The 144,179-nt window shown below is 41.0% G+C and overlaps 2 protein-coding genes across 5 annotated transcripts; one reads left to right on the top strand and one right to left on the bottom strand.

Moving 5' to 3' along the window:
* Positions 1-44,540: 44,540 nt before the first annotated feature.
* HEATR1 (HEAT repeat containing 1) lies at positions 44,541-92,363 on the top strand (the record flags this gene model as incomplete). Its single annotated transcript, XM_079701367.1, has 44 exons — positions 44,541-44,682; positions 45,253-45,469; positions 47,315-47,456; positions 48,978-49,079; positions 49,526-49,666; positions 50,456-50,667; positions 50,822-50,955; positions 52,122-52,224; positions 53,131-53,241; positions 53,895-54,012; positions 55,105-55,212; positions 57,818-57,913; positions 58,355-58,443; positions 59,566-59,777; positions 60,118-60,239; positions 60,822-61,013; positions 62,662-62,845; positions 62,996-63,132; positions 63,880-64,072; positions 69,125-69,294; positions 69,902-70,060; positions 71,394-71,636; positions 71,895-72,026; positions 72,909-73,012; positions 73,184-73,327; positions 74,208-74,326; positions 74,422-74,543; positions 76,085-76,213; positions 77,680-77,910; positions 78,678-78,804; positions 80,679-80,839; positions 83,385-83,431; positions 83,537-83,660; positions 84,255-84,395; positions 84,908-85,197; positions 85,876-86,026; positions 87,004-87,162; positions 87,324-87,458; positions 87,586-87,690; positions 87,777-87,945; positions 88,652-88,806; positions 89,383-89,541; positions 91,214-91,322; positions 92,275-92,363. The coding sequence occupies 44 exons, from the start codon at positions 44,541-44,543 to the stop codon at positions 92,361-92,363; spliced, it is 6,429 nt and encodes a 2,142-aa protein (XP_079557493.1).
* Positions 92,364-95,259: 2,896 nt separating this feature from the next.
* Positions 95,260-120,644, bottom strand: LGALS8 (galectin 8; the record flags this gene model as incomplete). Of its 4 annotated transcripts, none has more annotated exons than XM_079703865.1 (10): positions 95,260-95,409; positions 98,194-98,359; positions 99,095-99,183; positions 99,665-99,787; positions 99,909-99,935; positions 100,714-100,770; positions 101,583-101,702; positions 102,631-102,841; positions 103,752-103,840; positions 120,600-120,644. In XM_079703865.1, the coding sequence occupies 10 exons, from the start codon at positions 120,642-120,644 to the stop codon at positions 95,260-95,262; spliced, it is 1,077 nt and encodes a 358-aa protein (XP_079559991.1). The 4 variants fall into 4 exon arrangements, with proteins under 4 accessions (XP_079559991.1, XP_079559989.1, XP_079559990.1 ...); XM_079703863.1 differs by having other exon boundaries at positions 101,562-101,702; positions 120,600-120,641; XM_079703864.1 differs by lacking the exon at positions 120,600-120,644 and adding an exon at positions 113,780-113,833.
* Between the last annotated feature and the right edge of the window lie 23,535 nt (positions 120,645-144,179).

Below are 144,179 nucleotides of genomic sequence, written 5' to 3' on the forward strand. Positions count from 1 at the left end.
CTTCCATTTCATTTTTGCTTCATTATCCATCCAACCTTCCTGTTTTGCAAACATCCCTGTCAAATTAAGTCACAGAATTATGAAGCTTGGTATCTTCGAGCTTGGAGGAAATTGGAGATCATTTTTACAGAGGAGAAAGTCCCAGAAATATTAATCAAATTTTCCTTTCCCAGACCTCTGTTTTATTAATTATTTAATTGAAGTATAGGTGATTTACAATGTTTCAGGTCTACAGCAAAGTGATTGTCTTACATCTGTTTTATTAATTTTATTTAAAAAGAAGACTCTAGCAATACAAGATGATTGACAGCATTTCTGCAGGACTTTTTTTTATTGTGTTAAAACTTAAAATTTACTATTTTAACTATTTTTAAGTATACATTTCAATGGCACAAATTACATTCACTTTGTTGTGTACCCGTCGCTACTATCCACCTCTAGAAGGTTTTCATCTTCCCAAATTAAAGCTCTGGACCCATTAAACAGGGTATCATTCTTTCATTCTTTTTTTTTTTTTCTCCTTACATGGCCTTTATTTATTTTTTCTTAATTGGGGTATAGTTGCTTTACAATGTTGTGTTAGTTTCTGCTCTACAGCGAAGTGAATCAGCTATATGTGTACATATATCCCCACTTTTTTGGATTTTCTTCCCATTTAGTCACCACAGAACACTGAGTAGAGTTCCCTGTGCTATACAGCAGGCACTTATTAGTTATCTGTTTTATACATAGTAGCGTATATATGTCAATTCCAATCTCCCAATTCATTCCACACCCCCATTTCTCCCCTTGGTGTCCATATGTTTGTTCTCTACATCTGTGTCTCTATTTCTGCTTTGCAAATAGGTTCATCTGTACCATTTCAGGGTATCATTCTTAACCCACGTACTGACTGACTCAACAGCATTCATATGCATAACAACAGGGTCTCAGCCCCCCTCAAAACATCTCCCAGCAGTTTTTGGAGAATTTAAAGAGTGATTGTCAAGTGCTCATAAAGCAATTTGTTACCTTCACTTCCTCCCAGTGCCAGGCCTGCCTTTCCTTGGCCTCTTGGCTAGTGGAATGGCCCTGAAAGACACTTTCACTGATTGCCCATCTGTGGACCACCGACCTCCGAGCCCCAGTGCTTCCAGGACTTGGGATGTCAGAGCATTGTTGGATTCTGCGCAGAGGCCAGGGGATGGGCTTCCTTTCCAGCCTTCTCATCTGTAATACCACACAGCTCTGCTTGCACGCAGAGGCTCTGTTCTTGAAGAGTTCTTTCAACTTCCAGGCTTCATTCTCCCAGGCTTCATTCTCCCATTCAGTCCCCTGCACACACCTGAATTTATAAACGGAAGCTGGTCCATCCTTTCCCTTCTCTTTTTGATTCCTGCTGCCTCTTTTTTCTACCTTCATCAGAAAGCACAGTCTCTAACTGCATATCAGTTGAGGCAAAAGGATGTGCGCGTGACTGTGTCTCTGTCTGTGTGTTTGGGGGCGGGGGGAGGGTGGAAGTGGGAAGAGAGTCGAGCTGTCACATACCTTGGCAACAGCCCTGTCGCACATCAATCACCCTTGGACCAGTTGCAATTGGCTCTCAGAGCCCTATCTCCATCAGCAAGAGAAAGTTACGTTTTCTAGTCAGTGCTCATCTTGAAGAGGCTCCTGTAGACAGAAAACTAAAAACAGTTATCAATTCCAGTGTGCAGACAACATGATTTTATTTTTCCATTGTTTCCTTCACTGTAAGGTTACATGGTGCTGTTAGCACGGAGATTGCTTTCGATAACACTGTATCCTAATGCTAGAAAATGTCACATATGTAAAATTTTTTTTTAAATTATAGACTGTTGGAACTTGAATACACCTTTAGAGATCATCAGTGCAATCCCATATTTTAGACAGAGAAAATGTGACCAGAGGATTTAGGTGTCTTTATGGAGGTCATATAGCTGGTGTTCTGACACCAAATTAAATGTTCTTTTCAGTACATCATGCTGCTATCTAAATTTCCAATCTTTTCTGTGAAAGCAGAGCTTCTCAACCACTTTTTTCATTATTATACCCCCAGGAGTCTTTTTTGGTCTTTTTCCCCCTAAACCTGTCCCTTTTGCATGAAATTAAAATACGAGAGAAAATCTTTAAATCTGTTTAGACACTGTATGTATATCTGTGCTTTACACATAAAAAGAGTAAGATTTTTTTCACACCTTCATTGAGAATGAATGTGTTAAAGCAATACAGAGTGGTGTAAAAGGCATAATTCTAAAACACCACCAAAAACAAACAAAAACTTTATGTTGGGGCACTTTGGGCTACTAGTAATAGAAATTTGACTAGAAGTCACTTAAACAAGGAAAATGTGTAGCCCCACATAACAAGAAATCCAGAGGCAGGCACTTCAGGCTTGGTTAATCCTTTGTTCTATTGTAAGTTTATATAATCTTTTAATTAATAGACATTTTTTGAGCAGTTTTAAGTTTACAGAAAAATTGAGCTGAAAGTACAGAGTGTTCCCATCTACTCCCTCACCTATTTCCCCTATTAATACTAGTATCCCCTAATACAAACATCTTGCAATTGGTGTGGTACATTTGTTGCAATTGATGCACCAACATTAATATGTTATTAGTAACTAAAGTACATCATTTATATTAGGGTTCATACTTGGTACTTCAGTCTTTGGATCTTGAAAGATGTGTATAATGACTTGTGTCCATCATTACAGAATAATACTGAATAGTTTCACTGACCTAAAAATACCCTGTGCTCCACCTATTTATTGCCTTCTCCCCCCAAATCCCTGTCAACCACTGATCTTTTTACTATCTCAATACTTTTGCCTTTTCCAGAATGTCATAAATAGTCATATAGGACGTAGCCTTTTCAGACTGGCCTCTTTCACTTAGTAACATGCTTTTATACTTTCTCCATGTCTTTTTATGCCTTGATAGCTCATTTTTTTTTATCACTGAATAATATTCCACTATCTGAATGTACCATAATTTGTTTATTCATTCACCTTCTGAAGGATGTCTTGGTTGCTTCCAACTTTTGGCAATTATAAATAAAACTGCTACAAACACTCATATGCAGGTTTTCATATGGACATAAGTTTTTAAATTGTTGGGTAAATAGTAAACACTACTGCTGGATCATATGGTAAGAGTATGTTTAGTTTTGTAAGAAACTCCAACTGTCTTCCAAAGTGGCTGCACCATGTTGCATTCCCAGCAGCAATGATGAGAGTTCTTGTTGCTCCACATTCTCACCAGCATTTGGGTTGTCAGTGCTTTAGATGTTAGCCATTTTAACAGGTATGTAGTGGTATCTCATTATTGTTTTAATTTGCAATTCCCTAATGACAATATGATATAAAACCTATTTTCATGCACTTATTTGCCATCTGTATATCTTGTTTCTTAAGGTATCTGTTCAGATCTTATTGTTGAGTTTTAAGAGTTCTTTGTATATTTTGGATAACGGTCTTTTATGAGAGATCTCTTTTGCAAATATTTTCTCCCAGTGTGTGGCTTGCCTTTCCATTCTTTTAATAGTAACTTAAACAAAACAGATGTTTTTTAAAAATTATTTTATTGGGGCTTCCCTGGTGGCGCAGTGGTTGAGAGTCCGCCTGCCGATGCAGGGGACACGGGTTCGTGCCCCGGTCTGGGAAAATCCCACGTGCCGCGGAGCGGCTGGGCCCGTGAGCCATGGCCGTTGGGCCTGCGCGTCCGGAGCCTGTGCTCCGCAACGGGAGAGGCCACAACAGTGAGAGGCCCACATACCGCAAAAAAAAAAAAAAAAAAAAAAAAAAAAAAAAAAAAAAAAAAAAATTATTTTATTTATTTATTTTATTTTTGGCTGCGTTGAGTCTTTGTTGCTATGCGCGGGCTTTCTCTAGTTGGCGGCGAGCGGGGGCTACTCTTCATTGCAGTGCGCGGGCTTCTCGTTGCAGTGGCTTCTCCTGTTGTGGAGCACGGGCTCTAGGCACGCGGGCTGCAGCAGTTGTGGCGCACAGGTTAGTTGCTCTGTGGCATGTGGGATCTTCCTGGACCAGGGCTCAAACCCGTGTCCTCTGCATTGGCAGGCAGATTCTCAACCACTGCGCCACCAGGGAAGCCCCAGAAGGTTTTTTTTTTTAATGTTAATGAAGTTCAACTTATTTCTTTTAAAAAATTTTTTTATTGAACTTAATTTACAATATTGTGTTAGTTTCAGGTATACAGCACAGTGATTCAGATATATATATATATATTCTTTTTCAGATTCTTTTCCCTTATAGGTTATTACAAAGTATTGAATATAGTTCCCTGTGCTCTACAGTAGGTCCTGCTGGTTATCTGTTTTATATATAGTAATGTGTATATGTTAAACCCAAACTCCTAATTTATCCCTTTCCCCCTTCCCCTTTGGTAACCATGTTTGTTTTCTATGTTAACTTATTTCTTCCTTTCATAGATAACACTTTTGGTGTTGTATTTAAAACTCACCACCAAACCAAGGTCACCTTGATTTTTCCTGTGTTATCTTCCAGGAGTTTTTCATTTAGATCTGTGATACATTCTATTTTCTTTTTTGATTAATATTCTCCATAATTTCCCATTTTAATTATTGCATTGGTGGCTATTTTCCATTCACACTATAAATTGCGCTCTGAAAATTGTGTTCTTCTTACTTTGTATTCCACTATGTTTTTCTGCTTCCTTTCCATTGGTATTTCTTCTGCAATAATCCTTTTATAACGTCTATATGGTTTGGACTTGTACAATAGCTTTTTTAATCATGAGCATATTTTGCAATTAGTAAGTCAAAGATTTCTCATTTAAAAATGGGAAATAGTTCAGACCCTAAATGAAACTAACTTCATATATACCTAACTCAATATGTACCACCCAACCCAAGTGAAATGGCACAGCTGAAAAGCTGTGAAGATTCACAAAGTGGCCCTCAAATGGAACGTTCAAAGAAAGCATGGTGTTCTAAATGAACTTGAGCTGGGATCGTGTGATTCATGAAGCTGCACTCGCCCTTTGCAGCCTAACACACATGGTGACAGGTGGAGAAACTACAAATAGCCTTGGCCTAAGAATGGAAAAAATGATAAGCTGGGGCCAAAGCTTTCAAAGTGACTGAATGCCAGGAATGCAAGGGGCAGACCTGAGGATACAGAAGAGGGTATTACAGGCCTCCTGAAGAACCTTTGAGTGCAGAGGACTTAGGCTGCCTCCCTCTCCTGCTGGCTGCTTAGACTAGGGTAGAAAACTCCAAGACTCACTTCTGTGCCAGTGCTGAGATCCACGAGTACACACAGTGTGAAGCACAAATACCAGCTTCTTCAAAACAGCCAAGGCCCCCATCAGTCCTTGTCATGACACTGAACTGAGCCACTCTGAGCTGCACATTTGCTGGGCCCATGGGGCTCTGTTGGTTGGTGTTGGGGTTTTGTGTGTGTATGTGTGTGTGTGTGTGTGTGTGTTGTGTTTTGATGCTGGTGGAGAGTGGCTAGCCGCTTAGCTCACCTGTATCATGTTACCTGTAGGCCGAGCAGAGGACAGTGGGCAGGAGATTTAAGAACTCAGAGTTTTAATCCCAGCTCCACTCGTCGGCTCATTGAACACTTTTGGCATTTTGATTTCCTCATCTTTAAAATTGGGGTATGAGCTGGCTTGACTGGGAAGGTGACCATGAGTGATGAACCGTAGAGCATTTGGTGCTCTAAAAATTATCCAGCGGATGAGTAAAGAGTTAACCACGAACTCTAGGCCTCGCTCTGCTTTACCCTGCCCTTCATTTCCTCAGTACAAGATAGTAAGGCCACATGATCCCTAAGATTGCTTCCATTCTGAAATCCATCATTTTATTTTATTTTTACATGGTATTGTATTTTATTTCATTTTATTATTTTTATTTTTTTATGGAAGTATAGTTGATGTACAATATTATACAGGTGTACAACATAGTGATTTATAATTTTTAAAGGTTATGCTCTGTTTATAGTTATTACAAAATATTGCCTATATTCCCTGTGTTGTACAATATACCCTCATAGCTTATTTATTTTATACATGATAGTTCGTACCTTTCAATCCCTTACCCCTACCTTGACCCTTCCCCCTTCCCTCTCCTCACTGGTAACCACTAGTTTGTTCTGTGTATCTGTGAGTCTGTTTCTTTTCTGTTATATTCGCTAGTTTGTTGTATATTTTGGATTCCACACAGAAGTGATATCATACAGTATTTGTCCTTCTCCGTCTGACTTACCGAGATCCATCATTTTAAACATCAAATTCCATCACGTGGCAGTGGTTCTCAAACTTGAACATGAGACAGAATCACCTGGAAGGTTGATTAAATCACAGACAGGAACCCAAGATGGGCATGTCCAACAAGTTCCTGGATGTCACTGATGCCACTTTCTAGGGACCTCACCCCTGAGAACACTAGATTTCGGCAGTGGAGAAAACTGCTCCAAGGAGATTTGGTGAATAAAGCCTCTTCATGGGCACACAACCTGGGCAGCACCCCAGGCTCCCCGCCTCCCCTCAGAAGCTCTCGTGCTTGGTTTAATGCTCTGCTCTCACCAACCACTGGAAATTTTAAATTTTCGAACAAGAGGCCTTGCATTTTCATTTTGCATTGGGCCCCATACATTACGTAGCCGGTCCTGTTCATAGTTTTGGTTTTACAAATAAACTTTTGGGTAATGAACAAATGTCATTTGGAAAAGGCATCTTAAAAAACCACTAAGAACTTTTCAGCTGTTCTACACCCCAAGAAACAGGCTTATTGAAAAATTATTCTTCTAGTTACAGGCATTTTGCCAGTCTGCTAATCCACGTGCATAAGTGGGCAAGCACTTGGCAAAATTAGGGCAAGGTGAGGTCCAGTCTTATCCTCCCCCTTCTTTTTTGTTTTTTGTTTTTTGTGCGGTATACAGGCCTCTCACTGTTGTGGACGCGCAGGCTCAGCGGCCATGGCTCACGGGCCCAGCTGTTCCGCAGCATGTGGGATCTTCCCAGACCGGGACACGAACCCGTGTCCCCTGCATCGGCAGGCGGACTCTCAACCACTGTGCCACCAGGGAAGCCCCCTCCCCCTTCTTTTGCTCCTTCCTCTCCTCTGTACACCAGATGGGCTGGGCCTTCCTCACTGCCCCAGGCAGAAAAGCCTTAACAGGTTGTAGCAGGAATGCCTATGTTTCAGAAGGTGAATACAGTTGATCTTTGAACAACATGTGTTTGAACTGCATGGGTCACTTTTACATGGATTTTTTTCAGTAGTAAATACTAAAGTACTACATGGTCCAGACCCATGCTTGGTTGAATCCAAGGATTCAGAACCAGGGATACAGAGGAACCACAGGCATGGAGGAACTGCCTATACAGAGGACCAACTATAAATTATACATGGATTTTTCAACTGTAGCGGAGGGTGGGCACCCCTCACTGTCTGTGTTGTTCAAGGGTAACTGTACTTACAGGGAGAAAGCAATATTATTATATAAATAGACATATTTTTTTGAGGGTGGAGGACTTCACCCTTTGAATCATAACAGGCAAGTGCTGTCTGCCCAGCCTGTCTCTCAGACTGGGCTGCCACATTATATTACCCCTAAGAGGAGAGATCCTTTAGGGGCCTGACCTGAAAATACACCCAAGTGAGACCAACTACATGAGCAAGCCAACTGACTGGATCAAGGTTGGAGTAATAAAATGAAGACATCCACTTCCTTTTTATGTCTACCCTGGAATACCTCTTGACTTGGGTTTTATTTATTTATTTTGGGGGGGGCAGGGGGTCAGAGCTAATAATAGCATTTGGGTTTTATACAGTCCTATTACTGTGCATGTCAACAGTGTAGGGAAGTGTAGAGCCAAAATCTGTTTCTTTTGCTTCTCTAGGGTAACTGGCGTTTAACTGCTAGAAGCAGATAACCTACACAAGTTTTGGCAAGAGGACAAAAAGCATGGGAGATTGGAATAGCCATTGCCTAAATTAAGATTTTCTTGGACTGACTGAGAAAGATTCTTGGTCTCAAGGTGGTAGGAAGAGGGCAGGACACGCTCACTAAGAATGGAGTGATTCAGCCGGTGTTTGAGTTACCAGGGTTAGTAAAGAGTTTCTGGGATGATAGGATGTTAGCAAACTAGAAATGAAAGGCACTAGTTAGCTTTCAGCAAACGTGGAGCAGCCCCTCTAAAAATACCAAGAAATTTAAGCGTCTTTTCCTCTGAAGGATCATGTACCCGCCACCCCACTTTTTGCATACAGGAGACTGTGCAATTTAGAAAAGGGATCCCCTTCTTAAGGACATTTTACAGCTGCTTGTCGTCATCACCATATAAATTTGTGGTGCTCTGAAGTGCGTGGCACTCCTTGCAGTTGGGCCAACACAACTTACCCAGACTTTAAACAAAGGCCATTTTTAAGGATCCAAAGTCGTGGGGATGTTAAACGGGTCTGTTAGCTATTATCTCCTTGCGGGTAACAGTACAGATCATTGTCAAGAATTAATACTTATTACCTATTGACCTTGGTATGGCCTTGTGATAAGAACTCAAAAGAGGGCTTCCCTGGTGGCGCAGTGGTTGAGAGTCCGCCTGCCGATGCAGGGGACACGGGTTCGTGCCCCGGTCCGGGAAGATCCCACATGCCGCGGAGCGGCTGGGCCCATGAGCCATGGCCGCTGAGCCTGCGCGTCCGGAGCCTGTGCTCCGCAACGGGAGAGGCCACAACAGTGAGAGGCCCGCGTACCGCAAAAAAAAAAAAAAAAAAAGAACTCAAAAGAACATAGCATTGCTATTAATCATCATTTCTTCACTGGATGGTTGTATGATCATACCTGCTTCCTGGGGGGAACAAATCCATTCCATACATACTGACCTTCCTAAAGAACAGCTCTGGTCACATCACCTTCCCCATTCAAAACCTTCCTGTGGTTTCCATTGCTTTCCTAATTAACTATAACCCCTACCCAGGCCTGTAGGACTTTCCACACAGAAGGGTCCCAATTCACTCTAATTCACACACACAAAATAGAACTCAAGGTTTGCTGGATCTGCCCTTGATGCTTCCTCACTTTTTGCTTTTGCCCCTGCATTTCATTCTACACATCTTAAGTTCACTCAACAACATCCAGTTTGTCCTTCCAGGTGCAGATTAAGTACTAGAACCACGGTGAAATCTATTCTGATCATCTCCAATCAGATATAATTATTCACTCTGCCATTGAAAAATACCTCTCTTCTGACACCCATCTTTCTTTTTTCTTTTTCCTTTTGAAGGAGAAATATTATAATAATTTTCCACAGTTCAGGAATTTCCATAGTCCAGACAAGTGCATAGGAACATTTAAATATCTCTTTTAGATTCAATTGTATGGTTTAGAAACAAATCTTTTTTTTTCATATTCTTTTCCATTATGTTTTATCACAGGATATTGAACATGGTTCTCCATGCTATACAGTAGGACCTTGTTGTTTATCCTTCCTATATACAATAGTTTGCATCTGCTAATCCCAAACTCCCAGTGGTTCCCTCCCCGGCCCCTCCCCCCCTTGGCAACTACAAATCTGTTCTCTATGTCCCTGAGTGTGTTTCTGTTTCGTAGATAAATTCATCTGTGCCATATTTTAGATTCCACATATAAGTGATATCATACCGTATTTGTCTTTCTCTTTCCGACGTACTTCATTTAGTATGATAATCTCTAGGTCCATCTTTCTTTATCTGGTAGCACAGTAATCTGTGTTCTTGCCATATTTTACCAATCAAACTTTGCCAAAGTTTAACAATTCTCCAAAGGGTGGAAACTATCTAGCTCTTCTTTGTCTCTCCAGGGGCCTAGAACAGTATCTTGCCTTTGGTTGGTGGGTGATTTCACCGACTTCTTCAGGAGACAGGATACTCTTTGCAGAATCCCATGGTGCTTTCCGGGAAGACCATGATGTATTCATCCCATAATCAGACATTCAACAAACATTTATTGAGTGTCTGCACTGTGCTAGGCTCTGATACATACTGATATATTCAGATCCTTCACGAAAACCAAGATAATTTGACTAAAAGAAAGGATAACTCTATTTAATAGATGCATATAAAATTGCAACAATCAATATTAACTTAAAAAAGGAAAACAGGAAATGCGTGAGTTTTTATTTATTTGCTAAATTTTTATTCATTTTGTCTTTGGTCCACCCAAGTTCTTAAGTGTGAAGAAAAGTAGGGAAAAAAATAATTTGAAGTTGAGAAAATCCTATCCATTAAATAATCATTTTCTGAAAGTTAAGAAACAGTTACCATTCTTTGAATTTACCAGCAGGACACTTGAGTTCAGCATTGGAGCAACAGAGTTTTTGCAGGAGCATAGGTTGAGATCCACCTCAGAATGTGGGTCTTACATGATGTTTGTGGGGCACATAAGACATTGTCCAGAAGAAGGTGACCAAAAATAGAAGCCAGAATCAAAATTCAATCAAATCGAGTTACAAGAGGATTTACATTTATATCAGCATGCTGGTACCTGGGGTAAGATTTATCTTCCAAACCAACAAGATATTATCTAGGTTCCAGCAAAGAGTTGGCTTTTATTCTGGAGCACAGGGTTAATTGAACATACCACTCACCTCTGAAACTTTGTGCTTTTCAAAATGTATCTAAGCATACTGAACACTACCATAACATTGCTTGTACCAAAAATATACATACTCCAGGAGGGGAAATCTGGCCACAAGAGTCAATTCTGAATCCTCCCGTCCTGTAACAGTTTCATCTCCTCCAAGTCTGAACTGAGTGCAATTCTCACATTAAGCATTCTTAGACTCACACAGGTACCCAACTCAAAGGCAGCCCTCTGCACATGGAGGATAAAATGGCTTCCACCACTGCCAAACAGAGATTTCTCACAAATTGTGCCTGTTGCCAAAAGGGCCATGCTAAATTCAGATCAAAGCAATGTCTGCTATTTTCAGAGGATTTGAAACCAGACTCTAAATCCTCAAATCACATTGCTTGGGTGGATCACATCTTAAATGACTGCTTAGGGACTAAATAGAATTTTAATTTCTTGGTCTCTTTGATACCAATGATAATCGACATCCGAAAACACATCTTCCTTGTGCCAGTCATTATAATGATGTTTTAAAATATCAGAGAATTAATTGCTGTCTTATTGTGTCACCTGCTGATTTTACACTGTGCTTACATTCAGGCTCAGAGGGTTAGCTCAGGCTACTTGAAGAATATCGAGTTTGTTCCGGGTTGCCTCTGTGCCAACCTGCTTCTGCCCTTGTCTCCATCAGCTAAGCCGAAAAGAGAACAACCATATTTTGCATACAGCTTTTCAGGAGATGATTCTCTCATCCTAACATACTGCTGGACTTGAAAGAAAAATTACAATTCTATATTTCTATGTGAAAGAACCGCTAATGAAGGCTTTGGTTTTGTTTTCAAAAACAAACATCAAAAATCTGGCTGTGACATGGAGAAAGGAAAGGAAGATTGGAAAAAGAAGCCAGATAAAACTCAGCACGAAGGATGCTTCTGCACCATGATCACCATCCACAATCACTTATTCATAGAGTGACCAGAAAATTTGTTGTCCAAACTGGGATACATCTGAAAGTGAAAGGGGAGGCCGTTAATGGTTATGGTAGGGACAAGTACCCAATTGATAGAGCATTCCTTGCATGCAGGGATTGTGTTACATGTTGGGATTTACAAAGAGGACACAGTGTATTTTCTTCCATACAAGGCTAAAATTTAGTTGGGGAGAGAAGATATTTACAAAAAATAAACACACCATGAGGCAGCTAAATCAGGTACAATTGCTCCTCATTTTCTTATTAGTCTGCATTTTTATTAGCTATTAAATCTTACCACTGTATTGTTATTTACACTTTCTAAAACCCCTGCAGACATAGCTCAATTACTCCTCATAGCAACCTGGAGAGGTTGGCAAGGTGAAAATCATCTGTCTATCTCACAGGTGAGGCAGTAGAATCCAAGGACTTGGATTTGCCAGCCAACATCACTGCTAGTAAATGACAGAATGGAGAACAGAGACCAGGTGCTCTGAATCGGGGTCTAATGCCCTCTTACAGCACTCAACAGGGAGGAGGGCAGCGTGGTCCCTAGAATCCCAGGAATGAGGGTAGACTGTTGGGAGCAAAACCTAATTGAGTTTGTCTAGAAAACAACTCAAGTAGATAGTGGGAGATAAGATTAAAACCCCAGTTTAGGTAGCGGTGAAATTATGCAAAGTCTTGACTGCTGGCTAAACCTGTTAAATGCAGCCTTCTGAAAAAAAATATGGGTGGGCGAAGGATGTGATACATGTGAAGTCACATCTTAGGAAGACCCGCTATGGACTAGCAGAACAGGAAGAAACTAGAAACCAACAGACTGTAGTACTTCAACCTGAGTGCCGTGCTATGGATTGGAATTAAGATGGCAGATCTTGAAGAAAGGACTACGTGACTCTAGATGTGAGGAGACAAAGGGAGGTGAGCCTGTGTCACTAGAAGAGTGGACTACTCTGAACACAAAGAGGGATGCTTAGAAGGAGTATTGCTTAATGGCATGTCTTAGAGGTCTTTTACACCAGGCCATGTAGATATTCTGCATTCTTTTCTAATTGCTGTATTGTTATTCCATGGTATAAGCATACCAAAGTTTGTTGTTGTTTTTTTAATTGAAGTATAGTTGATTTACAATGTTGTGCTAGTTTCAGGTGTACAGCAAAGTGATTCATATATATATATATATATATATATATATATATATTCTTTATATGTATTCTTTTTCAGATTCTTTTCCATTATATGTTCTTACAAGATATTGGATAATAGCTCACTGTGCTATAGAGTGGGTCCTTGTTGTTTATCTATTTTATATATAGTAGTTTGTATCTGTTAATCCCAAACTCCTAATTTATCCCTCCCCACCAAAATTTTTTTTAAACTTAATTCAATCGTGATCTCACCCTTTTGTCAAGATTTACACTTTCAACTATAAATGAAAATCTTGCACTTGTGTATCCTTACCTTATGAATAAGTATCAGAAGAAAACTTGTAATTTGGTAACTATATTCTTTTATTTTAATTAATTAATTTATTTATGGCTGTGTTGGGTCTTCGTTTCTACACGAGGGCTTTCCCCAGTTGCGGCAAGCAGGGGCCACTCTTCATCACGGTGTGCGGGCCTCTCACTATCGCGGCCTGTCTTGTTGCGGAGCACAGGCTCCAGACGCGCAGGCTCAGCAATTGTGGCTCATGGGCCTAGTTGCTCCGTGGCATGTGGGATCCTCCCAGACCAGGGCTCAAACCCGTGTCCCCTACATTGGCAGGCAGACTCTCAACCACTGCGCCACCAGGGAAGCCCGGTAACTATATTCTTTTAGGACATTGTACATGTGGCATGAAAAAAGCATATCAAAAGTCATCTATAAAGTTTGACTCAGTAAATCAAATTTTTATGTTCAAAAAACACTTACTGAGTTATTCCTATGTGCAAATCACAGGTAATGGTGCTGTACGCTTGACTTCGAGGAATTTAGAGTCAAATAGAGGAGATACACATGCAAAAAAAAATACAAAAATAAGAATGAAAAACCACACTAGCAAAATGCTACAAGAACATTGAAGATGAAGGAATCACTTCTAAAAGCAGAAGGTAGATTGTAAATAACCTTGTAGGGCTTCCCTTGTGGCACAGAATCCACCTGCCAATGCAGGGGACATGGGTTCGAGCCCTGGTCCAGGAAGATCCCACATGCTGCAGAGCAACTAAACCCGTGCGCCACAACTACTGAAGGCTGTGTGCCACAACTACTGAAGCCTGCGTGCCTAGAGCCCGTGCTCCACAACAAGAGAAGCCACCACAATGAGGAGCCCACGCACCACAATCAAGAGTAGCCCTCGCTCGCCGCAACTAGAGAAAGCCCGTGCGCAGCAACGAAGACCCAACACAGCCAAAAATAAAATAAATAAAATAAGTAAATTGTAAAAAATAATAATAACCTTATAGATTATGAATTGGCTTTTTCGTCCTCCAAATCTGAAGTGTACAGTAGAAACTGAGCCATTCAGGAAATGCATATTGATTGGTTAATCCCAAGATTAGAACATAAACAGCTAAAATTTATGAAGTATGTACTATGTGCCAACACAATGCAGTGTGCAGTGCTCATGTCACCTCATTTAATCAAATGATGAAAAGCAGATTGGAAAGAGAAAACATTCACTTTGCTTAGTCACACATTCATGTGCATTCCAATAGTATGCTGAAACGACATCTCTGTATAATTGCATTTCTTAGTAATTCCATAAATTCAGGAAAGCTATTATTATACATGTAATTATACATATTATAAAATATTTTCTAATTAGACATAAATGCCAAATGATCTAGGAAATTATATTTATAATTACATACTGATTGTGAATGTACATATATATAGCATATTACCATATATTACTAGTTATATTTAAAATGTAATTTTACTACACATTAGATGCATCATTTCTGCTTCTGCTTGTTGCTTCCTCTTACCCTTTTCTTCTTGTTCTTCTTACTCTTTTTCTTCTCTTCCTCCTCCTCTTCGCCTTCCTCCTTCTCCTTCAGTGCTGTCTTTAACTACAATAAAATAAGTATTCAAGTTCCATTTTTCCTGTTACTTACCGTAATCCTTATGGACAAAAGAATTTTCCCATAGCTTTGGGAATTAGCTTTTAGTCTGTCTCTTATTATTAAGCTAAAAGAAACCCCTTAATCTTCTTTCTTTGTCCAGTGATTTTTTTCTCTCTATAATATTTCCTTTTTCCAATACCAAATTACATGGAAACGTCAGTTCTACCTAGTGCCTAGATTTTTTTTTTTTTTTAGGCCGTGCCATGCAGCATGCAGGATCTTGCATGTTGAGCAGCCAGTTTTCCCATGCTGTCATCCAAAAGGCCATGTGTGTGGCCCCTCACAGTTGCAATACAGCTGCCTCAGCCCAGGCATTCCAGGCAAGAGGGAGAGGACAGGGTCATGTCAGCATGTCCTTGTCTCCTACCTGGACCTTTTGGGAGGAAGCAGAAGCTTTCTCAGAAACAACTCTCACCTACTTTTAGGTCTCATTGGTGAGAACTCAGACACATGGCCACTAGATGCAAGATAAGCCAGGAAAGCAAATATCTGTTTCCTGTTTGTTTTCCCCACTTTCTATAGTGGAACCATAAAGAGCTTTTATTTATGTGGCTTATCTCTCTCAATATTTACCATAGCAGATATGAAAACTGAGAAATTCTGTGGTATGTACTTACACTGGAATATTATTCAGCCTTAAAAAGGAATGAAATTCTGATGCAACACAGATGAATCTTGAAAACGTTAAGTGATGGAAGCCAGACAGAAAATGACAAACACTGTATGATTCCACTTACATGAGGTACCTGGTATAGTCAAATTTATGGAAACAAAGTTGAATAGTGGTTACCAGGGACTGGGAGAAAGGGATATTGGCAAGTTATTGTTTCATGGGGACAGAGTTTATTTTGGGATGATGAAAAAGTTCTGAATATGGATAGTAGTGATGGTTGTACAATAATATGAATGTACTTAATGCCACTGAACTTGCACACTTAAAACAGTTAAAATGTTAAATTGTGATGTATATTTTATCACAATAATAATTTTAAAAAGAAAAATCAGAAATTTTAAGAATATTTCTTAATTCATCTTAGAATAACAATAACAAACCCATAATATAGGTTTCACACAAAGAATATATTTTTATGGGCTTCCCTGGTGGCGCAGTGGTTGAGAATCTTCCTGCTAATGCAGGGGACACGGGTTCGAGCCCTGGTTTGGGAAGATCCCACATGCCGTGGAGCAACTGGGCCCGTAAGCCACAACGACTGAGCCTGTGCATCTGGAGCCTGTGCTCCGAAACAAGAGAGGCCGTGATAGTGAGAGGCCCGCGCACCGCGATGAAGAGTGGCCCCCGCTTGCCACAACTAGAGAAAGCCCTTGCACAGAAACGAAGACCCAACACAGCAAAAATAAATAAATATATTAAGAAACTCCTACCCCCAACATCTTAAACAAAAGAATATATTTTTATGAAACATAACTCTTTTTTTAATGATTTTTTTTCTTTTAATTAATTTATTTATTTGTTTTTATTTTTGGCTGTTTTGGGTCTTTGTTGCTATGTGCGGGCTTTCTCTAGTTGCGGCGAGCTGGGGCTACTCTTCGTTGTGGTACGCGGGCTTCTCATTGTGGTGGCTTCTCTTGTTGTGGAGCGTGGGCTCTAGGTGCGCGGGCTTCAGTAGTTGTGGCACGGGAGCTCAGTAGTTGTGGCTATCAGGCTCTAGAGCGCAGGCTCAGTAGTTGTGGCGCACGGGCTTAGTTGCTTCGTGGCATGTGGGATCTTCAAAAGCCAGGGCTTGAACCCGTGTCCCCTGCATTGGCAGGCGGATTCTTAACCACTGCGCCACCAGGGAAGCCCCATAACTCTATTTTCCAAAAAAAAAAAGAAAAAAAATGGGTGGGTACAGTAGCATTGTTTTGCTTTTTTTGCTCATCTATTTATTATGTATCTTAATAGAAGACAGCTGGATTCTCCTATCGGCTCCTGCAATGTTTCATTATCACACGTCATATAACGTCAAGAAAATGTGACTGTACGCTCGTGAAGGGATGGGAGTGGCAAAGGCAAGTACTGTCTTCGTGTTGGAAGAAATAGTTCCAGCTTCACAGACCCCCTGAAAGGGTCCCAGGACCACTTTGAGAACCAGTACAGCATAGATGTGGTCTTTAGTTGGGAAGCCCTGGGTTAGCCATCGAGGGATGTCTGCCATGGTCTCATTTTCCAATTTGCGGCTTTGCCTTTTATTTGCATAACTAAATGGTCAATTCAAGTGTTAGCCTCAGAACCAAGGAACAGTCTTCCCCACGATTATGTGCAGCTCTTCGTGGCTTACCAAACAGAAAACGACCGGCAGTTTTGTAAATACAGGCTCATTTTGGTTTCCCTAATTTGCATTTGGATTCAGAAAGTCATAGAGTCTTTTCAGTCACGGGTCAAATAAATGTTGCCTGTGCTTTCCTTCTTCCCGGGCATCTCTGCAAGAAGGAAGTTTCCCTCCCAAGCTCGTGGCATGAGAGAAGGATATGAAGCAGGAAGATGTGTCTGAGATGGGACAGTAGAAGGATGCATCTGCCTCCACCGTCAGCCCTTGGCTCCAGGCTGTGCAACCATCCCTGTTCTGCAGGGATTATGGAAGACGTGATTGATGACATCCAAATTTCCATTTGAAATCTTCGGCAGCTCCAAGGAACAAACCTAAGACATTCAGTCAACTGTTGTCAATATTGAATTATACCCACCTCATTCTCTGTATGCTATTCAGCCTCCTTAGCTACGCTCTCCTAAGCGTGAGAAAGTTCACAGGGCAGCATTGGGGGAGGGAGGCTTAGGTCATCTTCCTTAAGTGCTTCAGGAGTTAACTCCGAAATGTCAGGAGCATTGTGGGCAAATTGCAGAAAAAGCTAGAGAGGCTCTCCACCAGCATCCAAGATCTGTGCCAGTGGTTTTCTGAAGAGGCATTGGGGTTTGCAGGTGGGATACAGAGTCACCTGGGGAACTTTCTCAAAGTACACGTGCTGGTTCCTTCCCCCAACCCCCTGGAGATAGATCTTGTCTCACCACCAGCCTGGCTGAAAATCACTGATACGGGTTGTTAGGAAAGAGCTTCATTAAATTTAAATTTAGCCTGTGAGGCTGTGGATAACCCCATCTCTGTTTCTGAGAAACAACTGTTTACTATTCTAGCACTCTGGAAACCTGGCAACCAGCTAAGGGAGTGCTGGCAACCCTGAGCTCCTGAAGCTTCTGTGCAGCTGCTCTGTAAGGGACCCCTGCCCTGAGGGCTCCCACCTGCCCAGCCTGGTGTTCAAGTTAGGAGGGGTACAAGACCGAGAACTTTGCAGGACCCAAAAGGGCAGCCGGGACCTATTTTTGATGATCCTGAGGATTATTAAGAAAGGAAATTCCACAAAGTCCATGTAACTCTCAGAAAGTATTTTGTTCCATTGCTTGCTTTTTTTGTCCCTCCGATTTTATTTCTGGATTTCCCTCTTTACGTTTCTGCGTCTGGAACTGAATAGCAATGAAATGAAAGTGATTGTCCTAAAGAGATATTCCCGGGTGGAAAAATAGGTTTCTAAAAATCCCTGCCGCTACCCATGGGATGGTAATCTTGATGGAATTTCAGGAGGATTTGAAGGACAGTTGGAGCCCTGGCTACTCAGAGGGGGACTTTTTACACTACTGTCTCTTATTGTAGGGAAGAGGTGATGTGGGTTACAGCTACCTAGGTATTTGGACTGAATTTGTTGCTGAACACTGAGAAATTGCCTTGCTCACACTTTTTTTTGTATTTATTTTTTTTTATTGAAGTATAGTTGATTTACAATGTTGTGTTAGTTTCAGGTGTACAGCACAGTGATTCAGTTATATATCTATCTTATAACTATATACGTCCATTATAGTTTATTACAAGATATTGAATATAGCTCCCTGTGCTATACAGCAGGACCTTGTTGTTTACCTGTTTTATATTTAGTGCTGTGTATCTGCTAATCCCACTCTCCTAATTTATCCCTACCCCCTCTACCCCTTTGGTAACCATAAGTTTGTTCTCTATGTCTCACACTTTCTTTTTGAAACGTTTGCTGCAGGCAAAGCCTTCTGCTCAGATGCCCTTCTTCTAAATCACACACACGGTACATGACACGGGGTGTTGGATTGGGGGCACTGGACAGTAGACGCAAAACAGTCCTGTTATCTCTGCAAGTGACGTGATAGACACACTGCATGATCCCCGCAGCTAAAATGGGACTCCAGGCGCCGGAAGGAATGGAAAGTGATGACGCAGGATGCCTGAACGGTATCTTAACCTCAGAGGATGTTCACAGCCAGTGCTATAAAGCTGAATGGACTGGAGCCCAGTGTGTGTGACGCCATCGTGGACAGAGAATGTAATGACACTGCCTGTTATTCCCTGCTTCAAGTGTCCTGTCTAATGAACCCACCCGTTAAGGAGAAAATAAAATAAAGCTTTAGTTCATCACCATTTGATGTTGGAAACGCACTCTGGAAGAGGATAGAGTTTACTCACTTAAAGGGTATGTTTTAGCCAAACTTGTCCAAACCCATCTTTTCTGTGGTCATCTTTACCATTTTTGTCCAGCAGGCAACAAACACCTAATTAGTCCTAACTATGGTCAAGGCACTGTCCTAAAAAATCAGACAAATATACAAAGATAAAGCAGACATGGAACCTGCCCTAAAGAGGATCACAAGCCAGCAGGAGAGGACATATGTATAAAGTGTTATTCTGCATGTACACATATAAGTATATACTTATATATCTGACGTCTCAGAGTAGTGGCCACAGCACCTTCCATCAAGTAGGTTGTACATAAACAAATGAATCATATACATGTGAGCAGGGCTATTTTAATGGAGGACGCACAGAAATAACGCTTCTAGAAAAATTTTCCCCAAGAATTCTGGAAGCCAGGGCAAGATTCCAGAACCTTCTTTTTAATAGCTATTAGTTGCTGGTATAACAAAACAAACCGTGAAATATAATGCTCAGAAAATTAATAAACCCTATTTATAAGCTTATGTATATTCCTTACATAATTGAATGGATGATATCTTTTATTTTTGAGGTTTTTGCTCTTTCTCCATCTGTCTTTTTTTAACCATTTTTTAAATTGAAGTATAGTTAATTTACAATGTTATGTTAGTTTCAGGTGTACAACAAAGTGATTCAGTGATTCATATATATATATATATATGAATATATATGTGAATATATATTCGTATATATATATATATATTCCTTTATATGTATATATTCAGCTTCTATGTTTCAATTCTATGAAAAAGTACTGGTATTGTATAACCACATAGTTCTTATACTTTGACTTTAAAATATATATACGTATTATATTTATCTAAATACTGTTCATTTATGAGGTTTCAATAATTAAACTGACTCCATTAAAATTTAAGTTTAAACAGTTACTTCTAATAGTAATGGAATGAGGTCTTGGTGGAGAAGGCAACTTTTGCGATCCAAAATCTTTTTTGTGCTGTTTTAGGAAAACAGTGCATAGAAGTGGAACTAGTCTAGGAGTTTGGTGAAAAGGCTTAAAAGCAAATTTGTAATATGTCTTCTAAGCTTCTTAATGAAAAAAAAAAAAAGCAATTGACCAGCGAATGACTAGCATAGTTTTCTCTAATTTACACCCTCTTGGTCCTGCTGTAGGGGAGCAATTCTTTCCACTGAAGGCCAGTACCAGTCCTGTGGGAGTGCATCAAGAAGTTCTTGGCAAGAACCTCTGAAGCCACCGCAGTAGAACCATGGAGCCAGGTCATGTGCCTTCCCATCTGCTAGGTGGCTCTGGCCCTGGGCTGCCGGTCCCTGACAGCATGACATTAATCTATGCTGCCCCTTGTACCTGCCCCTTTCCCTCCCACCCACCTCCCCAACTGGGTGATTCCAGAGATTCCCTCTCCCTCACTTCATAACCCTGGAGGTGTGTGTGCATGCGCGCGCACACACACACACGCTTTGCCTCTCTTTGCCCAATTCCTTTGCCATTGCAGAATCATCGCTGCATCACACCATGTCTGAGGTTAGCCATGTCTCCCACATGACAACCCTGCCCCCAACTCCTCTCCTGGTTCTACTGTGAGTATCTGTTGAAAATAGGACCGGACATCCCTGGTGATGCAGTGGTTAAGAATCCGCCTGCCACTGCAGGGGACACAGGTTTGAGCCCTGGTTCAGGAAGATCCCACATGCCGCGGAGCAACTAAGCCCGTGCGCCACAACTACTGAGCCTGCGCTCTAGAGCCTGCGAGCCACAACTGCTGAGCCCACGTGCCACAACTACTGAAGCCCACGTGCCTAGAGCCCGTGCTCCGCAACAAGAGAAGCCACCAGAATGAGAAGCCCGTGCACCGCTTCGAAGAGTAGCCCCCGCTCGCCGCAACTAGAGAAAAGACCGCGCGCAGCAACAAAGACCCAACACAGCCAAAAATGGATAGATAGATAGATAGATGATAGATAGATAGATAGGTAAGTAGATAAAAATAGAAAATAGGACCTTTTGTGGAGGAAAGGGGGGGAGAGCTTCCCTCTCCACTGCCTCCTCACCCCACTCCCTCTGTTCCTCTCTCCCCAACACTAGTCCCTGGTATTGAATGTGGAAAGGAAAGGCTCTCACCCACGTCCTGCCACTGCACCTCCCTCTCCTCCCCACCACCCCGTGCCTGCCACGTGTCCACGGTGAGGAGAATGAGAGGAAGATGGGAAAAGATTGACCCCAGGAGGTTGGGGCACAGTGCTGTCCCTCACGGCCCCTGACCCCCTGGACCACACCGTTACTCAGCACCCACAGGGCCCTCTGCCTGCCACCCTTGTCCAGTCTGCCCCCAGCCCTTCTCTGCTCCCACATCTCCTGCCATAGTCCCTTCCTCCTTAGGGTCCCCAATCCTTGTTCCCCACTTCTTCCTAGCCTCCGAGGCTCAGTAACTTCTGCCCCGGGCCATGAGATCCTTGCTAGTGGTGTACACCTGGGAGGTTCTCAATCCATTTCTAGGACTGCAGCGGAGGAGACGTAAGTTCCTGACATTCAGAATTAGGTCTCTGTCAAAGTGGGGTTTCCTCTCATTTCCCCAATGCCTGCAGGACAAAGTATAGATTTCATTATGATCCACGGGCCTTTTTTTTTTTTTTTTTTTTTTTTTGCGGTACGTGGGCCTCTCACTGCTGTGGCCTCTCCCGTTGCGGAGCACCGGCTCCGGACACGCAGGCTCAGCGGCCATGGCTCACGGGCCCAGCCGCTCCGCAGCATGTGGGATCCTCCCGGACCGGGGCACGAACCCGTGTCCCCTGCATCGGCAGGTGGACTCTCAACCACGGCGCCACCGGGGAAGCCCTGAACCACGGGCCTTTTATAACCTAGTTCTGCTCCTCACTCTAGCCATAACTGATGCCCTCCCTCCTTCCTGCACCCTCCCCGCATCAAGCCAAGTGGTATCACTTGTATTTTCATTCACACTCTTTCTTTTGCATGGAATGTTGCCCTTCCCCTCCTTACCATTTGCTACTTGTTCTTCAAGGAGCAACTAAAATGTCCTGTCTGGTGCTCTCCATAACCTGCTTCTCCAGACAAAATTCATTGCTCCCTAACCTGGATTTCCACCCTTCTCATGTACACTTCTATTAGAGTGTTTATCACATTGCGTTAAAATTTTTGTTTATGTTCTGCCCTTCTCCAGACACCCTATGCAACCAGGGGGAGTGTTTGGAAGGTCAAGGAACATATCTGATCCATCTTCAACTCCCAATGAACTAGTGTGTGATAAACTAATGTGTGTTTGATGAACAGAGTCAAATATATGATACACTTATTAATAGTTTGACAGGGACTTCCCTAGTGGTCCAGTGGTAAAGAATGTGCCTTACAATGCAGGGGATGCGGGTTCGATCCCTGGTCAGGGAACTAAGATCCCACCTGCCATGGGGCAACTAAGCCCATGCACCACACCTACTGAGCTTGCGCACCACAACTACTGAGCTCGTGTGCCTCAACTAGAGAGCCTGCGTGCTGCAAACTACAGAGCCCACGCACCATGGAGCCTGCGTGCCACAACTAGAGAAAGAAAACCTGCACACCACAAATAGAGAGAAGCCCACACGCCGCAATGAAAGATCCCGCATACCTCAACAAAGATCCCGTGTGCCACAACTAAGACCTGATGCAGCCAAAAATAAATTAAATAAATAAATAATAAATCTTTTTTAAAAAAGTTCGACAATGTAGGTGTATTGTAGATTATTCATTAGATTAAAATTTACACCTACCACATTCTGGGAACTATTCCAGACATCAGAGAAACAGCCATAAAAGTGACAGGTAAGCTGCCCATCGTCGTGGTCATCACATGGGGGGAAATGGGCAAAGAAACAAGTAAAACAAATAGAATCATTTCAGAGAGACTTCAGTTCTGTGAATGAAACAGTACAGGGTGATGTGATGGAGTGGCCAGGAGGCATACTTTACAACTGGGTGGTCAGGGAAGGCCATGCTGAGGAAATATTAGTGACATTTTCTCTGAGGTGAATGATAAGAAGGAAACGGTGAAGGTCTGGGTGGCACAACATTTCAGACAGGGAACAGCAGTTACACAGCCCAAAGTAGGAATGAGTGTGTCATGTTTGAGAAACTGAAAACTTAGTGCTGATGGAGAAAAAATGAGAGAGGGAATGCCGTGGACTGAGTTACATCCTCCCAAGATTCCTATGTTGAGTCCCTAACTCCCTTTATGATGGTATTTGGAGGTGGGGTCTTTGGGAGGTAATTAGGGTTAGATGAGGTCATGAGAGTGGGGCCCTCGTGATGGCATCAGTGCCCTCATAAGGAGAGAAAGCAGAGCGCTCATGTGTTTTATCTCTCTGTCGTGTGAGGACACAGTGAGAAGGTGGCCGTCTGCAAGCCAGGAAGCATCCTCACTGGAAACTGAACCTTGACCTTGAACTTCCAGCCTCCGCAACTGTGAGTAAATTAATTTCTGTTGTTTAAGCCTCCCACTCTGTGGTATTTTGTTATAGCAGCCCCAGCTAACTAGAATAGGGAGTGATACCAGAGGAAGTAAGAACAGCAGGCAGAGGAACAGATGTTTTAGGACCTTGTGCACTGGGGTAAGGAATATGAAAATGTCATACCATCTGTGTGCTGCCTAGGGCTAGGTATTTCAGCTATCTCTTTCTACATGAAAACCACCTGAACCCTTAGTGTCTTGAAGCAAACACCACCATTTATTTGCTCCTGATTTTGCAGTCTAGGCAGGGCTCCTTGGGGATGACTTGGCTCTGTTCCATGAGGTATTGGCTGAGGTCCCACATGCAGCTGTGCTCAGCTGGGGACTCCCCTGGGGCTGGAACCACAAAGAAGCCTTCCTTAACTATGTTAGGGACCGCACACTGCAACCAACGAAGCTGGATGGCTGGGGACTGGCTGGGCCTTTTGCTATCCATGTGGTTTCTCATCATTTAGTGGTCTATCTTGAACTCCTTTTTAGGCAACTGGATCCCAAGAGGGTGAAAGCAGAAGCCACAGTGCCTTTTTAAGTGCTGAGACAGGAAGTCCCAGAATGTCATTTCCTCCTCATCTGCCAATATTCAAAGGGGCTGGAGATGCTGAAAATAAGAAATAGTTTTATTTTCCAACCCAACAAATGGAGAAATATCTCCTCTAACTTTTGCTTGAAAAGAGAACAGGTGTTTTTTGTTTGTTTGTTTGGTTGGTTTTTTTGGCCATGCTGTGTGGCATGTGGGATCTTAGCTCCCTAACCAGGAATCGAACCCACACCCCCTGCCGTGGAAGCTCAGAGTCTTAACCACTGGACCGCCAGGGAAGTGGTTCGCTCTCTTTTTTTTTTTAAGCAGTTAAGATAGTCAATTTTATGTTATATGTTTTTTACCACAAGGAAAAAAGTGATACAGCTTCTGCCTGGTTCTCTTGGGATCCTTAGCCATGTTGTGAGGAAGCCCAGACCAGCCCTGGCAGAGGGACCACCTGGAGAGATCTCCCCAGGTATGAGGTCCAGCCCCACTGAGGTCCCAGCCACCAACCAGCATCAACCACCAGGGTGTGAGTTAAGGCAACAGCAAGTCCCCCCTGCCTTCAAGGCTTCCCAGCCCTAACATGCTGGAGCAGAGACTAGCCAATTCCCTTATTAACTATAGACACCATGCTGTACATTGCATCCCCAGGGCTTACTTATTTTATAACTGGAAGTTTGTACCTCTTGACTCCCTTCACCCATTTCTCCCATCCTCCCACCCTCCCACCCCCATCTCTGGCAACCACCAATCTATCTATGAGTTCCACATATAAGCAAGATCATATAGTATTTGTCTTCTCTGTCTGACTTACTTAACTTAGCATAATGCCCTCAGAATCCATCCATGCTGTTGCAAATGGCAAGATTTCCTTCTCTTTTTATGGCTGAGTAATATTGCATAATATTTTTATGAGTAATAAAATAAAAATATATAAAATATACTTTACACCATAATATATAGCACATTTTTCTTTATCCACTTATCCATTAATGGTCTTTTAGGTTGTTTCCTTATCTTGGCTGGTGTAAATCATGCTGCAGTGAACATTGGGGTGCATGTATCTTTTCAAGTTAAGGTTTTTGTTTTCTTTGGATAAATACCCTGAAGCGGATTTGCTGGATCATTTGGTAGTTCTATTTTTAATTTTTTGAGGAATGTCTGTACTGTTTTCCATAGTGGCTGCACCAATTTACATTCCCATTGACAGCACACAAGGGTTCCATTTTCTCCACGTCCTTGCCAACACTTGTTATTTCTTGTCTTTTTTATAATAGCCATTCTAACAGGTGTGATGTGATAGCTCATTGTGGTTTTGATTTTCATTTTCCTGATGCTTAGTGATGCTGAGCACCTTTTCTCTCTTTTTGTACATTTAGTTTTTATTAAAGTAGAGTTGAATTACAATGTTGTGTTAATTACTGCTGTACAGCACAGTGACTCAGTTATGCATATATATACATTCTTTTTCATATTCTTTTCCATTATGGTTTATCACAGGATATTGAATATAGGTCCCTGTGCTATACAGTAGGACCTGTTGTTTATCCATTCTATATGTATATATAACAGTTTGCATCTGCTAACCCCAAACTCCCAATTATTTCCTCCCCCACCCTCTCCCCCTTGACAATCACCAGTCTATTCTCTATGTTCCTGATTCTGTTTCATAGATAGGTTCATTTGTGTCATATTTTAGATTCCACATGTAAGTGATATCATATGTTATTTGTCTTTCTCTTTCTGACTCTGAGCACATTTTCATATACGTGTTGGCCATTTGTATGTCTTCTTTGGGAAAATGTCTATTTAGATCCTCTGCCCATTTTTAATTTGGACTGGTTTTTTTTTTACTACTGAGTTGTGTGAGTTCTTTATCTCTTTTAGATATTAACCCCTTATCAGATATATACTTTGCAAATATTTTCTCCCATTTGGTAGGCTGCTTTTTCATTTTGTTGCTGGATTCCTTTGCTATGCAGAAATTTTTTAGTTTGACATAGTCCCACTTATTTATTTTTGCTTTTGTCACCTTTCCTTTTGGTGTCAAATCCAAAAAACCATTACCAAGGCTGATGTCAAGGAGCTTACTGACTATGTTTTCTTCTAGGAATTTTATAGTTTCAGGCCTTATGTCCAAGTCTTTAAATCATTATGAGTTACTTTGTGTGTGTGGTGTAAGAGAGTGGTCCAGTTTTATTCTTCTGTGTGTAGCTGTACAGTTTTCCCAAGACCATTTATTGAAGAGACTGCCCCTTCCCTATTGTACGTTCTTGTCTCTTTTGTCATAAATTAATTGATAATATATGTGTAGATTTATTTCTGGGTTGTCAATTCTGTTCCACTGATCTATGTATCTGGTTTTTTTCTAATACCATTCTATTTCCAGTCTTCCCAGTGTTAGCCATTCTGGTGGATGTGTAGTATAATCTCACCGTGGCTTTAGTTTGACTGTTTATAATCGATGCTAGAACATATCCATATATTTATTACACATTTAGAGACTGTCTTTTTTGAAATGACTGTTAAAGACTTCTGTCCATTTTTCTATTGGGTTGTCTATCTTTTCCTTTTGATTTGAAGCCATTCCCTAAATATTCTGCATATGAGCCATTTGTCAGATATGCATATGGCAAATGTTTTCTCTCTAATCTTTGGCCTGCCTTTGCACTATCTTAGTGGTGTTTTTCGATAAACTTGTCTTTTAAGTATCACTACTCCTAGATGGCTAATTGCTAAACTCAACTTCCCAGTGGGGTCCCCCCATTTCTCTGGGTTCTCTCTAACCTAACTGCTGCCTGTGCCGTTGCCTTCAGGACAATGTCTCCTGCTGACTGCGTCAAACACCCTCGGAGTGCAATGCACCTGTTCCTGTCCTTTCGGGGCCTGCCCCATCCCAGTGGGCAGATCTGGTTCCAAATTCTGGTATTTTCCAGTCTTCTCAGACTCCCTGCCGTTAACTAGCTGTGCCCAATCGTGTTCTGAAAATAAGTTGAGGATGTCCAAACAATTGACTTATAAATGAACTTTGGAACCCATGACTTTGTCCATTGGGGAAGCCTTAGATATTCTATTTCCTTCTGCCTTAGTCACTTAGGATCAAGAATCAATACTTTTAGCCAAAAGGAACTGAAATATTAAAACCATAATTGTGGATCATCAAGACACCTCTGCAACTTAGTACCAGCCTACCAATCTATGGGAGAAGTTACACTATGAGAAAATGAAACTTTTAAGCCAAGTTGAGAAATTCAACAAGTAATGATTGACACGTGTCAGTCACTGTTCCAAACTCTACAGAAGTAACAAAAGAAAAAAAACCAGACACCAATCCATGCATACACGACACATATTTTAGATGGAGCAAACAGATAGCAAACAAGCTAAATAAGTAAAACATTTAGCATGTTAGGTAATAAGTGCTAAGGGGAGGTAGGCGTGTCATGACAGAGGAGTTGGGTTGATAGTTGTAGATGGAATTTCCAGGTAAGGGCTCACCAAAAGAGTGATATTTGAGCAAAGACCTGAAAAAAGGGAAAGAGCCATGGAGATATCTGGGGGAAGAACACTTAAGGCAGAGGAAACAGCAAGTGCAGAGGCCCTGAGGTGGAAGTGTGTCTCTTGCATTGGAAAAGCAGCGAGCATCAAAGAGGCAAATGTGGCTGAAATTGAGAGAGAAAAGAAGAGAGAAATAGGAGAAGAAGCCAAAGAAATGTAAGGGGTAAGTAGAGCTTTATAGGTCATTAACTTACAATACGCATAAGACTACACCAATTTGGTATGGTGATGTTCAGAGGCCAAGTTCACCTCGTGTGTAGATAAGAAGGATGGTTGTAATTTGGGAGTCTTAGGAAAAGCATGCCGCAGCCCTGAGAAGAAAAGGAAAAATGAGCCATGGAAAGGGAAGGGCTAGAGGCTGCACAACTGGATCAAGGGTTTGGCTGGGGTTAAGTGAGGAACACTGAGATCCTGAGTCCACAGGGACAAGAAGATTCAAGGAAAGGCCAGGACATAGGGCAGGATTAACAAACTCCAGACACAGAGGTTCAGCAGTGCCTGGCTGGCTTCTTGCAGAGAATTAGTAAATAAGAAAATGGGCTGAGGTCACATTAAGAGATCTTACTGGTAGACGGCTCATTATTCAAGGATCAAGTTCTCTGCAGTGTCTACCTGCTATGGGTCATTCTCTAGTCCCTTAAATTATTAGGTTTTTAAAAAATACTTCATGAAGATGTAATGATTTTTTTGTGTGTGTGTGGTACGCGGGCCTCTCACTGTTGTGGCCTCTCCTGTTGCGGAGCACAGGCTCTGGACGCACAGGCTCAGTGGCCATGGCTCACGGGCCCAGCCGCTGTGTGGCATGTGGGATCCTCCTGGACTGGGGCACGAACCCGTGTCCCCTGCATCGGCAGGTGGACTCTCAACCACTGCGCCACCAGGGAAGTCCCATGTAATGATTCTTATCAGCAAAAAAATTAGTCCATCTTAGGTACTATACCAGTACTGGAAGTGAGACTTCTTTTATTACTTTTTTAAAATTCAAGACGTTGGCTGTCATCTTCAGAAAAATGTGTTTTGTTAGTTCTGACTTAAACTCTTTTTGGCAATTCTTCTGAAATAAGATGTATTTTTCTTTGTTAGCTTATTGGGCTCTGGTCTGATATTAGATTGCCTAAGTTGATAGTTCCCTTTGTGTAATAAAAGCTGAAGCTGTCTCTCCTCCTATGGCTTGACAATATAGAACAAGGTAGGTGGACAGTCCCATTGAGGATCACAGACAAAATCTTTCTGTTCTCAGTTTCTTTTTATTTCCTAGCCTCAGGATCAGTGATGACTCAGGACATTATTGAACTGTGTATCAGTAATCATTGCTAGGTACCAATATTACTGCAAACAATGGTTTAAAACAACACATTTATTATCTCACACTTTCTGTGGGTCAGAAGTCCAGGCACAGCCAGGCTGGGTCATCTGCTTCAGCATCTCACAAACCTGCAATTAAAGTATCAGCAGGGGGGCTTCCCTGGTGGCGCAGTGGTTGAGAGTCTGCCTGCCAATGCAGGGGAGGCGGGTTTGTGCCCCGGTCCGGGAGGATCCCACATGCTGCGGAACGGCTGGGCCCGGGAGCCATGGCCGCTGAGCCTGTGCATCCAGAGCCTGTGCTCTGCAACGGGAGAGGCCACGGCAATGAGAGGCCCGCGTACCGCAAAAACAAAACAAAACAAAAGACATGTTTACCGAGTAGGGATAATTTGAGATACACACTTTTGGTATCTTTTTAAATTTAGCATAGAGACATTTTCCAACATAATTAAATATTCAATTAAACAGGTAATTACCCTTGAATTACTTTCAGATGTTTCTCTTCATCTATTAATTGGGAAAAAGATCAGCCCAATAATTATGGCCATTCCTAAAGTTTGAAAATTCTAACCCCACACTGGAAAATCTTTAATCACTAAAAGTAACTTAAAAATTAAACATACGGAAAAAGCTACTATTGCTGTAGATTTTAAACAAAGATTTCATATATTTTATTTTACTTAATGGTGCCATCCATCATGAATACCAAAATGCAGCTAAAAATAACAACAATAGTTAGTAAGACTGCAGAAGATATTCTAAGGACAGATGAGGAAGCATGATAGCAAATACTTCTGTAGTTTGAGAATAAACTTTTGAGCTCTGTTGGAAAGTCTGGGTCTTCTGTTCAACTATGAAATAATATCCAGGTTAATTTTGATCCTGTCTTTGTGGGCTAGTGGTTAGGGAAATGATCAGAACTGGTCATCTAAGTAAAATATGGTAACCATCAATGAATATTTCCATGATGATTACAATAGTACATAGAGAAAAAATTTTTGAGAAGGATATATTGTTGTTTAAGAGACCCAAAAATTTATTTGCCTTGATAAAAGCAGAAAACCACACATTTTACCTACTTTCTTAAGAAATATGAGATCTGACTAGGTCTGTGGGAAGCTAGATGTTCAGGTAAAGTCTCTCAAGGCCTTGCTGTAGGAGGAAAAAGCGTCTGATTGGGATTAGAAAACCTGGGTTCTCGCCCTGTCATTTTCACTAACCATTTGAGTGATTTGAACAAGTTACTTCACTTATCTGAGGCTCAGATTTTTCTTCCGAAAAAGGAAAAGACAAAAATAATGCACGCTTATTGTAAAATTTTTAAGCAACATTTAAGTATGTAAAGTAAGAATGTACTTTGCTTCACTCTCTGAGTCTACTCCATGGCATAACCACTGTTTAAAATTTGGTGTACGTCACTCTATACATTTCTTTATAAGCAGTTAAATATATTTTTAAAATAAAAATAGGCTCAAACTCTATATAGTCTTATAATTTACTTTTTCCACTTAATACTGTACCGTGGACATTCCAACTGCAGTCTTATATTTCGTGGTACAGAGATACCCTAATTGGTGAAACAGTTTCCATTACTGATGGACATTTACTTTGACCCCAATTTTTCACCATCGGAAAGTCATGAAACAGGGACTTCCCTGATGGTCCAACAGTTAAGGCTCCATGCTTCCATTGCAGGAGGTGTGGGTTTGATCCCTGGTTGGGGAACTAGGATCTTGTGTGCCTAGTGGCGTGGCCAAAAAGTAAAAACTAAAAATAAAAAATCATGAAACAAGCACATTGGAACATATATTCTCATGTGTATGTATTAGGTTCCTTTAGGATAGCTTTTTAAAAATGAGCCAAAAGGTATATATATTTTAAGTTTGTGTAGGTGGTGAGAAACTGCACTCCAAAATCATACCATTTGATGTTTCCCCTAATTCCCCCTGCACACTTTAACCAACATTAAATATCACATATCTTCTTATATTCTGCCAGCCTGATCAGTGAAAATGGAACCTTATTGAAACTTTCTTAATCTATAAAAGGAAGAGTTGGATTGCATGATGTCTAAGGACATCTGGGTTCTAAAATATTACATGTGGAATTAGGTAGGAAACATAATTGCTTTCCCTAAAGACATAAATGTCTGTCATCATAATGGACTTTTCCGCGCCCTTCCTGACCCATCTGCAAAACTATAATGCACAGTCCTGAGAGTTTCTGCTGAGGGTTCCAGAGGAGGTTGGACATCTATTTAGAGATATGGGACCTGACAATCTCATCTGAAGTGAACGAAGACAATTGTTGCTATTTTCAGCAATTTTAACTAAAAGGGAGGAAACAGTACCAAAAAAAAAAAAGTAACAAAAAGGCTAAAAATATATAATCCTTCCTTCAATACTGTATGTTATAAATAAACCAAGGACAAAAGCTCGGTACTTAAGATCTAGCATTTGACAGGGACTCTGTAACTATTGGTAATAATTCTACTGATGAAACTATCTCTGTTAATGTCTTCTTTCTGGCTAAACTTTAGATATGTAGATATTAGGCTAATGCTAATAAAACTTTCAGTTAGCCCTAGGGGGAAAAAAAAATTATGACAGAGCAATGGAAAATCTACCCAGGGGAAGGTTAGTTTGATTGATGTGCCCTTCTGGCTTTGGCACTCAATTGCTCTATTAAGAGTTACGGCGTCTTTTAAGTAGCAGTTTGGAAGCTGTCTCCTAGATTTAAGGTACTCCTGAGTTTCCCTCCAGCTCCGAAAGTCGGTAAAGGCTTACGTCTTAATTACCATTGGTTTTTGTTTAATGCTTTCCTTTCTGGTAGCTCTTTTTATTACATAAAATCCTTGTGCAGTTTTAAAACTTTTACCTTTCAAATTTTCAATCAATCATACTATAAAAATGGAGGAAATAATTTCTAAATGGCACCTATAGGGAATTTTTAAAAAAATATTTTAGGGCTTCCCTGGTGGCGCAGAGTCCGCCTGCCGATGCAGGGGACATGGGTTCGTGCCCCGGTCCGGGAAGATCCCACATGCCGTGGAGCGGCTGTGCCCGTGAGCCATGACCGCTGAGCCTGGGCGTCCGGAGCCTGTGCTCCGCAACGGGAAAGGCCACAACAGTGAGAGGCCCGCGTACCGAAAAAAAAAATATTTTATTTATTTATTTTTGGCTGAGTTGGGTCTTAGTTGCATTGCACAGGCTCCAGAGCGCGTGGGCTCTGTAGTTGCGGCACCTGGGCTCTCTAGCTGTGGCCCACGGGCTCAGTAGTTGCTGTGCACGGGTTTAGTTGTCCCGCAGCATGTGGGATCTGAGTTCCCGGACCAGGGATTGAACTCCAGTCCCCTGCATTGGAAGGTGATTCTTAACCACTGGACCACCAGGGAAGTCCCTGTAGGGAAATTTATTAAAATGTTAATATAACCCCAGGACTGAACTATTATAATCACCTCCTACTGGCCTCTCTGCCACCAGCCTTAGCTCCTTTGACCCAACCTACAACGTCCCTGCCTTATAGAAGATTTGGCTTAGAGCATCTTCCGTATCTGATCTTGGTCTCCCGATCCCACTTCCTTCCTCGCCTTTTTCCTTCTACCATACCCCACCCACGTTCTGGGCGTGTCAGCCTGGCAGTTCTCTGAACTCTCTATTCTGTATCTCCATGCCTTTTCACAGGTGGACCCACTACCCAGAATGACTTGTCCCCCGGCATGTCATCCCCTTGTTTGTTTCTATTCAGCGTTTCAAGATGCAGCTCAAATGTCACCTTCTCTGGGAAGATGAACTCCCCAGGGAAAGCTGACCCCTTTTGTGCCCTCAGTGTCTGGTCTTGTGCCTGTTAAACAGATAGCAAAGGTTATTTTCAATGGCTGCTTTCTGTACTAGACTCTGCTAACGCCTCTTTCTGGGTAAATATAGGCTCTGTGTATCGGTCATCTTTCCAGCATTTATCAAAGTGCCGGGCATACTGTACAGACGTAATTAGTGTTCATTGAATTGACTTGAATTGAATGACATAGTGGCAAATCTGAGTGTATTTGGAGACTCATTTTATTGCCGATCATGGAATAAGTTCCAAGAAAGCATTGTCATATAAACTATACTTATAACTCATGCAAAGTCCGAATGAATCACGTCTGTGGCATAGTGATCCTAGTCTCCTTATTATTGGGAGAAGGAGGTATGAGAAAGATTTCATTCTGTTATTTTTACAGTCTTCTTTGATGTACTTCTTGTACAATAGCCATGGTTCCCTAAAGATTCTGTGATCTTTTGCGCTGGTTGAAAGCACATTCAATGAAAACACAAGACTAACCACATGTGTGAAGTAAAATACAATTTGCTTTGTTAGTGTTCATCCAATTAATTTTTTAAAGGTATACCACCATCCCCAACCTTTAAAATGTTCAAAGAATTTTGACGTGACCAATTTTGGAGCTTTAATGGAATAGATTCCCCCTCTACCTATCTGACAGTACAAAATAATAACTGCCTATACATAAATACCTCACCCTTTAATCTAAGGCCTTCAATTCCTTAATGTCTGCAATTATGCTGATAGCTTAAAATTTTTATAAGTATAATAACTTTTACAGAAAGGTCCTCTGAGAGACATACTGAAAAATTTCTCAGTGTCTTTATAAGTATATTAAATGGAGTTAATTCACTTCATTACTCCTTCTGTAATAGAAATCCGATTCCCAGAATGGAATGTATTTTTCAAAGTATGCTGTTTGTTCCCAGGCTAAAGAAAAGCCTTTAAAAAAGAATAGCATAAGGTGTAAACTTCTGGTTATAAAATAAATAAGTACTAAGGTTGTAATGTACAACATGGTGACTATAGTTAGCACTGCTATATGATATATAGGAAAATTAAGAGAATAAATCCTGAGTTCTCATCATAAGAAGAAAAATTTTTCTTTTTCTTTCTTTTCCTTTTACTGTATCTATCTACATGAGAAGATGGATTTTAGCTGAACCTAGTGTGGTGGTAGGTCAATTATTTCTCAATCAAACTGGAAAAAAATAGCATATCACAAAATGTCCATTTTTATTTAAATACTTGTTAATAGATATTCTCTAATCAATTATATGGAGTTATTTATGAAGAAAAATGTTAACTATATTAATTAAGGTTCAAATATTAGAGGCTGACTTAAAATGGAAAATGACATGTAAAAATGGTTTGTATGTATAGATAAATTAGAGAAAGACCTTTGTCATATTTTTCATTTTTAATTGATCTTTGATTATTTTTGTTTAAAACTATCAAATTATAGTTTTAAGTTTATAATTTAAATTTTATACTTATATTAAGTGTATATTTAATTATATATAATTATGCTTTTTAAAATCTACCGTTCCACACAATAAAGTGACAACAGTCTGTTTACAGCTGTGGAATGTTGGATTGTTACAGACTTCCAGATATGGAATTAGGAAGTTAATGGGTCCAAACATACTTTGAATTCCTGATGCGTATCTCCAAATTGCTTCTGAAAAGGTGACACCACTTTATAGTATCACTGGTAATGCATGAAAATATAAATTAAAAATCTGCTTTTTCCAGGAATAAACAATATTACTTTGTAAAAAAAGTTTGCTAATTTAGTAGATATTTGGTGCATTATTCTAATCTACATTGTTTGCTTTCTAACAGAGTTCAACATTTTCCTGTAAATTTAATAATTGGATTTTGTGTGTGTGAATCATTTGTTTATGATTTTTGGCTGTTTGTCTATTGAAATCTTAGTGTTTTTCTCATTATTATTATGAGCTATATGTTATATGCATACATATATACATATATAATATCTTTTATCTTCTATATTTGCTGTTTTCTCACTCTGTTGATTGTCTTTTAAAAGTTGTTTAGTTTGTTTACATGTTATTTTAAAAAGCAGAACTACTTAAATTTGTCATTTATATGTAGTTATACCTGCTGACCTTTTCCTCAATAATTGTTTTCTGAAACTTCTAGGAAGTCCTCTCTCATGACATCCCCCAAATTGATAAATACGCAATTCCATTATTTTCTGGGTTTTCTAATATTTAAGTTTTTATTTAAATTTTTGGCATTTGATTATGATGAGACTTGGTGTCGTTTTCTTCTTGTTTCTTGTGTGGGTGTTTATTGAGCTTCCTGGATCTATGGATTCATCATTGTTCATCAGTTTGGAAAATGTCCAGCCATTACCTCTTCACATGTTTTTTCTGCCTGCTCCCTTCCTTTGGGGACTCCAATTACAAACACATTGTCCAATTGAAGTTGTCCCATAGTTTACTGATGCTTTGTTCATTTTTTAAAAATATTTTCTTCTCCCTGGGTGTTTCATTTGAATAGTTTCTATTGCTATGCTTTCAAGTTCACTAATCTTTTCTTCTGTGGTATCTACTTTGCCATTATACCCATGCAGTGTATTTTTCATCTCACACGTTGTAGTTTCCTTCTCGAGTAGTTCAATGTAGGTCTTTTTTTTTCTTTCTAATATCCCATGTCTCTTTTAACTTATTGAACATACGGAATATAGTTATAACAATTGTTTATTGTCCTTGTCTGCTAATTCTAACACCTGTGTTAGTTCTGTGTCTGTTTCAATTGATGTTTCTCCTCACTGCATGTTGTGTTTTCTTCCTTTTTTTGCATAATTTTTTTTGTTGCATGTCAGACATTGTGAAATTTACCTTGTTGGGTGCTGGCTATTTTTGTTTTCCTTTAGACATGCTTGAGTTTGCTCTGGAATGCGGTTAGGTTACTTGGAAACAGTTTCCTCTTCCATGTCTTGCTGTTAAGATGTTAGGTGGGATTGGAGCAGTGGTCAGTCAGGGGCAATTATCCCCCACTTCTGAGGCAAGATCTTTCCATGAATTCTACCCAGTCATGAGACTTTCATCTCACTGGTGACATGAGTGAGACGAAAGCCTCATGATTGGATAGAATTTCATTCCTGGTGAATACAGATATTGTTCCCTCTGATCCTTTCAGATGACTCTTTCCTCAGCTTGAGATAGCTTCCTCACAAGCAAGTGCTGACCATTACCTGAGGTGGACCCTTTGCATACCTTCAGAGCCCTCTCTGAGGTTCTTTCTTCTTCATACTCTGACCCACAAACTCCAGCCACCTTGTCCTCCCTGAACTCTTAGCTCCATTTCTTCAACTCAGAGGGTCCATTGTGTTCTGCCTGGGTTTCCTCTTCTTGGGCTGCAACCAGGAGACTCTCCCAAGGCAGTAAACTGGGGCAACCATGGGGCTCACTTCGTTTATGTCATGTCTTTCTAGGATCACTGGCAGCTTAGTTGCCTGATGTACAGTGTCTTGAAAACCATTGTTTAATATATTTTGTCCTCGTTTTGGTTGTTTCCAGTGAGAGTGTAAAAATGATACCTGTTACTCCATTCAGTTCAGAACTATAACTTCTTTAGGTATCTGGAATCCATTCTTTCTTATGGGTTGAAGTGCATATCTATTTTGAATTTTTTTTTTACTCCATCCAAATTATTTACCCCAACATTAATTAGTGAAAATTTTCTTCCCTGATTGTTGTTGATATTTACATTGCACTATTTTAAACACTCACTTAAATTGGGGTTTATTTCTGGATCAGCTCTTGGGTACTGAGGATCTATTTGTCTAATTTTGCCCCAGAGCTATGCTCTTTTACTGGCAGGTGCTTTGTCTTTTTTTTTTTTTTTTTTTTTTTGGTCGGTACACGGGCCTCTCACTGCTGTGGCCTCTCCCATTGCGGAGCACAGGCTCCAGTCGCGCAGGCTCAGCAGCCATGGCTCCCGGGCCCAGCCGCTCCGCGGCATGTGGGATCTTCCCAGACCGGGGCAGGAACCCACGTCCCCTGCATCGGCAGGCAGACTCTCAACCACTGTGCCACCAGGGAAACCCTGTCATATATTTTTAATATGTGATAATGCATGCTAATCTTCCCTATTATACTTTTCCATTAAGTGTTCCTCTGCGAATTTTTAATTTTATTCTGTTATTCTTTTATATCCGTTTAAGAGGCATTTCGTCAAATTTAAAAAACCATTCTGGGATATTTCTTAAGACTGAATTAAATATGGAAATTAACTTGAGGATGGCCCACAGAAATTTTATATAATATTTGTCTTCCTATCCAGGAGCTTAATATAGCTATCAATCTTCACCACTCATTCAAATCTTTCATTTTAATTTTCTAAAGGTTTTTATAGTTTCTTCACAAAGATCTTGTGAATATGTTTTCTCTCAGGTACTTCTGTGTATGTGTTTGCTATTGGAAATTGACCTTTATTTTGTCAATTTGTTTTTCTACAATTACAGATAAAATGTTCTTGACACCACATGTATGCCTGTGTGTCTGTGTGTATATATTTGCACTGATCTGGCTTCCCATATTCCATACTATATCCAGTAGTTTTTAGAACTGAACCCTTGACTTTTCTAGGTATATAATCATGTCACTAGGAAATAATGGTATTTTTGTCACTTTATTTACAATACTTAAATAATTCCATAAAATGGGTCACGAAACTAGCTATAGCATAGTGTTACACTACAAGAAATATTAGTCTGGATCCCAAGTTGAACTGAAAATAAATTGAAATCTTCATAGAATCCTTTTAAAAATACCAAAGGAGGGCTTCCCTGGTGGCGCAGTGGTTGAGAGTCTGCCTGCCGATGCAGGGGACACGGGGTCGTGCCCCGGTCCAGGAGGATCCCACATGCCGCGGAGCGGCTGGGCCCGTGAGCCATGACCGCTGAGCCAGCGCGTCCGGAGCCTGTGCTCCACAACGGGAGAGGTCACAACAGTGAGAGACCGGCATACGGCAAAAAAACAAAACAAAACAAAACAAAACAAAAAAACACCAAAGGAAGAATCCAAATGTAACACAAAGCAAAAGATTTTTATTTTTTCTATTTACTTCTTGTCTATCTAATATCATCTCACACAGGAAACTGCTCTTCAATTTATCCCCAAAACTCCTCTCTCTACCCCACATTCTTCTTCAAGTCCAGCTCACGTAGAGCCAAGTCCTTCCCCCACCAGCACCACCCAAAGTTTCCTGGATTTTCTGATAACCCTATTAATTCCACTTTGCTGGCTTTCTTGGTCCTCTACTTCACCATTACCCTAACCAACAAAAAAAAATCTTTCCAGTGGCAAATATTCAATGGAATTTAAGTTAGGATGGGGCTGGGTCAGGGGCGGGGGATTCAGGCTTTAGTGTACTTATCAAACAGATGACTTTGAATGCTTCTCATTAGCTAAGAAAATATAAACATTTTAAAGTCCCGTGGTCCTCTAAAATAATGTTGAAAAACATTATTTTTATTACATGTTATAATATATGGAAGAGTTAATGAACCAATTTTTATATGATTGTACATAATTTTCAAATTTAAAAAGTTTGAAAACTGCTGCTCCACGGAAGGTACATGGAGGTATAGCTGAATGCACTCCGGGGTCAGGAAAATGCTCTGGTGCCATCTGCTGGTTCCTGAAGATATACCAGTTGCTCTGGTTGATTTCCAAACCATTTCTTTCAACTCCCAGCTCCCTACCAATGGCTTTCAAAATAACCAGAAAAATCATTGCAATTTTGGATGGCAAGACCACAGTGCTCAACCTCATAATAATGTAGATTACTTTGTTTGGGACACAACATGAAGAAACAAATTCTTAACTTCTCAGTCATTGAACTAGTCATGTATTTGTTGTACTTGACTAAAATGTAGATTTCACATGCTGCATTTACAGTGCTAATTAGGTACATCTTACTTGGTTTGTCATCAATAGATACATTTTCAAGGAGACAGTATGCCATCAGTTGTAATATATGATGCAAATAATCTGCTAAAAATACAATTTTGAATTTTCTGAATGATTTACTTTTATTATTATTAGAATAATTCTAAGTTATTCCTGTAACAATGCTACTCTTACTTGCATTCTGATACATATTTCTTGAACAGGAAGGAGATACAGATAGAGCTTACACACATTTACATTCATTCATTCATTTGTTCATCTCATAAATATTTATTGTCAACCATATACCATGCACTTTACTGTGTAGCAGGGATTCAGCCATAAATTTGAGAAAGCCCTGTCTTCAACACCATCCTTGGACCAGCATAAGGTCTGCACATGGATATCACAAATACATAAGAAATAAGTTTTTTTTTTAATGTGGAAGCCTTTCCCTCAAAAACTGCCACTTAGGACTGCACATCCTATAACTCTGAACCTCCAGTCTCTGATTTTTGTATTTAAATTTCAGGGAAACAGGTCTCTTAACCTGTGTCCTCAAATAAAAGAAAAAAGCCTGTTTGAATGTTCTGGTTTGTGGATTGTACTGTTTCTGGACACTGCTTCAGAGCAGGGGGATGATTTGAATCTGGAAGTGCTTAGATAAGAGAAAGGATAAATTGATGAACTTGTCACAATCTTCCTTTCAGACTGCATGTAAACATTAGATTTTTGCATAGTAAAGTATTATTTCTGGGCTTCCCTGGTGGCGCAGTGATTGAGAGTCTGCCTGCCGATGCAGGGGACACGGGTTCGTGCCCCAGTCCGGGAGGATCCCACATGCCGCGGAGCGGCTGGGCCCGTGAGCCATGGCCGCTGAGCCTGCGCGTCTGCAGCCTGTGCTCTGCAACGGGAGAGGCCACAACAGTGAGAGGCCCGCGTACCGCAAAAAAAAAAAAAAAAAAAAAAAGTATTATTTCTAAGTAGTTCCAAAGATGTAATTTCTTGTCTCCTTTTTTTTTGCGGTACATGGGCCTCTCACTGCTGTGGCCTCTCCCGTTGCAGAGCACAGGCTCCGGACGCGCAGGCTCAGCGGCCATGGCTCACGGGCCCAACCACTCAGCGGCATGTGGGATCCTCCCGGACCGGGGCACGAACCCGTGTCCCCTGCATCGGCAGGCGGACTCTCAACCATTGCGCCACCAGGGAAGCCCATCTTGTTTCCTTTTGTTTTCCAATTTATGGTTCTGGAGGTACTCAGGAATTACTGTACTACATGTTTTCAAAAATTGGATGTGGTTGCTGAGGATCCTTTAACCATATTGAACAATTCATATGACTCTTACATTTAAAAATAGATAGATATAGATATAACATGAATGAAGGGTAATACTGATTCTTTACACTGGCAACTAGAAGGACATGGATTAATAAACTTGTGAATAATTTTTTATGAAAATATTTTATTGAAATAAGGTTATAAAATTTTCCAAAAAATTAAAAAAAACTTTAACTTAATTTAATTTTATTTAAAATGTTGTCATTATAATCTGTACTTTTGCATTCTTGAAGATAATTCTCTTGAAAACAAGTGAAAAATAAATATAATGTATTGATTTTTACATAATTTATATTTTATGAAAATATATTCAAATTTTGTACACTTTGAATGTAATTAAATTATATTTTTTAATCTCTTTGATCATTTTTGCCAATAGAACACAAATAGTGCAAGTCTGGATTAAACAACATAATTGGTAATTTTGCTGAAATGAAGGGAAAATTTTATGGGCTAAATATACAGGATATGTATTAGCTCTACATATCTTTATTACTCATCCACAATCATCAGCCAATCAATATTGTACGCAGACAGTTACAATGGTAAGTAAATGCTGCCATCTTTTGTATTTTGCTGTCTTTCAGCCATATGAAAACATTTTCATTTTATCATTATAATTGTTTACTTGTCAAAATTGGAGGTTTTAACATATCCGAGGTAACAGTGTGCTAGGTTGATTTATAACTCTTAAGTATTTAGACTGACAGGTGTGTGTCCCTCTGTATCCTTGCCCTGGCTCCAATATCATAGGGGCAGGCTCCATGCCAGCCTATATGGAGACAGTATTCTAGTGAGGGGATACAAGAAATAAATAGGTATGCAAACAAATCAGATCATTTCAGGTAGCTATAAGTGACATGAGGAAAATACAAACTTGGTGTATTTGATGGGCAGAAATTAGCCCTCTTGTGATTGGATTAAATGTCAAGATCAACCCTAGCTGAGATATCTACACTTTATCAAGAATTGTCACTCAGGTCTTAGCATAAATGTTCCCTCCTCAGAGGGTCCTTCTCCAACCACTCAGACTAATGATGACCTCCCTCTGTGACCCCTATCATATGGCTTTGTATTATTGTCATCAGACCCCTTATTACATTGCCTGATGGTTTTCTGATTTATCTGTTTGCCTTTTATCTGTCTCTTCCTGGTGGGATGTAAGCTCCACAAGAGTAGAGAACTTACCTGTCTTGTTCACCACCATATGCCTAGCCTAGTATAAAGTACACATGGAGTGAATCAAAGTACCCATGCTCTGGATTAAAGGGGAGTGGGGTGAGGAAGGGCTTTTTAAAAGTCCTTTTTAAAAATCCTTTTAAAAAGAACTCATTCATTCAAATCACTTATGAATTTGCTTTTTTGGGGTAGAGTCCTTGCTATGAACAGTGATTGAAACAAGGAGTAGAATCATCCCTCTGCCATATGACATCCTCCATAAGATGTAAGAATGCATAGTTAAAATACTGTCTCTGAAAACAATGTTTACACTTGCATCAAGAAATATGTATCACTACAGCTAAAATTTTGGATTTAATGAATGTAAGATGGCACAAGGCATTAAAAGGATGATAAGATAGGAGGAATTGCAGAGCTACAGATGATCTATAGCCAATATTTTAAATTCAAATAACAACTGAGAAAGGACGCTTGCTCTGGTCCTCGGCTGAATAATCAAACCGGGAGACAGGCCTATAATCACAAAAACTGAGGAGGTGATAATCAGAAAACAATCAGGAATATATCAAAAGAATTCTTTTTAAATTCTGGAGAAATTAGATGAGAATTCTAGAGAAATTCTGGAGAAAAAGATGTAACTCAAGATCATGGCATATTTTTTTAAATCAAAGCTTTTTGAAACGCATATTACATTTATGGATCTCTGACTTGTTCTTTTTACTTTGCTAGTTTACTTCTTTTTTAAAAAATATATTTATTTATTTTTGGCTGTGTTGGGTCTTCGTTGCTGTGCGTGGGCTTTCTCTAGTTGCGGCAAGCGGGGTCTACCCTTTGTTGCGGTGCGTGGGCTTCTCATTGCGGTGGCTTCTCTTGTTGCAGAGCACGGGCTCTAGGCGTGCGGGCTTCAGTAGTTGTGGAACGCGGGCTCAGTAGTTGTGGCTCGCGGGCTCTAGAGCACAGGCTCAGTAGTTGTGACGCACGGGCTTAGTTGCTCTGTGGCACGAGGGATCTTCTCCGACCAGGGCTCAGGCCCGTGTCCCCCGCATTGGCAGGTGGATTCTTAACCACTGTGCCACCAGGGAAGCCCTGCTAGTTTGCTTCTAAAGTAAAATTCAGACGGGCCCATACACCATTGGAACTGACATAAAAATGGTTGAACCAAATACTTGTGGTAACTTTCCATTTATTTTCACTTTGATGAAGCTTTTAAAAATATGAGGATTTTTTTTTAGGCAAAAAATCAAATATGTCTTTGTGGATAAAAATAGGCCTGATTTTCATTTCTCACTACTTTCACTTCTCCCCAAACTGACTGCTTTTGTAAAGAAAAAAAAATTCCTTTGAGAGATCTGTTGTTAAGGATGAAAGAGATACCACCAGAACTTGAAAAACCACACTACAAGGCAATCAACACCCCATGCAAAACTCTCTGTAGAAATAACTGAAAAGATTTTTTTGGTTGTTTTAAATGCTGTTAAAGCAAAGCACAACAGAAGATTGTGTTCACAAAAGGGAGAGATTGGCACGGAGTATAGAAGTGAGCCCCCCAAACTGTAACTGTTTCCAACAGTCTCCAAGGAAGAAGACTGACACCCTGGCATCGAAGAGCTCCACATCCTAAGAGAAATGAATGCATCCAAAAAAGATAGGTAGGATATCCAATTTCACTCCTGTGTCCTGTGCAGCTTCTTGGAGAGGCCAGTTCACTCCATTTGGGCACATACCGCTGCTTTGGGAACAGAATGTGGTATATCCATATGGGATACTCGTCAGCAACATCGATCTATAGTGACACCAAGAAGACCAATGGTTACCTGATGCCGGCAGTGGGGTGGGCATCACAGCAAAGGGGCAAGAGGGAACTTTTTAGGGGCGATGGAAACTTTCTATGTCTTGAATGGGGAGATAGTGTTACCTGCTTATTCTTTTGTTAAAACTCATCGAATTGCTAAACTGAAGTGTGTGATTTCGTTTGTAAATTACTTCTCACCAGGGTTAGTTTACACCAACCAACCAACAAACAAAAAACAATGCGTGGCCTCCAAGAATGCAAAGTGGAGGAAGGGATGGCCCCCAAGCCCCAGGACGGTTGTGTCCAGAATTTGTGGAGCGGCTCACACCGCGATCAGTAGCTCATCGCCTGAAATTCTCAGCTTCTTTTCGTTTTATAGAGGAGGTAAGAAACAGAGAGATGAGAATTCGGTGTAGCTCACACCGCCCAGAGGCGTTAGCGCGGGTATACGAACCCGGGCTGTGACTTCACAGCTCACAGTTTTGTTTGTTTTGTTTTGTTTTTTGCGGTACGCGGGCCTCTCACTGCCGTGGCCCCTCCCGTTGCGGAGCACAGGCTCCCGACTCAGCGGTCATGGCTCACGGGCCCAGCCGCTCCGCGGCATGTGGAATCTTCGCGGACCGGGGCACGAACCCGTGTCCCCTGCATCGGCAGGCGGACTCTCAACCACTGCGCCACCAGGGAAGCCCGCTCACAGTTTTAACCACTGCGCGATGCTGCCGGTACCTAGTAAAAGCTGGATACGTATATGTTGAATGAATGATTCCGGCTACAGAACCTTAAAGCACACAAAAGGCCCGCCCAGAAACTGAAACTTCCAGCCACAAGCCAAAAACAGACCACTAGCTCCCAGCTAGCGGACCGCAGATCCCGAGCCTTAAGTCCCGCGCGGCGGAGGGGCGGGGCTTCGCCGCCTGGGGGCGGAGTCTCCTTTTCTCATTCCGGCAAGCTTGTACCTCTTCACTTGCCGTAGTGCCTGAAACCGGAAATTCGCCCGAGGAGTGCTCCACATTTCCGGGCGAGAGCTGGACTTATTGGTAACACGTGGGAGCTGCTGTGAAGATTCGTTGGCTTCTGAGTCCTGCCCCAAGTCGAGCTCCGGGTGAGTAGGAGCTGTGGGTCGGTGTGGTGTACAGGGGAGCGTAAGGTGTCCATGGGTTTTCGAGTCTCCGCGGAGTCGGGGCTGAGAAACGTTCGGCGCAGTCCCCGGGGCTGTAATTATCTGTTACCGCTGTTGCCTTAGTGTTTGCACCTCCGGCGTCCGCGAGTCCCTGGGCAGCAGGTGATGTGTCCGCGGCCGCGTTGAGTACGGAGGAAAGTTGCTTGTACGTGAGGCATTTGCTGCTTACCGTTAAGCCACCTTTTAATTTTGTAGAGGCTTCTCACGGGGTTATGTTTCTTAGCCTGTGTGTTTAGAAATCCGCTGGCCTGAAAGATGACGTCCTTAGCCCAGCAGCTCCAACGACTCGCCCTCCCTCAAAGTGATCCCAGCCTCTTATCTAGAGATGAAGTTGCCTCTTTGTTGTTTGACCCCAAGGAAGCGGCCACCATTGACAGGGACACCGCCTTTGCCATTGGTGAGCTACCCTTTGACTTAGGAAAGCTCTGGGAAGCGTGTGTTTCCTGGATGTTGGTGTATTTTCTTGTTTTATTTTCTCACCCGCCCTCTTCCTTAGCGGTTTTTAACTTGCTCAGCTGACTTACGTTGTTAAGGGGAAAGAGAATAACAAAAAGCCATGCGCTAGATGCGTGAAATGTATATAGGCAGCGGCATCTGAATGTCACAGGTGATAAACAAGGTTGGGGGGTCATCTAAGCTGTAGAGAGGAGGAACAGTCAAAAGGGGCGGGAGGCTGTGGCTGGAGGGTAGGGGAGGAGTCTTCCTAGGACTGGCCTAATTATTGTATTGAAATTGTATTGTATTGAAAAAAGAAAAAAGGCCCCCTGCCAGAAGGTACTTTCGGTTCTCCTAGTTGGTGAGATGAGATTTATTCTCTATGTTGGAAACTAGAAATCTATGTTTGGGACTGTATTACAGATTATATATGCTAAAAGAATTCATAGAGTTTTAGGCGAAAGTAACACTGTAAAAGAGGGGTGAGATGGGTTTGCTCGCAAAGACTTTAAATAAAGTGGCCTTTTCCTAGGATGCACTGGCCTGGAAGAGCTGCTTGGTATCGATCCTTCCTTTGAGCGTTTTGAAGCACCGTTGTTCAGCCAGCTAGCAAAAACCTTGGAGCGGAGCGTTCAGACCAAAGCAGTGAACAAACAGCTGGATGAAAACATTTCATTATTTCTTATCCACCTGTCTCCTTACTTCCTGCTGAAGCCGGCACAGAAGTGTCTGGAGTGGTTGATCCACAGGTAGCAAATGGAATTATGGAAATAATTATGGGCTAATAACATTGATCTTTTTAAAGTTTAAAGTTGAAAAATCAGGTGTATTAAGAGTTTAATACGATCTGTATTGGGTGAGGTAAGCATGCCCTTCTACTGTTGACCTCATTTCTGTTGATACTGAGAAGTAGAACTACTGAAGATCTTGAGTAAATAGTCTAGCCTCATTAGTTCTGAGGGGCTTGTGTCAGTTTGCTGTTACAAATTGTTACTGCATATTTGGGGCAAAGGGTGTTATTGAACTTCTTGCCAAAATAACAAAAAAATGGTTTGGGAACAGGGTAAGAGTATTCTCTAAAATACCATAACTTAAGAAAAACGATAATAGCTAATATGTATTGAACATTTGTACACCAGGCCTTGTGGTAAGCACTTTGTGTGCATTATCTCAGCACTCACGACATTCCTGTGGGGAGATGCTTCTCTTATCCCCATTTTACAGTTGAGAAGACAGGTGTAGAAGAGTTAAGTTGGCTGAGTCACATGACTGGTAAGCAGAGATGCAAATTTTGTTTCCAAGATCTGATCTTTACTCTACTTTGGAAATGGTCTCAGTAAGTTTATTCAGTTTATTTTCTCAGTTATTTGTATTACATTGGTATTACATCATAGTTGACACATTTTAATTTTTTCTCCTATGTATGTTTTAAAAGTAGAAAGGCTTCCACTTCATTAATTAGAGGCATGGGGGTAAGGGAAGCCAGTGAATCATTGAGAAAACAAGTGTAACCTGGGTCTTCTCATTATCGTATCATTAGATTCATCAGACAAAAAAAAAAAAAATCAAACCTGTACTATTTCCCTCTGTCTTCTAGCATTTAATTTACCCCAAATAGATCATTACTGTAAGGAGTACTTTTTGCGTTTGGTTTTGCATTTATTTATTCATGTAACTTATTTATTTAGCAAACATTAAGTTCAATACAAGGATGAATAGGCTGCCCTTTCTTGCTGTTTTGAAAGAAATGCCACAATAAGGGTGTATACAGAGTTTGGGGCACGTGGTGCTGCCTGAAGTAGTTGAGGAAAGCTTCATGGAGAAAGTGATGTCTTGGCTAGTACTAAAGCCATATTATAGAACTAATAAAAGTCAAGGGGTGTGGTGCTGTAAGAAAGGTACGGGTGAAAGGATAGGAGAGTTTAGACAGATGTAAGAGAGATCACTTGGCTGGGAGAATTAAGAAAAGCATCTTGAAAAAGAATGCATTTGAGCTAGATCTTAAAGGCTAGACAGGATGTAATGGATCTGACAGAATTAATAAATCTGTTTTATGTTATTAGGGTGGCATGACCAATACCAAGTTTTGTAAAGTTCATGGACAAATTAAATATGGTTGTAATTTGATCTTTTTTTTTTATTCGGAGAAGGTAATATGATTTTCTTTATAATTAGTCTTCTGGTTTTAGGATTATGATAGTTAGGTGAGGTGAGGAAACTAAGCTGTGGGAGGTGAACTTTGGAGCATGGAGAGAAGCTGAGTGTTGCTGCCTACTTGACCAGTTTGGTTTTCTGTTGGTTTGACTGCAGTGATCCCAAAGTCACGTTAATATAATAATGGATTTTAAAAAAAGTTGAGAGACGGTGAATGGATGTCAATTTTGATAGTGAATATTTTAAAATGCTGCTGCATGAGAATTGGCAAACCCTGTTGAGTACTTTCATGCCTATGCTTTAAGTGCGCTCTACCTTGCTTATAGTTGTATGGTTGCTTTAAGTGGGTTTAGCTCATTGATAACACCGTTTGGACACGTAAGGAAATACACGCTTATAAGTTTTGTGTCAGTTAGAATTGTTTGCTTTTTTTCCCCCAGGTTCCATATCCATCTTTATAATCAGGATAGCCTCATTGCCTGTGTTCTCCCATACCACGAGACAAGAATATTTGTGCGGGTTATACAGCTTCTAAAAATTAATAATTCAAAGCACAAGTGGTTCTGGTTATTGCCAATTAAGGTATGATTGTTGAATGACACGTATCTATAATCATTGCAAACCTTCATTAAAGGTATAATTTGGAAAATATTAAGTCTTTGGTGCTCCTGAGGGTAGACCAAGTATTACCTCCATCACTTTTATTTCCTAACTTCCAGTTGAAACTGTTATGAATAATAGCTGGCCTTCATTTAGTACCTGATATCAAGATAGGCAATTTGTATTTTATTATCTTGGATTCTCACAAAATTCTATTTTTACAGATGAGGACAGGTTCAGAGAATTAAGTTACTTGCCAAAGTTCATGTAACTCTGAAGTGGCAGAGTTGGGATTTGAATCCAGATCTGATTATAAAGCTTGTCTTTCCACTATACCATGCTGTCTGGCATTTTAAATTTTGGAACTGAGAAGCTTAAAACAAGTTAGAGGTGAAGATGCATAAAATACTTACAAAAATTAAAGGGATAAGGATAACTTGAAGGACTTCAGAAGTTATTAAAGTTGTGAAGAAGATGCTAGAAAATTAATTTACAGATGAATAATAGTACGGTTGTCTTACAGGATAGCTCTGGCTGAGATCAGATAGCATGATTTTGTAGTAAAACACCTGACTTGCCATTATCACTTTGTTTGCATCTATAGTAGAGGAAAGTAGATGTATGTCGTTAGCAAGAAATTTACTGAATGTTGAGCACGGCGATTCAGGCCAGCAGGAGGGCAGATGGGGATGAAAGTAGGTAAACAGGCTGGGCCTGTGGAATGAGTTAACTTGATGGGTGATGACAGGAGGTCCATGGTCAGAATTAGTAAAAAGAAAGGGAATGGGAATTTTTAATTAGAAGAAAAATTTAAGTGTTTGAATGTAAAGCACTTGAACTTAAAGAATGTTCAAGAAGAGAAGGCCAACCTAGAATAAAGCTTCTTAATCCAACTACTCAACGTTCACTCTGCTAATAACATCAAAATTATTTTTCCCCTTATAGTCTACACCCAGACGCTGCTGTTCTCTAGGCACACTTGTTTCAGGTATCCAAACCCCCCATACCTATTAAATTTCACTTCAGATTATTTTTTCATTGATTTATTCAAAATTTATTGAGCACTAATACATGCCATGCACAGTGCTAGGCAGTGGGAAGCGCAATAGAAGTTGACCGTGTTCCTCTCTGTTTCTATTACTAGTGTTATTGTGAAGCAGTGACAGATCCATAGCACGTTGGCTCAAAAGCCAAATTTAACCAGTAGAGTTACTAAGAATCTAGAGAATCCAGATTTAGATAAATACATATCAAAACGCAACACGTGATAAGTAAACGTTTTTCACGGAGTACATCCACACTCATTGCTTGGCCTTCTCTTGAATTTCTAAAGTTTGCACAATTTTATGTGTTAATTTCATCATTACCAACAGCGATAAGGAAAGACTATTTCGTATTTATGAACTGCAGCCGTTTGAAGCTGTTACTTTGGTAGGTACTTTAAAAATAATGATGAGTTGATGAATGTCCTAAGTAATAGCTGGTTCTTTCCATCTGTAATAGCAATCTGGAGTGCCCTTAGCTAAAGGAACTTTGGTTACCCACTGCTACAAAGATCTTGGATTCATGGATTTCATTTGTAGTCTGGTGACAAAATCTGTGAAGGTGAGTAGTAAATTGTTTCATGAACGTATAATTCCATTAGAAGGTTGCTTCCTCTTCATAAAGAAAACAATTGAAGGCCTTCTCTTGTAACAGTGGGACTTTGAAGAAGTGCCCTTTTCTTAAAGGATCTGCTGTTTTGGAGCATGAGCAGCTTGATCAGTCTTTCATCACCAAAGCTGTTTTTCTACAAAAATAAATTATTCTCTTCCTTGCCAGATTCTATTTACAGTGACTGTTTAAACAAAGACACAGTCTAAAAATGTCAGGAAGGTTGTTCATTCTTGTCATATTTAATTGAACTATTAGACGTGTTTATGTAATGTTACATATGGGAAAATTAAAGTGTCAGCCTGAAGTAGTTGAGGAGAGCTGTAAATATTTTCATACTTTCATCTGATTGGCCTTTCACTCTTAAAACTGTGTGTGGTTTGTGGTTTTTTTCCCAGGTTTTTGCTGAGTATCCTGGGAGCTCAGCTCAGTTGAGGGTGCTCTTAACTTTCTATGCTTCTACCATCGTGTCTGCTCTGGTCACCGCCGAGGACTTATCCGACAATATAGTCGCCAAGCTGTTCCCGTATGTTCAAAAGGTTGGCCCCACTCATGTGTAAAGTAGATTATTTTGTACCTGAAGGAATTTTCTTGCTTTTGAAAATTTCACTTAGACATTAATGTTTTTACATTGACAATTTATTTCAGATGGTTAATGAGATTTAATTTATAGGTAAAAAATATGACTTCTTAAAAACTTACCAGAGTGGGATCTTAGGGCTCCTTAGGGATGAATGTTGGCTGTTTGGCCCTGCCATCTTCTCCCAGATCTGTTTTCTTAGCAGTCATGTTACCTCAGTGGAAAGAGAATGGATTAGAAAATCTCTTCAGGGCAGAGGCTCTCTTACCATTCTGTTTGCATTGACTTCTGCTTCTCAGTGTTTCTTCTCCCCAAGTGCCTCATTGCCTCCCACTGTCCCAGATTCCCGATGGAGGAACTGCTTTGCTTCCCACCAGTGTCCCAAAATTACTGTCTTTAATCAGGCACTGTTTTGTTCCTGATTGAAATCTCCCTTACACAGGTGGATGTTTTCATATAAAAGACGACTCCTTGGCTCCTGTTAGGATGTGTAGTGGAGGTTTGAGTTGGGAGGCCTTCTGAGATCACTTCTGTTATTCAAGAGACTTGTCTCATTTCCATGTCCCCTCAGGAAAAGGGGCCAACATCTTGATTTTTCACTTCTGAGGAGTGTTGCTTCTCAGTGTGTGTTAGGTTGTATTAATCTCTAATTTATGACGTTTCCAATTTGTCAAAGTAAAGTAACATTTTAAGTAGGATAAAATAACACGGTTTGTCATTTTTTCCTTATATTTTAAAATATATTTAGGGATTAAAATCGTCTTTACCAGATTACAGAGCTGCAACGTACATGATAATATGTCAGATTTCAGTGAAAGTGACCTTGGAAGATACCTTCGTCAATTCCTTGGCTTCACAGATCATCAAAACACTGACCAGAATTCCCTCTCTGATCAAGGATGGATTGGGTTGCTTGATAGTGCTCCTGCAGAGACAGAAGCCAGAGAGCCTGGGGAAAAAGTACGTATAATTGAATTGACAGTGATATTAATTACAAGTGAATGAAGTTATTTTGAATACTTTTTTTCAAAAGATAAATTTTACACTATTTTTAAAAATTACCATTCATTGTCTAACTTGTGAAGTCAACATCTTATGTCTTGCTTCTTCAAAGGCCGTTTCCACACTTATGTACTGTTCCTGATCTTGTTACACTACTTCACGGGATTTCTGAAACATACGACATCAGTCCTCTTCTGCGTTACATGCTTCCCCATCTGGTTGTCTCCATTGTTAATCATGTTACAGGTATGTGGTTTTACATGTTGTGTCCAGAAACTTCCTTTCTCAGATGCGATTCTCTTAAAATAGGAACCACATCCTTGTTAATATCTTTAAGATATTTAGAGTTTCTGCTAATTGTTTTTGTGTAATGTATCTATTTTTCTGAATAGAGAAACATTTGAGGTGGGGAGCAGGTTTAAAGGAAATCCTTGTTAAATGAGTTATATGCTCAGTGTTTTGTTTTTTTTTAATATGTGTTCTCACACAGTCTCTACATGAAAAAGACTGGAATTATTTTAAAACAAAACACATTACTCAGTAAAACTTACCCTTCTCATTTAGGTATTCAGTGAACTTTAGTGATTCATTTACAGGAAATATCCAGTTGCCAAAACAGTTTTTCTCCCTTCAGTCATTGAAAATATAAGATCAAGAAAATCTCATGCATGAAAATCCAAATTTTAAAAAAGCCCAAAAGTTATTAGAAGGTGATTATTTGCATTATACGTTTTTCACCCTTCAATAAATATAGAAAGACAAGGAAGAAATACTTGGTAGTGTTGCTACTGGACTAAGAAAGACATACTAAGAAAGTCATTTCTAAAGTTATATCCATTTATTGGAAAATAGGATTTGCTTAACTCCATCTCAGTTTAAACGTGAGTTTCAGAAACATGACTAGCACGAATGAAAGTGTACTTTTCCTGTTCTGATGGTGATGAGTAATGAAGCCAGGGCTCACGTTCATTCATAAATGTGGGATGGAAGATGACTGCTCTTGGTTCGGTAAGGAGGCTTTGAGATGAAGTTTAGCCTGTATTCAGGATGGTTTATTGAGATGTAGATTCAGGTCCCAACTTCACCGCTTGTAGTGTGGCCTGGGGAAAGACTATATTCTTTGGACTTCTGTTTCGTTCATGAGAGAGGCATGATAGTACTTGTTTTTAAAAAAATATAGAGAATTTCAGGTAAAGGATAAATGAGGGTAATGTATACAAAAGTGGTTTGAAAAGATATAAATGACTAAACAGGTGAAGTACACTTTTGAAAATAGGTAAAAAGCTGGATGTCATTATATATGTTTTAAAGTTATTCCTGTAGAAAGATTTTCTGCTGTAAAAAAAACTTAATAGCATACCCATGCGGGAAAAGTTTTCCCCAATCAATTTTAATTTGTTATATATGCTAAGGAGAAGAAACTGAAGAGATGGATGGTCAAATCTATAGGAGACTCTTAGAAGCCATACTTACAAATATATACCTGAAGAACAACTTAGACCATTTGTTGGCTAGGTAAGCTGTTACTTCTGACATGCTTTTGATTTGTATTTTTGTGGCTTAATATTCTTTTCAGGGTTGGCTAACAGTTTTCCAGTATCCCTTTATAATGTATTTCTTGCTTTGTCCATGCCATTTCATCTAATTATAAGTACTTAATCCAATAATTGTGGCAACAGAAAATGTAATTTCTCTTGTTTGTCTTTAGTGCTTATATGTGGTCATAGAAAGTTAATAGTGAAACTAAATTTGGGTTATACTACATGTAATTTGTGGTTGTTTAAAATTTCCTAGTACTAAGTGGACCAAAATGCCTGAAACAATACATCACAGTTGGTAATCAGTAAATATCAATTAGAAACTTAATATTGAGGGTTGGCATGAAGTAAAGATAGTTCGGCCTCCCGTTTTCTTTTCTTATTTGAAGGGCAACTCGATGCATTGAAAAGAATGTAGTCTTGGTGGTCAGATGTAGGTTTAAATCTTATCACCTCCGGCTAGTAGAATAGTAAGTTCTGACAGGCTGCGTGGACCTCGGTTTGCCGTTGTGTATCGTTGGGCAGGTTACCTATCTGGTGGGCGTGTCATTTGTGTCTCTTGCTCCCATAGTTGGCTTGTGAATTCAGTGAGGTTAAATATGCAAAGTACTGTTGAGAGCTTGGCTCTGGAGTCAGACAGGGGTGGAAAACCTGCTCTACTTTTTATGGCTCAATAGGGCTCACTGAGCATTGCCTCTTGTTGCTGTTCTTGTTTGACCTCAGGCAAATTATAAGACTTCTTAGTCTGAGTTTTTGTATCTGTAAAATGAGTCTAATTTCTATCTTGTAGAGGTCTGACAGAGAATATTTCTAAAGCACCTAGAACGTAGTAGGTATTCAATAAATAGTAACTCATGTCTGTGGTATTTGTTTTGTTCTGCAGCCTTCTTTTTGAGGAGTATATTTCATATAGCTCACAGGAAGAAATCGATTCTAATAAAGTATCTTTGCTTAATGAGCAGTTTCTTCCACTTATCAGACTTGTAGAAAGCAGGTGAGTTGTGTGTGTGTTTGTGCCCTTCTTAATGTGTACCTCTTGTTTTATAAAGAGATGATTCACAAGTCACAACTTAATATAGTGAATGAATTGTAAGGATACTGTTCTTCTTTTCTACTTTTCAGGAAGGGACAATTATAGGATTTAAATATATTTGAAATATAAGGGAAAATAGGGGTTGTGTGGGGACTATGGAGAGTATAATTTTTTTATATAGACTTTTTGTTGTTGAAAGAGTCATAGTAACAAACTTGATCAATATCATTTGGTTTTACGTATTCCATTTGTCAAAAATTTAAGTCTCAATCTCAGTAATTTAAAAAATTATATTTTTTCTTTTATACATATATAGTGTGTGGGGTTAATAACTTTGGTAAGAATAATGAACTAACTCTTTTTTTTTTTTTTTTTTTTTTTTTTTTTTTTTTTTTTCGGTACGCGGGCCTCTCACTGTTGTGGCCTCTCCCGTTGCGGAGCACAGGCTCCGGACGCACAGGCTCAGCGGCCATGGCTCACGAGCCTAGCCGCTCCGCGGCATGTGGGATCTTCCCGGACCGGGGCACGAACCCGTGTCCCCTGCATCGGCAGGCAGACTCTCTACCACTGCGCCACCAGGGAAGCCCTGAACTAACTCTTTAATTTCATCCCAGATATCCCAAAACATTAGATGCCGTATTAGAGGAACACCTAAAGGAAATTACAGACCTAAAAAAACAGGAGCTTTTTCACCAATTTATCTCTCTTTCTACAAGTGGTGGAAAGTATCAGGTAACTTTTTTTTCAGGGGAATTATGACACTTACGGGTATTTGTGTGGTTAGTTGAAGAGCTCCGGAAGGAAATTTGCTACTTTACTTCTGTTTGGGAAGTTTCATAGAGAGAGAAGATTTTATACAGTTTGCCTAGTTAGCTGAAGTAAGACTCTGAGTCAGGAATTAAGGAATTAAGTACAGTAATTTTTAGATAACTGTGAATCTGATACTTATTTCTGGAAAAGCGTTGTTTGGAAATTTTTTATATGATGCTCATTAACAATCACCAAAACATGGCCTAACTTAGGTTTCTAGTGTTTCTTATCTTTCTCCTGTACCCTTATCTTTCAAGTGCAGTACCCACCAGCCACGTGTGGCTATTTAAGTCATTGATTAGGAAAAGGGAAGTGGATTTTGTTTCATGATTATGTTAGAACTTCAGAAATTTTCTGGTGATTCGCCCTAAGTCTTTATACTAGAAGTTAGACATTTAAGTAGTTCTTATAATTAGCCTTGAAAATAAATGTTAGGAAGAGAAATATGGTTGTTTGGGTTTTTCTCTTCCATAATTAGACTTTCGTTTTTAATGGTATTTCATTTCCAAAACCATATGTTGATAGACTTCCTTTGTAATCTAATTATCAATACATAAATAAAGTTGTCACTAATTTGAGTGTCACTGTTACATCATTTAGATGAATTGCATTCTCTTCAGTGATCAATTTTTTTTGATTTATATTTTCATTTAGGCGCTAATACAGTGATTTATCTTAGGTGCTTTTCACCTTGGAATCAGATATACATAAAGAATACAAAATTACTTCATAGAATTACTTCACTAATTTAAACCTACATGTAGACACAAGTATACATGAAATCACAACATTCACAAAACAAATTTTTATCTGCTGTTACTCATACTATGTTCTGGAGACAAAGATTTTGCTTTACTTTTTACTTTCAGTTTGGTGTACTTTTTGGTTTCTGAAATTAGATGGTTGTCATTGAATAAGTTGGGCAGCTCGGGGTGGTTTTCTCTGGTTCTTCTTGATCATGTGCTGCTCAGATTGAATGGTGAGATCATGTGGTAATTGTGCTGAATCCTGTAGTTTTTAGCAGATTCTGATACCTCCTTGATGCTCAGTCTGAATCATCCACTTGCTCCTGTGAGACTTCTGGCCATTAATCATCTGAAAAATGTCATGACAACATCAAAGGTTTGTGTCAGATAGCCTTCATTTGTGATGTTTTTACCCTTATGATGAGCAGTGTAATTCTAGAATAAGAAATTGAATTTACCACCTAGAATCAATACTGTTTAATTATAGAGATAAGCCTAATAAAGAATATGGGCATTCATTGGACAAAGATTTAGGACCATACATGCCAGAAGCCACCATTTTAACCTGTATATGTTTCCACGTTGCAGATGATTAGGTTAGCTTTAGTTGAGAGTTTTTCAACCTGGGATTTATAGATTAATTTACAGAGGGTCATAAATTATCTGAGAATTTTTTAGTTTTGAAATTTGAATTTGACAGTCTTAAGTTTAACATGAGTGTATTTGGGGACATCAGAATGATAGCTTTTGGAGCCCTGTTCATGATTTCGGTACCTGCCAGTTGCATTTGGCTTTAAAATTTTGGTGGCTCCTAATAGTAAGTACAGAAGCTGACTTAATTTGTAAATAAAGCATTTATAACAAAGTGATATTTTACAAAGACATTGCAGTGATTCAAATAGAGCAGTATTTTCCAAACTTTAGTCATTCAAGCAAATTTTTTGCTGTATTAGCTGACCACTGATGTTATTATTTTTTTAAATTTTCCTTTAGTTTCTTTTAAATGGACTCATTTTTTTCACATAGCTTTCTTTTTTTTTAATTGAGTTATGGTTGATTTTCAATATTATATTTCAAGTGTACAACATAGTAATTCAATATTTTTATAGATTATACTTCATACAAAGTAAATACAAAATATTGACTATATTCCCTGTGCTATGCATTACATCCTTGTAACTTAATTTATACCTAGTAGTTTATACTTCTTTATCCTCTTCATCTATTTCACATAGCTTTTAAATCATGCATTTGAAGTGCTAATTGTATGTACATTTTACTGTAGGTAATACAGTTTGAAATAAGAATGTTCATCTGTTAACATCTAAAATCATCTCATGTACTACCGTTTGCATATTTGGAAAATTTCTAGACTAGAGAAACATGCTACCAGAGTTTAGTTTCTCCATAGCACATAGTAGTATAAACACACTGAACTCTAAACTTGTGTCATGGCCATTAAAACCAGATTCATACTACAAGTAGAATTTAATTTCAGCTAATCATAATATCCACGTTAAGTTTATTTAATTTTGAATTTTACTGTTTTTTTCTTTAGTTTTTTTGCTTTTCAATTGGTAATTTAAAAAATATTTTTAAAATATTTTCTCTTATATTTTTGAAGAGTTATACTTAATTTTTAAAATGGTAGATGTATTCAAATTTGAAAAATATTGCTTGGCTTAATTCATTTCTGATCTGGTACAAATTGTGTTTCTTTCATAAATTGCTGGTAGGTTTGTCTCATTGATTTGTTGGATAATTAAACTCAGTGAATACTGTTCTTTGTTGTAATAGGAAGATTTCAGTGCCTAGAATAAAAAGCGAGATTCCTGGAATCTCCTAATATTCTTGAAACCATTCTTATCCTTCCTGGTTTTACTCTTAATCCCGTCCTACCCTGTCCTCCTCTGGATTTGTTAGTTTTTTCAGTGAAGGGCAGCGTATACATTCAACGTACAGGCTTTAGTATTGTAATTGCAGTTAATGTCTGTCTTTGCATGCTTTGATTTCCTTTTCCCTTCTCTGTTAATGTATGGACATAGGTTCTGTTCTGTTCTCGAATTCCAGATTGAGCTATTTGGCTACTTGTTAGCTTTTGAGAAAATTTTGGCATTTGGCATTAAACTTGGACTTCAGTTTTGTGAATTTTAGGGATTTTACTTTTTGTCTCCCAACCTTCTGACCTACATTATTTTCTGTGGGATTATTTACTTGTTTTTTTTCTTTTCACCACCTACAGGTAGAGATATATTCAGTTTGGTTAGCAGTCTTATTTTTCTGTTATTGTGAATGATTTTATGCTTTATTTTCTTTTGTTACTTAAAAGAAAAATATGAACTTTTGGGGGCAGACTTCACTGTCATCAGCACGTGTCATCATCCTTGTAAAAACCTTGAAAATTAAAAGCTAACTTTTAACACTGCTTACTATGTCTAAAGCACTGTTTTAAGTATTGATATGTATTTTTTGATCCTGTAACAACCCTTTGAGGTAGGTATTATTATTAGCCCTATTTTATAGATGAGAATAATGAGACCTAGGAAGGTTAAGTAACTTGCTCAAGGTCGCACAGCTAGTAAGTGGTGGAACTGGGATTTAAACTTAGACATTCTGGTTCTTTAGTTTGTGCTCTCCCAAAATCTAGGTTCTCATTTTAACAAGATGAGCTCATTAATGCAAAAATTGTATTTTAATTGCACATCTTATTATATTTTCAATGGAAACTGGAAAGATTTTGTACCAAACAATTATTCATCTAAAAAGGACTTCTAGAGCTTGCCTAGTTCAACGCAAGTGTGCTTAGTTTTGAATTCGCATCCAGGGCAGCAGAACCTGTGTTCCTTAACTGGAATTCTGGAGTGCTTTTCACAAAACCATACTTCCTTTCTAATGTAAAGTCTTCAGAGGTTTTAGCAGCAACTAAATTAAACAACTAAATTAAACAACTAAAAAAAATAATTTTTTTTTCTATTGCTCAGGAGAGTATCGATGAGTCTTTCATTAAAGAAGCTATTTTAACCCGATTAGGTGATGATAGCATAGATGTTGTCTTGTCAGCTATAAGTGCATTTGAGGTGAGTGAATTTGTTGTTCATTGACGTGCATGTTTTGTTTGTAAATATTTACTTACCCTTCTCACATGAATCTCTGCTCTAGGCAGCAGCATATTTGGAAATTATTCTTTCACTGGAAATTTGTTCTGTTGAGAGCACAGACTTAAGCCTGGTTGGGGAAAGCACATGGGAGTAATTAGATTATACAACTTTATATATTTGGAAGTTCTTTTAAAAAGGAAAAGTGCTTTGTGAATTTTTATCAGTAGTAAATACATAGGGATCCTGGGAAATTGGATCCTGAATGGCACTTTTGCGAAATTGCTCTCACAGAACTTTTAAATTATGCTGGAATTGTTGGGAGATAAATTCATTATAATTCATAATTTTTTAAAGTTTGTTTAACAAGCACCATATTTGAAGCAAGCAAAAATTTACTTATGGGTATTTTTTTCTCTCTAGATTTTCAAACAACAGTTTAGTTCAGAAGTGACAGTTTCAAATCTCCTGAATCTCTTTCAAAGAGCAGAACTTTCAAAAAATAGGGCATGGTATGTATTTGTATCTCCTTATACAAATAAATTAATGAAATTCTTTTCTTTTTAATAAATTTATTTATTTATTTATTTATTTATATTTGCCTGTGTTGGGTCTTCGTTGATGAGTGCAGGCTTTCTCTAGTTGCAGCGAGCGGGCTTCTCATTGCAGTGGCTTGTTTTGTTGCGGAGCACAGGCTCTGGGCGCACGGACTCACTCGTTGTGGCTCGCGGGCTCTAGAGCGCAGGCTTAGTAGCTGTGGCGCACAGGCTTAGTTGCTTCATGGCATGTGGGATCTTCCCGGAACAGGGATTGAACCCGTGTCCCCTGCATTGGCAGGTGGATTCTTAACCACTGCGCCACCAGGGAAGTGCCTGAAATTCTTATATCAAGTTCACTTTTATTTGGGTTTGTATGGATTTGTTGTAATATTCTCTATGTTTGAAATTTTTCTTAATAAAATGGAAAAAGAAGTGTATAATGTATGATATAATACTGAGATCTGGGAAGTAGGATGGGAAGGAGCTTTAATTTTTTACTTCATATAATGTATTTCTATTTTACAAGGATAATATATTACACTTTATAATTAAAACAATTACAAATATATTAAGTAAAAAATAAGCTCAGAGGCACATGATACCTTCTGTAATGTTTTGATGAGCTTTTGTTATTTCATTTTTGGCACCTAAGCTTTTTGCATGGAAAAGTGACTAAGCTCCTTAGAGGATGAGAGCATGTCTTACAGGTTTTTGTGTCCTATTTAGTTCTTAGGATATAGTATATGTTCAGATAATATTTTTTGAACTAATGAGTGAATCTCTGATTTCTAGTGGAGTTGAGATGTATAGTGTGATATGTTTTATGTTACGGGCCCAGCTGCTCCGTGGCATGTGGGATCTTCCCGGACCGGGGTACGAACCCGTGTCCCCTGCATTGGCAGGCGGACTCTCAACCACTGCACCACCAGGGAAGCCCTTAGCATGGATTTTAAGTGATATCTTGATGTTTCTCAATAATGTGTTTGGTAAAGAGACCAGGATGGTGTCAGTTGAGCTGGAAAAATGTAACGATGAGTTTTTGCTGAACTGAAGTCTCTAATGTGTCTCAACCAAATGTGTTTATGTATCTTTTAGGTACAATGTGCTTGAGATAGCAGCAGACATACTAATTAAAGCAGAGATACTGAGTGAAAATGATCAGTTGTCGAATCAGGTGGTGGTGCACCTGCTGCCATTTATGGTCATCAACAATGATGATATGGAATCTGCTGAGATGAAAATGGCTATATATTTATCAAAATCAGGAATTTGCTCTCTGCATCCTTTATTAAGAGGCTGGAAAGAAGGTAAGAAATTCAGTTGTTTTTTAGAAAAAGTGAGCAGGTGACACTTTAAAAAAAGATAACCATAATTAAAAATTGGCAGTGATTGTTATTTGAAATTGTTCATTGTGTTACATTCCAGCAAGATATTTTAAATTTTTTGCTAATATGGCAAGTATACAGTGAAAAGGACAGTGACCCACTGAAGAATTTGTAATTTTATGAAAAGAAAAATAAAAAGCAAACCTTCGTAGGAAAATTGTAAAGCTTTTGCCTACATTCTTTACTTGACATGATATTTAGGTGAGTGTTAGTAACATAAGGGCCCTCTGGTGTTCAATTCTTTTTTTTTTTTTTTAAACAGCTCTTGAAAATGTGATTAAAAGCACAAAGTCAGGAGAACTAATTGGTGTAGCAAGTCAGAAGATGATTGAGTTGCTGGCTAACAATATAAATTCAGGGGATCCCTCTTCAATGTTAAAGATGGTAGGTATGTTGTCAAAGTCAACCCCCTGGGTTTCCTTCTCATAATCTTATTGGATTCTCAGTGTTTGCTTTACTAGATTCTTCTTCTTTTTTTAAAATAACTTTCCCATTCTTGAGTACTTTGTTTTGTTTTAAAAACACAGTGTTTAGTATATATTTTGCAGATTGTTTGAAATCCTTAACATTTTATGTAATTTATTTCATCCTGGTTGTATATTGGACCAGTAGGAATATAATGTCTACTTTTTAACCTTTTTTCCTCTCATTTAAAATATTAAAGTCATATTTTTTGTTAAAATAGCAAAATATAATCTAAAAGAGGAGAAATTTTCTTTTGCCTTAGTAAATCTTTTAAGGGCATAAAAACATCCAGTTGGCAAGTGCAGTTGTGTTCGTTATAATTTCTGAAATTACTTATTTTTCTGGTTACCCAGAAATCAATGCTTACTACTTTTTTAAGGTTTTGTATTTATCACCTCACTCTAAATATGAAATACATGATACCTAGATTGGCAGAGGTAGAAAAAATTGTTCTTATGCAAACCAAGAGCTACCATTCACGGAGTCTGTCTGTTTTTCAAGGTGGAGGATTTAATAAGTGTTGGAGAAAAGGAGTCCTTTAGCCTGAAGCAGAAAGTGACTTTTCACGTGATGATGGCTGTACTTGTCTCCTGCTGTTCGTCTTTAAAAGAAACTCATTTTCCATTTGCGACAAGAGTCTTCAGTTTGTTGCAGAAAAAAATAAAGAAGCTCAAAAGTGTCATAACTACAGTGGTAAGGATTGCAAATTCTCTGGAAAGTTGAATGTTAGAAGAAAAGTGACTGCCTGGCTTGTTAATCACAGCAGAACCGAAAATTGGGGGCTGAGATGCTGAGTCTTCGGATTCTAGGGGTGAAATGTGAGGCAGCCTTGGGTAGCAGTAGATAGTGGGTTAGGTGCTGTCTTGCTTTTGCAAGAAATTTAATTGAATCATGGAATTTCACATTTGTGGTGTTTGTGTCTGATAGTTGACTCTCCCCTGTATCATCTTTATTGGGTAATTATCCAAGCTATACTTAACTATGTCTAGTGGTGAGGAATTCACTAGATATATTAGTGCTTGAATAAAGTATTGTTTCATTCTGTTGTTTACTAGAATAGATCTTTTGTATTATTTTAATTTGGATTTTGCCAGCGTACTATTATCTTTGACAGTCTTACTAAGGAACATGTTTCAGTTGTTGATATTTTTACCAAACACCACACCTTGGGGTTATAGATTATTTCTTTTAATATCTGCCATAGAATAGTGTCTTGTATTTAATAGTGTCTTGTTTTTATTTGTTCTCCAGACTTCAGAGGGTTCCTTGTTGTAGGAGATGCTCAACAAATCCCATCTTTTTGACGTTCACTTATACTCTCAGGATTTTATAAGTTCTGGTCATAGCCATTATAGCTAAATTTATGTAAACTTTAAGAGACTGAATCTTCATATTTTAAAAAGTAACCCAGGGAATTCCCTGGCAGTCCAGTGGTTAGGACTCAGCACTCTTTTACTGCCAGGGCCCAGGTTTGATCTCTGGTCGGGGAACTAAGATCCTGCAAGCCACATAGCGTGGCAAATAAATACATACATACACACCCACATACCCAGATGAGCCCTTCCTAACTTCTTTATTTTTTTGAAAGTGTGGTGACCTGGACTGTATTTGTTCTCAGTGGTAAAGTGTGGCCAAATCGAGTGTTTTATACACACGTAGATAACAGGTGGTTTTATATTTGATGCCCTTTCTGAGAGGCCCGAGCATCTTTTCGGCGGTAGCAGCACTTTGAGCCAATGAAATCCCTCACTAGAGACATTATCTTGAAAGTCTGGCTTTGGGTTATTTTACTACCAAGTTATTATTCTGCGCTCACCTTTATGGAGTCTCGTTCGTTGTTTTCCTGCACCATTTCTCATGCTTGCTTTTGGCGCTTGTAGTGTAATATCTAAACACCTTAACGTTTTGCTTGTTTAGAATCATCTGCAAGTTTGGGGATTTGACCATGTACCTTCTTCAGTTAAGCAGTAAAAGTATGAAATGAGAAAAGTCCCTTTAAGGATCTCTTGGAAATCCAGTACCTTATTTTTCTGTTTAGAAACGTGCCTACCCTTTATTTGACAAGGATAAATTATATGAATAACATTTGTTTTTAGGGACGGTGTTTTAAGAAAACATAGGTAAAATGAAGCCATGATGAACTTATTTGTGTCTTGTGAATAGTGATGGTTAGATCTCTTTAAAAATCTGATTAAAACTATTATTCCTCTCCCCACCCAAATATACATGTAGACAAAATTTTGCAAATTACCCAGTCATATAGCCATTGCAGTCCATCTGTATAACCCATGTTCAGAACCCCTTTAAACTTGTGCTATTTTTGCTTCCTTTAACATTTTAGGAGATCCCCTCAGAATGGAATTTTGAGCTGATGATGGACAGGGGGATACCATTGGAGCTGTGGGCACATTATGTAGAACAGCTCAAGACTGCCCGGAGGATTGCTGTGGAGGACTCAGTTTTACTCGTGTTTTCACTGAAAAATTTTATTCATGCACTAAAGGCTCCTAAATCTTTTCCTAAAGGTAGGACAAGCTGTGAATCTTTTGAATGTGATACTGTGGAAAACTGAGTTATTGATTCCACAACTTGTTCTTTGTCTTGAATGAGAAGTTCCCAGCGGTGTATTCGCATAAATTTATGCACCGTTTCTCCTTCTCTTCACATCCCCGTAGACGATACCTGGTGGAATCCTGAACAGCTGAAAGAAGACAGCAGAGACTACTTGTGTTTGCTCATTGGGCTCTTCGAGATGGTTCTCAGTGGTGCTGACACGGTCCATTTTCGGGTTCTGATGAAACTTTTTATGAAGGTACTAGCTCACCTTTTTCAGGCAGACTCTCCCCTTGAAGAAGATGTTGTAGATCTTTGAGTTATGACAGTTTTTAATGAACATGAAAGTAGACTTTTAGACAGTGACGAGCATGTGGTGATGGATGCAGACCCTGTAAAGCAGTGCTGATTCGTGACACCTGTCAGTAGGTTGGACGGAGACTGACATTGCTGCCGGCCTCCTCATGTGTTAGGCCTGCTCAGGTGTTTAATAATCACAATGGCCAGATATGTTCGGTTGACTACTGTCATTACCAACGAGAAACTGCAGTTCAGAGAGGTGATTTAGGATATGCAGTCACTCAGTGAAGAGATTTCATCACGGCACCGTGACCTCCGTGCTGCCACGCCCAGTGGTCAGTTCTTCGCTCTTGTCTTACTTGCCCTCTCGACAGCATTTGACACAGTTGACACTGCTCACTCCACCCTCACGGTACTTTCGTAGAGGCTTCCCGACATCACTTTTGTCTTGGTTTTCTGCTTGGCAACCTCATCCTTTCCATTGTTGTTAAATGTGTTCTAGTGCAAAATTACAGTGAGTCGTCTGAATTCTTGCACACCCTTCCCAGTCGGTTAAAGTACCAAGCAGAAAATAATTTTAAGTGACTAGAGAAAGCAAAACGTTGCAATAAATTGTTTTCTGTAATTATACACTAGTGGAAAGAGGATTTGGAACCAGCTTATGTGAGTAAAAATTAAACTTCACTGTGTTTTGTTTTTAATTTAGGTACATCTAGAAGATGTTTTCCAGTTATTCAAGTTCTTTTCTGTTTTATGGACCTATGGTTCTAGCCTTTCAAATCCACTTAACTGCAGGGTGACAACAGTGCTGCAGACTCAAGCTCTTTATGTGGGCTGTGCAATGCTCTCTTCTCAGAAAGCTCAGTGTAAACATCAGCTGGCATCCGCATCTTCTCCAGGTACTACAAGTAGCATCGTTCTGTTCCGTCGTGACCAGATGGTAATGCTTTCTCCACGTGTGGTGTGTGAAGGTTGTAGTTTGGAGAATTTCTTTTTATTTTTTTATTAGTGTGGGTGCACACTCTTTCTGTCTATGTATGTATGTATTTGTGTGCATATGTATTTTTGTGTATTTGTAGACTGTTTTTGGTTACTTCTAAGTATTGCTTTTAAGTTGTAAACATCAATGGCAAAATCTCACCAAAACAGATAATAAAAATGGCAGGTGGTTAATCATGGGTTTTTAATATCCATCTGTTCATTTTTTGAATAGTAACTGGGCTGTCTAGGGAAGCCAAACCATCATAATACAATTCAGCATTCAACTGATTAATTATTAAATTGGTCTCCATTCAAGCAACCCTCCTGGATTTATCTCTTTTATCAGGTATAAAGTAATTTTCAGGTTGGGCGCTCACTAATGAAACACCCAAAAATAAAACTTCTGTTTTTATAAAGTAAATTGTAAATTTTTCAAAAGATGCAGAATTTCATGAAGTTGATAAACATGCTGTTGAGAAGTGGATTGACTTGCAAAGCTAATGACAAATAAGAGGATCTGTCAGAATTAGACCCTATAGTGATTGAAGATGAGAAAGTTGATGAGGATGATGGAATCATTTAAGTATCAGAGGAATGAGAGTGGCCTGTGAAGAATTTGAACATGCTCTTTTTTTTTTTTTTTTTTTGCAGTATGCGGGCCTCTCACTGCTGTGGCCTCTCCTGTTGCGGAGCACAGGCTCCAGACACGCAGGCTCAGCAGCCATGGCTCACGGGCCCAGCCGCTCTGCGGCACGTGGGATCTTCCCGGACTGGGGCACGAACCCGTGTCCCCTGCATTGGCAGGTGGACTCTCAACCACTGCACCACCAGGGAAGCCCTGAACATGCTCTTGATTAAGTTTTTTATTCCCAAATCACTTGTTATAAATGTTCTATGAAAGCAAAGTGAATGATCATACATTTTCCCCAGAACAATTTCTCAATATTTATCTTTTATTAGCTCCTTGAAAGAGCACATAATTACAGTTGTAACCAAAATTTTGTTATATGTGAGATAGATATACAATTTTAAATTTTACTTATACAATAAAATCCCATGAATGTAATTTTTTCTCCACTACTTACTGAAATATTGCAGTCCCTTTTTTAGGTGGATTTACTTTTTTTTTTTTTTTTTACAACTTTATTGGAGTATAATTGCTTCACAATGGTGTATTAGTTTCTGCTTTACAACAGAGTGAATCAGTTATACATATACATCTGTTCCCATATCCCTTCCCTCTTGCATCTCCCTCCCTCCCACCCTCCCTACCCACCCCTCCAGGTGGTCACAAAGCACCGAGCTGATCTCCCTGTGCTATGCGGCTGCTTCCCACTAGCTATCTACCTTACGTTTGGTAGTGTATATATGTCCATGCCTCTCTCTCGTTTTGTCACAGCTTACCCTTCCCCCTCCCCATATCCTCAAGTCCATTCTCTAGTAGGTCTGTGTAGGTGGATTTACTTTTAAGAAGGTTTATTCAGGTTTTTCGGATGTGAATTTCCTGGACTTTTTTTTTTAACATCTTTATTGGACTATAATTGCTTTACAGTGTTGTGTTAGTTTCTGCTGTATAACAAAGTGAATCAGCTATATGTATACATATATCCCCATATCCCTTCCCTCTTGCGTCTCTCTCCCACCCTCTTTATCCCACCCCTCTAGGTGGTCACAAAGTACCGAGCTGATCTCCCTGTGCTATGCAGCTGCTTCCCACTAGCTACTTTACATTTAGTAGTGTATATATGTCAGTGCTACTCTCTCACTTTGTCCCAGCTTACCCTTCCCCCTCCCCGTGTCCTCAACTCCATTCTCTACGTCTGTGTCTTTATTCCTGTCCTGCCCTTAGGTTCATCAGAACCTTTTCTTTTTGTGTTTTAGATTCCATATATATGTGTTAGCATACGGTATTTGTTTTACTCTTTCTGACTTACTTCACTCTGTATGACAGACTCTAGGTCCATCCACCTCACTACAAATAACTCAATTTTGTTTCTTTTTATGGCTGAGTATTCCATTATATATATGTGCCACATCTTCTTTATCCATTCATCTTTTGATGGACACTTAGGTTGCTTCCATGTCCTGGCTATTGTAAATAGTGCTGCAGTGAACATTGTGGTCCATGACTCTTTTTGAATTATGGTTTTCTCAGGGTATATGTCCTGGGCATTTTTTAAACTTTTTGAATGAATACATTGTAAGCATCTTTCTATATTAATAAATATAGAATTATATGTATTTTTTAAATGTCTGCAGAATATTTTGTGTGGAGATACCATAGTTTATTAAAATAGTTGTCTACTGTTAAACTTACGAGTTTTCAAAAATACGAAGTCATAAGTAGTTAGATTTTCTAATTAGGTGTGAAATGTGCTGTCCTTTGGCATCAAAGGCAGTGGCTTCTGAGGAATATATGCCTCTTTGTACGTAGCATGACCAAAGGACCTAACTTTTCTTCTGGTATTGCTGCAAGACGGGCTCCCTTCCTACCCCTGCTGTCTTGCCTTCTGTCATCTCCCCACTTCCTGAAGTACTTTTGCATTTATGCTGCCTAGGTATGTCACAGTTACTCCACTGAAAACAGGAGAGATGCACTCTGTTCTTCATGGAAGCTCAAGGACCACTAGAGTCCCCCAGGGTCTCAAGTAGAGGGCTGCTTCCTCATTGCACCTGTCCTCAGAGCACTCCACTGTGAATCCACAGTGAGCTTCTAGCCATACCTTTTCCCTTAGGAGTCTAGGAAGTGTTGGCTGGTATTTGTTTTCATATATTTACAAGAAAATATTATGCTGTGCAAAAGAAAAAGGGTTTGCAATATTAATGTAATTGTATGAGTTAACTTTCTGTCAGTGGCTTGGGAATCTAACCAGTTTTTTTACTTTCTGTGCAAATATGTATTCCAGCTCAGGCTTGCATAGAGCAAATCTTTGCTAAATGAATAAGAGTTTAATGTTTGTAAGCTGGAGGCTGCTGTTGGTTTGTTACGCCTTATCAATATAGTAAGTTTATCTACATGTTTAAAAGCAAAACTCAAGTATTTTTTTCAGCTTTTATGTAAAATATGCTATTTCAAATCTGAAAGAAATTATTTGGGAGAATGTAGTCACATAGCTTTTTAAGTGGAAGGACATACTTAACAGCTGATTGCTTAAATAATGTAGTTTAACCCACCTTGGGTTCCAGTAACTTACTTGAACATAGTAACCATAGTAGTTAGTACTTTGTTTTTGAATTTGGCTTTTTCTGAAAGCTCTGCCCCACTCTACTGGGAATTTTAGCAAACAGATGTCTTGGCCTGATGCTGCCCTTTGTATGAATTCAACTTCTCAGCTGTTCATTTTTGGCTTTACTTTATAAATTAATGTCATGGAGACCAGGAAGGATTTCCAGCTTTCATATGATCTGCTTGGAAGAGTATGAAAGCTTGTCACACTCTTTCTTAGCATTCCAGAAGTAGTGTATGTAGAATGGATCATTTCTAGTAAGATAAAAATCACCAAAATTTGCCCCAGTAAATAGTATGGAATAAAGCTTAAATAACTAATTACCATAGAAGGAATTTAGATGTCTCTTTATCCTGGAGACTTTTCTTCAAAAAACCCTGATTCACTTGATTTCTACCAGGTCCTTGAAGCTGGTTATTTCAATGTTATTGAAGTGGGCAGGGCATAGAACCAAGGAAAGCTTCCAGATTCTTTGTCTAAAACCAGCACAACATCCTTACAGATAAAAGGCGATGGCTGTATTTAATAATGATGCAAAAATTCTAAATAAAATACTTGCTGGGTCCAGCAACATTATTTTAGAAAATAAACATTTCCCCAGAGTTCATTCCAAAAATACAAAGTTGGTTCAAAACAAGGTATTCTATTATATAATTGGCTAGAGAAAACCCATATAATCATGTCCAAAGATCTGAAAAGGCATGAGATAAAAATCAGTAATTACTCCTAATTAAGTGACAGCAGAGTAGGAGTAACATGATGAAAATACTTCTCAAATCAAAAGCTAGTATTTTTGCCACGTAATTGGCGAAACAAAAGCATTCCTGTTAAATTCATCATTTTTATTGGACATGGTTCTAGAAGTATAGTTGGCAAAAATAGATACATTTCAGGTACGGATGAGATGTATGAATGACAAAGCTGACATCCCAGATCTGTGGGGTTCTTAGGTTGACTGTTAAACAGGACATCTGCTAGCCATTTGCAAACATTAAAGAAGCTTGACTCCAACCTTATTCCTTAGACAAAAATTTCACCTGAACTAAAGATTTCACATTAAAAAAAACTTAGTTTCAGTGTTAGAAGAAAATGTAGAATACTAGAGGTAGATACTTTTAAAACTCTTTTAGAGTGGGGAGCACCTTTCAAAGCAGCATGTAAAACTAGAAGAAAAATTCTTCTATAAAGCTATAAAATTTCTGCATCAAAAAGAAAGTGAAAACAAACATCTATTCAGGACAAAATATCTGCAAAGTATCATGCACAAATGGGTTATTTCCTCTGCACTCTTGTGCAAGGATGTATGTACAGGGTGTTTGTTGCAGCAGTTTTAATGCCAAAAGACTAGAAACAATCTAAACTTTTACCAGTAAGGTAAAATAGAGTAACCAGTAAAGTAAAATACAATGGAGCATTTGTATACAGTTTTGAAAGGATATTTAATGTAGATATGTATGTACTTATATGGAAAACCCTTCCAATATACATTGAGATGTGATAGCCATTGGTGCAGAACAGGATATGTATGCTGTGGTCTCATTTGTGTGTTTTCAAAAGAATATAACAGAAAATGTCTAACACTTCTCTAGAATAGAAAACAAATAATTAAACAGTGACTGGTCTTCAGAGAGGGAGTTTGAGTTGAGAGGAAAACTTGCATCATGCACCCTTTGGTACTATTGAAGTTCTATACTGTTTCAATGTTTTGAATCGTTACTTAAATTTTTTTCCCTTTGGTTTTAGTGGTGACATCTCTACTCATTAATCTGGGAAGCCCCATAAAAGAAGTACGTAGGGCTGCCATTCATTGTCTCCAGGCCCTCAGCGGAGTGGCATCCCAGTTTCATCTGGTCATAGATCATGTGGTTCCTAAAGCAGAGGAGATCACCTCAGATGCCACCTGTGTTGCTCAGGTAAACTCAGTAGCAAAGAAGATTGAGAGTGTGTGTGCCCATGTGGACACATGAACCTTTTTCTCCTTTCTTGACATTCCGCTTTGCAGGGATTTTTTTTTTTTTTTTTTTTTGTGGTACGTGGGCCTCTCACTGTTGTAGCCTCTCCCTTTGCGGAGCACAGGCTCCGGACGTGCAGGCTCAGCGGCCATGGCTTACGGGCCTAGCTGCTCCGTGGCATGTGGGATCTTCCCAGACTGGGGCACGAACCCGTGTCCCCTGTATCGGCAGATGGACTCTCAACCATTGCGCCACCAGGGAAGCCCTGCAGGGATTTTTATTGACTAAGTCATTGAATTTAGAAATTGATATGTCAATGTCTGCACATCTTTCTTCCCCCATTTTAAAAAGATAGCAATGCCATGTTTCATTTCTGCTATCTTTTTACTGGCTAAAAGGCCAGTGTTTAGCTTTTGATAGTGAGCTACCTGATAGGTAGTGATACCCTTTCCTATTAAGGGTATTGAAAATCATGAGCAGTGTCACATCATTTGGGAAAGAATCTTCCATAAGTAGTACATGTAACTTTTTTTTTTTCCAATCCGGTTTTCTTTTTTTTGTATACTAGGATTTGGCTACTTTATTTGAGGAACTACAGAGAGAAAAGAAGCTGAAATCTCATCAGAAGTTGTCTGAAACTTTGAAAAACCTACTTTATTGTGTATATAGTTGCCCATCTTATGTTGCAAAAGATTTGATGAAAGTACTTCAGGAAGTCAGCAGTGAGGTATGTGCAATTTAAGTGGGCTGTCCAATCCATGTGATGTTACTGAAGATTATTGTAACTGCTCATGTGTGTGTAAGACTTTGTGAGAGTTGCATATATACACTCAGACGTGAACATTTTATTAATTTGGGAGGGGGAAGAGTTGAGGTGGAGAAAAATACAGGATACAAAAAGCAAATATTAGTGAGTTTCTTTCCATTTTAAAATTGTGTGTTATCCCTGTCTCATCATTGATGTGATTTTAAATGAATTTTACAGTTACACAGGGAAAAACTCTGGCGATGCACTGCTGAAAAATTGTTAGTTTTTGTTTGTTCTTCAGGTGAAAATCCTCCACAAAATAATATATTTGAACATAAAAGTCTATGCACATTCCAAAATCATTTACTCATTTTTAAAATGTATGTGGCTGTACATTTTTCTGTGGGGAGAATCCAAAGCTTTCATTACGTTGTCAAGGAAGCCTATGATTCAAAAGGAAGAGGTTGTGAATCACATGTTTGTTTGGTGCTTTGTGCTGGTACAGAAAAACTGCTTCTCATCCTCGTGTTCCAAAAATGCCCGTGGACCTTACCGTTCTTGGACTGACTTCAACTTGAAGAACTAAAAGAGGGATCAAATGGAGTAAAAGCCATTTGATTATATTGTCCTGTTGTAAGCAAACAGATGGCCTTTATCAGCTCTGTGTCCTCCCTGGTATAAACAAGGAATTGACAGTCTTGGTCTGTAAAAAACTAAGTAGTAAATATTTTAGGCTCTGTGGGCCATACAGAATGTGTTGCAGCCACTTAGCTCTGCCATTGTATTGCAAAAGCAGCCTCAGACAGTATGTAAACAAATGAGCATGCCTGTGTTTCAGTAAACAAAATTGACAAAAACAGATGATCCTCTGGACTTGGCCTGCAAGCCATAATTTGCTGACTCCTGGTTGAGTTATTAAAGACTTCAGATACATAATTTGAATTAATATTAATTGCACAGCATTGGAAATGTAGTGTAGAAAAACTAAAATTTATTTTTATAGTCCAAAACTTTAGTTTGTATTTCCTGTTTTCAGAAAGTGTTAGGATGCTCACAGATTATTTTTCCTGTCATCTCTAAAGGGTTTGGAGCTTTTGACTGTTATAGACTGAACTGTCAGAGGGGACCTGGGTGCTTTAGTTGGATTAATAGCTATCCCTGTGTCTTAAGAGGTCATTATTTTATTGGGTTTTTTTCTCCAGGCTAAGCTTCCAGTCTTGCAGCATATCTTTGGATATCTTTGTACAACAAGCAAAAACTTGTATCCATATAGATAACTATTTACTAATAAATTTTCCATACTTTATTTTAGATGGTGCTTTCTCAGCTGTTGCCTATGATTGAGCAACTGTTAGAAAAGATCCAGAAGGAGCCCACAGTTGTCCTGAAAGATGAGGTCATTGCTCTGCATCTCATTCTGGGAAAATATAATGAGTATTCAGCTTCCCTTTTACATAAGGACCCGAAGAGTCTAGATATATTTATAAAAGCTATGCACACAACAAAGGAACTTTGCACAGGAATGCCAACCGTTCAGATTACAGCCCTCGAAAAGGTCAGTGATTTCTATCAGAAACTAAAGCACGTTCAGGCTTTCAAAAATCTGTAATGTTTTACTTCAAGAAAATAGACTGGGCATATCTTAAAGGAATATGATATATTTGACCCATTTTGCAAAACTGAATGATGTACATGAGTCATTTAAACTGACAAAATGGAGACCAATTTCACATTGTAAAAGAGAATGATAGAAAGATCATGTTTGGAATTGAAGTTTGTTCATTTATCTCAGTTGCCTTTTTTCTGCCTCTAGATTACGAAGCCATTTTTTGCAGCTATTTCAGATGAAAAGGTTCAGCAGAAGCTTTTGTGCACATTGTTTGATTTATTGGTGAGCTGTAGAAACTCTCATTGTGCTCAGACTGTTAGCAGTGTTTTTAAAGGGGTGAGTTGCAAACTTCCTGCCATTTGTTTATTGATGTTTACTCTCTTCCAAGTAACACCATGTTTAAGCTTCCTCCATTTTGTAATGCTTTTAGGAAGTCAGATGTTCCCATCAACCAGAATCATGGAAAAGGAGGTCACAGAGAAGTGCAAAATCAACGTTATAAGTCTTCATCATTATTTTTATTGTATGAAATAATTATAGTCTTGAACACGTAGGGTGTATGTTAGGTTGGATCTTACTCATTAGGGAGGATCTCCCTCTTATGCAAGAACAGGAGTGAACGGCGGCTTCATGTTCAGCTGGTCATGGACTGTTCTGCTTGATTTCAGTAGCTGTTTAATGACATATAGAATGGAACTGAGAATCTGCTCATTGGTTTATATGTATATTGAAACCTAGCTGTAGATCAGAATAACCACCTAGTTACTCAGTGTTTTGCTTTGTTGTGCTTTTTTAGGAAAGTACTTTCACAAAAATAGATAATAGTGTGGTAAAGTCTTAGTATCCAGATTCTGCAGTTTTCAGAATTTTAACATAATTACTTAGGTTTCTAAGATGAGTTAAGTGGAACAAATTAAGGCACAGAGCAGTGTACATAATATGCTCCTCTGTGAGAGAGAGAGAGAGAGTGTGTGTGTGTGTGTTTGTGTATGTGTCTGTGTTTAATCTTTATAGAGCTGTTGGTATATGGAAAATTTCCCAAAGAATACATAAAAAATTGTCAATGATATTTGTCTTTGGGGATTGGGCTGGGCTGTAGGGTTGTAGGGGGACAAAGGGGACAGAAACATGTTCGTTGTATCTGTTTGAATCAACGTAAACTGCTCTAATTTTAACCCATGGAATCCTGTTATCACCCATTCTTCCTTCATATTGCAGATTTCCGTTAATGCTGAACAAGTCAGAATAGAACTGGAGTCACCAGATAAAACTAAGTCCTTAGGCACAATTCAGCAAACAAGGAGGCAGAAAATGCAGCAGAAGTAAGAGCTATGAATGCAGTGAGAACATTGTTGTCCCCCAGGCCTTGGATGTTTTGGAACCATTGTGATTTTTTGATACCCATCAATTGGGCATAATTGGATACAGTAATTTTTACTTATTAGCGTTGATAATGTTTGCTCTTCTAACTTTTTGTCTTGTCTGTTTCCCAGAAAATCACAAGATCTAGAATCTGTTCAGGAAGTTGGAGGTTCTTACTGGCAAAGAGCAACCCTCATCCTAGAATTACTGCAGCACAAAAAGAAACTCAAAAGTCCTCAGATATTGATACCGACTCTTTTTAACCTGCTCTCAAGGTAATGACACTTGGCTTTGATCTGTGAGAGAATGAGATTCTAATTCTTGCCCATCTTATTTTATTTAACATTCTCTTTTCACATTCTCTTCTTGCTTAGCTAGTCTGTAAAATAGAGCAAGTTGAATACTATAGTTGAAAGATTTAAAGAATGGTTATAGGAACCCGTTGCCAGGGCCCGAAACTAACCCTCATCCTGTATTACGTAATAAATGAGTGCTTTCTCCAGCCTACTTTCCTTCCTCACTTTCAACACCATGTCCCCGGGGGCATCATTACTTGTATTTAAGGATATAGTGTGACGCCCGCTATATTTTTTCGGTAGGTGTGCGTTATTAGATAGCCATAGTGTATGCATTGCATCGCGGATGTGTGCTCTCGTCCAAAAAGAAAGTAATTCTCAAGGTTGTCCTCTAAGGAGATTTAAAATAGGTTGATGGAAGGTGCAATAGAGAGGAGAGGTAATGTGACATAAGCGCCTGCCTGCACTAGAAGAATCAGAGTTAGAAATCTTACATCATGTTCATACACTTGATGTTTTTTGTTTTTTTTAATAAGTTTATTTATTTATTTTTGGCTGCGTTTGGTCTTGGTTGCTGCTCGCAGGCTTTCTGTAGATGTGGCACGTGGGGGCTCTAGGCACGTGAGCTTCAGTAGTTGTGGCATGCGGGCTCAGTAGTTGTGGCTTGTGGGCTTTAGAGTGCAGGCTCTAGACTTGATGTTTAATGTTAATATTTTATTAACATTAAATGTTTAATGTTAATGTTTTATTTTAAATTAAATGTTTATTTAATATGTGTTCTGGACAGTGGTCATTAATGCAGCACTGAAATTGTACAACTCTTTCATTTCCCATCATTTCTCTTCCGGGCATCCTGAAGGTGTTTAGAGCCTTTGCCACCGGAGCAGGGAAGTATGGAATACACCAAACAGTTAATTCTAAGTTGTTTGCTTAACATCTGCCAAAAACTCTCTCTAGATGGCGGCAAAATACCAAAAGGTGTGTACTTTGTTGGAAGGAAAGGGGGGAAGGATTATCTACTCTGAGTATGAATGTACCTACCACTTAGAGATATTTTATTTCTCGCCCTGTAGATGTTCTCGATGAGGAGAAGTTCAACGTGGAATTGATAGTTCAGTGCATCCGCGTTTCCGAGATGCCTCAGACCCATCACCATGCCCTTTTACTTTTGGGTACTGTTGCTGGAATATTTCCTGTAAGTGTTAATTTAAGACTTACGCAGATATTTTTTTCTGTGGAAATGCGTAGGCCTGCACTGTTCTGAATTCAGTGGACATTTTGGATCTTACAGCGCTGATGGGACTCTTGGCCCTGCTTCTTTAATAGCTGAGACAGTAAGCTGATTGATCTTGCTAAGCTTTGGTTCCCCTTTTTGTGAAGTGGAGAATAATAGTAACCTTCTTCGTAGGATTGTTGTGAGAATGGGATTGGATAATTTATTGTTAGCACTTAGCACAGTGCTAGGTGCAATGTAGCTATCCAATAAGTGGTGGTATTAGTGTTATTTGGAAAAAATCCCGTGAATCCTCAGGTAATCCTCACACAGCTTTCAACCAGTGACTTAAAATTAATTTGATTATAAAGTACCTCACTTAAAGAAATCGTGTTCCTTATAGAAATACGTCATTTAAAAATTTTTGAAGAGATTGAAATTATTTTCATGTAGGGGATTTAGGTCAGATGTACTTAACCTGGAGTTGGTTCTCCATGACCTTTAGCGGGTCTCTTAATCTACTAAAATCATATGCAAGATTTAATGTGTATGGATTTTTTTTCCCCTTGGTGTAGAGTCAGTAGATCTCAAAGGGGTTGATAATCCAGAAAAAATTAAGAATCATTGATATTTTTCTTTTGTTTTTATTGAAATATAGTTCATATGCCATATGAATATATAGTTAAATGCCACCCATTTAAAGTGTACAGTGGTTTTACTTTATTCACAGAATTGTACAATCATCACCATTATGTACTTCCTAAACGTTTTCATCAGCCCCAGAAAGAAACCCCGTATGCATTAGCATTCGCTGCCTGTTTCCTTTACCACCAGCAACCCTGATCTACCTTCTCTATCCTAGACGTTTCCTGTAAATGGAATCTTATAGTACATGGCCTTTTTTGTGTCTGTTTTGCACTTCATGTAATGTTTCCAAGGTTCATCCGTTTTGAAGCTTGAATCAGTATTCTTTTTATGGCTGGATAATATACCATTGTACGTGTATACCACATTTTGTTTATCATTAGTTGACGGACATTTAAGTTGTTTCCACTTTTTGGCTGTTAACAATTACGCTGTTGTGAACACTCGTATAGGAGATTTTGTGTGAACATCTTTTCAGTATTTTCAATAGGAGTGGAATTGCTGGGTCATATGCCAACTTAACTTTCTGAGAAACTGTCAGACCATTTGCCAGAGCGTCTGTACCATTTTGTACCCACCAAGCAGTGTCTGAGGGTTCTATGTCCCCACTCCCTCACAGCTGTTATTGTCTTTTTTATTATAGTCATCCTAGTGGGTATGAAGTGGTGTCTTCTGATTTGGATTTTGCATTTTCTTAATAACTGATGTTGATCATCTTTCATGTGCTTATTGACCGTTTGTTTATTTGTGGAGAAATGTCTTTGCAAATCCTTTGCCTATTTTTAATTTGAGTTATTTCTTTTTATTGCTGAGTTCAATGAATCTTGGTACTTGATGTGCTTAAAATGGAAAATATTGAAAAATGTGTTTTCTTTCAGGATAAAGTTCTACACAATATCATGTCTATTTTTACATTTATGGGAGCCAATGTGATGCGTCTAGATGATACTTACAGTTTTCAGGTTATTAACAAGACAGTGAAAATGGTAATTCCAGCACTTTTGCAGGTAAGCTGTCTTTCCACCATCATTGGTGTTATTTTTCTGATTTTTAAGATTTTTAAGATTTTACATAGCATGAAATTCAAGTAGTGGTAAATACATGACATGAAAAGCCTTTCTGAAATGCTCAGGTATTTATGCCCCTTAAATTTTAGAGTGGTGAAGCTAAGGAGTAATCTTGGAAATAATGTCTTTTCCAGAAATACCTATAAACATGCTGAGCTGGTTCTGCTGTACTGCCAGGGTATAACTATACAAGTGCCTTAACATTCCTCTGACAAAGTGAATTTACATTTACTGTGTATCTCAGGACATTGCGTCAGTTTGATAAGACCCCTGTGTAAGTCGATGAAATAGGAAGTTTTAGAGCAAATGTGTTAACATACAATTCAACAAACATTTACGAAGCATTCCCTTGAGAGCTCAGTATGCAGAGATGAGTGAGACCTGGTCTCTGCCAGACTAGTCTCGGCAAGGAGTGAAGACTTTGAAACTAAAGAGTAGCCTTGAACATGAATGGGCATGGCTATCCACTTGCATTTTCTGTTTACCTCCACTGTTGTCACTGTCTTTCCTCATGCTGTTGACCATTTCAGCGATGACCATACCCAGCACCTCCTCCTTTTAATCTTGGTATAAGGTTGGTATTCTCTGTCCAGCAAGTTAGCCACTACAGGAGACGTCTATAAAAAGGAAAATAACGATACGCATTAATATGGTATATGCCAGTGGAATTTGATAAACACTGAAGAGTTCAGGTTAGGGGAAGGTCCACGTGGGCCAGGATGACCACACAGACTTTATTAAGAAGTGGACTTTGAATGGGTCTGAAGAGGAGATAGGATTTGCCCCCTGAAAGGGCAGGCAGTCCCGGCCTGGGGGTGGCGTGCGCAGTGTGTGTGAGGGACGTGGAGAGCCGAAGCGGGTGGAAGTAGGGGCACCAGGCTAGCCATTCATGCAGGTGTCTGTTCCTTCATCATTTCATCCATTAGGCTGTTATCTTCTGAGCACCCATACCAGGTGGTTTGAACTTTATTCTGAAAGCAGCAGGGAGCTGATGGCCTTGCCGCACTCTGCTTTTCAGATTAAACCGTTCTTCTCGAGGCCCAACTCAAATCCTGCTTGGATTTTGCAGGGCGGCCTGAGAGCAGCCTTGCTCTCAGGGCCCGACTCTGGCATCTGCCATCTAGTGCCTCCTGTTACCCTTTCACAAGTGTACTGTGTCTCGTGGAGATGATACATCTCCTTTGGGGAAGTGCTCATGCCTTGCACTTTGTAGTCCCCTCAGGGCCACAGAGTGCCCAGGACATAATCTATATACTCCTTGAATACTTACCGATTGGGCTTTGATTATTAGAATTCCTTTGATAACCTTTTGGGGGCACATCTGAAGGCCTTTTCGTGTCTACTTATAGCTCGTCTCACGGAGGGTTATTTGCTTCTACTTACTGTCCCTGCTTGCTGTCCTGCAGTCTGATGGTGGCGACTCTGCAGAAGTCACGAGGAACGTGGAGGACATCGTGGTCAAGATCATGAACGTGTTCGTGGACGCGCTGCCCCACGTGCCCGAGCACAGGCGCCTGCCTGTCCTCATCCAGCTTGTTGGCACACTGGGCGCAGAGAGATTCCTCTGGGTTCTCCTCCTCCTGCTCTTTGAACAGTATGTCACTAAAACAGTGCTGGTGGCTGCCTTCGGAGAAAAGGTCAGAGCGTAGGGCGCAGTGACAGGAAAAGGGGGTGTTTCACACAGATTTTGTGTTACTTTCCACTTTAAACATGAGGCTGGTGATGCTTAGTGTGCACTACTTAACAGTGTGTGCTCAGAAGGGCTTTTAAAGGTGTTTCTAGCATTCTTTGAAATTGCTTCCAGAGCCTGAGGCACTGAATACCCTCAGGAGCAACAGGGCTTCTCCTGAGGGTGACTTGACTTTTCTAAGAAACTAGGCTGGTGCCGTGCTGGGTGGGTGTATTTTAATTAAGCCCCAAAGAGTATAGCTGTACAGGAATTAAACTGTCTCTTGAACATGGTTTTGAAGGCATTTTAGGGGGCAGGGGATGAGGGTCGGTGTCACTGAAGTCAGTGAGATGCAGGTGACAGTTTTGAAGAGCCCTGTTTTGAAGAGAGATGAGGGCAGAAGTTACACGTCCAGGGCTGTTTTTAAATGGCTTCTTAGACGTGGGATCCAGGAATAGATCTAGAACCTACTCCAAGTAAAGTAATATGTTCATTTCTGCCAGATATCATAATGCAGTTTATCCTGGAATTATGCCTCATAATTCTCATAAATTGGCTTTTTTATGTAAGAAGCTCAGTACCTGATTCCTCTGGTCATACACGTGACCATAAGGAACAGCGTGGAGTGGCTTTGTGTGCTAAGAAGTATTTTTAAAACGTTTCCCTTATTTGTACTTACTAAGTAACGTAAATTTGAGAGGTACAGTTTATGACCTATTTCTCTCCTCTACACAGGATGCTATTTTAGAGGCAGACACTGAATTTTGGATTTCAGTCTGTTGTGAATTTAGTGTCCAGCATCAGATCCAAAGCTTGATGAATATCCTTGAGTACTTAATGAAGCTGCCAGAGGAAAAAGAAGGTGGGCATTAAGTCCGATGTTAATTACTGTTTAATCTGGAAGCTTGAGAGAGGCAGAAGGTAACGCAGCTTGTCTTCAGAACCCATGGTGTGTCTTTAAAAGGATTTTTTTTTTTTTTTTTTTTTTGCGGTACGCGGGCCTCTCACTGTTGTGGCCTCTCCCATTGTGGAGCACAGGCTCCGGACGTGCAGGCTCAGCGGCCAAGGCTCACAGGCCCAGCCGCTCCGCGACATGTGGGATCTTCCCGGACCGGGGCAGGAACCCGTGTCCCCTGCATCGGCAGGCGGACTGTCAACCACTGCACCATCAGGGAAGCCCTAGAAGGATTTTTTTTTTAAGTAAGTTAGTAATTTTTATTCGGGCATACAGTTGTTACCTTCTCAAATGTTTATGGAAAACAGTAAGTGGGATTTCTGCTTGCTGTTCCTCACACGTTGGCTTTCAGACCTCTGTGCTGATGTGTGGGCTGTGGAGTGTTCCAAGTGTCTGGGATGAATTGATGGTAAAGTGATAGCAAGTTAGCAGCATCTTATTAGCTGTATCTTAGTTTCCCCTTAAAATGTGAAGCTTTTTTTTCTTTTTTTTTTTTTTTTTTTTGTCCATGCCGTGCGGCTTGAGGGATCTTAGTTCCCCAACCAGGGATTGAACCTGGGCCACGGCAGTGAAAGCGCAGAGTCCTAACCGCTGGCCCACCAGAGAGTTCCCGTGAAGACCTTTATAAGAAGAAAAACAAAACAGGTACCACAGCAGTGGTAACTAAATCTGAAAATTTTACCACGTAGGGGTCTCGAAGAAAATTCCACTAATTGCAGCACCAATGAGGTTGGCTTAAGAAAGGGCTGACGTGTTGACTGTTCTTAGTTCTCTGCCCTTTGGAGCAGAACAGTGAGGTACATTAGAAAGCAGGGTCTGGGCTTCCCTGGTGGTGCTGTGGCTGAGAGTCCGCCTGCCGATGCAGGGGACACGGGTTCGTGCCCCGGTCCAGGAGGATCCCACATGCTGCGGAGCGGCTGGGCCCGTGAGCCGTGGCTGCTGAGCCTGCGTGTCCGGAGCCTGTGCTCTGCAACGGGAGAGGCCACAACAGTGAGAGGCCCGCGTACCGCAAAAAAAAAAAAAAAAACAGGGTCTGAAGACTCCACAGGGACTGTTGTCTGGGTGACCGGTCGTTTACTTTGTCTGCCCTGCTTGGCCGGGTTTGGGAGGGACAGAGCTGGGAGGCGCCGGTGAGCTGTGTGTGGTGACGTGCTGAGGACGAAGCCTTCATTCTGAGTCACTCTCTAGGACGGTGGTTTTTAAGTGGCCCACCACGGACCGCCAGCCATGGCACCCCAACCCCTTTCATATTTGATACATTTGAATGTGGGATTCTACAGAGTTTTAGGACAGACATCTGCAGCTTTTAGAGTTAAATGTTGAAGGCAAGGGATGACCCTCCTTTAGCCTGTTGTGGGCCATGAAAGTAAATGTCTCTGCAGCTTCGGAAATGGGGCATGGAGCCAGTTCAGACTCCTTTTGCAGTATCTTTGTTTTCTATTTGTTTGTTTTTTGTTTGTTTGGATTTGTCTTACATACTCTATTCTCAGGGCTGTTTGGGTACTTTCTTGGTAAATATACTCCTATCTTTCACTGGTTTAGAAGAGGAAAAACTGGGTATAACAAATTATATATACACGTGCATATGTATAATAACATACATATTGTATATTATGTGTATAACAGAGTAACAAATTTCTCTCTAAAAATTGTATGCATTTGAATGTGGGATTCAATTTTGAATTCAAATTCAAATTACCCTGCTCATTATGTCTGTACCTATATACCAAAGAATCAGGTCGAAGATGAGTGAGGACACTTGTTTTGTTGCTCTTTTTCAGAAACCCTTCCCATATCAGTATCTTACAAGAGCGAATCACAAGAAGAAATGCTCCAGGTTTTTAACATAGATGCTCACACTAGCAAGCAGCTGCGGCATTTTAAGTTTTTGTCAGTGTCCTTCATGTCTCAGCTCCTGGCTTCCAATAATTTTATCAGAAAGGTGAGATGTTCTTTAAATGTGTTTGCTTTTTCTGAAGGAACTGTGTTTTAGGCTAGTAAAAACAGCTTGGCAAGTCTCTCATGAAAACGTGAGGCATGCCTGTAATAGAAACAGATAGTGCCCTTCACCTCAACATGAACACCCGTTGGGCACGATCTACTAAGATTGTATATACGTGAACCCTGTGGCTCAGCAGTTCTGTTCTCAAGTGGTGTATACCCGCAGAAGTGTGTGAACATGTGCACCAAAAGACATCGACAAGAATGTTTGTGGTAGCATTGTTCATGGTGCCCAGAACTGGCCACAACCCAAGTGTCCATCATCAGTGGAGTGGACAGAGCGTCTCGTCATAGCTGGACGTGGGTGAACCTCAGTGACACACAGCCATCTGGTGACTCTCATCAGCATAACATCGAAGGAGAGAAGGCAGACACAGAGGAGTGCATCCTGTGATTCCGGTTGTATGAAGTTCAGAAACAGGCAGAACACACCTGTGGTTTTAGACGTAACGACAGTATCTTGTCTTTGGGAAGGAGGAAAGGGCAGGGTCAAGTAGGAGAGGGATTCTGAGGTGCTGATAACATGCTGTTTCTTTACCCAAGTATAGTGAGCTCTACACACATGATTCGTGCACCTTTCTGTTTGTGTGCTAAACTTTAGAGAGAGAAAGAAGGAAATACAGAAACAAAATGAAGAAATAAAGAAACAGAAAGGAGGATCCAGGGTCATGACCAGGAACGTAAGAATGGCTGAGCATGCAAATATCTGTATTCTGTTTCTGTTACAATGCATGAACAGATCCAGGGGGAAACCTATGATCATTGAAATATTTAGAGAAAGAATTTAGTGAATCCAGCACTTATTCGTGATTTCAGAAAAATAATCCTCACCATTGTGAGATGGACAGAACTCCTCGGCCTGATAAAGACATCCGTCAGAAGCCTGTGGTTTACAGCACACTTCATGATGAGACATTAACATGTGCCTGTTAAAGTCTGGAACAAAGGTGCCCTCTGTCACTATTCCTACTCAGCAAAAGAAGTGTAAGAATCAGAAAAAAAGAGAATTGATGAACTTGTAGAACTGGTAATTAGCTCAGCAAGCTCACTTGAGAGTGATCAGTGTAGACATTGCTCTGTGTCAAGCAGGCTTGCTGAGGATGGTGGTGCTTCCCAAGCACGTGGGTGGATCAGTGTGACTGGACATCAGGCAGACACACCCATGTGATGTAAGAAACGTGCTCCATGGCTGGTAGCACCACATGGCAGTGGGGAGAGAAAAATGTCCAAGAACTAGAGCTGGCACGGTTTGTTTTCCAAGTGAGGGGAAGAAAGACTGATCTCATATATAAACAAAAGACAGTTTTAGGTGGATTAAAAACTTCAGTGTGAAGAGAAGTACTTAGCATGTTGAGAAGAAAACCAAGGGAAAAACATCGTTGTAACTGGAGGGTGGAAAAGAATTTCTTAAGAACTTCAACCAAAAGCCACCATAAACAAAATGAAAAGAAAGCCACAGACTAAAAGAAGGGTATTGCTGTTTATAAATCAAGAAGCATCCGTTTCCGTTAGAACAACTGGCAAAGAATATGAATTCATTGAAGAGGAATCACAAATGGCCAATGTGACGAAACAACCTCCCTAGTAAGAAGGAAAATTCAGATTATAGAGGATACCACCATGCTGTTAATCAAACTGGCAGGAAGTTTAAAGTTGTTAATACAAGAAGTGGCAAAGCTGGGGGGACACAGTCATTTCTGTACAGTGATGGGTAGCAGGAGTTGGTACAGCCACTTCAGAAAGTGCAGGGCAGTGTCTGTTCAAAGTGAAGATGCTCACCCCTGCTGTCTGGCAGTTTCCTTTCTCTACGAAAACTTGCCTAGATGCTCAAGGAGAAAAGTTCTTTTTTAGCACTGTTACTAAAGGGGGAAAAAAGGGCCATAAAACTAAATATCTACCAAGAGAGGGGAATGAATAAATAAGTCGTGGTACATGGAGAGGAATACTGTGTGCATTTAAAACGAATGAACTAGAACAACATGAGTTACCATAGATAGATCTCAACAGTCTAATATAATCAAGAAAGCATGTTGCCGGCTGATACCTACTCTTTGATAACAGTCAGCCACAGATTCAAGTTTGTGGGGCTTGGGGTGGAAGGAGATTGGGATTAGGGAACGATACAGAGGGGACTACAGCTGTGTCCTTAAGTTTAATATCTTAAAATTAGATATGGGCTAACAAAAGACTAGCACTTCAGAAAACTAATAGGTGTTAATCGTTTGCTGTATTTTTCTGAATCTTTGTAGTACTTTACAGATAGTATGAATATCTACAGAATGTAATCAAAATAAGTGAAAGGACTAATTAAATTAAGGGAAATGGAGTTATTACAGTATGACAGGGGTGATCTGGACCTGATTAAATTGTAATGTCAGAAAACACTGGGGAGTGAGTGGGTTGGTCTCCGATGTTTTGTTGCACTTCAAATGATTTTTCATCATCGGCTGTCACATTGTTCTAATGATGCCTTCTTTAAAAATTAGGTAGTTGAAAGTGGCGGTCCTCAGGTGTTGACAGGCCTTGAACAGAGGTATGTTACTTTTTAAAATTCGTATTTGGAAATAATTTCAAACTTTTAATCAAAAAGCTGGAAGAATAGTACACAAGACTCTCTTATGGGTCTCCTGTGTTTCAGGTTGCTAGAAATGGTTCTTGGCTACATTAATGCTGTAGCGCAGTCCATGGAAAGAAACGCGGACAAGCTCACTGGGAAGTTTTGGCGAGCACTCCTCAGTAAAGCTTATGACATGCTGGACAAGGTGGGTGTTTATTTCTCCCTGTCTTCTGTGTTTTGTTGCTGTTCAATGTCATTGTAAAGTTATTTAACAAAGTTTTACTTTAAGAGTAAACTTAGCAATAGCTTAACAGAAAGCAGCCCAGATTTTTCTTGGAAAAGAATCTCTTGATGACTGGAGATCATTTTATCTGGAAAACAGTTGTTTCCCTACCAATTATGAGAACATGTGCCTCAATAAATATGATGCTTTAAATATTGATTCCTGTCCTGCTATATAATGTTCGCTTTATTCAAGTGGAATAAAAGATACCTATTCAGTGGAGCTTCTAGTTCATCAGTAAAATCACTGGCCAAGACCACTGTTTAAGATCTAGCTGAATTGCTTAGCTCCATGGCATTGAGCAGTTCACTTAGCGTGAGCATCCTTTTGTTGTTGTTTGTTTGATAAATGTGGTTAGTAATGCCTCCCTAAAAGGTTAGTGTAACAACTAGATAGTGAGTGAAAATGCCTCGTACCTAGAAGGTGTGCAGCGAATGGAAGTCTGTCTTAAATGAGTCATCTTCCCTTTTGTATTTTTTATTTTCCTTTTTTGTTAAATGTAAAACTGCTGTGTAGGTCAATGCCTTGCTGCCCACAGAAACCTTCATCCCTGTGATCAGAGGGCTGCTGGAGAACCCACTGCCGTCTGTTCGCCGGAAAGCTTTGGATCTTTTGAACAACAAACTACAGCAGAAAACTTCCTGGAAGAAGAAAATTGTAAGTCAAGACTGTGCTACAGACCCATTTCCCATTCTTCGCTTTATCAGAGCTGCATTTAACTGCTTGAAGTTTCTCCAGTGGTACAATTTAAATAAGTATATTATTATCCAAATACAGTGCTGTGATGTGTGTATGTTTAAAATGTGATGCTAATTCTGATAGGAGCCACGTATATACGTGTTATAAGAGCTCTTAGAGTGGAATTGCACCCTAGCAGTATTCTTGCTTAATACGGACCATATGTTGCCTTAACTTTAGCACGATTCTAATCCTCTTTCACTCCACACGGGTAGGGTGCTTTATGTAAATACAGAATTGGTGGCAAGCACATGCGTCCATTTATTGGTAAGTAAAGCAGATGGAGAAAAGGTCGCTTGTGTTTAATCGTGTGGCGTAGGACGTCTTGGTCTGATCTCCATTTAGGCAGTCTCAAGCAGTAAAAATGGAGAAAAGGACTAGCATTTTGTTTGCGGCTTTAATTATTTGGGAAGTTTGGCTGTCTTTTTCAGGTTTACCATTTCCTGGAACTGGTCCCAGTCCTTGTGGCCATGGTGAAGCATAAAAGAAAGACATTAGAAGAACAACCAATAAACAGACAGACAGCTTTATACACCTTAAAGCTTTTATGCAAGAATTTTGGTGCAGAAAATCCAGAGCCTTTTGTCCCTGTGCTGAACACCGCCGTGAGGCTGATTGCTCTAGGAACAAAGGAGGAGAAGAATGTCCTGGGGGGTGCCCTGCTGTGTGTGGCCGAGGTGATCTCCACGCTGGAAGCCCTGGCCATCCCTCAGCTCCCCAGGTATGTCGAGGGGACCGGACACAAGACCACCGCACGAGGTTTCTGGTATCAGCTGGAAAAGAAAACCTTAGTGACTTTTTCCCGAGTGTCAGTAGAAGTTTCATAAAATTAGATTTGTTAGAGAAGTGACCTTTTCTTCAAACTGGAAAATAATAACATTCTCGTTTACCTGATGTGTATTGTCCCCCAGTTTTTGCTCCCCTTTGACCAGCGTTCCTCGGAAGCAGTAGGTGACAACACTGCTTCGTAGAGGGGCCCAGCCGGTTGGGCCACAGCTGCCAGGTGCTGGCCGCGCCAGAAGTGGCCGCTTCTGGATCTCTCGTTGGCTCTGGTGTTTGCCAGCGTGCAGCCTCGCCAGCTCGCCAGGGTTACGCAGCCTGTTAGAGCTTTGCCGTCTACAAACTGAGGTAGCACCAACCTCACAGGATGCCCGCGGGGCAGTGCGTGCAGGGCTTTTTTGCCCGACACACAGCAAGTGTTAAACTGCAAGGTGGTGTTATGATTTAAGGTGACGTTGTGTCAGTACTGTGGGCACTGGGAGAGCTCTCGCTCTCGGTCACGTAAACCGTGTAGACGTTTTGTGGGACGTCAGAGATGTAACGGACACAGTCCTTTGGATTTTTTCAGAGTGACTTCTGCTCCGTTCTCCTCAAAGAAACTTGTGCCCTTTCTTTCCAGCCTGATGCCGCCATTGCTGACAACCATGAGGCGCACCCGCGACCTGGCCTCGGGCGAGGTCTACCTGCTCAGCGCCCTGGTGGCCCTGCAGAAGGTGGCTGAGACCCTGCCGCACTTCATCAGCCCCTACCTGGAAGGTGTCTTGTTGCAGGTGAGCTGGTGACTGCAGGGGGGGAAGGGGAACGCTTACAGATTTGATCATTTTATTTGTGCTTGACGTTTTGCGTTTGGCAGGAAGATTCTTATTTCTGAAAAGAGGTGCTTGTTTTTAGTGAATGTGTCCCTTTTTCACTGCCATCATCCCTCCTGTTCAGTCGTGACGTTGGTATGGGTGTCACTTTGTCATGAGGCTCTTCTCTTTTTTGACTTTGCAGGATGTATTTTATTGCTTTTCCCCCCCGTGAGCTCCTTGGCCTTGGTCTGGTAGAGCTTCTTGTAGAAACAGGCATGCCCACTTAGTTCCTCACGTGAACGTTTCTTAACCCTGAGGCATCTGTCCGAGCGGAATGCCTGTGTTGCAGTCCAGACGGTGGGCTGGTGGCATTTCCGACGGAATGCAAATGCCCGAGAGTGGCCTCCCGCCCCACCCCATGCTGTTGCATTGATCACTGGCCGTTCATGAGGTTAGGAACCTTAAGTGCCGTGATGCAGATGACTTAACCGATTCACATACTCTCCAGCCAGGCCTTGAAGGTAGACTTCTTATAGAAAGGGACCTCTGCATCTGAGGAGCTTTCTAGATTCTTTAGCAAAGGAGAACGTGACTCTCTCTCCTCATGGGCCCCGGATTCCTGTTCTCTAAGATCGTCGTTCTGGGTGCTCTGTGTCCTGCCTTCCACCATCTGCCTGCATCCCTGACTCCCTCTTGGAAAGAGGCATCTGTCCATTTTTATCTATTTAATTTATATTACATACTACAAATAAATATTTATTTTTATTTATTTTATTTTAACATTCGGGGTTGGCATTAAAAGGAATCCTGTGTTGATAGTGAGTGCACTGAGCTTTCCCAGTCACCAGCGTTGGACTGGCTTTTCCATCCTTACCAGGACTTTCTGTAAGTGTGTAGACAGATGCTCCCGGCGAGGACCCATGGTGGCCTTGATGGTTGTTGTTATATTCCTACAGGTGATTCACTTGGAGAAAATCACTAGTGAAATAGCTCCTGCCTCCCAGGCTAATGTCCATCTCACATCCCTTAAAAAGACCCTGGCTACCACGCTGTCACCCCGAGTCTTACTGCCCGCCATCAACAAGACATACAAGCAGATTGAGAAGAACTGGAAGGTTAGACTGTACTGGGTATTAGACTTTGGAGGAGGGAGATGTGGTACTGAAATGTTTAGATTTTCACTTAAAGAAGAATATGGTGGTTTAATTCCATTATAAATGCATTAATGAACTAGAGGAATATTAACAATTGGCGTGTCTCTTGACTGTGTTTTCAGAATCTCATGGGCCCATTTATGAGTGTCTTGCGTGAGCACATTGGGGTGATGAGGAAGGAGGAGCTCGCCTCCCACCAGCCCCAGCTCACCACGTTCTTCCTGGAGGCCCTGGACTTCCGCGCCCAGCACTCTGAGGTAGGCGTGTTTCCCCCACCCCGACCCCCCGTCCTAAACTTCTCACCTGACTCAGACCTGTTGTACTTGCCAAAGTTAGGGCTAGATGTCACTACTCTGGCTAACAAATCAGCTCTTCTGTTTTCAGAATGATCTGGAGGAAATTGGAAAAACGGAAAATTACATCATTGACTGTCTCATGGCCATGGTTGTAAAACTTTCTGAGGTCACATTCAGACCCCTGTTCTTCAAGGTGAGCTCTTTTCCTCTACTTCTCCTTTTACTCACGTATCAGTTATAAGATCTGAAGAAGAAACTAATGCTACTTTGTCTTTTTAGCTGTTTGATTGGGCTAAAACAGAGGATGCCCCGAAGGACAGACTGTTGACATTTTACAACTTGGCAGATTGCATTGCTGAAAAACTGAAAGGGCTTTTTACCCTGTTTGCTGGCCACTTAGTGAAGCCTTTCGCTGACACCTTGAACCAGGTGAACATCTCCAAAACAGGTAGGTAGCTGACTCCAGGTCAGTTGGCACACTTGCTCTGTGCACCTTACGCGAGATGCAGTACATATAAGGAAGGTGAATTCTTTATAGTCAGTTGCCAGACACTGAAGCGTTTTAGCATGTTATTAATTGACTCACTTGGGAGGAAGAATAAATGGGCAGTCCTGTGTTGGGAAGTAACTCTAAAACATTAAGATTGTTTTTTTGTTTTTTGGGTTTTTTTTTTGCGATACGCGGGCCTCTCACTGTTGTGGCCTCTCCCGTTGCGGAGCACAGGCTCTGGACGTGCAGGCTCAGCGGCCATGGCTCACGGGCCCAGCTGCTCCGCGGCATGTGGGATCCTCCCGGACCGGGGCACGAACCCGTGTCCCCTGCATTGGCAGGCGGACTCTCAACCACTGCACCACCAGGGAAGCCTGATTGGATTATTTTTTAATGCTAATAAGCAGTCCACTTGCCAAACTAAGCAATCTTAATAACCAAGAATCTTAACAACTGTCAAAGAACAGATCACTCCCCTGAGAGATTGTCCATTTAATTTGTGCTCTGCCTTCATCCTGATTGTGATTTCTAGATCATTTTAGAAATAACCTTCTGGTTATAGTTCTATTAATAGCGATTTGAAGTTAAACATTGGAGATTAAATTGTGAAATTCAGCTTTTTTTGTTATTTTTGTTTCCATTATTTTCTCTCCCCTATCTACAGATGAAGCGTTTTTTGACTCTGAAAGTGACCCTGAAAAGTGCTGCTTGCTACTGCAGTTTATTCTGAACTGTTTATATAAAATCTTCCTCTTTGACACCCAGCATTTTCTAAGTAGAGAGAGAGCAGAAGCCTTGATGATGCCCCTGGTGGATCAGGTAACCAGTGAATCATCTTCTGTTAAAAGATAAGGAAGCCATCAGTGTTACATGCCTGCAGGGTTTATATCAACCAGAACCACAGTTTGCTGGTGTTTTTTTCCTTTTCATGAAATTTTTATTTCAAAGTTGATTTCTCATTTTTCATGGATGTATTAATCACTTATCTTTGTAGTGGCATTTACCGAGTTTTACTTTAAATTTTTTCAAATAAGAGATATGATGTAAGGTGTATTAGTTAAGTTTTTAATTCTTAAAAACTGGGCTCATTGAGAATGTGTCAGGGTCTGGCTGCCCTCCTCTCAGAGGTTTTGCAGGGGGAAAGGGATGATGCTAAGGGCTGTGATTCCATTTGAGTTTTTATAAGGTAGTAAATTTGCTCTCTCTCTCTCTCTCTCTCTCTCTCTCTTTCTCTCTCTCTCTCTCGAGCAAACAGTACCTGGTTTTTGAGAATAAACAGCACCTTGGTTTTTGAGCCTGCTGATATCAGGAAGGGTAGTAAAGTACTATATACATTGAGTATTTTCTCAAACAGCAGTGAGACCCGTTGCTCAGTCCTTGTCTCACTGTTAACAGCTGGAAAACAGGCTTGGAGGAGAAGAGAAGTTCCAGGAACGGGTGACGAAGCACCTGATCCCGTGCCTTGCACAGTTCTCAGTGGCCATGGCAGACGACTCGCTTTGGAAACCACTGAACTACCAGATCCTGCTGAAGATGAGGGACTCCTCACCCAAGGTTAGGAGCCGCAGTGCCAGCAGGGATGCTGTGCGCTCTCCCTGGGGCCTCACCGGTCAGCGCTGCTGCGTGTCTTCTAGCACCAGGGTTCGGCTGTGTCAGGCAGAAGGTTGAGCCTGAGAAACTTGGTTTTCACTTACAGGCCATTTGTAAATAATGGCAGTCCTCCCCCACCCCCATGGTGTGCTAGACACGAGCACTAAAATACTTTACACTTTTACATATTGAAAGGACTTGAATTCCTCATGTTTCTTATGCACCATTTAAATGTCAGTGTGCTCCCAGAGACAGCATGCTTTGTCTACAGAACATTCCTTTGAGTTAGAGCAGAGTATTATCCCTGTTGTGTATCGATCTCAGGCTTAGGACTTGGTGGAGTAACGCACGGTAAGGGCTAGCGGTTGATGCCCATTAACGTGGGGGTGGGAGGATGAGCGGAAGTTTGGAAGTTTTCAAACTGTTCTAGCAATGAATTGCCATTCCTCAAGCTAATTATCACACTAGAACCTCAGTGGATCAAACAGACTGAAGCAGAATTTTGTTAATAAATTTATTAGTTGAAATTCACAGCATTTCTTTATTAGGAAGTAATGAAAACAATGAGGCTGTTTCGATGAACCCCCAAATTTTATTTAGTTTTTTTTTCAGATTAATGTTTTTATTACTTTAATTTTTTCTAGTTCAGTTTCCTTTTTACACATGAAAGGATCAAAGTGCCCAAGGTTTTCTTTTTCTAGATTGGCTTGAAAGATCTTGGAAGTAAAATGTAATTAACAAAATATATTTTTCTTCTTCTTATGCTAACTCTTCTTCACAGATATATGGATGGGAACCCCCAAATTTTAAATTGTAGGATCTTACAAAGTTGCAGCATTAAATTTGTTGTTTTATAATATGTTGTTTTGATTGTACAGTATCAAGAAAATCCTGATTGAACATAGGCAGTAACAAACGTTTTTTTAACAACTCACTTTGCTCTATCCAAATATTCTTTACCAGGATTACCCAAAACCAGAAAGAAGACTAACATAGCTTTTGTTTCAAAGTGAATCACTAACGAAACAAACAACTGGTTGCATTCCTTGTCATAGACAAGTCATGTGAGCAACACTCCAATCTTTTAAGTTCCAAAACTAGGACATTTATGACACAATGAGTGTGTTTTTTAGTCAGGCTGAGGTGAGGGTGCGGCCAGAGCCGGCGCTTGGCCCCTCACACAACCACACGGTGACCCCAGTCAGGGTCCTGAGGACGGGAGTCCTGTCTGCAGTGGCCGGGGATGTGGTCCTGCCAGGTCAGCATCACCAGCGGCCAGGCCAGCCGGTGGCTCCAGTGCAGTCACATTTGATGACACACTTGAATTTGCAGGTGGCATTTTTACTGGTTTGTTTTAAGAAAAATGTTATAAAAACACATTCACATGAAAGGCTTGTAGTTCTAGAACACAGATTGAAAAGTGCTGATTTATAAGGTTGCCCATATTATAGACGGATCCCGAATTGTTAAACAAACTGGTATTCCAAGATGAAAGTTGGCCAGAAAGTGAAATAAACTCACGTGAGGTTAACAGTTTAAAATTCGGAGCTCATCTCAAGTTAGATCATAAAGTAATACCAAGAATACTAGTTTTTGGGTTTTTTTAATTATTCTTCACCTTTTTTATCCCTTTCAGGTTCGATTTGCTGCTCTGATTACGGTGCTGGCACTGGCTGAAAAACTAAGAGAGAATTATATCGTCTTGTTACCAGAATCCATTCCTTTCTTAGCTGAATTGATGGAAGGTAATTCCCAAACTATTGAGAAATAGAGTGAACTTCTGTGGGAATGTGCCCAATGAGAATGCACATTTGGATAGCCTGTGATGAGCTCGTGTCTCCAGCGCTCTGCGCAGGGGCTGAGCTCCTGGTTTGAGTGGGGTGCAGGGGCTGCCTCATTGTCATTTGAGATTTGTTTATAGCATAATCTCACTATCTTTACTTTTGTGCTTTTTGCTGACAGTGCAGACTATGATGTTGTTTTTCTTTAACCTCATGCATGTCTATGATTGAATATTTTGGTCCACAGATACAGGGTTATTATACTAAAACATCCAGTGCCACTAAGGCTGCAATGGGGTGGCTGCCTGTTCATGATCAGCACTTACTCTGTGCTCTATGTGGATGATGCCATTATCCCCCTTTTATAAAGGAAAAAACTAGAGGCTTTAAGAGATTAAGTAATCTAGCTGATAAAAATGTGTGACAGCTGGAACTGGGGTTTAAGTCCAGGTTTGTGCAGTTCTGCACCAATGGCAGAACGAACACTGTGCCACCACGCAGCCCAAGAAATAACAGTGCAGCTTATCAGCGGGGTGATGGAGGCGAGCAGACAGATGCCTTCATGTTAGCGATTCACTGCTGATCCAAAACCAGGTGCCTGCACCTTCGTTTCCTCCCTCCACAGGAGAGGGGCTGTGTGAACTACTAAAAAGAGTGGCATCGCTAGGCATCTGGAATTTTCATTTGTGCACCACTCTCTTGGGGTCTGTCTTATTCTGCTCCCCAAGTCCTAGACTGAAAGAAGGGAGAGAAGGCAGGAAGGAGGAAGGCAGAGGAGGGGTTTCCAGGATGGCTTCCGCCTCAGTACTGTGCATCATTTCTCTCTTCTGACCGATGGCCAGTGAATGCGAGATGTGAAGAACCAGGCTCTGAGAACTGAGGCAGGAAGATTGACTCATTTTGATTTTGTTTTTAGATGAATGTGAAGAGGTGGAGCATCAGTGCCAGAAGACTGTTCAGCAGCTGGAAACTATCCTGGGAGAGCCGCTCCAGAGCTACTTCTAAAACCTTGGTTTCTGGTATTTCATACTGTTCAGAGGTCAGACTTATTTTTCATATTTTTATTTTGGGTGTTTAGGACCATATTATTTTTGGTGCCGTTAACACCTACTTGGACTTCTTTACAAAATTCCCACCTGGTTTGTGCTACCACATAAGCCTCTCCTGCCAGTTGTACAGAATATACAGAAAGGGTAAATGATACATGGTATTTTTATACAGACTGCTGTTTGTTTAATTAAGACCATCGATTATGGTCTTTTCTGAGTGATGTTATTACCATTACGTACATGATTAATTTTAGCACCCAAAGCTAACCCCCATTTAGACTGTAAAGCCTTAACTTTCCTGGTAAAGGACTATCTTTTGTACGTGGTATCCGTGTCAGAGATTTCACTCAAAGCAGCTCTTTACTTCAAGAAAATGAGAGTTATTCAGCACCCAACAAGAATGGTTTCAACTGTAAAGCCATTTGGACTTTTACTTTTCATTTTGGGTAGATGACATTTCAGTCTTAATTTTTGCTTGTGCTCATGGAGGGGAGTAGTTCTGGAATGCATTTTCTACTCTGGACTATGATCGTCTCTCCTTTATCCTTCAGTCTTTTGGGGGTCAGGGGGGTGGAGGCAGTAGGCTGTTTATAAAACAGCCACACCTGACTGCTCCCAGAAATAACGAGGGCTCAGAAACACCAGGTGGTAAGGAGGAGCCCCTTCAGGGTTAGAAATGCTCACATTTCTATTGGTGGTTAAATAAGGATTACTTTTATGAGGAAAAAAGTAAACAACAGATTTTTTTTCAAAGCTTTGAAGTTCTCTAATCTCTATACTATGTCATGGTGAAGCTGCAAAGTGAGGGCGCAAATAAAAGTAAACAAATCTGCCTTTATTTTGTTTAAGGCATTTAATTTATTTATTTATCCCTTTTTAAAATTTAAGGCATCTAAGCACTGTTCCATTGGTGTTCAAATCAAGTCTGAAAGCCCTTGATCTAATTTAATACAGAAACTTAGTGTGGAATTGTGACAAGCAAAAGGCTGATTTGCAGTTTGGAGACAGAGCTTGCTAGGAATGCATATTTCTCTTTATGAAACATCTCAACAGGATTCATTAATAAATGCTAATAGTGTCTTTTCAAAAAAAATCTTAAGATTTTGTATTTATTCTGTCAAAGAAATGGTCTGACTTCTTAGTATCATCCACATAAAATGAAAATGAACTATGTTTAAGACTTACAGGAAACAAGGTAAGTGGGCTTTTCTTTTTTCCTAAGTGGTCCACAGTTTCCACCATCTGCCAGGCCCTCTGATGTTCTTTTCCAGAGGAAAAAAAACCCTTGGGGGATACTAGACCCTTCTTGCCTTCCACAGCTTTCCCAACATCCTCTCCTCCACCAGTGTTTTTTTGTTTGTTTTAGCTTGGCAAGACTGAGCATAATAAATTAATATGAAAAGGTGGAAAAGAATTAAGTGCTAGAAGTTTCTACACTGAGTACTTTTTAAAAGTAAGACTGGTAATAGTATTTTTTCCACTATAGGGATACAGATAATACCTAACCAAAAGCTGTTGTGAAAATATTCCCAAATCCTGGCAGAATTCAGCCCAGTGATTTAATATAAAATGATCTGACTGATCTAGCTTTTTACCTTCCCACTCCCAAGGCTTTGAAATTCCCTGTGACAAGATCTGACCTGTAAGAATTCGACAAAGAACTTCTGCCAACTCACTTCAAAGAATAACAAAAAATTACAGAAATGCAACAACAGTTTAACTTGCTGATACAGGTTTGATTTTAATCACTGAAGGGAGAACAGCGTTTTGATCTCAGTCACTAACGGTGACGGGGTCGTCTTAGAAGAGGAGAGGCAGTGCTGGTCTGCGTGCGGACAAGCAACAGACACACACCGCCTCTCTCTACTTCACTGGTCTCTGATGGTGTATTTTACTTTCTGATAGGGCCTGTTCTATAATCAGTCATTAAGTCTAATCTTGGCATTGCTTTGTTACCTGCAAACATTTTACAAATTGAATCCATCTCTCGTCTACCTTAAGCTTTCTATAGAGTATGTGCAGAGGAGACCTCTGACTCACCCTAAATTCCAGTATTCTAAAATAAGCATTTACTGGTACAGAAGATCAGTGGCCTGGAGACAGACTGACATCAAGTTAATTTCAGCACCATTTGGTTTTGTTCGTTCTGCTTTGTTTTTTGCCTCTATCTTGTGCTGTGTTCAGATCTCATAACGATAATTATTTGGTAATGCTTACAGCTAGAAGAGCTAGATATTATGCTAAAGAAAACTGCCAGATGTAGGTCAACATCAATCCTCTCAATTACAGGATACGATCAAACACTGGGTATGAAGGGCAGCACTGGAGGAAGAGTGGTGTCGCCTATAGTGTCCTTAGGTGATGATCTAATAGAATAATTCTTCTAAGTGCCTGGTGAGTTTATGTAGTGCATGGAGGAGAAACAATGGCACAGTGGCAAAGCACGGAAGGTTTTGAGCTGAACAGAACAGGGAACGTACGTGCCCCACTGTGTCCTCCCAGCACAGTGCTGGCAAAAGACAAGCGCTCTGTGCAGGGTGGCTACTGTGTTACAGCAGGCTCTTAATAAACACTTGTTGAATGTGAAGTAGGTTTAGAAAGGAGGCGGCCAGGGTGCAGGAGAGAGAGCAGAAAGGCCTATTATAATAATGGCTATAAGCTGCTGTTGCCTCAAATGTCCTCATTTTTTGCTTGACAAAGCCTCACTGCATGACATGGACTGAGGACACCCAGTAGGACTTCAGCTCATTTTAACAACATATATAAACCATATCATGAGAGTAAGATGCATTTTAACAAGGGCAGTGTTACAGAAGTCATCTGTATTTCAGTTTTTGTAGCACACCTGTCAGCTACCAGCTCCTTACTTCCAGTAAGTGGATATCGCCGTCGATTTGCAGCGTGTCGATATGACTCAGGTCTTTAAATCTGTGTCTGTACTCCAGGCTGTGTACACCATTTACTGCAACCTTGAATTCTCTAACATCACAATAAATTATCATCTGGAAGGAAAGTATACACAACATTAGTGGTGCCCCTGGGCTTAAGAGTTTGCTTCCCGCACACGAACAGGCATGTCAAAAAGTAAACCATTTGGTTTCCTCTCCCAGCCTGCCACCGCCGACTCCCTGCTGCAGTTTCCAGGACCTGACTAACGTGTATCTGTAGTGGCACTTTCTGCCTTGTCCCACTCCGGGAAGTGACTCTCACGTGCCTGGACCCTCACACTCCCCAGGGCCTGCTGGCTTCCTGTCCTCTGCAAGCGCCCTCTCCTGCCCCGTGCTCCTGGGGAAGTGGCAAGCCACCCTCCTCGCCGGCACTTGGGAAGGAGAAAATGGCTGACTGTGACACTTGTTCACAGAAGAGCTGGTTCCCAGTCACAGGCTGGGAACCAAGGGGCTTGGATCCTCACTTTGCTGCCTCAAACTCTAGGGTCTTGGGCAACTCAGACAATATGAAATCTCAGAAGTTTAGGGCACTTGCTAGGGATTGCAGAGCTGCTTGGTGACCCTGACTCCCATCCCAGCTCAGCACCTCGTGTCTGTTTTCTCCAAAGCTCTTCAAAGCTCAGTGTTCTATGAACCTGTGAGTTTTGGCAGAGATTCAGTCCAGAGTCCTCACTGGTGTTAGCCCTTCAGAGTTAACTGCTATCCTTTTAAATCGCTCGTACACCTAAACCTCTTACTTCAGCTACCACGTTCCCCGTGCCAGTCTGGCCACTGACTACCATTTGTTTCCCACCCACACTGCACAGGCCAGTTGGGTGAACCCACACTGTGCTCTCCTCGGCACTCCCCACCTCCATCCCCGGAGGCCAGACTGAGGCACAAAATCTGGATCTGCAAAGCAGCCAACTGAGTGTCTTTTTTCTTTTGCTAGGACTAGTGGAAATGGCTGCTGGGGGAGATTAGGAAGAGGGGGAAATTCCATGGATAACAGCAATAACTGACACAGATGAAGGTGGCAGGGCTATACAGAGAACTGGGGAAAATAGCCATAACTGGGGATTATATGCCCTCAACAATGGTGGAAATCCCAGTTTCAACCAGGTGGAAGGGACCTTTGGTGATAGACATTTAACAAAATCTCAAGAGAACACAAAACACACAGCCTCATGCTCAGAAGGGAAAACAAACTGGCATTAGACGGATGCAGTGGGGAAAGAGTTCTCTAGACTAAGTCAGAGCAAGTGCAGAGCCAGCACCTTATGTTACAAATGGAAGAGAAATGGCAGGCAGCCTAGTGGACACACTGTTGCAAAACAAAGAAAAGAAAAGTACATACATGAAAACGTGGAACACCAAGATCCCTCAACCACCTGAACAGCTCCTAAAAACATGAATTTGATAAAGAGCTCACAGATGAAATTACAAAACCGAAAGATACTTTTTAAATGATTCCAGCTGGAACTAATAAGTGAATCTGAAATGCCAAGGAACAGAAGATACTATTTAAAAGCAGAGCAATGGCTTTAATGCAAAGATCTGAGAATCTCAAATGAAAGCCTATTAAAAAGGCAGGAGTTTAAAGCTATTGGAAAAAAGCTATCTCTACAAAAAAACTGACAACAATGATCCAACATGAGGACAACTACTCTTCATCCTGAAGTAGAAAACTAACAAAAGGAAAAGATTATTTAAGAGAATGTGTTGTTTTCCTCTTTTATTTTAATACAGTAGTCCCAAACTTGGGCCTCAAGTAGGCCAAAAAACAGGTCACGAGTTTCCAGTCACCAACCACAAGGATCAGCTTCCTGCCGGAGCAGCCACCTCTCCCTCCAGTGAACCCACGTCACCCTTCACACCCCGACTGCCGCCTAGTCAGCAACCCCTGTGCTGCCCTTCCCACCTCCAGCGACTTGTCTGTATCATCCCCCAAATCTGGAAAACCCAGATTACCTTTACCCCCCCACCTCCTTCTGAATTCCAAACGAGTACCCACCACTTCCAGGGAACCTATGATGAGCTCGCTCCTGTCTGTCACTCCCCAAACCAGGGCACTGCATTAGACGGAACTTATGAATAAATATTAATGCCAAATCACCACCTTCTATTCAGCCTGATGTTCACGCTTCTAACAACTCTGAGGAGTCTTGCGAGCTCCAACGGTCCAGAGCATGTGACAGTTTAAAATGCTGGAGGAGCATGACCGAAATCAGTGACCCTAAATGACCACGTGAGCAGTGAGTCACGTAAGCTGGTGAGGGCACCCAGCCAACCAAGCAGCATCCGCGTGGCGAAACTACCCGGAAGCACATCTGGGGAGAGGCTGTGTTAGAATATTCGCATCTCCGGGGGCTCAGGACTACATGCCTTCAAGTCTCGGTGGTCTAAATGTGTCTTTCTTTGAATATATACAAACAGGACTGCCTGGAAGAGAGTACTGCCACCTAAGCTGTGTGTCACCGAGACGATGGATAGCACCGGCAGTCTGTGGCTCCTACCTCCTCATGATTACTTAGGATTAAACGCGCTACTCCCGCCCTGAGACAAGGTTCCGGTTGAAATTCCTATTAACTAATATGGGGCTACACAGAAATTGTCATTATGAAAACAAACGTCAGATAATTCCAACGCAAATAACGTGGCACTCGACTGGCTTGGCCGTTTATGCTGACCATCTGCATTATAAAAGACGGCATTCAAAATCTCCAAATAAACAAAAGCCACACACAATTGCCACATATTAAGTTGGACTCAATTTAAATGGACCATTTATCTTGCATCTTACCCCTGCCCGCAGGCTTCTTTTTCCTGTCCTATTTTCAAAAAAGATAATCATCTCACCTCAAAGTACATCCCAGGACTAAAAGGGAAACAGGTAATATTTCTCTCTTCTTCTCCCCAGGACTCCTGAAGAAAAGAATTTCTTACAAATGCTTTAACATTCAGGCGTGGGTTCAGGTGGAGAGCAATATCCTTGGATTTTCCTGATAGTAGATCAACAGCAAAGCTTTTGAGAGAATTTAAAAAACCTAATTAGCCAAGTAGAAGAGAGGAGTCCAGTTTCTGCAATTTTAACAATCAGAATTAAACTGATTACACAAAACATGTACACACAAGGACCCAGGAATGCCGATGAGGTGACATTTAAAATTCCGAGTCAGCATACAGTTGGTATAAGTATGTTATTTGCAAAATAAAAACACGAAGAACTTTAAAATCCACGTTTAAGGCTACAGGAAGAAATTAAACGGTTAGAGCAAGTGACCCAAAGGATCACGTCTGCTTCAAGAATAGGGTCCTTCCAAGCAGGAAGTCTTTCAGCATTTACAAGTGCCCTGTTCTTCTTCAAAGTGTACTACTTGCTAGGAAATAGCTCTCATTTCAAGCTTTCAGAACTCTGAACACCTGTGGAAAAGGTTCTAAAAGCAGGAATCTTACAAGACCCACGGCAAGAGGAACAAGCCCTAATAAAAGTGATCTGCTCTCACAGAGCTGCCCTGCAGTTCTACAAGGGTGGGCCTCGTGGACAAAAATGCCACCCTCCTGTCTGGCCACAAAAAGCCTAGGTACCACCAACTACTTGTCAGCAGTCCAACTTCCTCTGGCTTTAACAGTCTCACTTTTCAAATGAAGCTTATGACATTAGCCCGACTTACACCTCACGAGATTGTTGACGGGGTTACAGCTGTAAGAGAGACACACAGCAGCTGCTGCATTATTACGGCCACTTACTGACACTGACCCTTTGGCGTTTGTATTTACTTCTCCTTTTATGACGACAGTCCGTCCAGGGCCCATTGAGGAGCTCAACCTCGCTACGAATGGCAGAGTCTGCAAAGAAACCCCAGTTAGCATCAGGAAGCCTGCAAAAAGGGATCTTGAGGGAAAACTGCCGAAAGACACTGGGAAATGTTTAAAGGCTGTGAACCCCATGAAGGGACAGACCAAGTCTGCCTTGATCCCAGCTGGGTCCCTGGCTCACAGCAAACACTCCATTTTTCAGACAATGAAATGAATGGATGTGGGGAGGGACCTGACATCCTCTGCCTGAGTGAAATGCCCTCTGAGAAAGTCACCTCAGCTGGCCTGAAGTGTGCACTGCCTTCAGCCTGGAGGGGAAGCGGCTGAGGTAGGGGGAGTTACAGAAACACACACTAATGGCTCAGGGACCTGACGTCCGGTTGACTGATAGCCGTCCAGGACACCAGTGCAAACACAGAGTGGCTGCTTTGGGCTTGTACTGAGGGTAGCGGTTACACATATCAGCTAACTAACACTTAACTTGTTAGAATTAAGATTTGGCTCTTCAAACCTTTGACAAACAGTCGGTAGGTAGTATTTTGGAGCAAGTCAAAGTATGATTGGCCGGCGAACCTTTGCTCTTGGTGTAGACAGTTCTGGGGACAATTTTAGAAATGTCTCCTCTATTACTAGGCTGTAGGGAAACAGTTCTGCAATAAGGTATGGAACGAATGAACCTGTCTTCCAAGGCTTCAACTATTCATTTCCTGGGCAATCTTATAAAAGATTCCACATGTTATAGCAGAAATACTTACAAACTGTGACATGCCAGACTTTTGTACCTATTGGAAGAGAAAGACAAAATAAAGACGTTTGACAGGGAAGAAACACATTTTATAACATGAGCAGTTGGATCTTACTGGCTGTACCACCCAGAGCCTGGGCCGGTAGTGCCTGCTCCACTCCGGGGAGGGGGGGGACATGCAGGTGGCCAGTGCTTTCTGACCGAGTGCTTTGGAGCTGCAGAGTGCCACTCAGGCTGGGAACAGACTGACTGTCCTGTTCATCTGAATCCTATAACCTCCACCACAAGCTGAGCATTTCCCGAAGGCCACATGTGGGCTTCAAACACATTTTCCTTGTTCTTCCCAGGGTGCTCCCCAAATGCTGAGATTCTAGTCTGTCTAGGAACGTGCTGAGATCAGTAAGGCCTCACTTTCTCCACACTAATAATAGCAAAAAATGTCTGAACTGCAGTTGTTTCCACAGGGGGAGAAGATACATGTGGAAGTTCATTTGCCCATGCACTGGCCGTGCTCACTATTTATAAACACCTCCTGACAGCCCTATTCAGCAGTTCAGAGAGTTCTTTGTACAGAAGATTGGTGGGTAGTGGTCAGATCCACTGAGAGTCTAAACAGCAAAACTTACAGCACCTGGCACCCTGAAGTATACACCTCAATTTTCAAACGATTACTTCCAGCCTATTAATTACTAAAATCTTTAGTTTTCATATTAAAAACGTTTTTTTTTAAAACTCAGCCTGCCTGCCACCTAATTTACATGGCAACTAAAAAAACATTTTTAAACTGGTGGTTCATGAAGAGATTTAATATTTACATTTTCTTCACTTATCTCTGTCCATTCCAGAGTAGATGCTTGGCTACTTCTTAAATCCTGAAGAAAAGTTCAGATTAATATTTAACGTCCATCAGAATTCTAAATATAACCTTGACATATCAAAAAAAATTATAAATGGTATTAAACATGAAAATATGACAGAAAATTATGATCCAAAAATGCATGAACATTAGCATCCTTCTCCCCTCTATCAAGCTGGCAAATGTTGAAATCAGAACTAATGTCAAGAAGAATGTGCAGGGGCTTCCCTGGTGGCACAGTGGTTGAGAGTCCGCCTGCCAATGCAGGGGACGCAGGTTCGTGCCCCGGCCCAGGAAGATCCCACATGCTGCGGAGCGGCTGGTCCCGTGAGCCATGGCCGCTGGGCCTGCGCCTCCGGAGCCTGTGCTCCGCAATGGGAGAGGCCGCAGCAGTGAGAGGCCCGCGTACCGCAAAAAAAAAAAGAAGAATGTGAGCAAATGAATACAGATCTTGAGACTACTTTGTTTTACTCTCTTTGGAGGGCAGGTTAGCAATTTCAACCCTAACTTAAAATGCAGGTACCCTTTGACGTCCCACTTCTAGGAAACAATCCTAGCGAACTGCTCCACTATGCTCCTGTATCAAGGAAACAGCCCCTCTCCAGCTGTAAAGGCTGTTTGTTTTGTTGTTACTGTTTTGGGTTTTTGTTGGAACCATGCTAGATTTGAGATCCTACGGACAAGCAAGCCCTGGTCAATGATTAGCATCCTACTAGTCTGAAAGATTTACTTCCAAGAAATTAACACACTAACAAGGGACATATTTACACAGTTTTCAAGAAAACATCACCAAAGACCCCCTGCCGCCCCCAATGGAAGGGCACTGACCGAGCTGAAGCTGAAACCCACAGAGTGAATGATAACTTTGCCATAAATGCCCAGGGTGTCAATCTTCTCTAGGCTGATCCTGTGGGCGTAGATCAGGGTATGTTTTCCATTGACAGCCACCTGGACAAACACAGAAGACAGGCCCCCCCCCGCCGAATAAAACAGTTAATAAATGCATTTTAGCGGGTACCAGTGCACGGGGCGCCTCCCTCTCCCGCCACGTCAGTACTTGTAGGAGTGTCGGGAAGACACACCGAACACAGTACAGTCTCTGATCTCAAGGAGCTGAAAATCCCATTGGCAGGCAAAAGAAACAGGAAAAAACCAAAGCTCAAGAGCACGGACAAGCATTAAAAAGAACGATACAGACCCAAGTACTCCAATGGCCAGAGGAGGGATGAGGGGAGAGAGGAGGTTTAGGGGAGAAGTGCTGGTGGGAGCAGGCTCTGAGGGTCAGTGGGGTCTGCACCTCAGGTGGGGAGTCTCCACCTGAGCCATCAAGTCCTCTGCAGGCTCGCGGGCCAGGGGGTGGAGGCGCCTCCAGGACCACACACACCCGAGGAAGCAGTGGGAGCACTGACGACACGCAGCGGGGTTGCTACGAGCTCCTCTGGGTCTAGGATCTCAAGATCCTACACGACTAGGCCGCGGCAGGATGCAACTTTACAAACCCTGACTCCTGTGCCGGGATCCCATCTGTCTGTCAGTTCAGACTCCTCCACCCTGCTGGTCCTGCTGCCCGGGGTTACTTTCCCATCCTGAGTGTAAGGCTGTGTCAGGTCAGAAGGAAGCTCAGCCCTGCAAGGCGCAATGAGCTAACAGAAGCCGGCTGCGCTGGCCCCACCCTCCATCGGCACGGCGACCCCGGCAGGGACGCTGGCTGTGCCCGCCTCACAGCAAGGTCCCCGCTGGGCCCTCCTCTAGAGGAACATGATAAAGGCAAACTCTTCCTCTGGATTTAGGACATGCAAGGGTGAGTTCACTCGTGAAAAGCTTCCCTCGTGCTTATTCTCACGAATGAGGATCTAACCCGTTCTCCAAAACCTGCCTGGAATTTGTCTTTCAGCACCATGATCACGATCTCGAAAGACTTTTCTTTCTTGAAAGGCATGTCATAGGTGATCTCTTCCCAGCCCCACTTCTCATTTTTCAGAGTGTTGCAAACAATGCAGTTGGCCCTTCTGAACCGTGGATTGAAATGAAAGGCCACGTCTGCTCGAGGTTGCACGCTGCTGCCACACTGTAAGTCCACCTGGAACCTGAGGAGGGGAAGAAACACAGGCCACGTGAGGACTCAGGAAGGAAGGTGGCCTCACAGGCCCGGCAGCGCAGAAACCCAGGCCGAGTGACAGCTGACGGATCCTCTGTTCACTCACATGCTTTTGGTGGCGGTCCACCACAAGCACCCACATTGCCCAGTCCCCCCGCAGGTGGGTTCACCCAGGTGCCCCAAGCTCTGCCAATGGGGTAGAAGTGAAGTGTGCAAGGAAAACTCCTGGAAACGGTCTCAAAAGTCAGTTGTCATCTGCCTTCTGTCCACCCCCCACCCCTTCCCCCCAAATAGCACATGGTCCCAGGCAGCTACCCAAACACAACGTGAGGACCAGAGTCCTAGCTTTCAGGAACCATGAGAAAGAGGACCTCACCCTGGGATGGCAAGGTGAGAGCATGAAGAGGCCCACTCCTCCAGCAGCTTGCTGGCACGCCCTTCAGCCCTCTGGACTGACCCCCTTAGATGTCACGTTCACATCTTATTTAAACCACTGTTGTTCCGGCATCCACCACATAGAGCCAAGCCCAACTCTAGCTGATACAGCCTCGTCCAGACTTTACCCAAAGCAAGCATTAGATAAAGCTACCCAGAACAGGTCTTAAGAGATGGTGTGGGACACTGTAACTAGACTGTGTCCCTGTCATCTGACCACAATTCCCTTCATTAACCGTATCTCTAATTCTTTATACTAAAATCAGCCTTATAGCAACAAAAAATCCAAATAACCTGTATTTCAGTTTTTCATTCCAATTTCCTCAGCACCTTGGCCAGGGCTGCTATAAAAGCAAAATCAGGCCTCCAAGTATCCAAATGGTCTCTCCCTCATGATTTTTTGTTGTCCCACAATCACAACGAGTTTATTCTTGTTCTTCTCTCATCTAACAAAATGACTTTACCTGTCTGAGTCACTAGGAACATGCCCACGTAGTACAATCAAAGTTCCAGGCTCCAGCTGCTCAGAAATGGTCCCAACATAGGGGATTATCTAGGAAAAAAATAATTTTAACAAATGTTCATTTACAAAATCAAAAGACTACATTCTTAAAGGCTGCACATAAATATTACTCGGCCATAAAAAGGAACAAAACTGTGCCATTTGCAGAGACGTGGCTAGACCTAGAGACTGTCATACAGAGTGAAGTAAGTCAGAAAGAGAAAAACAAATGTTGTATAGTATCGCTTATATGTGGAATCTAGAAAAACGATACAGATGAACTCATTTGCAAAGCAGAAATAGAGACACAGACGTAGAGAACAGACATATGGATACCAGGGGGAAAGCGGGGGTGGGATGAACTGGGACGAGGGGATTGACACATATACACTACTCTGTATAAAATAGATAACTAATGAGAACCTACTGTATAGCACAGGGAATTTCTACTCAGTGCTCTGTGGTGACCTAAATGGGAAGGAAATCCAAAAAGGAGGAGATATATGTATATGTATAACTGACTCACTTTGCTGTACAGCAGAAACTAACACAACATTGTAAACCAACTACAATAAAAATTAAAAAAAAAAAAAGGCTGCACACAAGTCTGCTCAGACCCTAGCATTTTCCAGGTCCTCCTCACCATTCAAACAGCTACACCAGAACAACATGGCTAGGAGACTTGCAACACCTGCACACCACTCTGAGTTCTTTAGGAAAAGACACATATTATTCACAGTACTTTTTATGTGGCTGAGGGTTCTGTGAAATGCCATGCCCCACCCCTCCGTCTTTCCTGAAGTTCCACTGATCCCAACAGCAGGATCCAGAAGAGACCAGGCCCTAGGCCAGTGCTGACAGAGATAATGACAAGCACTTACTGCCTGCAGAGGGTGCTCCAAATTCCGCCACTCTGCTGCAACTGTGGTTGCGTGCCTCGCCTTCCCCACTGGGCTTCCAAGCTGCACCCCACAGGGCACTGCCAGGAACCAGAGACCTGCATGATCTGAAGGATGCGCCATGGGTGCCTGTGGATCTCTCAAGACACAGCACCTCCATACCCTGCCTGGTCCAGGGTGCAGGCCTGGGCCCCGACTGGTGGTCCCACGCAGGATTCGGGTCTCCCCCTCCCCCCTTCTCACCTGGAAGCCAGCCTCTTTGTCTGGGGCCTGACATGATCAGATCTTGTCACTCCCCTCCCCCAGATGCTCCACCCTCCCCCAGATGCTCCACCATCCTCCCAGGTGCTCCACCCTCCCCCAGGTGCTCCACCATCCTCCCAGGTGCTCCACCATCCTCCCAGGCCACTGGCTATGTGGCTGCATCTCCTGCACCACAACCACCTCCCTCTTCCCCCTGGGAGCCTCTGACCGTACCAAGCAGGCCAGACACCAGCATGCCTTATACCAAGCTCACCCAGGTTACATCTATGCTAAAATTGATCCAAGGTAGCTCTGATTGTCAAGAAGAAAGAAATAAGAGAGGTCGTATAAAAGTAGTTGTAAATCAGTGGCTCATCGGCTGAAAATCTCAGCTCAAGCACAATCTCCTCTGTGGAGCCTTGCTCAGACTCCCTGGGCCAACTGAGTTAGCCGCCCTCTGAGGGTCAATCACAGCACTGTACTCTGTTCATTTGCAAACATATGCCTACACTGTGAGCTGCATGGGGCAGGACTGGGTCATCACCTTTACACCCCCAGGACAGAGGTCAAGAGATGATCAATAATCACTTGGTGAATGAATGAGCTCTCACCAGCCCAGAAACTGGGCTCTGGCAGGCCTCACATGTAGGCCTCACATGTGCAAAGGAGCAGCAACTAAGCGGCTGCTGAATGGAGTGCTGCTGCCTTAAGCAATAAGACAAGAAATCACCAAATCCAGTTGTCATCTGGTGTCACGGCAACTGCTGAGGGCAGCATGGGGGACATGAACAGAGCTTATCAGACCAGAAAACGAAAAACATAACAGATGTATAGAGCACGGCTACAGCTGCACCTCAGAGTGGATGGTTTTTGTGTATAGAGAATGTGGAAGCAATTACTCCTCTTGGCCACAGCCCAAGAATAAATAGCAGCATGTTCCATTTTGTAAATCTCTTAATAAAATGAGAACAGTTTTTGTAACTTCAGATTTTTTTATATGTTCAACTTCTATTTATGCAGATTATTTAGTAACACAAAAATGTCAGTGATATAATTATCAGTGAGAAAGTGGCCTACAAAACCCCATACAGTATGGTCTTAACCAAGTTAATAATAAACATTAAAAGGGAAAAAGAAAACACTGTAAAGAAATAAGCCAAAAGGGACGTTCAAGATGGTGGAAGAGTAAGACGCAGAGATCACCCTCCTCCGCACAGATGCATCAGAAATACATCTACATGTGGAACTGCTCCTACAGAACACCTACTGAACGCTGGCAGAAGACCTCAGACCTCCCAAAAGGCAAGAAACTCCCCAGGTACCTGGGTAGGGCAAAAGAAAAAACAGAGACAAAAGAATAGGGACGGGACCTGCACCAGTGGGAGGGAGCTGTGAAGAAGGAAAGGTTTCCACACACTAGGAAGCCCCTTCACGGGCGGAGACTGCGGATGGTGGAGGGGGGAGCTTCGGAGCCGCGGAGGAGAGCACAGCAACAGGGGAGTGGAGGGCAAAGCGGAGAGATTCTCTCACAGAGGATCGGTGCCAACCAGCACTCACCAGCCCGAGAGGCTTGTCTGCTCACCCGCCGGGGCAAGCAGGGGCTGGGAGCTGAGGCTCCAGCTTCGGAGGTCGGATCCCAGGGAGAGGACTGGGGTTGGCAGCGTGAACACAGCCTGAAGGGGGCTAGTGCGCCATAGCTAGCCGGGAGGGAGTCCGGGAAAAGGTCTGGAGATGCCGAAGAGGCAAGAGACTTTTTCTTCCCTCTTTGTTTCCTGGTGCGCCAGGAGAAGGGATTATAAGCGCTGCTTAAAGGAGCTCCAGAGACGGGCGTGAGCCGCGGCTATCAGCGTGGACCCCCGAGACGGGCATGGGATGCTAAGGCTGCTGCTGCAACCACCAAGAAGCCTGTGAGCAAGCACAGGTCACTATCCACACGGCCCTTCCCAGGAGCATGTGCAGCCCGCCACTGCCAGGGTCCCGCGATCCAGGGACAACCTCCCCGGGAGAACGCACGGCGCGCCTCAGGCTGGTGCAACATCACACTGGCCTCTGCCGCCACAGGCTCGCCCCGCATCTGTACCCCTCCCTCCCCCCGGCCTGAGTGAGCCAGAGCCCCCGAAGCAGCTGTTCCTTTAACCCCGTCCTGTGTGAGTGAAGAACAGACGCCCTCAGGCGACCTACACGCAGAGGCAGGTCCAAATCCAAAGCTGAACCCCGGGAGCTGTGCAAACAAAGAAGAGAAAGGGATATTTCTCCCAGCAGCCTCAGGAGCAGCAGATTAAATCTCCACAATCAACTTGATATGCCCTGCATCTGTGGGATACCTGAATAGACAACAAATCATCCCAAATTGAGGAGGTGGACTTTGGGAGCAAAGATATATTATTTTTTCCCCTTTTTCTCTTTTTGTGAGTGTGTATGTGTATGCTTCTGTGTGTGATTTTGTCTGTATAGCTTTTGCTTTCACCATTTGTGCTAGGGTTCTATCCGTCCGTTTTTTGGTTTGTTTTTTACTTAAAAATTTTTTCTTAATAATTATTTTTTATTTTAATAACTTTATTTTATTTTATCCTCTTTCTTTCTTTCCATTTTTTCTCCCTTTTATTCTGAGCTGCGTGGATGACAGGCGCTTGGCGCTGCAGCCAGGAGTCAGTGCTGTGCCTCTGAGGTAGGAGAGCCAACTTCAGGACACTGGTCCACAAGAGACCTCCCAGCTCCACGTAATATCAAACGGCGAAAATCTCCCAGAGATCTCCGTCTCAACGCCAAGACCCAGCTTCGCTCAACGACCAGCAAGCTACAGTGCTGGACACCCTATGCCAAACAACTAGCAAGAGAGGAACACAGCTCCATCCATTAGCAAAGGGGCTGCCTAAAATCATAATAAGGCCACAGACACCCCAAAACACACCACCACACATGGACCTGCCCACCAGAAAGACAAGAACCAGCCTCATCCACCAGAACACAGGCACTAGTTCCCTCCACCAGGAAGCCTACACAACCCACTGAACCAACCTTAGCCACTTGGGACAGACACCAAAAACAACGGGAACTACGAACCTGCAGCCTGCAAAAAGGAGACCCCAAACACAGTAAGTTAAGCAAAATGAGAAGACAGAAAAACACACAGCAGATGAAGGAGCAAGGTAAAAATCCACCAGACCTAATAAATGAAGAGGAAATAGGCAGTCTACCTGAAAAAGAATTCACAATAATGATAGTAAAGATGATCCAAAATCTTGGAAATAGAATAGAGAAAATACAAGAAATGTTTAACAAGGACCTAGAAGAACTAAAGAGCAAACAAACAATGATGAACAACACAATAAATGAAATTAAAAATTCTCTAGAAGGGATCAATAGCAGAATAACTGAGGCAGAAGAATGGATAAGTGACCTGGAAGATAAAATAGTGGAAATAACTACTGCAGAGCAGAAGAAAGAAAAAAGAATAAAAAGAACTGAGGACAGTCTCAGAGACCTCTGGGACAACCTTAAATGCACCAACATTCGAATTATAGGGGTCCCAGAAGAAGAAGAGAGAAAGGGACTGAGAAAATATTTGAAGAGATTATAGTTGAAAACTTCCCTAATATGGGAAAGGAAATAGTTAATCAAGTCCAGGAAGCAGAGAGTCCTATACAGGATAAATCCAAGGAGAAACATGGCAAGACACATATTAATCAAACTATCAAAAATAAAATACAAAGAAAACATATTAAAAGCAGCAAGGAAAAAACAACAAATAACACACAAGGGAATCCCCATAAGGTTAACAGCTGATCTTTCAGCAGAAACTCTGCAAGCCAGAAGGGAGTGGCAGAACATATTTAAAGTGATGAAGGAGTAAAACCTACAACCAAGATTACTCTACCCAGCAAGGATCTCATTCAGGTTTGATGGAGAAATTAAAACTTTTACAGACAAGCAAAAGCTGAGAGAGTTCAGCACCACCAAACCAGCTTTACAACAAATGCTAAAGAAACTTCTCTAGGCAGGAAACACAAGAGAAGAAAAAGATCTACAATAACAAACCTGAAACAATTAAGAAAATGGGAATAGGAACATACATATTGATAATTACCTTAAATGTAAATGGATTAAATGCTCCCACCAAAAGACACAGACTGGCTGAATGGATACAAAAACAAGACCTGTATATATGCTGTCTACAAGAGACCCACTTCAGACCTAGGGACACATACAGACTGAAAGTGAGGGGATGGAAAAAGATATTCCATGCAAATGGAAACCAAAAGAAAGCTGAAGTAGCAATTCTCATATCAGACAAAATAGACTTTAAAATAAAGACTATTACAAGAGACAAAGAAGGACACTACATAATGATCAAGGGATCAATCCAAGAAGAAGATATAACAATTGTAAATATTTATGCACCCAACATAGGAGCACCTCAATACATAAGGCAAATACTAACAGCCATAAAAGGGGAAATCAACAGTAACACACTCATAGTAGGGGACTTTAACACCCCACTTTCACCAATGGACAGATCATCCAAAATGAAAATAAATAAGGAAACTCAAGCTTTAAATGATACATTAAACAAGATGGACTTAATTGATATTTATAGGACATTCCATCCAAAAACAACAGAATACACATTCTTCTCAAGTGCTGATGCAACATTCTCCAGGATAGATCATATCTTGGGTCACAAATCAAGCCTTGGTAAATTTAAGAAAACTGAAATCGTATCAAGTATCTTTTCCGACCACAATGCTATGAGACTAGATATCAATTATAGGAAAAGATCTGTAAAAAATACAAACACATGTAGGCTAAACAATACACTACTTAATAACCAAGTGATCACTGAAGAAATCAAAGAGGAAATAAAATACCTAGAAACAAATGACGATGGAGACACGACGAACCAAAACCTATGGGATGCAGCAAAAGCAGTTCGAAGAGGGAAGCTTATAGCAATACAATCCTACCTTAAGAAACAAATAAACAACCTGAACTTGCACCTAAAGCAATTAGAGAAAGAAGAAGGAAAAAACCCCAAAGCTAGCAGAAGGAAAGAAATCATAAAGATCAGATCAGAAATAAATGAAAAAGCAATGAAGGAAACGATAGCAAAGATCAATAAAACTAAAAGCTGGTTCTTTGAGAAGATAAACAAAATTGATAAACCATTCGCCAGACTCATCAAGAAAAAAAGGGAGAAGACTCAAATCAATAGAATTAGAAATGAAAAAGGAGAAGTAACAACTGACACTGCAGGAATGAAAAGGATCATGAGAGATTACTACAAGCAACTCTATGCCAATAAAATGGACAGTAGGATACAACCAGGAAGAAATGGACAAATTCTTAGAAATGCACAACCTGCCGAGACTGAACCAGGAAGAAATAGATAATACGAACAGACCAATCACAAGCACTGAAATTGAAACTGTGATTAAAAATCTTCCATCAAACAAAAGCCCAGGACCAGATGGCTTCACAGGCGAATTCTATCAAACATTTAGAGAAGAGCTAACATCTATCCTTCTCAAACTCTTCCAAAATATAGCAGAGGGAGGAACACTCCCAAACTCATTCTACAAGGCCACCATCACCCTGATACCAAAACCAGACAAAGATGTCACAAAGAAAGAAAACTACAGGCCAATATCACTGATGAACGTAGATGCAAAAATCCTCAACAAAATACTAGCAAACAGAATCCAACAGCATATTAAAAGGATCATACACCATGATCAAGTGGGGTATATTCCAGGAATGCAAGGATTCTTCAATATACACAAATCAATCAATGTGATACACCATATTAAGAAATTGAAGGAAATAAACCATATGATCATCTCCATCAATGCAGAAAAAGCTTTCGACAAAATTCAACACCATTTATGATGCAAACCCTCCAGAAAGCAGGCATAGAGGGAACTTTCCTCAACATAATAGAGGCCATATATGACAAACCCACAGCCAACATCGTCCTCAATGGTGAAAAACTGAAACCATTTCCACTAAGATCAGGAAAAAGACAAGGTTGCCCACTCTCACTCACTATTATTCAACATAGTTTTGGAAGTTCTAGCCACAGCAATCAGAGAAGAAAAAGAAATAAAAGGAATACAAATTGGAAAAGAAGAAGTAAAGCTGTCACTGTTTGCAGATGACATGATACTATACATAGAGAATCCTAAAGATGCTACCAGAAAACTACTAGAGCTAATCAATGAATTTAGTAAAGTAGGATACAAAATTAATGCATAGAAATCTCTTGCATTCCTATACACTAATGATGAAAACTCTGAAAGTGAAATTAAGAAAACACTCCCATTTACCACTGCAACAAAAAGAATAAAATATCTAGGAAAAAACCTATCTAAGGAGACAAAAGACCTGTATGCAGAAAATTATAAGACACTGATGAAAGAAATTAAAGATGATACAAATAGATGGAGAGATACCATGTTCTTGGATTGTAATAATCAACATTGTGAAAATGACTATACTACCCAAAGCAATCTACAGATTTAATGCAATCCCTATCAAACTACCACTGGCATTTTTCACAGAACTAGAACAAAAAATTTCACAATTTGTATGGAAACACAAAAGACCCCGAATAGCCAAAGCAATCTGGAGAACGAAAAATGGAGCTGGAGAAATCAGGCTCCCTGACTTCAGACTATACTACAAAGCTACAGTCATCAAGACAGTATGGTACTGGCACAAAAACAGAAATATAGATCAATGGAACAGGATAGAAAGCCCAGAGATAAACCCACGCACACATGGCCACCTTATCTTTGATAAAGGAGGCAAGAATATACAGTGGAGAAAAGACAGCCTCTTCAATAAGTGGTGCTGGGAAAACTGGACAGGGACATGTAAAAGTATGAAATTAGAACACTCCCTAACACCATACACAAAAATAAACTCAAAATGGATTAAAGACCTAAATGTAAGGCCAGACACTATCAAACTCTTAGAGGAAAACATATGCAGAACACTCTATGACATAAATTACAGCAAGATCCTTTTCGACCCACCTCCTAGAGAAATGGAAATAAAAACAAAAATAAACAAATGGGACCTAATGAAACTTAAAAGCTTTTGCATAGCAAAGGAAACCATAAACAAGATGAAAAGACAGCCCTCAGAATGGGAGAAAATATTTGCAAATGAAGCAACTGACAATGGATTAATCTCCGAAATTTACAAGCAGCTCATGCAGCTCAATATCAAAAAAACAAACAACCCAATCCAATAATGGGCAGAAGACCTAAACAGACATTTCTCCAAAGAAGATATACAGATTGCCAAAAAACATATGAAAGAATGCTCAACATCATTAATCATTAGAGAAATGCAAATCAAAACTACAATGAGGTATCATCTCACACCGGCCATTATCAAAAAATCTAGAAACAATAAATGCTGGAGAGGGTGTGGAGAAAAGGGAACACTCTTGCACTGTTGGTGGGAATGTAAATTGATACAGCCACTATGGAGAAGAGTATGGAGGTTCCTTAAAAAAACTACAAACAGAACTACCATACGACCCAGCAATCCCACTACTGGGCATATACCCTGAGAAAACCATAACTCAAAAAGAGTCATGTACCAAAATGTTCACTGCAGCTCTATTTACAATAGCCAGGACATGGAAGCAACCTAAGTGTCCATCAACAGATGAATGGATAAAGAAGATGTGGCACATATATACAATGGAATATTACTCAGCCATAAAAGGAAACAAAATTGAGTTATTTGTAGTGAGGTGGATGTACCTAGAGTGTGTCATACAGAGTGAAGTAAGTAAGAAAGAGAAAAACAAATACCGTATGCTAACACATATATATTGAATCTAAGAAAAAAAAAAAAAAAGGTCAGAAGAACCTAGGGGCAAGACGGGAATAAAGACACAGACCTACTAGAGAATGGACTTGAGGATATGGGGAGGGGGAAGGGTAAGCTGTGACAAACTGAGAGAGTGGCATGGACATATATACACTACCAAACGTAAGGTAGATAGCTAGTGGGAAGCAGCCACATAGCACAGGGAGATCAGCTCAGTGCTTTGTGACCAACTAGAGGGGTGGGATAGGGAGGGTGGGAAGGAGGGAGATGCAAGAGGGAAGAGATATGGGAACATATGTATATGTATAACTGATTCACTTTGTTATCAAGCAGAAACTAACACCATTGTAAAGCAATTATACTCCAATAAAGATGTTAAAAAAAAAAGAAATAAGCCAAAAATGTTACAGCACTTTTCTTGACGGATGACATTTTAAATTTCTTCTTCATATAGTTGTATATTTTCCAGATTTATATAATAAGTGCTTATAATGTTTATAACCACAGATTTTTATATTTTATATTTAATTTTAGGGTAAGAGTTTTTTTTTAATTGAAGTATAGTTGATTTACAATGCTGTGCCCATGTCTGCTGTACAGCAAAGTGCAAAGAATTTTTTGAGCCCAACCATCTATTCCCATCACTGCTAATAGATTGTTACAACTGTTAATGAGTTGTTCCAGTCTGAGAAACAACTGTGCTGCAAACTTGGGCCATTTGCTGTTCAATTGTCCGTATTAACGCCGTCTACTTAGGAAAGTACCCTAACATATCAACAATACTCAACTTTTTTTGGACCATGTGAACAAAAGAAATGCCCGACAGCCCGCTCACTTACTCACAAACATTGCTCCTGATTAAAGGGAGAAGGGTGGTTTTCTAGGCAACTCCAAGCTTTGAGGCTTTGATGTTTCAAAAATAATTGATGTAAAACAATAAAGTACAGATCTGAACACACTAGGGACAATACCATAGTTAAGCCCTAGTTAGGTTTGGTGTTACCTGCCCAAACATCCTAGCTAATTCATATTGCTTTGCCTTTTTTATGTCACTCATTAAATGTCTGCTCTATACCAGGGTCATGTTAAGGTAGCCTGCAGGTGGAAAGAAGCATGAGTCCCGTCCATCCGGGAGGAGCTGATACAGTTGGGAAGAAGTCAGATACCTATGGAAAGATGATTAGAGTGGAAATGTGACACTGTTTAGTGGTTCAAATTGGAATCTCCTTCCACAGCTGGAAAATCCTCTACCTTATAAACATGAGACCTCATCTGAACTGTGGCGAGAGCATACGATGAAAATCTGTCCATCGGTACCCCAGCTCAGGCTCTGAGCTAGAACTCGTGACAAGCAGCAGCCAGAATCATGCAGTATTCACTCTGGCCAGGGGGCAGCAGCTACATCTAGGGTCAGAGGCAGCAGTGGCACCGGTGGTGTCGCCAGTGCAAGAAGTACCACGTTTGTTCAGTGGTGGCGACAGACGTCTCTTAGTGAGAACAGCCCTGCAGCCTGATTTTGGCTGTCGTCTGTGATGCTGTAGGTGACAAGCCTGGTTCTTCAGTCCTGCCTGCTGATAGATATCACTTAATAAATTCCTTTTCTGCTTAAATTAGGGGTTGGCTTCCGTCTTTACAACCACAAGCCCTGACCAATTCAACATCCACAAAAATGGGGCAGTTAAGTAAGTGTCGAATAAATGCTTCAGAAAAATGTATAAAGAATAATAACTGAGGTGGCCAAAGTTTATGAAGGAGGTATGATTTGAGCTGGGAAGAATATGGTTAGGCAGAGAGGAGAAGGAAGCCAGTTCAGGGAGAAATGTCCGTTTACAAAAGCAGAGAGGCAGGAAAAGACAAAACGTATCTGGGAGCCAGTAAATAGTAAGGGAGCAATTAAAGACAGACAGAGTCAGGGTCAGATTTTGGAAGGACATAAGGAAAGTGGGGGTTGGGAACAACAATCCAGTGGGGGTAAAATTCACTGGAGGGCAGGGGATTATTTGTGAGACTGACTCCTTCCGGGAAGCCTGGCACAAGGAGATAAGGACATAATCCAGGCTGATGGCGGCAGACACTGAGGGGGAAGGGGAGGCAGGAGATAAACACGAGCTATTTCAAAGGAAGCTGTCTATCCCGAGCCACCACCTACAATGGTAACACTGGAAAAGAAAGATTTCAGAGGGAAGATGCTGAGTTTGGCTTGGAATACTTTTAGTGTAAAGGGCTGGCAGGACATCTACGACGGTACATACTGAAAGGAGTGGAACACTCGGGACCAACAGTAAGTGAATGGCCAAGACTCAGAAGTCAGAGTAGAGATGGGTACTAAGTAAAATGAGAGCTACTAGATAAACCGAGAGAGGAAAAGTCAGGAGCAAAGCCTCAAAGGCTGTCAGATTAGGGGGTGTGCAGAAAGAGTTAACACAGCAGACCTGGCTGCTCTCTTTCAAAGGCCTCTGTCCAAGGCTGGCCCGTGGCTGCTGTCTAGGAACTTGGATTTGGAGAGAGCACCCACCACCCTAGGTCAGAAGGGTGGGTTACCCACCTAAACTGTTTGTGCAAACACTATGGTTTATGCTAAAAACCTGCTTTCCTGTTTAGAGTCTGGAGTTTGGGTATGTGCTAGGCAGACGTTATCTACACACCAAGCCCTTGATAAAAACCCTGGGCAGTGAGTCCCTAATGAGCTTCCCTGGTAAAGAACATTTCACACATGCTGCCATAACTAGTTGCTGGGAGATTTAAGTCCATCGTGTGTGACTCCACTGGCAGAATACCCTTGAAATCCTGCACTGGTTCCCCCTGGACTTCGCCCCACGTGCCTTTTCCCTTTGTGATTCTGCTTTACATCCTTTCACTGAGATATATCATAGCCATGGGTATGACTCTATGCTAGTGAATCATCAAAACTGAGGGTGTGTGGGGGACCTCAATGCAGGGGGTGAGAAGAGAAAGAAGAGAGAAGGATCCATCAGAGAGGGCAGGCGTATCAAGGAAGTCGATTTCAAAAACGGGAGGACTGTCAATGTCTTTAACATGGAAAAGTAGGGAAGATCCCCCCCGCTGCCCCCAAAATGATACTAAAATGGATATCATACCCTCTGATCCATTGATTCCACTTCTACAGATTTATCCTGTGAAATACTAGCACAAGCGAAGAAAGATACATCTATAAGGATGTACAGCACAGCACTGGATACAATCATAAAAGGAAATAGCTCTTTAACAGGGGACTGGTTAAATAAGTTACAGTACATCCATACAGTGGACAAATTATGCAGCCATTAAAAATAAGTGAGTAAACTCTAAATATGCTGTTATCTGCAAAATGTGTTAAATGAACAAAAGCAGGGTATAGCAGTTTATACAGTATGATACATGCATGTAAGGAAACAGGGTATACAAAAGGTGACACACACAACACATGCACACACAACACACATATTCTCAGGAAGGATATACAAAAATCTGGGAGGAGATGATTGCCTTTAGGGAGGGCAACTGAGCACCAGGTAGAAGGAAAATTCATGTTTTAATGAGACCCTTAAATACTGCTTGAATTTTTAAAAATGATTTACACATATTTTCTTTATACTTTTAAAATAATAATAAAAAAGGAAAAGCCACTGAGTTTGATGACATCAATTAATTTAAAAATTTAAAGACAGATTATCTTCAAACTGTTAGGGGCTTGACAGCGTGGAAGGACACTGAGAGAAATGGAAAACCACAAAACGGAAGCTGGTTTGGGAAGGAAGATGGGAGTTTCATTTTGAACTCACAGTCTTCAAGGGCTGGCAGGGCATCTAAGAGGGCTGGAGATTCACCCTGGGTGAAAGGGCAGAACTGTACGCAGACTGTATGCAGACTGTATTCATATTCTGGTCAGTAAAGACATCAGAGAAATAAAGACGGACACTGAAGACAAGATTGATAAAGAAATTAAGAGAGTAAAAAATCAGAGGGCAGGGAGGGATAAATTAGGAGCTTGGGATTAACAGATACACACTATTGTATATAAAATAGATAACCAACAAGGGCCTACTGTAGAGCACAGGGAACTCTACTCAATATTCTGTAATAGCCTATGTGGGAAAAGAATCTGAAAAAGAATAGATATATGTATATATATAACTGACTCACTGTGCTGTATACCTGAAACTAAAAGAACATTGTAAATCAACCATACTCCAATATAAAATTAGAATAAAAAAAAGAATTAGGATTCAGAAAAAAAAAATCAGAGGGCAGAGCCATGGTGAGGAAATTAAGGCAGCAGAAATTGACTCTCTCAAGATGGAGGTCAGGGACTTCCCTGGTGGTCCAGTGGTAAAGAATCCGGCTCCTGAGGCAGGGCACGCGGGTTCGATCCCTGGTAGGGGAGCTAAGATCCCACATGCCGTGGGGCAAGCAACTAAGCCCGAGTGCCACAAACTACAAGGCCCACACGCTCTGGAGCCTGCGCCCCACAATTAGAGAGAGAAAACCCGCACAACTCTAGTCACAACTAGAGAGAAGCCCGCGCACCACAACAAAAGATCCCGCGTGCTGCAACTAAGACCCAACACAGCCAAAAATATTAATTAATTAATTAAATATTAAAAAAACAAAAAGGGGAAGTCAGCAAAAGAAGAACAAGGGAACAAAGACCGGGAAGGACCTTCAGAGGTTAAAAAGAAAAGATTTTATTGTTTTGTGTTGTAGGGTTAAACTGCAAGGTAGAAATGGAGGTACTTAGAATACTAAGGAAAAAGGATCAGTGTGGAAGTAAGGTTCTGAAGGAAATTGGAACCGATGAGCTTTTCAGGGCCAGGTGGGATTAATGTTAATAAGTGGTTTGTTAACTAGGAGTGACAACCAATCAGTTTAATTTCTAAATAACTTCTCAACTAACACTTAATCACGTTTTAACTCTATAAACAGCAATAATAAAATATTTAAGCAGATACTGAGTTGCCAAACAAGAGATTTCACTGAGGGCATTTCTGGTATGAAGATAACGTCTTCCAAATTATTCACTCAATTTGAGCAGAAAGAAAACTGAGCCGGGATCCTCTGGTGGTGCAGTGGTTAAGAATCCACCTGCCAATGCAGGGGGACACAGGTTCGAGCCCTGGTCCAGGAAGACCCCACATGCCGCGGAGCAACTAAGCCTGTGCGCCACAACTACTGAGCCTGCACTCTAGAGCCCACGAGCCACAACTACTGAGCCCGCGCATCACAACTACTGAAGCCCATGCACCTAGAGCCCGTGCTCCACAATGAGAAGCCCGTGTTCTGCAACGAAGAGTAGCCCCCGCTCGCCACAACTGGAGAAAGCCCACGCACAGTAACAAAGACCCACCGCAGCCAAAAATAAAATAAAATAAAATAATTTTTTTAAAAAAAGGAAAAGAAAAGTGAGCCAGACTTTTTTAAGTCTTGGAATTCTATCAACTGAACTAGTCAATGAAATATACTAAGTAGGAAAAAATTACACTGGCCAGTTATACAATTTATCTTTTCCAAGAGTTAATACTGACAGAGGGCTTCCCTGGTGGCGCAGTGGTTGAGAGTCCGCCTGCTGATGCAGGGGAGACGGGTTCGTGCCCCAGTCCGGGAGGATCCCACGTGCCGCGGAGCGGCTGGGCCCGTGAGCCATGGCCCTGAGCCTGCGCGTCCGGAGCCTGTGCTCCGCAACGGGAGAGGCCACAACAGTGAGAAGCCCACGTACCGCAAAAAAAAAAAAAAAAAAAAAATATGGACAGAATTTGTCTACCACAATTTTTAAAATATATTTTAAGTCATTTTTATTGAATTTATTTTAATAACACTGTTTTACCTGGTTGGCAGCTGCCCCAAACCAAACTAAAACAAAGCCATTGTGAATGCTATTCAACATCCTCAAAGTAATCCAGTTTGTTTTTGTATTTGGAATATATTGTTAAAATAGTTACACTTTTTTTTAATAGTTACACTTTTGACATCACATAAGTAAATAGAGCATACTATATTATTCAAAAAGACTTTATGCATTTCATTTAAAAAATCATTTTGCAAAAGAGCCTTCAGCTTTATCACTGACACATTCTGTACTTCATGCTCTCAAAATAAAAAAGTGCCCTAAAGCTAAGATTTTTACTGATATTAATGAATAGTATTCAGGGTTATACAAACTAAAATTTAACATTTTATGGTATAAGAGGCAATAAATGTGGACCAAAACTTTGGAAACATTAAGAAATAAAAACAGAAAGATGGCAGTTTCCTGTCTTCACAAGGCTTAATAAAGAGTATAGCAGAAACTCAATAAACACTTCCCTGTTGTTGAACTGATCACTAACAAAATAACCAGAATGCAACAAAATATTTACTTTGGAAAGTTATCATGACCTATCCTCAGAACAGCACAAGGCCACCAGGAGCCCTGAATGCAGCTGCTGCTCAAAAGCAGCACTAGTTCTGCAGGCCCCTGTCCTCAGGAAATGAAACGTCAGCTGATTTTTGTTTCAACTCTGTAGTCAAGGGTGCTAACCCCAGAAATTACAGGAATCGTCATTACACTCTAATACCAAAACATGCAGGAATTTTAAGCTATAGAATTATTTTCTAAATAACGTTCAAATAAGACATCTCTGTGATGAAGAGCAGAGCTGAAGGGCATTAACCCGACCATCCACCCCTCCTGGCTTGCACCAACATTACTTCAGTCCCCCTTGGCAGGCAGCCTTTTTTTTTTTTTTTTTTTTAATCTTCGCAGAAAGTCAGTCTACAACTTTGAGATGTTTTTAACTCTTAAGATGTGCAAAATTATTTAAAATGTCTAGCTGACTTCAAATTCAGCAAGTCTTCCTTTTTAAACATACTACAATTGAAGGCTATTTCTTCTAAGCCTCATTCCTGCACAATGACAGTAAACCTTAGGGAAAAGGAAAAAGAGCTACAGCTACAAAGTAAATAACAAAAAATTGAATCCACTTACACTAATAAGACTGGTTTAAAGCCTTACTTGAAGCCTTACCAAGAATCTCCTATAAAGGGTTTACAAGAAAGAAAGAAAAAAAAAAACAGCAGCAACTTTATCTCAGACCCAAATTCAGGATTCAGCTTCAGAAATATGGAAACTAGACATTTCTAAAGATTCTCACACCACATGAAACTGAACAAGTTCATTACTTCCCAGGACGTACACTGAAATTTCCAGCAATTACATTCAGGGGTTCCTGGACCAGCCTGAGGCTGGGACATGACCATTAGTTTTTCTCATTCTCCATCTCACCACTGGCTTTTGACATTCCCCTGCTCAACTACCAAGCAGGATTTGAAAGGCAGAGGGAAAAGCTGAGAAATTAACTTCTCATGAACAGGTCTAATTAAAAAAGAAAATTAAAATGTGTAGACAAAGAAATCCATTTTCCCCTGAAAATTATGTCTTACGATGGTCTGAGCCTTCCCTCCACTGTCCTCCGTTCATAACACGTCTCATCGTCTTATACAGTTGATGATTGAACAACACAGGTTTGAACTGCGCAGGTTTGAATCCACTTATACTCAGATTTTTTTTCAATAAACACACACCACCTGATGGGCGGTTGGTTGAATCCTCAGATGCAGAACCTTGGGTACCGAGGAGGGCTGACTAGGGAACTTAAGCATCTGTGGAGCTCCAAGGGCTGGATCTGGTTTTCAGTGAGGGCCCACTGCAGTCCCACCACACAGCAGGTGCTTTATGTTTACTGAAGTTTACTTCTGCCCCTACCCCCCAGCAGTGGATAATTACTATCCAGTTGGACTTGCTCTCAACCCTGCCACAGGCAAAAAGTGATTTTATAGAACTCACTTACCGGGTTACAGACGACATTCTGTAGATTGTTTAAGGACAACATCATTCTTTTCCACCTTATTGCTGACTGGGGTCTCTCTTTTGGGTATGGTCTAAGATTTTAAACAAGTTTCATTTAAAGAATTCCCAGATTGAAACTGAGGCACTTGACCTGTGTAAAATCAAAATAGAGGGAAAGAAAAATAAGCACCATTTTTCTTCATAACTATTTTTAAGTACATAAATTATTTTACTGATATTTACCAAATAACAGGATGCTATAACAAAGATCTGACTCCAGTTCTTATCTAATGTAATTTACTAAATAATTTTGGATTATGAGTACAGGAAATATTGATTTTAAAACTACATCAGTAGAAAACTTCTAATTTGGAAAATTTATTAAAAATACTTATTACTGGGAGTTCCCTGGTGGCCTAGTGGTTTCACTGCTGTGGTTCGTGTTCAATCCCTGGTCGGGGTACAGGGATCCCACAAGTCAGGCGGCACAGCCAAAAAAAACAAAAACAACAACTTGCTATTAAAATATTAAACCAAATAATAGCAAATACTCCTGTACAGCTATCTGAGATATTCATTTAACTTTTCTCATCTGGATAATGAGAATAACAGTATTCACCTCACAGGTTTGTTCTGCGGATTAAATGAATTAATAAAGCAATGGAATAGTACGTGCTTTATAAGTTTTATCTATTGTTATTAGTAGAAGGGATTGCTCTTCCTCCTCCAAATTAAACAAGTCAAAAGGAAAAAAAATCCAATGCCTCAAATATTAATTTCCATGTGGCTAAAAAAAAGATAAAAGATAAAACCTTTAAAGGTAAAAGTACCCATCAGTACTACATATAACAGCTCCAGGGAAGACTTGAAGACTAAGCAGAACCAAAAGAGAAATGAAACTCAAGCTTCCTACATTTTACTTCCTCTAATTCTGTCATTATACCAAAGGGCAATACGCAGTGATCACATCTATTACTTTTTCTCTATTAAGAAAAAACTGCATCTCCAACCCTGGATGTAACATAAACTGACTGGTTAAGTTACAGCAAGAGGTGTTAGCTGAGCAGATGCAGGTTGTGAAAGAATTCACAGAAGTATTAACATGGGAAGAAAAGAAAGTTTTTATTCACTTTCCAAGCGAGGAAAGGGGCCAGACACATAGAGTGGCATCGGTCCTGAAGGGTGGCGGTCTGAGTCTTTTAACGGGTTTCAAAGGGCAAAGTACAGGAAAGAGTAGGTGGGTTCACATCTATTTTGGCCCACAGTTGTATTCGGGCTTGCTGTGTTTCTATAGGATGTGGTTTTTCTGAGAATCTGTAACTTTTTGTCTTCAGTAATTTTTCAGTCCTTGGGTGTCTGAAAGAGACTTGATAGTGGCCTTTGACAGGCATTACTCTTTTTGTTTTGTTTTGTTTTGTTTTGCGGTACGCGGGCCTCTCACTGCTGTGGCCCCTCCCGCTGCGGAGCACAGGCTCCGGACGCGCAGGCTCAGAGGCCATGGCTCACGGGCCCAGCCGCTCCGCGGCATGTGGGATCCTCCCGGACCGGGGCACGAACCCGTGTCCCCTGCATCGGCAGGCGGACTCTCAACCACTGCGCCACCAGGGAAGCCCCTCATTACTTTATTTTGAACAATGTCAGATGGGCTCACAAGAGGGATTTTGCAGGTGTAATTAACATCAGCTGATGTCAAGATAGGGCGATTGTCCTGGATTAACTGGTGGGCCCAACGTAATTACATGAGCCCTTAATAAACAAAGAAGCCAGAGAGATGCGGTAGCAGAAGAAAACAGAGATTTGAAGCCTGAGAAGGATTCAACACATTCTTGGTGGCATTTCGATGGAGTGCGGGTGGGCACACACGGAAACTGCAAGAAGGAAACAAACTTGGAAAACAAACTAAAGTATCCCGTAAGTTGATTCTTCCCCAGAGAATAGAGCCCAAACTGGATAACACCTGAACTTCACCTTGTGACACCCTAATCAGAGTACTCAGCCTGGTCCCCCTAATTTTATTTTTGGTCCCCCTAATTTTTTTTTTTTTTTTTTTGTGGTACGCGGGCCTCTCACTGTTGTGGCCTCTCCCGTTGCGGAGCACAGGCTCCGGATGCGCAGGCTCAGCAGCCATGGCTCACGGGCCCAGCCGCTCCGCGGCATATGGGATCCTCCCAGACCGGGGCACGAACCCGTATCCCCTGCATCGGCAGGCGGACTCTCAACCACTGCGCCACCAGGGAGGCCCTATCCCCCTAATTTTTGATCTAAGATCTGCTAAAAAAAATAAGTGGGTGTAATCAAAACATCAAGTTTTATGCGCTAAATGTATACAATTTCTATTTGTCACATATACCCCAATAAAGCTGGGGAAAAAAAGCCCTGCATCCCTCTTGGTTTATAAATGTAACCCCATCTATTAACTTACACATTAGTCAAAACTGTTTTGCTCCATCAAACTCGGGAAGCATCAACAAGAGCAAAAACAAAGGACACAGAGATGCCTTCATTTTTTACATCGTTAGTAGAGAGTGACCTAATTTAAGCCACGGGCCCGCGTGAAACCAGTCATTCCCAGAAACATCCACAGGCACGGGTCCTGCTGTTATTAACTCTTCGTTCGCTTCCCAAGAAGCCATCACGATACTGTTGCAATTCAGAGGACAAACGTTTCCTAACGTTTCACACTGCAGTAAATGACTCTGCATCTCAAGAGGATGTTCACAGCCCGGGAGGGCCACGGAGGTCTGTCATTAAATTTAAAGAACCCGTCATTTAAAACACCAGGAAGGAAACGTCCCCGGATTCCACTGCGCGAAGGCGGCGCTCGCTCCCGGGCGGGGAGGTCGCAGGTGCGAAGACAGCACCGGGCAAGGCGGTGGTCGACAGCAGGGCTTCCCTCGGGAACAGCGCCGGCTGCCCGAGGGCCGCGACTCCAGACCATCCCTCGTCCCCGGGGCGCAGCGCTCGGGGCACTGCCCGCCGCCCAGCCCGACCCTCCGCGGTGAGGACCCGCGACGGGGCTACCGGAGCCGGTCCCGCCCGTCTGACTCTGACACGGGGCCAGAAACACCGCATCCCCTCCTCGGCCGGCGAGCCCACCGCCGCGACCGCCCTCCGACTCACCCCGGGACTGGCGTCGCGGACGCTCGGCGCAGGAGGCTGTTCTCCGGCCGCGGCGCGTTGTCCGAGTTCCCGGCCGCGCGTGCGCGGGCGAAAACGGGAAGTGAGAGGAGTCAGTCCGCCTCCAGTTCCTGGTTCGCGCGCCCTTGGCGTCGCCGTCGGCCTTGCGTCTGCGTGCGGGGCGCGCTCGCGGATCAGCTGGCCTAGTGGCTGGTCCGGTGCTGGCCGCTCCGCCGGCGGGGCCCCCTGCACGGCCTCAGGGACTCGAACCGCCAGCGGCTTGCTGCGAAACGAGCAGAGAGGGAGGGGGTAGAGTGTGTGCTTCCAAAATTTCCGGGTGCATCTGGCCGCCTTTGCCCCGTCGCCGGGGTTGGGGGGCCGGGAAATGGGGAAGAGAGAAGGAGAGACCTTCTGCTCCCTCGGCCCGCGTGTCCCCATCCTCCAGGGCCGGTGTGGACGTCGCACAGGCCCCGCCTCGACCCGGCGATGGCCGAGAGGGGCCCACGTGGCCAGAGGGGCCGTCTGTGACCTTCCCTGGTCGCCCGGCTCAGCGGGGTCAGTGCCAGGTATTTCTCAAGGTCTGCTTCCTTGTCTTCCTTGGGTTAGAGTCCAAACAGTACATACAGTGCAATAAAAGAGAAGCTGACTTGGAGGCATCCCGGTGTTTTTTTTTGCCACACCTTTGGGTGTAAATAAAATGCCGGGGGAAATGGGTTCAGTATAGCTGGACTGAGTCCAGCCCGGAGCCCCCATCCAGTGAGTCTAACTTGGACTTCAGCCACTGCGGCTTATCTGCCAATTTTGTGTGTTGTTGTTTTCTAAGTTATATACTACCCCGGGGGAAATGTCAGCAGTATAGAGCACAATTCTGAACACGGTAGATGTTCAGAAATAACCAACTTTTCAGGCAAGTGCCCATAATGACTGCCAGTTTGACCTGTTGGCTGTAAAAAACATCAGCGAGAAATACAAATAAAGTTATGTAAGCTACCTTGAACAGCTGGTAGTTTGTTTTCTGTTAGGAATCACAAAGTTCTTATCTTCCTACTTATCTCTACTTGATTTTTATCCACGTTTCCTTTGAGAGACATGTTTTGGTGTCCCTGCTCTGGGCTTTCTCCTCTGTAGCTTTGGGTTTTATTATTTTTTATTTAAATTGAGAAATTCCATTACACACCCAATACCATCGAACTCACATTCTGATTCCCTATTACTTTTCTCTCCTATTCATTTTCCAAGTTTGCTTCACTCTTTAGGATCCAACTTCAATAGCTGTATTTAACCCTTAACATACACTGCCTGGAATTTGTACTTATCTTTCTGTGTGTTGTGTTTTATCTATCCAACTCGAATTTAAATTAAGAAGAGGAAACTGTCTTGAATATTCCCCAATGCCTAGTGTAATGCTTTGCATGAAGTAGACATTCTGTAAATATTAGGTTGAAATGATAGGTTATTGATAAAGTGAGGAGAAATTGAATGTCTTCACAACTTTGCCTGGGTTGATTACCTCCCCCCTACAAAGTAAGTTGAAATAAATACACATCAATGCTCCACTTCTTTGGTAAGTAGAATTTAGGTATAAGTGGGACTGTGCAAAAGGGCCAGAAATCATGTATTGGTGCAGTAATTCTGGATTAAAAGATCCACAAATCTAGAGAATTTATCTTAGAAAAACCCCTTCGTTGGTCCGGTTTTGTTCAATGAGCTCCGTATGATCTTTATATCTTTTAGAATCAACAAGTATGTACTCGATGTCCACCATGACAAGGCACAGTGACAAGTATACAAAGGGCTTTGTGGTATTTGCCGTACCGGGCCCTCTAGACGCAGAGAAGCGATATAAATATACGGAAGTTCCACTCCTCTTCCTTGGATTATTACAATAGCCTCTTCATTGATCTCCCTGCTTTTGCCCTTCCCCCTGCAGTCTATTCTCAACACAACAGTCAGAGAGATCATGGGGAAACACAACGTAAACAATGTTACTTTGCTCAAACCTTCCACTAGCTTTTGCTCGTTCTTTGAGTAAAGATCCAAGTTCTTACACTTCATGACCCGCCTCCACCTCCACACGCTCTGACTTCATTTCCTACTACGTTCCTCCTCCCTTGTTCTGTACCAACCGTACTGGCCTTTGTGGTGTTCTTACCGCCTGCCTGTCACACTCCCAGCTCAGAACTTTTGCATGTGATGTTTCCTTTACCTCCTTAAAGTTGAGTAATGACAGTGAGTAATGTCGATTCTTAGTGAGGCCCTTCCTGACCACCGTATTTAAAGTTGCAAACACCCTCCCAAAACACACACACACACACACACACACTCCCTATCACTCTTTCTTGCTTTATTTTTCTCTAGCATTAACCACATTCTAATATGCTACATTATTTACCTTTTTATTTTATATTACTTCATCCACCAGACTAGAAACTCCATGAGGACAGGGAGTTTTGACTGTTCTTGTTTCAATGGTGCTTAATCCAGTGGGGGACACAGATAGTGATACATTCCAGAGAAGATTAAGATAGGATGATGTAAAATTGGGAGCACTTGGGTGGCTACTTTAGTTGCATGCCTGGGAAAGCTTCTCCAAAAAGGTAAAGTTTAAGTTGCTAGTGAATGAAAGAAAGGAGGCAGCTAACCAAAAGGAAAAGACAGCTTATGGCATGGGAGAAATATTTGCAAACAGTGCAACCGACAAGGGCTTAATTTCCAAAATATATAAACAGCTCAATATCCAAAAAACCCAACAACCCAATCAAAAAATGGGCAGAAGACCGAAATAGACGTTTCTCTAAAGAAGACATACAGATGGCCAACAGACACATGAAAAGATGCTCAACATCGCTAATTATTAGAGAAATGCAAATCAAAACTACAATGAGGTACCACCTCACACCAGTCAGAATGGCCATCATCAAAAAGTCCACAAGTAACAAATGCTGGAGAGGGTGTGGAGAAAAGGGAACCCTCCTTCACTGTTGATGGCAATGTGAATTGGTGCAGCCACTATGGAAAACAGTATGGAGGTTTCTTAAAAACTAAAAATAGAGTTACCATATGATCGAGCAATCCCACTCCTGGCCATGTATCCGGAAAAGACAAAAACTCTGATTTGAAAAGATACATGCATCCCAATGTTCATAGCAGCACTATTTACAATAGCCAAGACATGGAGACAACCTAACTGTCCACTTACAGATGAATGGATAAAAAAGATGTGGTACATATATACAATGGAATACTCAGCCATAAAAAAGAATGAAATAATGCCACTTGCAGCAATATGGATGGACCTAGAGATTATCATACTAAGTGAAGTAAGTCAGAGAAAGACAAATATATCACTTTTATGTGGAATCTAACAAAAATAATATAAATGAACTTATTTACAAAACAGAAACAGACTCAAAGACATAGAAAACAAATTTATGGTTACCAAAGGGGAAAGCGGGGGAGGGATAAATTAGGAGTTTGGGATTAACAGATACACAGCACTATATATAAAATAAACAACAAGGTCCTACTGTATAGCACAGCGAACTATATTCAACATCTTATAATAACCTATAATGGAAAAGAATCTGAAAAAGGATACATATATGAATCACTTTGCTGTACACCTGAAACTAACACAACATTGTAAATCAACCATACTTCAATTTAAAAAAAGAAAAGAAAAGAAAGGAGGCAGCTACATGAAGATCTTGGGGGAGAGCATTCTCAGCTGAAGGAACAGCTAATGCAAAGTCTCTAAGGCTCTTGAGAATACATTTAATGTGTTCAGGCACAGAGAGGCCACCAGCACGGCTAAGCATAATAAAAGAGGGGGAAATTATATGAGATGAAGTCATGGAATTTGATGAGGTCACCTGGGCGAGTAGATAGAGAAGTTGACCTAGGACAGAGCCCTAGGGAGTTAAAAAAAACCCAACAATAAAACAATAAAAGAGGCTGGGGGCTTCCCTGGTGGCGCAGTGGTTGAGAATCTGCCTGCTAATGCAGGGGACACGGGTTCGAGCCCTGGTCTGGGAAGATCCCACATGCCGCGGAGCAACTAGGCCCATGAGCCACAACTACTGAGCCTGCACATCTGGAGCCTGTGCTCCGCAAAAAGAGAGGCCATGATAGTGAGAGGCCCACGCACCGCGATGAAGAGTGGCCCCCACTTGCCACAACTAGAGATAGCCCTCACACAGAAACGAAGACCCCACACAGAAAAAATTAATTAATTAATAAACTCCTACCCCCAACATCATCTTAAAAAAAAAAAAAAGAGGCTGGGAAGAGGCTACCATGGAGACCTGCTGAAAATGTGTCTTAGCAACCAAAGAAAGGAAGTGTTTCAAGAGAGTAGAACAACCAGTTGTGGTGTTAAGAGGTCAAGGAACACAGAAGTGACCAATAGATTTAGCAACATGGAGGTCACTGGGGACTGACTTTGAAGTGGGTTGAGACGTGAGGTAAAGAAGTAGTGGGACTAATGACTATAAATACCTCAAGAAGTGTTGCTGTGAAGAGGAACAAAGAAGTGCAGAGGCTAGGGAAGCAGTGGGGTAAAGGGAATATTTTGATTGTCTTGTTTTGGTTTTGGTTTTGGTTTTGTTTGTTTTTTAAAAGAGAGGATACTACAGTGGTGCCTTTTAGACTTTTATCAAGTAAACCACAATAAGAAATAAATACATTTAGGGAACCTAAATGTATTTAGTCCAGTGGTTTGGTCCTAAATTTAGTCCAGTGGTTAGGACTCCGTGCTTTCACTGCAAGGGCCCAGGTTTGATCCCTGGTCAGGGAACTAATATCCCACAAGCCATGCGGTGCGGCAAAAAAAAAAAAAAAAAAAAAAAAATTTACATTGTGACTTGTTACATATGTACTTAAAATCATGGAAACAAAAATTTCACAAAATGATACTCTTGTTATGCATGAAGCATTCTAATTTTTCATTTTAAAAAATATTGCTTATAACTCACTAAAATGTTTGCAAGACTAGATGTTACAAATTATTTGTAGATAATTGCCTTAGACTTCCAGAGATGAAGGGATCATTTCTGGTTGGATCAGTTTCTTTTCCATCTATCTTTATTGTCTTTTTTCCTTACCCAAGAAGCCACATTCACGAAGTACAAATTTAGAAATAGTGTGATATAAAAATATTAAATATATACACACTACTATATATAAAATAGATATACAACAAGGAGCTACTGTATAGTACAGGGAACTATATTCAATATTCTGTAATAACCTACAATGGAAAAGAATATGAAAAAGAATATATATATAACAAATCACTTTGATGTAAATCTGAAACTAACACAACATTGTAAATCAACTATACTTCAAATTAAAAAATTAAAATGTGAAGTAATATATATTGGCCCCAATTTTCAAAAAACTAGTAAAAAAAATCACATGATTTTAGACTTATGAATTGAAACTGTATATACTCTTGCTACTTGGCAGGATTAGTTGACTAAACAAATACCTGCCATATTTTGTCAACAATGTGAACTATGTTGTTTCAAGCTAGGAAACACCTCTGGTAGTGATTTTGCTTATTATTGTGTTGCTGTGTTATTTTTGTTATTATAATAATAGTAATTTTTTTAAATGTTGGCCTTCCAAACATTCATTAAATGGTGGTGCCATTGATGGGAAAATATGCTCCCAAATCAATAAGTTTCAAATACAAGTTAGATGTGATTAAACATTGTAAAGAACTTTAAATAATTACTTTGATTTTTTTCACTATGAACTTAGGAGCCAGAACTCTAGAACCTTTAGCAATAATAATGATAAATAAAAGCGATATTAAAGTAAAAATTTGCCACAAAAGTTATAGACTTATGAACTCTGAGAACACATACTCTGCTTTCCATTTATTCCCATGGAAAAATTAGTCTTGAACTATGCAGGTTTTAAATTATGTTAGCAGTGCATTCTTTACAAAATCACAGCACTCCTATTTCTCATGCGTATGTCGACTTCCCAGGGAAGTTTTCATGGTTGGCGTCATCTTCCTCCTCTATCTTCCCCATTCTCAATGGACTCATTTCCTCTCTGAATCGTCATGCTTTGAACTAATGTCTCCCACACACCAATACTAGTACCACCTATAAGGACTCAAACTCTTTTCTCACCCTCCAGACACCCTGTGTTCAGACTGATCAGGCTTACCTCTTATGTTCTACAGGATCATATCCCAAATCTAGTCTTTTCAGGTGTGAGAAACAAGCTTCTAGAACTATGGCTCTGTCATAAAATAAAAGAATCTTGGAGATGGGAGAAACCTTCAGAGTAGTGTGGATTAATTTATCCCAGTGGCTCAAAGAATGAACTGCTGTTCCATTTTTAAAATACTTTTCTTGAATGGCTTGGCACACTATGGTATGTTAACTAGAAAATGTTGTATTGTTATTTGACATGAAAATATATCTGAAATTATCTAAAAGTCAAAACAAAATAGAACCCTTTAAAAGTTTATATATATATATATATATAAAAACTGGGCAACATGTTAGGCTCTAGAGACATGGTAGGTAAAAAAATATAGCTTTCCTGGAGCTTAAATCCAGTGGGAGTTAGACATTCAGTAATCACATATATGGATTTTTAATAGTGCAAAACAGTGCTGTTAGTAACTGTTAATGTTCATTGTGATCTTTGTTCCTGCAAAGTTGCTGCAACTCATAAAACCATTAAAAGGCCTCCCTCAGCCTCGCTCTCTCAATATTTAACCAACCTGTCTTGCACATAGCTAATCTCCTTCCAGCTTGTATTTACACAGTTCATTATAAAATAAAGTGACAAGCGAAACCTCAAGGGAAGAATTTCTGTGACAGGTTGAAGCAAGTAAGAAATCCAGGTGGTTTTTCCAAATAGAAAAATGTTATTAAGTCCAAATACTTAACATTTTTTTTATTTTGGAAATTTCAAAACATACACATAAGAGATAGTGTGATGAATTCCCATCCACTCACGGTCCAGCTCCAAAATGGACGTATCTTATCAACATGTCCTATCTTGGTTCACCTACTCCTCACCTACTGTCTCCCCACCCCGGCCCACTTTGAAGCAAATCTCAGACTTCATTTAATCTATAAAACTTCAAAACTGGTTGTTAGACTTTAAGGTTAATAAGACCCAGGTTCAGTTTTTTTGGCCAGAAGACTTCACAGGTGGTATGTATTTCCAATTGCAAGTCAGCAGGAGAAACTGAAGGTCTGGTTGTTTTTCTATTAGCAATAATCACTCCTTGGATAAACCTCACTGGCGACGACACTGCAACTATGCAATACTGGTTGTTTTTCTTTGTATGATAGCAAGACTGGTCAGTGGTTTCAGCTGTTCTCAGCCTGATCCATCCATCTATTACAAAGTTCCCATCAGTTTTTGATCAAATGGTTTTAGCAGCTGGGTATTGATATTCACTGCCTAGAGCCATTATTTCATTAAAAATTGAAAAGTGGTGATACATCAATTCCAACATTCCTCCTGCATTTATGAGTTAGAGTTCTTCTATAAGGAAATATTGTTTCCTATTTGGTGACTGAAGGTGAAGTTTATGCCAGAAAGGCAGGCCAAATGCTTTATTCCTTCCCTTTACTTAAGAGTTTTCTTAATAATAAGCTGCTTTCCTAGCCTCCACAAAAGGTAACCAATGAGTTGGTTTTTTAAAATGTCATTATGAATTCATGAATATTAATATATTTGATGTGGTCCTTTTTTTCCTGATACTTAAATTATCCCATCTATAACCAAACGGGACCCCTTTGAGCTGGCATCTGTCTTCTTCTGACACAACACAGTAATCTTAGTTAGTTTCCTTGCTTCCTGGTATGACAGTTAGTTTCCTTGCTTCCTGGTATGACAAAATATCCCAAGGTATCATTTTCATTTCCTGCCAAACTTGGACTTAGCAGTTTCTCCAAGGAAACTTTTAGTGGGAAATGGTATACAGAGACTACAATTTTGGAAAGGGGTGTTCATGGCAACTGGGTTGGTTTCTAGACTTCCTCAGTGGATAGAGCTAGGAAAAAAGTTTTTTGATTTTTGTTTTTTGTTTTTAATATCTGAGTTTATACTGATTTCACTCAATTTAGGATTACAATGTTTTCATTTAGCTTTTTTATTTTATATTTATACCTCATTTTTCTCATGAAAATCTTAGTTTCTAACAAAATTACTTACTTGCTTTATCCTGTCATATATAATAGTTTCAGGATAAAAAGATAAATGTTATCATAACAATATGATTACATAACCAAACTAAGGTTTATCTGCCATCTTTTTCTCTCCTGAGGCTATATCTCATAAGATATATATGATCAAATTTTTGTTTTTGTTTTTTGTTTTTTGTTTTTTGCAGTACGCGGGCCTATCACTGTTGTGGCCTCTCCCGTTGCGGAGCACAGGCTCCGGACGCACAGGCTCAGCAGCCATGGCTCACGGGTCCAGCCTCGGGATCTTCCCGGACTGGGGCACGAACCCGTGTCCCCTGCATCGGCAGGCGGACTCTCAACCACTGCGCCACCAGGGAAGCCCAAATTTTTGTGTTTTAAAGTAATTTGACAATACTGCCCAAAGTGATCTATAGATTCACTGCAATCATTATCAAAATCCCAACAGCATTTTTGCAGAAATAGAAAAAAAAAACCAAAAATTTATATGAAATCTCAAGGGAACCTGAAAACCCAAAACAGCCTTGAAGAAGAACATAAAAGTTGGAGGCCTCATGCTTCCCAATTGCAAAACATATTACAAAGTTAATAAGCAAAATAGGGTAGGGCTTCCCTGGTGGCGCAGTGGTTGAGAGTCCACCTGCCGATGCAGGGGACACGGGTTCGTGCCCCGGTCCGGGAGGATCCCACATGGCGCAGAGCGGCTGGGCCCGTAAGCCATGACCACGGAGCCTGTGCGTCTGGAGCCTGTGCTCCACAACGGGAGAGGCCACGACAGTGAGAGGCCCGCGTACCGTTAAAAAAAAAAAAAAACTTAAAAATAGAATTACCCTATGATCCAGCAATCTCACTTCTGGGTATATGTCCAGAAGAACTAAAAGCAGGATCTCAAAGAGATATTTTCATACCCATGTTCATAGCAGCATTATCCGCAATAGCCAAGAGGTGGAAGCAACCCAAATGCCCATTGACAGATGAATGGTAAACCAAATGTCATATATTCACCTTAAAAAAGGGAGGAAATTCTGTCACATGCTACAACATGGATGAATCTTGAGGATATTATGCTAAGTGAAATAACCCAGTCACAAAAAGACAAATACTGTGTGATTCTACTTATATGAGGCATCTAAAGTAATCAAATTCATAGAAACAGACAGTAGAATGGTAGTTGCCATTGGCTGGGGGAAGAGGAAATGGGAAGTTGTTTAATGGGTAGAGAGTTTCAGTTTTGCAAGTTCTGGAGATTTGGTGCACAACAGTATGAATGTACTTAATACTACTGAACTTTACACTTAAAAATGGTTAAGATGGGGGCTTCCCTGGTGGTGCAGTGGTTGAGAATCTGCCTGCTAATGCAGGGGACACGGGTTCGAGCCCTGGTCTGGGAGGATCCCACATGCCACGGAGCAACTAGGCCCGTGAGCCACAACTACTGAGCTTGCGCGTCTGGAGCCTGTGCTCTGCAACAAGAGAGGCCGCAAGAGTGAGAGGTCCGCACGCTGCGATGAAGAGTGGCCCCCGCTTGCCACAACTAGAGAAAGCCCTCGCACAGAAATGAAGACCCAACACAGCAAAAGTAAATAAATAAATTAATAAACTCCTACCCCCATCTTAAAAAAAAAAAAAAAAAGGTTAAGATGGTAAATTTTATGTTATGTGTTAAACACAATTTAAAAAAAAAGTAATTTGAAATAATGTATCTCTGTGAGGAAGCCACCATCTCAATACACCATTAGACTCGTTGGTTTCACCTTGCTTTCAGTTCTTGGGCCTTGTTTTTCATTTATTTCATTTTGGTTTAATTTTGGTTTATAATTTTGTGAAATATATTACATGGTTTCAAAGCCAAATTTACAGACAAGATACATTCAAAGAAATCTAACTTCCACCCCCGTCCTCTCCATGCTGTTCCCTCCTTCTTTCTACAGGTAACATAGCTCGATGGTTACCTCTATCTCTATTCATATTCTCACCTTAGACAAGGGGTGGCACTCCATGAATAGTTTTGCATTTGGCTCTTTTACTTCACATATAGCTTGAAGATCTCTCTGCACTAGTATACTACAGAGACATTCCTCATTTCTCTTAATAGCTTCATATTACTCCATGGTGTCAACATACCATAGTTTACTTAACCTGTGGACATTTGGATTGTTTATCTATCATAAGTAATGCTTCAGCACATAACTTTGTGTACATGTCCTTGTATATTTGCCACACTGCCTCTGTGAGATTCCTAGAAGTAGCATTTTTATGTCAAAGGTTAAATGCTATGTAATTTTGCTAGATATGAGTCCAAGCACTTTTTGAGAATTCATTCAAATTCTCTGTCCCTACTCTACTATAGAAGAAGATCCAGACTATTCTGATGGGAAAGGGGTGTTGGAGGTGAGGCCTGAGAAGCTGTACTGAGAAACCTCTCACCTGAGATGAGAGAGGAACAAAAAAATCAAAGGAGTAAACAGGACCAGGAAACACATGGAAAGTCAAAGTCAAGAAGCCAGGAAGGAAATCTAGGGGATTTCAAATAGGGACCAGGAGGAGATATGGAAGCTTCAATCCAGGAACAGAAGTGTGGCAATAGTGAATGCACAAAGGTTGGGAGCAAATTAGGAAGTATTCAAGGTAATTACCCAGAACAGCAGCTGCTTTTCTACATTCTTTTCTTGGCTGGCTGGAGCATAATGCAAAGTCACAGAGTCATTGCATATGTTCATAAAATGCACAAGGGCAATTAGCTGAAGGAAGACATGGTAGCTGAAACCCAGTTTGTACTTTACTCACCAAACCGATAAAGTGCTCCATCTTCAGGTGCAAAGGAATAGTGGCAGGGTGTAGACCACCTTTTTCTAGTTTGTACAAAGGTGTCACATGATCCAGCCATGGCCTTGCTCAAGTTAGCTGGGCTTACGGGCCATGCAGAATGGGCAACAATCACTCAAAATCTCCTCCCACCTTAATAGTTATATTCATTTTTCTTCTATAATTTAGCTATAGTATTGCACTTTTAAAGTGCAAGGAACTTTAGGAAAGTGAGGGTAAATATTATAGTCTTTTGCATTTGAGCCATAAGTAGAGTTGTTTATTTTAATAAAATGGTTTGTTTTAATAAAAATGGTTTCCAGGGCTTCCCTGGTGGCGCAGTGGTTGGGAGTCCGCCTGCCGACGAAGGGGACACCGGTTCGTGCCCTGGTCTGGGAATATCCCACATGCCGTGGACCGGCTAGGCCCGTGAGCCATGGCCGCTGAGCCTGCACGTCCGGAGCCTGTGCTCCGCAACGGGAGAAGCCACAACAGGGAGAGGCCCACGTACCGCAAAAAAAAAAAAAAAAAAAAAAAATGGTTTCCAGGTTAAACAGCCAACTGGTTAAACCTTAGGGTTCTGTGAGGTGAGGCATGTTAGTACTTTTGTTTATTTGGAGATGGGAGAAGCAGGAAAAACAGCAAACCATGAGATACCTGGAGATGATATAGATCTTTATGTGTAAGATCTTGAGCTTTGGCGTTGAGAGAGACAAGGAACTTAATCCTAGCTCGACAATACACTAGTTCAGGTAAGTGGTCTTTAAACACTTCTGCTCAAATAACCTCTAAAGGAATTTTGAAAAACTATGCAACCTTCCCTTTAACATTGTTCTGGAAGTCCTTGCTTACGCAATGAGGAAAGAAAGGGAAATAAAAGGTATACAGGTTTGGAAGGGAGACATAAAACTGTCTTTGTTCACAGATGACATGATCATCTATGTGGAAAATCTGAAAGAACTGGCAAAAAAATTTCCTGGAACTAATAAGTGATTATTTCAAGGCTGCAGATACAAGGTTAATGTACAAAAGTTATTGCTTTCTAATATACCAACAATGAACACGTGGAACTTGAAATTAAAACCACAATATCATTTATATTAGCACTCCCAAAAATGAAATACTTAGGTATAAATCTAACAAGATATATATATGAGGAAAACTACAAATCTCTGGTGAACGAAATCAAAGAACTAAATAAATGGAGAGATATTCCATGTTTATGGAAAGGAAGACAATATTATCAAGATGTCAGTTTTTCCCTACTTGATCTATAGATTCAATGCAATCCCAATCAAAATTCCAGCAAGCTATTTTATGGATATTGACCAACTGATTCTAAAGTTTATATGGAGAGATAAAAGACCCAGAATAGCCAACACAATATTGAAGGAGAGAACAAAATTGAAGGACTGACACTACCCAAATTCAAGACTTCAAGCTACAGTTATCAAGAATACCATGGTATTGGTGAAAGAATAGACAAATAGATCAATGGAACAGAATAGAGAGCCCAGAAATAGAGCCATATAAATATAGTCAACTGGTCTTTGACAAAGGAGCAAAGGAAATAAAGTGGAGTAAAGATAGTGTTTTCAGCAAATGGTGCTGGAACAACTGGACATCCACATGTAAAAAAATGAATCTAAATACAAACCTTATGCCCTTCACAAAAAATAGCTCAAAATGGATCTTAGACCTAAATGTTAAGTGCAAAACTTTTATAAAATTCCTAGAATATTGGAGAAAACCTAGATGACCTTGGGTATGGTGATGCCTTTTTAGATACAACACCAAAGACACGATTCATGAAATAAGTAATTGATAATCTGGACTTCAATAAAATTAAAGACTTCTTCTTGCAAAAGACAATGTCAAGAGAATGAGAGGATAAGCCCTAGACTGGTAGAAAATGTTGGCAAAGGATACCTCTGATAAAAGACTGTTATCCAAAATATTAATATATAAAGAAGTCTTAAAGCTTAACAACAAAAAACTACCCAATTTAACAATGGGTCAAAGACCTCAATAGACCCCAAAATATACAAGGAACTATTAAAACTCAACAATAAGAAAATGAACAACATGGTTTTGAAATAGGCAAAAGACTTGAGCAGATACCTCACAGAAGAGGACATGCAGATGGCAAATAAGCATACGAAAAGATGCACTACATCATGCGTCATCAGGACAATGCAAATTAAAACAACAATGAAATAACACTACATACCTATTAGAATGGCCAAAATCTGGAACACTAACAACACCAAATGCTGTTGAGGGTGTGGAGCAACAGGAACTCTCATATATTGCTGGTGGGAATGCAAAATGGTAGAGCCTCTTTGGAAGACAGCTGGGCAGTTTCTTACAAAACTAAACATACTCTTACCATATGATCCAGCAATTGCACTTCCTGGTATTTGCTCAAAGAAGCTGAAAACTTATGTCTATACAAAAAGCTGCACATAAATGTTTATACAGCAGTATAATATAACTGTACTTATAACTGCCAAAGCTTGGAAGCAAACAAGATGTCCCTCAGTAGGTGAGTGGTTAAATAAACTGTGTTACAAGCAGATAATCAGTGCTAAAAAGAAATGAGCTACCAGGGAATTCCCTGGCAATCCAGTGGTTAGGACTCTGCGCTTTCACTGTGGAAGGCGAGGGTTCGATCCCTCGTTGGGGACTAAGATCCTGCAAGCCGCGTGGCATGGCCAAAACCACCCTGCCAAAACAGAAATGAGCTACCAAGCCATGTTCCCACTGACCTCTCCCTCACCTTCCTCCTTTAGACCTAAAGATGCCTACATCTGTTATCTCCTCACTGGTTTCCTTTAACTCTTGTAATTAGTTCCTTTATTAAATTTCCCTGATGGAACTTACCATTTGTTTCTCCAAAAAGACACCGACTAAAACAACTAGAAATTCTAAATTCTAGCTATCAAAGATAACCTTTAGCTTCCTAACACGACAGTTGCCTGTCTTCTTGTCTGTCTTCATTCCTGGACTTGTTGGCCCCTTGAGGCTGGGGACTGCCAAGAGCTGTCATTACGTTCTCAGAAGTGAGCTGAGGACCTGACCACAGTAAACGCTCAGTAAATGTTTGTTGACTGAACTAATGTGATTTCTTCTATTAGTGTCTTTTTTATTTTTTTGGCCACGCCACACACGGGGTTCTTAGTTCCCCCACCAGGGATCGAACCCGCGCCCCCTGCAGTGGAAGCTCGGAGTCTTAACCACTGGACCACCAGGGAAGTCCTCTATTAGTGTTTTTTTAACATTAAAACTAGAAACAGAAATCATCTAAAAGAGGTAAAATCTGTCCGAATTGGTCACTCCAGAAAAACCCTCTTTTAGATCTGGCTTGTTTCAGAGACATACATGTAGAGGAAGAACCAATTTTTGCCATTTATTTCTCGTTTACCTGGCCTGGTTGGTTCTCCCATGTTGTTATTTACTGAGTCCACAGCAAACGTATGATGATATTCTGTAACTCGGCCCAATCCAACAGCTACTGCCCTGATCACTTTGGCCTTTTCGGTGTTTTGGCCTGTGCTGTCCCGGGAGAGGGCGGCAGGGCAAAGAGGTTAGATGGATGGTGGTATTTGGAGCAGGGTCCCTAGCTCCACAGACTGTCTGAGGAGCAGGATCTTCAGCTCCCCAGAGGACAGCAGGGGTCCAGAGAGCTCTCATCGTAGCTGTCACCAAGGAGACAGAAGGCGCATTGTTTGGTTGGACTCACTGAGCAGTCTTCACGGGCTTCAAGACCAGCCTCTTCCTCACTTAGCCCTCCACTTTCACCCCACTCCCCTCAGCCACAGAGGCCTGGCCCTGAGCTGGGAGCTGCTGTTTCTGCCTTACTCTCCCCTGTGGGAGCAGCTTTGGTTATTTTTTTTTAACGTTTTTATTGGAGTATAATTGCTTTACAATGGTGTGTTAGTTTCTGCTTTATAACAAAGTGAATCAGCTATACATATACATATGCTCCCATATCTCTTCCCTCTTGCATCTCCCTCCCTTGCTTTGGTTATTTTTTATGTTTTTTTGTGTTTTTTTTCCCAATTGGGATACAAATCACATAACATAAAATTCACCCCGTTAAGCATTTTAAGATGTACAATTCAGGTGCTTTTTAGTATATTCACAACGTTGTGCAAGATTCACTACCATCTAATTCTGGAACATCTTTGCTTTGATCTTTGAAGCCCAGAAAATTAACGAAAGGGGTTGAACCTCATTAAAATAAAAGCTCCCCATGTCCAAGAAGCATTAATAGTTTGGTATGTAAAACCCCTCATTTTGTATTTATATTTATAAGCATTTTTCCTCCTCAAGGACCATGATATTGTAAAAAAAAAAAAAAGTTTTTGCTTTAGTTAGAGTCTCTATTAATTCATTAGTTCCATTTCATTTTTTCAGCATATTTCCAATTGCTTCTAGATCAGAGGGTGCTGATGATAGAGTGAACAGCAAACAAGACCCCTGTCCTCTGGGGTTTGCAGTCGGGCAGGGGTGAGACCGGTAATCAAGTTATTACTATTGGGATGAGTGCTACGGGGTGAATAATAGGAAGGCAACCAAGTCTGGAAGTCAGGTGCCCTTTCCCTGAGAAAGTGGTGTTGACGGTGAGACCTGGGGGCTGAGGAGGCTGAGCTAGGGAAGGCTGGTGTGTCCAGGTGTGAGTGTGGCCAGGGTGTGGACAGGGCAGATGAGGCAGCTCGCGGTGAAGTCTTGGGTGGGAAGGGAACGATGGCCAAGGGGACCTCGCAGTTCAGTGTGGCTGAAGCATCAGGAGCTGTGGGCGAGTGGAGCACGATGACATGCCACACAGGCCAGTCACAGGGCCTTGGAGACCACGCTGCCAATTTGGGACTTGATCTTCAGTGGGAACCCATCGAAGGCATTAATGTGGGGATGGCAGGATCCGTCCACCATATGGAGGCCACTTGGGAGACCGTCATCGGGTGAGAAAGGGTGGCTGCTTGGGTGAGGACAGTCATGAGGATGGAGGGGAGGGAAGAGATTTAAGAGATATTTCGGAGGTGGAAGAGAGAGGGATGGACAGCGGGATTTGATGATGACTTAGAAACAAGGTGGATGGTACGATAGGGAACTTGGTGAAGAACAAGTCTGGACAGAAGAGTCATGGGTTCCCTTTAGGACGGGTTGGGTTTGAGGTGCCTGGGAAACATCCGCGTGCGTGGAGATGTCAAGCCGGTAGTTGTGGGTGTCTGGCAGCTCAGAGGACAAGCCTGGACCAGAGAGACAAAGTTAGGAGAGGCGGAAAGTAACCATGAAACCGCCCTTCAAATATACATATCACAGCATCTGAAGCACTTCGTCAGACTGCTTATTTACTTGTCTTTCTTTCTATGTCAGTGATTCTCACTTTGTTCTGCCTGTTCCTGGACGGGCGTGGCATTTTCTCCAGGAACATCTCTCTTCGTGTACGATGACTCTCCCTCGTCTAAGGTGCCTGGAGGGTAGGAAGGTGTTGTTTATCTTTGCATCCCCGGGAGGCATTTTAGAAAGTCACTAGGTTTCTGACTGATGACTGACCAAGAGAACACATGAATCAACGATCGTGTTAGAATCTGCATAAAAGCACCAATTAGAGATACGGGTGACATCAATTTAATTTTGTAGCACCCCTTATTACAGCTTAAAATAATTTCTATTTATAAAGAAAACATAAAATCATGCAGGACATCAAAATGAAGGCAGCTTAAAAAGTACAGCATGAAGATATAGAAAGGATCACAAAAATTCAGTCGTTTAAAAGCATAGCTGAAGAAGTGTCCCCCATGGAGCTTCCAAGGGTGTGCCTCAAAGGAAAATGGTCACTGGCAGTCACATCAAACAGAAGAGCACGGCTCAGCTCAGGAAGCCATGAGAAGCTACCCTCTACATTTCCAAAAGGGTTGATAAACTCAATCATTTCGTTTCGAGTTGCACCGTTGACTGCTTTGATCTCTTCGATTCAGCTGTGGAGTGATTTCCAGGAGGCGTCCTCAGCCAAACATGGCCACGGGGAGAGAGAGAACAGCCTCTCCTCCTCTGCTGTGGGTCTTCCTCTGGGTGATCTGGACCCCCAGGTGTGGCCCCCCACTCACCCGGCACTTGGATCAGCGTCATGGCCGTGACCCTCTAAACTTGAGGGAAGCAAGACATACCCTCTCATCCATTATACCCAAGTGCACACGGTTCAGTAGGCGGAGTCGGAATTCCCAGGTCAGAAATCATAGAACAAAGAGGGAAACTGTTTCTCAGTCAGTTCCTTGGGTGCACGGAGTTCCGTATGTTTCAGTTACAAGGGCAGAAAACAGTTTCAACGTTCTTAAGGCCAAAGTGTCATTAAATATGAAAGACAATCCAACAAATTGCTTCTGCGTGTCTAAGTGAAAAAAGGAAGCCGATGTTAGCCCGTAGCTGGGAGAGAGAAGGCCACAGGCATATAGAAGAAATCTGATTCAAGGAGTGAGGAAATGGCCCTAAAACAAGCAACACAGAGAGCAGAAACATGGACCTGGAGGAGAGGAAAATTCTAGAACAGAGAGGGCAGATGTGGAAAAATGTTATAAGGAGGATAGTCATGGCTCAAAACTAAATCAAACATATTCATTCATCTGAAAAAGGGAAAGAAAATTTGCTAGACCATAGTTATTAGGACTGTATTTAAAATAATGTGTTTTTCTATCATATATCATAGAGCAAGAGGAAAGTCTAGTGCTCCTGGTTGAAGTCTGCTGTAACTAAGGGAGATCAATCCCTTTGTCTTTTTGCATAGAAACCACTGTTCTCATGATGTTAAAGACAGAGCGTCATTAAATTGAAAGCCAAAGAGACTAACTATCCACAGACAGCTAACCTTAAATTTCCACAGAAGAAAAGTCCTTCTGAGTGTTTAGGAAGAATCCCCAGAGTGAGGAACTGTTATTAGAGTTACCTGTTACACGTTTCATCTGAATGACGGGTGATGTCATGATTGGGACCTTCAGGGGAATGGAACCCTCATCTCAGTCATGCAGGCCCCATTCCACTTCTAATATTTGTCAATTTGTAAAGTAACTGCACTCTTCCTAGCTTTTAGTGGGGCTACTTCTAAGGGTTCTAACATAAAACCAATAATCAATGGAAGGTTGGTTCTAGGCTGGTCTTAAGCCTGAAAGGATGTGAATAGATTTTATCCTCCAGCAGAGGGCAGTACCACATTAAAACTACTATTCAGAAAAAAACAGAGGTGCAGCATCTTTTTGTCTATTACCATGCATTTCCTATATATATATTTTTTTTCTTTTTTGCCTCGCCAGGTGGCTTACAGGATCTTAGTTCCCCGACCAGGGATTGAACCCGGGACCCCCAAAGTGGAAGCACAGAGTCCTGACAACTGGACCACCAGGGAATTCCTCTATATTATTGAGTACTTTTTATTTAGTGTCACAAAAATGGAAGACACGTTCATACAAGTTATCTGAAATATTGATGGGCAATCCTGGCATATAATTGAAGCCCTAACAATTTTAAATCTTATAATTTTAAATAACCCTGTGCTTTATTTTTGTCTACCTTCCACTTGAGTCTTCCTCTGTGTGTATATGTCCTGGGGGTGTGTGGTGTCTAAAACAGCTTTGCTTTCCATTCCCTTGCAAGTAGAAATTTTCTATTGCAACCAAATAAAATGCTTATTACACAGAGCCTCATCACATAACATCATAACATTGCAGATGGGAGTTTTGTTTAAAAGAGTGTATCTCGGAACTTAGCTAAAGAGATTTCATCCTTCTAATAGCAAAAGGACCTCATCAGAAGCAGTTTAGTTCATAATGTGGTCAATTTAACATGGATCCCTACAGACAGTATAATAAGCAAAGCTCTTAAGTATTTTTTTAATATAAATTTATTTATTTTATTTATTTGCTTTTGGCCGCATTGGGTCTTCATTGCTGTGCGCGGCCTTTCTAGTTGTGGCGAGCGGGGGCTACTCTTCGTTGCGGTGCGCAGGCTTCTCATTGCAGTAGCTCCTCTTGTGGAGCACGGGCTCTAGGTGTGCGGGCTTCAGTAGTTGTGGCATGTGGGCTCAGTAGTTGTGGCTCGCAGGCTCTAGAGCGCAGGCTCAGTAGTTATGACGCACGGACTTAGTTGCTCTGCAGCATGTGGGATCTTCCCGGACCAGGGCTCAAACCCGTGTCCCTTGCATCGGCAGGTGGATTCTTAACCACTGTGCCACCAGGGAAGCCCAAAGCTCTTAAGTATTAATGAACTTAAATAATTTCCTTTCTTTCCACTTTTACCTTTGTAAAGTATTGGGTTGGCCAAAAGGTTCGTTCAGTTTTTTCCGTAAGATGGCTCTAGTAGCACTAAGCTGTCTTTAACTTCATTCGAAACAATTTTGTTAGATTGTATGCGACAGCTGTCATATCACCATGCATTTAAAAAAGACTTATCAAAATTGGTGAATTTCTGTGTAGCCATTTTAATATTGAAGATGGAAGGAAAAAAGCAACATTTTCAGCATATTATGCTTTACTATTTCAAGACAAGTAAAAATGCATGAAAATGCACAAAAAGATTTGTGCAGTGTAGGGAAAAGGAGCTATGACTGATCGAATATGTCAAAAGTGGTTTGAGAAGTTTCGTGCTGGAGATTTCTCGCTGGATGATGCTCCACAGTCAGGTAGACCAATTGAAGTTGATAGAGATCAAATCAAGACATTAATTGAGAACAATCAACGTTACACCATGCGGGAGATAGTCGACATACTCAAAATATCCAAATCAAGCACTGAAAATCATTTGCACCAGCTCGGTTATGTTAATCACTTTAATGTTTGGGTTCCACATAAGTGAAAAAAACCTTCTTGACTGTATTTCCGCATGAGATTCTCTACTTGAAGTAATGAGAACATTCCGCTTTTAAAACAAATTGTGACGGGCGATCAAAAGTGGATACTGTACAACAATGTGGAATGGAAGAGATCATGGGACAAGCGAAATGGACCACCACCAACCACATCAAAGGCCGGTCTTCATCCAAAGAAGGTGATGTTGTGTATATGGTGGGATTGGAAGGGAGTCCTCTATTATGAGCTCCTTTCGGAAAGCCAAACCATTAATTCCAACAAGTACTGCTCCCAATTAGACCAAATGAAAGCAGCACTCGACGAAAAGCGTCCAGAATTAGTCAACAAAAAATGCATACTCTTCCATCAGGATAATGCAAAACCACATGTTTCTTTGATGACCAGACAAAAACTGTTACAGCTTGGCTGGGAATTTCTGATTCATCCACTGTATTCATCCACTGTATCCACAGACATTGCACATTCAGATTTCCATTTATTTAGGTCTTTTTTTTTTCAATTCATATAGTTATTTATTTATTTTTGGCTGCATTGGGTCTTCATTGCTGCGTGTGGGCTTTCTTTAGTTGCAGTGAGCGGGGGCTACTCTTTGTTGTGGTGTGTGGGCTTCTCATC

The sequence above is a fragment of the Hyperoodon ampullatus genome (genome assembly GCF_949752795.1).
Source record: "Hyperoodon ampullatus genome assembly, chromosome: 1".
In the NCBI taxonomy this organism is placed as follows: domain Eukaryota; kingdom Metazoa; phylum Chordata; class Mammalia; order Artiodactyla; family Ziphiidae; genus Hyperoodon; species Hyperoodon ampullatus.